Source organism: Mustela nigripes, chromosome 1, assembly GCF_022355385.1.
Source record: "Mustela nigripes isolate SB6536 chromosome 1, MUSNIG.SB6536, whole genome shotgun sequence".
Classification (NCBI taxonomy): domain Eukaryota; kingdom Metazoa; phylum Chordata; class Mammalia; order Carnivora; family Mustelidae; genus Mustela; species Mustela nigripes.
In genome coordinates, this window is record NC_081557.1 from 160,994,202 (window position 1) to 161,138,380 (window position 144,179).

The window sequence follows — 144,179 nt, forward strand, 5'->3', positions numbered from 1 at the left end:
AGGTGATGACCTCCATATTTTTATTCATTTTAGGTCATAATCCCGATGATAACAGCACAGTATTGACATATGTGTTTCCTCCATAGCATCCACTGGGTTGTACTCCAATTGTGGTATACTCATATAGAGTACTCAATGTACTCAATGTACTCCATATGAGTGTAAAAATTATCACAATTATTTACTGAAAAATTATACTGGAAAATGTCACATAAAAAATAGGGCACAGAATATTGGAACAACATAATTTACAAGTTTTCACTAAAGCGTACTTAATCTGTTTTCTCTAATGATTTAGAAATATATTGAAAGAAGATAGAAGACATGAAAACTAGTATTAGGCCAGAGAGTAATAAACCATTATCATTTAATACATGTCTTCTACTAGAATTTTCTTAAGTGCTTTATAGCTTTTGTTGCTATTGTAAGTAACTTTAATATAAATTTTATTGTATAGCCATTTTTGGTATATAAGAATGTGCATTTATAGACTAATTTACATTAAGGGAATTTACTAAACTCTTAACTTCTGAGAATATATCTGTGGCTTCTCTCTGAGTTCAATGTGCAAAAGGACTATGTGGACTTCTGGAAGAGGAAAGTGGGGATGTAAATAAGGATTGTTGGAACCAATTCTGACATTTTTGATGGAGGGCGGGCACTCTGTTCTGGAGTTCTTGTGGGCAATGCTTTGTTTGGTGGTGCAGTTTCCAAGCCATCTCCCTGGCCCTCACCTGCATTACTCAAAGCATGGCCTCAGCTGAAGGCTCACTATTCTAAATGTATTCAGTAGGATAACCTTAAGGGTTATAAATAGCTCTTATAAAGCAAAGACTCGCTACATGGAAAACCTCTTTTAGAGAGGAAAAAATCAATTATTACTCACTTAGGTAATTGCCATTAATAAATTGCTTTTTAATCCACTCACTCCTCAATTTAATAGGTGTAAATACTTCACTGACATATTTATTTAGTATTTTTCTCTGGTTGCTCATATTTACTATCATAAATATCGGGGGCATTATATGCAGGGATTATATTGAATATTCCCAAATAAGCAAAGCCTGTAGTTAAATATTCTGTCCTGGTATACTGATTCCTCAAGTAGTATTAAAAATATCAGTGGACTAGGGCACCTGGGTGGTTCAGTGGGTTAAGCCTCTGCCTTTGGCTCAGGTCATGATCTCAGCATGCTGGGATCAAGTCCCGCATCGGGCCCTCCACTCAGCGGAGAGCCTGCTTCCCCCACTCTCTCTGCCTGCCTCTCTGCCTACTTATGATTTCTCTGTGTGTGTGTCAAATAAATAAATAAATAAAATTAAAAATATGTATCAGTGGACTATATGACCATTTATTTTGCCAGATTTGAGAGATATTTCAAAGGCACCCTGGTTCTATCTAAAGATATAGTTTCCAGTGGTAAGGACCTAAAATCCTACAAGAAATCAAAATAGTTATTGTTAAATTGTTGAAGGTCAAATGATTCAGGGATATCATGATCATATATTATCTGAAATTGCCCATACTTTAATCCACCCTATTATTGTCATAAATAAATAAGGTTACTTTGAAATCAAGTTCATAAAACGCCTCCTAAACAGAAGTAGCACAAAAATCTTTAGTCAAACAGGTCTGGCCTTTGATTTACAATATAACGGGGTCCTAGGTTATGTTAACACCTTTTGGTTATGAATATCTTATGTGGAATTAGATGTTTCTGATTATGAGGCAAAGACCTTGTGGAAATGAGATATGAAATATGGACAAACACTGGGACACAATCATAAATGGGAAGGTTGGGGTAGAAAATGTGTGCAAGAATGATACAAGGAAATACACTCATACTCATGTTGTCTGAGAACAGATTCAATATGAACTCTAAACAAAATAAAATGTAGTCTGAATATCATACTCATCAATATTCTTTTAAGCAATTGAATACGTTTTCTATGTGTCAATAGAGATCTTCTTATTGACATGTATAATAATATTTCAAAAATTCACCTAGAAGTATAGCATTTAATGTCCAAAAAGAGATATGTAATAAGATTTTGGAAGTCATGAGAAGCCTGAATTCCAGACACAAGTCTAGGGTGTAGAGAAGGAAAATGTATTTCTTTATTAGATGGGTAAATACTAGTTAGCTAAATATACTCAAATAAATACATGGGTCTGGGCCTTATCATTCTTCTTTAAAACAATGACACTCATCAATTTTACCTAGTTCTCAGGAAGACTGTTAAGTTGGTGATTCGGGATGTTTTGAGAGGAAATCATACATTCATTCATTCATCAGGGTCTTCTTGAATGCTTATAATACACCACTACTCAGAATAAGAAGGATAAAATTTTGGTTTTCATAAAGATCACATTCTAATAAGGGTGAACAGATAAATAAATATGTAATATGCCAGATGACAACAAGGGTTAAACACACACACACACACACACACACACACACACACACACACATATTAAATCAGTGTGGTAGTATGGTCTGGAGTTCTGTTCTACCAAAAGTGGTCAAGAAGTCATCTCTACAAGGAGCCATCTGAGTAGGGGTGAGAAGAAGACAAGCTAGTGACTGAGTTGGTTACCTTGGGAGAGAGTAATCCAGGCAAAGCAACATACCACGACAAGTGTCCAGCATATGCGGACAGCAAAGAGGGTAGCATGGCTGAGAAAAGTGAGTGAAGGGAAGAGGAAAGAGAGATAATGTTTTCCAGAACTCAGAGGCTCTTACTGAGTCACACTGCAAGCCATGGGAGATCCTTAGGAGAGTAACATGGTCTTATTTAAGTGTTAGCAGGATCACTCAGGTTGCTGTAGGGAGGAATAATCTGGCGTAAATTTGGCATGGGTGGGATTGAGGAACCTGTCCTATTTTGATAACCTAGGTGAATGATCAGGGTGACTTTGAATAGGATGGTGATGGTGAAAGTGATGAATTAGAGAGCCAACAGGATTTGTTGATTGATTGAATATGGTATATAAAGGAGTCAAAGTTGCCTCCAAAGTTATCATTACTTTTTTTTAAAGAGTACAAAAAAATTAAAAATAGTTAAATGTACACCTTTGTTTCTTACCCCTCATGGTTTGGGTCAGTGGTTCTCAAACGTGGGTGTGTAGCAAAATCATCTAGCAAGCTACCAGAGAGTGCAGAGGCCAGCACAATGATGCAGAATAGCACCTGAGCGTCTGTATTTTACCAGGTTTCCCACGTGCTTGTAATACATGCTTGAGTTTAAGAGCCACTGGTTTAGGTAAAGAAAATCTTTTCAGGATATTTACTAACAGCTGAAGTCCTTTTTCGACAAAAGCCAAAAAATAAGTTAGAAATTTACTTATTTTCATTCTGTGACTAGGGACTGTTTTGTCTGTTTGTTTTAAAGATTTTGTTTTTTTGAGAGAGAGAGCATGAGAAGAGAGAGGGAGAAGCAGCCCTATCCTACTCCCCATAACCCCCTCGCCAAGCAGGGAGCCTGACGCAGGACTCAATCCCAGAACTCTAGGATCAGGACCTGAGCTGAAGGCAGATGCTTAACCAACTGAGCCACCCAGGTACTCCCCTCCCTTTTTAAAAAATAATGTAAGCTATTTAGCATTAACTGAGTAGAAAAGGAATCTCATTAAATTAATCATAGATTTTTTTTTCTCTGTGACATTTCTTTTTCTGCTTAGATTTAATTCCCAAACTGAACAACTTCTCCCGTTTCCCTATTGTGTTTGAAAACTGCATGTATTCCTGGTGCCTGTTACCCATAACCAGGCAGGTGAGTGTGTAATTTTCTCAGTGTTTCCATACACGAAGGAATATTTGCTGTATTTGCTGGCACCATGAAACATGGTACTAATAGTTTCTGCTTGGCTACACTCACCCTTTTGCTCTTGGGGCTTTAAATTTCCCATTGTGCCCTCATTCTTCCAACAGAGGAAATTGTGCCACCCACAGGGGTCATGCTGTGTTTTCAAATCCTAGAGGTAATGCAACAATGGTCATTCCTGGAAATGGGGAAACCCAGAGAGAGGAAAACAGTTCTTGTGTCTGGGTCATCCCAGCTGCTGCTGGCTTAAGAGAGAAGCACAAAACACCCAGGCACATGGGGACCTCTGATTTGTACCCATTCCTTTTCACACAGCAGGCAGCTTCTGTGTGGCTGAGAGGGCACCTGATGAGACACAATGGAGTGATGGGGACTTCAGGAGAGAGAATGAAACGTGGGGATAAAATATTGGACAAAAATGCAAATGAAGTAAAGGTAATGGCCGGCATTACCAGGCTCCGTTGCTTTCAATAACACACATGCTTTCAAGAAGATGAATTTCTAGGACAAGAGATGCACAGATACAACCTAATTGACAGAACTGTTATGGACAACTGATTTTATTATCTTCAATAGGCTGAATCAGAGAATCTGTACAAACACAGCCATACCTTGTTATAATATTCAAAAGAGAGAAATGTATAGAAAAAAACCTGAATTTAACTTTTTCATATTCTTTCACATAAATATCAAAAGATGCAAAGTTTCAAAGTGACCGCAACTATAAACCTGAAAAATAGAATCCATGTGATAGTAAATAATTTAGTTAACATCACTGACACTTGAAGGAAAAATCAAAAGCAAAATCCTCTCAATCTGATAGCCATCTTTCATTCATTAAACTTCCAAACAAAACCGCTTCCTGAAAATTCATGCATCACCCACATATATGGAATTATGTGAAAGCACATAATTCTAAGAAATGTTTACAATGGATTTCCATAAACTGCTGCAACATACAGTATTTTACTAGATCTTAATCTATTGATAGGTAATTGTAACTTTTTATTTAAATTTGTTGGCTCAGTTATATAAAAAATATTTTTTCCTTCATTTTAAAACCAGTTTTCTGACTTAAAATTTTTTCTCACTTTTAAATCACAGAAATATATATTAGGAGATTTTTTGCAAAGATATTTCTAAAGCTGTAAATACCTATTTTAATTCTTTTCTGTATTTATTATTTTGGAAGCAAGCAAAATATGAGAAATATCATTGAATAATATCTGCATTTTAGTTTTCTTACCTGTTTCTTGCCTGTTTCTTACCTGTTAAGTCCTGTTCTACAAGATTTGTAGGAACATCATGAAGCTCATTAAAATTCTTAGGAGATATGTGCCTTATAAATGTAGGATTACCAACTTTTTTAAAAAATGAGTTAGACATCACAGATATTTAGACACATGCTGTAGTTGGAAGTCCCCAAATATAGAACTGGCCTTACCTGTTCCCAGGGACATTGGCAAATCAATACTTTAGTAAAACAGATTTTTGTTGTCTTTTAAATGAGAAAGCACATTTAAGACTATAAAGAGCTTAACAGAGAGTACAAGTTCGGGTGTAATTAAAAATATCCCTCTGTGTCATAACTGTAGGCTGAGGATCACAGTCAGTCTCTGGCTCTGGGGAGCAACCATTAAACAATTTAAGTGTATTTTTATAAGATCAAGTAAAGCTTACCCAGTTTTCTAAATTCCATGTTCAATTAGGCAGAACTTTATAATAGAAAAAACTTACTTGAGCTACTGGCTCAATAAATTGTTTCTTCATTTAGCAAATGTTTATTAAATTATAATTCAAAGCACTTCTTTCTAAAGAAAGGGGTCATAAATCGGGGGGGGGGGGGTCACATTCCTTTGAGAAGCAAGTGAAAACCAAGAACTCTCCTTGCCCAGCTCCTGTCCATACACACAAAATTGTATGTAAAACATCAAGAAGTCTTCCAGCCATCTGAAATCCAGATGAAGAATGCCTCAGCACTAAGGGGAGTAAGGCTAATTCATTTAACACCCACTTATTCAGCACTTGCTTTTTCCTAGGAAATGTCCTACGTACTAAAGACACACAGGGAAATAGGTCCTGATCCTAGAAGACAACATACATATTTTGGGCAAAACATTACCTCACTGAATCACACAAATTACTTCATTTGGCTTCACAAAAGTGAATAGGAAGTAATTATAATGATTATAGTTTTGAATATGTTAACAGAATTGAAAATATTCAGCTGAAGGAAACAATGAGCTTTTTCTTTCCCCTTCCTTTTTCTTTTCTTTGCCATAAAATGTAGGTAATCATGAAATCTAAATTTTGCTTTTAAAAAAGTATGTTATGGCTTACAGTTGGGTTAATAAGCATTTTTAAGTGCCTACAATATGAAAAGCACTACACTAGACACTGCAAAGATACAAATTTAAATATTTTAGAACCATCTTTTTTTCCATCCATTTCTATGCTTTCGTAATCATGTGTTCTCTCTCACTGAGCACTTGCCTCTGAAAAATGGTATTTTAACACTTGACTGTCTCTTTAGCAATAGTCATCTTATTAAAATGATAGAACAAACTATATATCCTGCTGAGCATGATATTGTGTGAGCAAATAGAGAAAAGGAATAAAGATTTGCTTAACATTGATGAATGTAAGGAAAAATAAAATGTCCAAAGATAAAGGATAAATGCCAGAAATGTATGCATAAACATACACATACACATATGTAGGCAGAAACATATGTATGTGTATGTGTTCTAGGCAGTAAGGTCCTGAACAAAGAATGTGACAGTGATATTCGGAGAAGGCGGTATAACAGGAAGTATAACCATCCCTCCATTTGTATTTTATACTTTCTTATTTGAGATCCAATTCACTGGGTCACTGGAGGGGAGGGGAGTGGACTGTGGGAAGAAATATAAATAGGCAAAATAATGGAGAAGGATCCCCTTAGAGGCCCTCTGGGAGCTGTTCATGAAGCGGGTGTGATTTTAGCGGATCCAATGCCACACTTCTATTTCTGCAACTCTTCTTCACCTGGGAAGTAAAGCAAGAAACGCAAATAATAATCATCATAAAAAAAGGAAAGGACAGCAGAATAACAAATAACCACACACAGTCACTTCAGACCTATTCTGAAACAACAGAATACACTTTAAAAAGCAGTAAAAACAATAAAAACCCAGTCATTGTGAAAAAGGAGAGCCTTCCCTGCAATAAAGGCAGTCAATAAAGAAGCTCTCTCATTTAAACATCAAATGCACATTGTTTTGCAACACCTGTTATTCAGCCATAATAGCTTTCTTAACCTGTCAAAGTGTTTAAGCTGAGGAAAAGAAATGGGCCTCCAGCTGTGCAGTTCTGTGGAGAAAGCCTGTGCGAAGCGATATTAGTTTAATGAAATGTGTACAGATTGTAATTGTGGTAATAAGAGGGCAATTCCCTGAGGTGCCATAGGAAGGCGGTGAGCGCAGCCAGGCAGAAAACAGAAGCTTGCAGGCTGAGGGAGAAATGCAGGCTGCTCTGGAGAGAGGGCAGGGAGTGAGGCAGAAAGACTAGGAAAGAGGAATCCTGCGAATGTGTTTTCCTCAGACTCACTCCAAGAAAGAAACCAGGTCTACAAGGGGTTAAAACCCTCTCCTCGCAGCACAGCTGACCCAGAGCTAATCTGAATCAGTGTTAACTCTGTGCTGCAGTTGCTGGGGAACACAGGGGAGATGGCTCTCAGTCTGTGACAAGATGACAATGACCCTTCTGAAACTCATATTCAGGATGAAAGACAATGAATAATCAAAAATAAGTGAGGTGTAAAGGGAGTGATACAAAAGAAGAGACCAAAATGCATTGTAAATCAAATAAGCGTTGCCTTATTTTTGTGTTTATCTAGACATCATCCTAGGATTTACTCTGAAAAGATCATACTTTAAGAGTATTCCTGAGAGAAGGAGCCACTTCTATCCATAACTTGATAGACAATCAATTTGTCATTATTTTAAACTTCCTGAATAATTTAAAAGCCTGCAGGTGAAGCATGTATAGCAGGTCTCCACAGACCAGCATTATATTTTTAGTTCTTTTTCTAAATAGCTGTGTGCCTTTGGGCAAGTCATAGAACCTCTCTGGACCCCTGTTTCATTATCTCTAAATCTGAGAAAGTCAGTTTAAGCAATTACTCTGCATGATGCCTGTCAGTGTTCCCTTATTACCTAATAACATCAGGGTTCACATTAATCTTGACCCTTCTCTCTCCTCAAGGCCCATGTCCTATAGACATGGCTGTAGCGTTTTGGATGATTATACCTAAATCTTAGTGCTTCCTCATCTACCTGTTATGATTCAATTCCTTTTCAACTTCTTCTGTGGTTTTCACTCTCTCAAAGTTTTATTCAACTGGCTCAATTCTGTTTGTTCTGTAAGATGAGGCTAAAGATGCTCTTCATATGTACTCTTGTCTAGGCTGGAATATTTCCTCCATTAACCCCCCACGCCTCCGCTAAGGTACACTTTCTCTTCCTTCGGTTAGTAGTTCAGACTTTGCTTCTGTCAGAAAGCCTTCCCTGAGTGCCTAAGTCTAGGCAAAACGTTTATCCCATATGTTCCAATAGCTTCTACTGCCCACATCATGATCTCAATCTATATTGTAATTGCATCGTCCCTAATGTCAATTAGATTCAAACTTCCTGACACAACGTTTCTAGATTTATGTTCATTTTGTTTATGATAGTATTGTTAGAAACTTGTAAAATTCCTGGTATCTGGTAGACTCGCAGTGACTATGTCTTTAATGAATGAACGGCTAGAGTGCTTAGAAGAAGCTTAACCTGCACATCCTGGCAGGACAAAGGAGCCATTATTTGTGCTACTACCACACGTTCCCCATGAGTTAAAAATTCTCTCCGTCCACCTCACTCATCAGATTATTAACTTTCTTTATGGCAGGAAGGCTACTACTTTGCATCATGTCTTGACTACAGAAGTGTTTGATAAATACACACTGAAACATATGTTTACTGCTTTAGAATTCTATACAGATTATGTGATAAGCCATTTCCCAAAAGATTTTTTTACCCCAAAGGGATTTTTTTAATAATTTGAATTATATTGATTAGGAAATTATATACCTAACTACCCAGTACATGGTTTATTTTAGAGAGCATATACATAAAATTTAAAGGAAGAAAACTAAAAACAAAAAACAAATAAAGCACTAGAGTTGAACAATTATCCAGCTTACTTTCTATCTCCATAGAGGGACTATAGAAGATTATAATTTCTGTCCTCAAAATATGGGGACACTGATGAGTCCTCGAAAGCTTTGGTAACCACTTATCAATATAAAATGATTAAATTACATTAAACTTTTTTTGAGGGAGGGGGGAAATCCACAGTTGTTTAGGGGCAGATAACTTGACGTTTTAACCTAAGAAAAAAGAGATCCAAGAAAAGCACATGACAAATTCAACTCATATTTGCATTGTTTGGAATTTGATACTAGAACAGATTTTTAAAACCTCTTTAAGAACTCACAATTACTTGGGGACTGAGTATATCCTCTTTTCTACCTCCATGTAATTGCTGGGATTGAAGTCAGATATTTCGTTAACTACTCAGAAACCCTGGGGTGCGGGCGCCTGGGTGGCTCAGTGGGTTAAGCCGCTGCCTTTGGCTCAGGTCATGATCCCAGGGTCCTGGGATCGAGTCCCGCATCGGGCTCTCTGCTCAGCAGGGAGCCTATTTCCCTCTCTCTCTCTCTGCCTGCCTCTCTGTCTACTTGTAATCTCTGTCTGTCAAATAAACAAATAAAATCTTAAAAAAAAAAAAAAAAAAAAGAAACCCTGGGGTGCTAAGAAGCATTACCTGTTACTATGAATTAATACATGTAGCGTTATAGTTTGCGCAGCATTTTCATAAACAGTTGCTCACTTAATGTATGCAAAACACTTACTACCTTATTACCTAAAAGCTGTGCCTAAGGACATGGTTAGTGCTTCCTAAATGGTAAGTTTTCTGTAGTTTATCTTCAACAATTCTTACAAAGAGGACTGATATTTTAATCCATGGTTTACAAATAGGAAAACTGGCTCGAAAGTTCAAGTGACTTGCATGAGCTGACCCAGGAGGAATTGACAGATTAGAATTCATATCTAGATAATATAATAGCAAATTGTGTAATGCTATTATTACTCTTATAATCACCTACTCAATAACACATGAAAGATGCCTAAACTATCATGGGAAGAGACAGAATTGTATTAGAAGTCCAAAAATTGGCATCTTACTAGTGACTCTATGTATTGCAAATATCATTTACTTTTACTAATTATTGATTTTAATTTCTTTTTCAAAATTATGCATTGGTTTCATTCACATGACAACTATGTTCACCTGTGATATTTATATTTTCATCACAGGTGTTATCTTTTAGGTAATTAAGGTACCATTTGTAGGGATACACTATGTGTGAGGCCCTGCAAAGCTAGGAGCTTTACTGTCATCTTCTCATTTCATCCTGCCCTTAACCTTAGGTGGTAAATAATATTATTCCTCATTTACTAGATGAGGAAATTGAGGTTTAGGTTGCTAATTGACTTGCCAGGTATGCACAATTAATGAATTAATTTAGGATTCTTAGCCAAATCTATTTAAGTTGTCATCACCACACCACAATACCTTGGGGAAATGAAGAAACAAGTTAAACACAGCTTTTTTTTTTTTTTGGTAGAATTATCTTTTAGAAATTCTCAGGTCTTTAGTATACTAATGCACCAAGCCTCTCTGGCTGAGGGTGTAGAATACATTGTTATTCATGCTTCTTTGACAATGAAACTATTTTTTTTCCAGAATATCTTGTGAAAATAATATCTAAGTGCATATACTTTAAGAATTAGATGATTTCTAAGAAAATGTCGAATTCTAATATCCTGTAGTTTTAATCCTAACTTTACTAATTGGAACTCTCTTATCTTTCCTATCTAAATCTGTTTTTTAACTATGAGCAGTCTCAATTTCCTCCATGTGAAATGATATCACATAAATACAGGGAGTTGTGTGATGACGTCAATGAGTGCCAACAATAAAACAACATTTAAAAATCTCCTATTTCTAAGATGTAGTAAGTACCATGTACATTTAAGGAATATGATAATAGATTGTATCACCAGTTGAAAAACCTAACTTAAATGTATTTTTTAAATAATGTTCAAAGAAATCAAAGAATTGAGCAAGTGTCCCATGAGATGAAACCTGAGCTGGGTTAGTGGGAGAATTCTATTATCTATCTCAAACTAAACAAGATCTCGGAACCCACTTTATAATCGTTGTTTACTCTCACCTACTCTTAACTTTTTCTGAGATAAAATTTCAAGCCAAATAAAATCCAAGTTGCCAAGCAGACTTAACTTCTCATCTTTAATTTGTGTTACTTTTAATAACGGGTTGGAGGGTTTCTGAGACTTTCCCCAGCTGAGACCTCATATTGTGAGGTGATACTACCTCCTTTTATGGTCTGTACTCTTCTCTGATCCATGATGTCATGTGGAGCATCATGACGGATAGAAGCTGACACGCTCTGTCATGGAGCCAGTACACCAGCTGGGAAGCCTATTGAGCAACAAGCTTCAGCAAGGGGCAACTTGGAGATTAAAAACTTGGCTTTTTTTTTTTTTTTCCTGAGGACCAATTGACTTAAATACAGAGAACCTTTTTAAACCTAAGCCAATTAAATGTTTTAGAACTGAGTCTATGTCCGTTTTTTAAGATAACAAGTTTCTAGGACAACCCTACATATATACCTTCCGCTGGTTCCTTTTAAGACCAAAGTTCAAAGTTACTATTCTTCTCTCTTAATATTAAAACAAACAAACAAAACTATTAACAGGTATATTCTTAATCCAACTGGTGTATTGAACTGCTATATTCTTAATCCAACTATATTTGGATTATTTGATCTTAGCAAGTTTCTTAAAACAGAGTACAAATATCTTCTTTCCACTGAATTCCACTTGAATATTTTAAGGGAAATGGTGATTTTTGTCACTGACTTATGGAGTAACTTGTATTTTGTATGGGGGGATGAGGGCAAGAGGTTCTCACATGGCTACCAGCATTTCCTCACTTCTTTTAGGGAGTATCTGGTAATGTTGCCATGGGAAAAACTCTGCCTATGGATAAAGCTGCCATGACTAAATTTCTACTATGTTGACATTATTAAGATATGCTTCCCTTAAAAAAAAAAAAAAAAAAAAAAAAAAAGATATGCTTCCCTTTTAAAAAGAAAACCTTACCTTTGTCAACATTGGGAGAGATGAGTCTGAAATTTGGCTGTTCCATCAACTCCTCTGATCCAGTAGCCCTATAATCAGCACTAATGTAAGACTCCCCAGGTGTAAGGCTTCTGCAGGCGTTAGAGTGGTACATGCTGCCCCAGCATTAAGGAGCTGAACTTCTCCACATGCTTTTTCTTACTCCTTATCATCTTCTTCCATTCAACATCTGAACTCTAAGAAGTTACTTCTTCTCTTAGCTTATCTCTCTCAATTAGAAAAAAAGAATTAACTTTAGGTTAATATAAACTAGTTTTGCTGATATAGTATGCTTCCATAGATACTTGGACCATTCCCCTAATCATGGAAAAAAATTTCTGGTACCCTATTAAAAGGAAGATAAACTTCATTGAATGCAGTGAAGGTGGAAAATTTAATGGCTTGAGGAAAGAAAGTCCCCTAGAATTTCCGTACCAAAGTATAATTCCGACCAGGATTTTATTAGAGAAGAGTTTAGTCCTTGTTCTATGTATTAATTCAACCTAACCTCTACTTGTTCAAATGTTCCCAGTTTAAAAGATTTGGTGCTTCATGGTTTCTGAATGAGTTCTATTCACGCTATCATTTTTGCTGTCAATAAATGTCACCAAGGTAAGAATTATTTCTTTCCTATTCCAGTTTTTAGCTTTAGCAAATAACTTAAGAGAAATGTATGCACTACTTCTATTAAAAGGCCTTATTCAATGAGTCTTCTATATGTGATTCCATGGGCAACCAGAAGTTCTGCACTGTTTTGTTCCAACTGCTCAAGTTTGAATATCTATTCATACTACTCTGAAATTGATATAATCATAGATTTTCCAGACCTTTTTACCCCATCTCATAAGGGAAATAATCAGAACACCTTCCTTTTCTCTCTTCTGCACTTTATTATGTGTTTGAAGTTTGAAAAAAATACAGATCAATGGTTTTCCTTTAAAATATGACATAACTATTTCTTGCCCAGAGAGTAGATATCATAGATTTTCCTAGGTTACTGGTTGTGATACACATGAAGTTGCCTTTAATGAGTGAATTTGAGGCCACTAACTCTTCAGTAATTCACTTCCTGTCTTTACATATATCCCCGCTGACTCTTTAAAATAGTGTATATATTTGCTTTTAAGCATAGTACACAAAACCAAGGGCAGTAGTAGCTTTATTCACCCAGAAGCCAGAACAATATTTCAAAAGCTGAAAATAGAAGGATTTTTAAAAGATTTACTTTTTAAAAGATTTATTAGAAGACATGAATCATTAACTCTGGCTTTGCCAAAGATGCTCATTAAATATAGGGACAATATTGGATATTTGTTATTATCATCATTAGAGATTTTGCATGTTGATTTTAATTTAGCTTGGTCATCTGGCTAATAGCGATACTCCAACACTGTTTTTGTATGCTCACACTCAAATTTGTCAATCATTACTACTAGAATATGAATTTTTAGTGTACCAAGACTTTAGTTTGGCAAATCTGAGTCATTCTTTCTGGTATCAGGAATATGACATCTTTGACCTAGGTGAACACATAACAAAAGGAAAAAGTATTTTCTAATGGTAGCTTATAGTTTCCACTGTTACTACTGTCTTCACCACCATGGCAGAATTTTAATAAATACAGTTGAAGTAAATGGTTTTTTAGCCGTTTTAATCCAGAGAGGCCAGGAGAGTTCACAGGCACCATTGAACTCAGGAGAAAGTGAATCATTTTCTCTTCTTTGAAATAAAATCATGAAGTACGAAATATAGAGTTTAAGAGTACAAACTTTGAAGTCAGCCAGGCTGCCAGTTATTAACTGTTATTTAACTTCCATGATCCTCAATTTTCCTCTTTCTAGTGAGGATAACAAAGTGTAGGTAGGGATGACTCATTTAACATAAACTGGCACATAATAAATTCTCAATAAACTATTGATACTAAGCACTATTTTCTTAACATTTGCCAAGAGCATAGAAGAGTTCCTCCAAGTACAACTGAAATTGGGTAATAGTTCTAGACTGTTAGCCTAAAGCTAATCATTCAATAGCACAATAACAAATGGACATTCAAAGCATGCCTTTAACCTTTTGGTTTTTTTTACAGAAATAAAAAGTGGCGTTTTAAGCTTCCCTTTTACCCATTTCCTGCACCTGGACTGAGATTCACTTCAGGTGTGGTTACTGAACAGTGGCCAAATTGAGACTGTCCAGTGATTTTACAGCATCCTCTACTTCTTACAAATAATGTGTTTATGTCAAGCAGGAAGATCCTATACCAATTCCAAATGAGGATTCCTACCACATGAAAGAGGGCAGAGATCATAACAATGCCAACCCCTAGAAGTAGGAACCCACAGAATCAGCTCACTGCATCTTCATGGCTTCAGAGTAACTCAACACACAATGTACTGGCTGAAACAAGCCTTGACTCACAGAAAGAAGAGAGATGCAGCAAAATCAGCATTGTAGTATTTTCTGCCTCCCATGTCTGGCAAGCCCCTTCCAAGAGCCAACACAGGGCAGCAGACAGCAACATCCTTCTTGTGCTGCAGGTAAAGACCCCTTTATCTTGGAGGGGGAGGCAGATTTACTGGTGGGGCTGCCCAAGTATCATAAGACACAATATGTAAGCAATACAAGGAAGTTCACTGTGTACCCAGAACATGGGGATGTGTCCTCCTAATAACGCAGAAGAATCCGGGGGCCAAGTGACAATTTAGCACCTGTCTTCCCTATAGGAGAATGGTCCAAGCCCAGGACAGATTGAGACACCTCAGAGAGGGGTAGCAGGTTGAGCAATGACTGCTTACTCAACAGTTTGTTGTTTGTTGTTGTTGTTGTTGTTTGTTAAAAAACAACAAAAATGGTGATGGAAAGACTGGAGTTCTGTGACTTAGCAGTGAAAGCCCTTATATTAAATTACCAGGCCTTTGAACTAATATGTCTCCTAAATGGGCAATTCCTATCATCAAATTTTATTTTCTTTCTTTACGATTGTATTTCACCCATCACTAATTTTCTATTTCTCTTGTTTCTCATTAACTGCTTTCTTTATATCTTTTTGTTTATCAGTCCTTTGAGGAAATGTGCTCTGCAACGTGTTTTAAACAGTAACAAGTTCGTATTTATTTACTCACCACACAGTCATTCAGAAAGCATCTAGTATGTGCAAAAAATGTGCTAAGGATAGACAAGTACACAAGGATAAACAAGATAAATTTACTGTCCTCAAAGATTTCACATTGAGTAGAAAAAATAAAAATAGTATTCACAGCAAAGAATAACATAAGGCACATTGTGATTAGTTCCATCAAGTTACCACCTCATTGGCTTATGATAACTGATTTCACGGTGTCCAATCTTTCATTGCTTTATTGTATACCTCATCCTGGAGTCATATGAATCTTTAAACACATACACACACGCACGCAAGCACACCAGATCATTGCTTTACCTCAGAATCCTTCAATTACTGCCTTTTGTTGTCAAGGAAAACTTCAAACTCCATAGGTTGACATGATTCAGTCTTGATTTAGATCTCAGTCTCCCATCTTGTCCTTTGCTCTCCCAACCCCCACCCCACTTTCTGTTTACTTATCTCTACCAGAGAAACAGGGTGCTCAGGGTCACTCTATCCTTAGCAACTGCCAGTACCTGCATCATTGAAGCCATATTCAACTGATACATATTTTCATTAAAGGAAAAAATTATGTGTCTTTTCATACTGAATTTAAAGTACTCATACCTATATATCCAACAAGTAACTGGAAATACTGGATTAATGCTTGATATGGAAACTGAGGCCCACCATGTAGCGTTATCAGCAGACCCTTTACAGTAGGCAATAAACGGGAAACCAAAAGAGTTTAAACAGAGCTAGATATTGAGTTAAATACACACACATTTCTTCGCTCTAGAACTTGAAAAAGACTCTAATGCACTATGGTGAATCATCAAGAAGAGAATATAATCTTTAGTATTTTCCACATTTATTGGCAAAAGAGCATTTTTCTCACTGACCATCAATGCCTTATAAACATTTCGAAAGAGAGAGAGAGAGAGAAAGGAAACAAGAAGTGACCAGAAAGGTAGAAAGAGAACCAAGCAAATTCTCTTGAAAATAAAAGGATCAGTTTTAAGAATAAAGTGTGCTTAATAAATTGAGTGATGTTGGAAGACCAAGAAGGATTTGTCTGGCATAAGCATGTCCAACAAAATAAATGTAACAAAATACTTACAAGATGGGGTAGAGTTGAAGAAAACGAGAAAGGATCGTGAATAAGAGATGCAGGCACAAAACGACAGTCTCACAGAGGGCAGAAGGGAGCCTCAAATACAGCCATCCTGAATTTTCCTAATGATATTAATGAGGAGCAGCCAACATTTTCAACTTCCAGCTCCATGAACCATACCAAACTGGGCCAAGAACTTTGCGGTCTTAATTCATGCAGTAGGCATAGCCCAAAATAGAATTTGGATGATGGTTGTGCCTGTTGGAATCATATAATTGATGGACTGTAGTCCCCAAATTGAGCTTATTTATTTATTTTTGACAGCCTAATTCATTAGAACAGGCACATTGACTGTTTAACATTCCAGAATCATTTGCTAAGGGACAAATAACAAATCTGACCCCAGAGAGAGACTACTGACTGCCAGTATACCGGTGCTTATTTTACATTCGCTATCCACACACCCCACTTCTATTCCATTGTATCTGTCATTTCTCTGTTTCACTTGACTTTTTCCCTTTAGAATCAGGCTTTCGGTGAGTTTCATTTTCTGCTTATTTTCCACCTTCTTTTTTTTCTCCTTTCTCTCTGACCAACAAATGCTATGTAGCAGACAGACTCATTCATCTCTAGAACCTTATCTAGGGGAGCATATGTTTCTTTTCTTTGAGGTCAGATTAACTATTCCTTATATGTAACAAAGAAGAAATACGCATTGGCAGCAAATTCAGCTATGTTAAACCATCGTTTCTGTCCACTATGTTAAGCCAATTTAACATGCTTAAACATGCCTTTTGTCATCGACAACAAAAGCAAAAGGCAGCTGAACTCTGGTTAATAAATCATTTTCTGAGGCAGAAAGACTGCTTAGGAAATATGATGCCAGACATATAAGAATATTCTCTAAAGACTTTTAGCCAAGAGTTCACCCAATTTTCTTATGATTAAAACTGTTTTAACAAAAGACATTTGAAAGAACATAAGGAGTAACAAAATTTAAAAGCCAACTCACTAAATAGTTGAGGCAGACTTTATATTTGTAGAAGAGTTTATTGAATAAATTATTACTCCACAGCATAGAGTTATGGGAATATACTACAGAGGTATTTCGTGAGGATATGAATTCCAAGAAATGTTAACTTGTATTATTTCTAAAAAAAAAAAAAAAAAAAAAAAATTGCAAGACTTCAAGCTCTCCCTATTTGAGCTTGCATTTTTACTAAGTTAAATAAAATGTATTCATTCTATTTCACATATTAACAGAGTATATAGTAATAAGGTGAATTGATGGCAGTAAGGTGGCCCAAACCCTCACCAAGGAGATGTTTGTGGCCACTGCCTCCCAGCTCTAAGAGCCCATTGTAAAGCACGTACCATAACAGAGAAAGTACCACAATGCGCATGCACGCACACACACACACACCCCACACAAATAAAAGATGCATATTCACCAGAAATAGCCATCTATTATTTGATCACACACAGAGAGAGATATTGTATGACTATTTAATAAGCAAAAGCTTGCCAAATATCAGGTTTTGTAATTATCACTGCCAAATATTTGAGATGATAGCATAAACAGAACTAACTACTCATGCTCCTGTATTTTTAATGCACTATTAAAAAAATTGTGTGGTATTATATATTCCTTCATGTTAGATAGAACATGTTTTCATTTTACATAGGACATTTTCTGGTCAGATGATACATTTAGAAATACATCTTCAGGTGATCTGGGATGAATTTTTCTGGCCCAGTTTTCATCTTCTCCTCCCATCCAGCTGGTATATGACTTTTAGAGATTGGTCATGCTTCCAAACTGAGCAAACTCAGAGCAAAGGCGAGTAAAAGCTTTTGAACACACAGGTGCCATTGTGTGCAGAATCCCCTGTTGCCATGCTGGCTGATGAATGTAGGGGAGTGACAAGCAACCCTGGCCAGATAATACAGTAATCTCCCATCTCTGAAAATGACATTGTTTCCCAATAGATAACTAACATAGCAAAATACCATCATCCATATGGACACAGAGTAAAACTGGGTTGAATAGCTTTTAAGGTGATACAGCAAGCTGTGCTTTGAAAAGAACCATGTTGAGACAAGTAGCAACTCTCTAACTAGTGTATCACTTGCTACTGTCTTTCTAATGACATGCTATATTTGTATAAATGCTTTAGCCTTAAATAATTAGGTCCTCAAGTTAGCTAAATGCCTTCATAATAACCGTGACCTTTTTGTGCCAGTTACTTGCAGAATGCGAAACATTCATTATCTGTCCTTTGTATGAGAACACTGAGAGGATAGAGCAAATTACTTAGCATGCCCTTTTAATTGTATATTTATTAGATTTATGTAATGGAAAGAGCCCTCCTATGAGACAACTTTGAAGTTTAAGGCTAGTTCTACTCCATACAATTAATCCCCCCCAACTATCTTTGTAAACATATAATGTTTATTGAACACATATTATTCTAAATGCATTATTCATTTAATGTTCACAATAAACTCATGAAATATTATTATTATCACCATCTTACAGATGGAGAAAACTGGGAGAAAAATGTTGTTTACCAGATATTGTGCAGTAGAAAAGAGACACACACAAGACTTGCACCCTGATATTCTTGGTGTTCTTAACCATTTTAATGTATTGCCTCTCTTAAAAACTTGAAATAGCTCACTTCTTAGGATTTTCATTGCAAAAATTGTTGTGAGTAATGTTGTTGAAGAGTTTTGTCTTGTGAAAAGTACCATGAAAATGGGAGTGATTTATTCATTCATTCATCCTTCTTTTATTGACTGCTTCATTCTACTAAACAATGAAAGCATCAAAGTCCATGAAATGCTTGATTGTTTCTTATTTTAATGGGTAGAATGCAACTTTCTTTTTTTAAACTTAAATTCAATTATCCAACATACCATACATCATTAGTTCTTGTGTAGTGTTCATACTATATTGTTTCAGAAGCTAGACTGACTTCTTACTTCCTATCTAGTAACAAAAGGTCAGTAACATTGATTGCAACCTGTTCATTTTTAAATGACTCTTTGCTAATCCAAAAGTAGTTTTACATTTGTCAGCTCTCTTCTGATAATTTTATGCTTCAAATATGAATCAATAAGATGCTCATTTTAAATTGTGCTTTAATTTAAAAGCACCTTCCTCAGTTTCTCCCAACTTCCTCATAAAGCTTGGAAAAGCAACTTCCTTCATTAATGTAAATACCCTAGAGAAAATAATTGCAACTTAATGTCAACTGCATGGGATACCCTGTGTAAGTAAGTGCAGTTTACTCCAGGAATGCACAGATGGCTTAATATCAGAATATAGAGCAGTGCAATTAATCACATTATTAAGTTTGTCTTTAAAGTAATATAGTAGTATTCATAGACAGTAGAAAGGCAGTTTTCAAACCTTTACCATTTATTCCTGCTCCACACAGCAGCCAGATACACCCTTTTAAAACATAAAGCTTATTACAGTATTCCCTTATTCAAAATTCTCCAATGGCTTTACACACTCTGAACAAATTTCAAAGTTCTTACAGTGTCCTGAAAGGTTTTATATGATCTGGCCCTAAATCATCCCCCTGATTTCATCTCTTAGCCAGTTTTCATCTTATTCTTTTCCATCTGCTTCTAAGAACCAACACACGTACACCCACCTCGGGACCTTTATAATCAATTTTTCTGCTGAAAACACTTTTCATTAAATTTTCATGTCATTTTTCTTCTTCTCTCACTTCATTCAAATTTTTCTCAAGTAACACTCTTAAGGCAAACCTTTCTGTGGGAAATGGTTTTCTTTCTTTGTCCCCATATCAAAGTACTTCCAATCTTGTTTTATTTTCTTTAGAACATGTATCTGTGGGAAATCATACTTTATGTTTATGTATTATTTATTGTTCTGCCTCAGTAGAACAGTGCATGGCATATGCTAGATGTCCAATAAATGTTAGCTGAAGGAAGTGGTGAATTCAAACTCCATATGCCCATGATGAATATAACAATGTGTTCTTATCATCATCAAGAACAACTGACGCAAATCAACAGCTTGCATCATATTTAAAGTAAAATTTCATTCACATGTAAAACACTACATAGTGTACATGACTTTATGTTGAAGAAGAAAAAGATCAAAATACATATTTATAGAAGAAAAGACTTGTAGAAATTACACCTACAGTGGAATTCCTGAAATTGACTGCTCTAAGAAGCAGAGCAATTCAGGGTTTTTTGTTTATTTTTACTAATTTTTTTCTTTGTGTGTTTTCTATAGTACTTACAATGAACTCCTGTTTGTTTTCTAAATCTGTGTGGTTGGTGATAAGGCATATCTGTGTGACAGAGACTCACCGGATTTGTTGGTTAGTGCAGAGATATGCTGTTCACTTGATTAGTGTTACGGACTGAATATTTGTGCCCACTTCTCAAATACATTGAAACCCTAACTCTTAGTGTGGCTGTATTTGGAGATGGGCCTTCTAAGGAAGGAAGTAACTAAGGTTAAATGAGGTCACAAGGGGGGGACCCTGATCCAACTGGATTAGTATTCTCATAAGAAGAGATACTAAAGAACTCACTCTGTCTTCTCACACATGCGTTAAAGAAAGAGTATGTGAGTGCATGGCAATATGGTGACCACTTACAAGCCAGAAGAAGAGGACTTAAAATGAAACCTGCCTTGCTAACACCTTGATCTTAGACTTCTACTCTTCAGACTGTGAGAAAATAAATTTCTTTTGTTTAAGTCACCCAGTCTATGGTACCTTGTTATGGCAACCTGAGCAGACTAAGACAGTTGGTAAAATAAACAGAAGAAGCAATCAAATCATTATCAAATTGTTCACTGTCAAGTTATGTATTGAACCTAAGGACAAGAGCAATAAAAACCTTTAAACTTTCTATAATGTTTAAATTCAGAAAACACAAGTAAGCTTTACATTAACTCAGCTGCTACATAATAAGTACATGTATTTATATACTACAAGATTTCTTACAGGTAAATAATAAAAAAATATGTTTTAAGATAAACAAATCAGCATTTGATGGATACATACAACTCCTCTGGATCCAGTTACTTCAAAAATCCATTCAAAAGAATTGTTAAAATATTGTTGCTTAAAGACGTTCAATGCTTAAAGATACAATGACAGTAGATAATAATGTAATAACTTAAGGTATATTCTTACAGTGGAAGTATACAAATAATAAATATCACATTTTAAAGAGTAATCATATAAAAATCACTCACAACATAAAACTAAGTGAAAATAACAACATGAAAAATAATATATTACATGATTTAATTTTCCAAAATAAATTCTATACTGTAGAAATAGATTCAAAAGAAACAGCGCAGTAGTAATCATTTAGGTGAAGGATGTGTTAATAATTTATATAATTCTTCTCTTCTGTGTACTTCTTATAATTTCAGAAACTCCTGCAATTAGTATCGTCAGACAAAACAGCTATAGATTTTTTTTTGAAGGACAACCTTGCTTATTATAAACCTGAATACTTTTGAGATTTATCAAAGCCTTGAGATTTTGTGAGTGAAAATGACACTTAAAAAAAAGAATATATAGGGAATATCTATGTTACTATATTTGGGAAGCACAGAGGTAATGCCAAAAGATAAAAGGGGAAACGATGATACATTTCACTATTCAAAAAAATGCACCATTTTCGTTTTCCATAAGAACCTAGGATTTATCTGTAATCCCCTTCCACCAATTTAGGACCAATTTTAACTTCCAATTATATATCGAAGCGAACTTTTTTCCCCATCTTTAGTTTCCTTCCCACCTGCATTCCCCTTCTTCTAACACAGCTTCTATGCTGAAGTCAGAATCATTTTTTTAAAAAACATGATTTTATCTCCACTCCCGCCTCTAATCTCAAATTTTCTGTGGTTTTCTAATGATGTGAAACACAAACAAGCCTTCTTCTGAACCTGCATGATCAAAACCTTCCTGCTTCCCTTTGTGAAGCTTGCTTCTTCTCAATCCAATCATAGTGACCCGTTTCAATTGCTCAGAAAACAACACACCCTCCAACCACAGAGATTTGAAAATACTCTTTTTGTGGGGGGGGTGTATTTTATTTTTTTTTAATTTTTTCAATTTATTTATTTTCAGAAAAACAGTATTCATTATTTTTTCACAACACCCAGTGCTCCATGCAATCCGTGCCCTCTATAATACCCACCACCTGGTACCCCGACCTCCCACCCCCCGCCACTTCAAACCCCTCAGATTGTTTTTGAGAGTCCATAGTCTCTCGTGATTCACCTTCCCTTCCAATTTACCCCAACTTTCTTCTCCTCTCTAACACCCCTTGTCCTCCATGATATTTGTTATGCTCCACAAATAAGTGAAACCATATGATAATTGACTCTCTCTGCTTGACTTATTTCACTCAGCACAATCTCTTCCAGTCCCGTCCATGTTGCTACAAAAGTTGGGTATTCATCCTTTCTGATGGAGGCATAATACTCCATAGTGTATATGGACCACATCTTCCTTATCTATTCGTCCATTGAAGGGCATCTTGGTTCTTTCCATAGTTTGGCGACCATTGCTGCTATAAACATTGGGGTACAGATGGTCCTTCTTTTCACGACATCTGTATCCTTGGGGTAAATACCCAGGAGTGCAATTGCAGGGTCATAGGGAAGCTCTGTTTTTAATTTCTTGAGGAATCTCCACACTGTTTTCCAAAGAGGCTGCACCAACTTGCATTCCCACCAATGGTGTAAGAGGGTTCCCCTTTCTCCACATCCCCTCCAACACATGTTGTTTCCTGTTTTGTTAATTTTGGCCATTCTAACTGGTGTAAGGTGATATCTCAATGTAGTTTCAATTTGAATCTCCCTGAGGGCTAATGATGATGAACATTTTTTCATATGTCTGATAGCCATTTGTATGTCTTGATTGGAGAAGTGTCTGTTCATATCTTCTGCCCATTTTTTTTTATATGTTTGCCTGTTTCGTGTGTGTTGAGTTGAGGAGTTCATTATAGATCCTGGATATCAACCTTTTGTCTCTACTGTCATTTGCAAATATCTTCTCCCATTCCGTGGGTTGCCTCTTTGTTTTTTTGACTGTTTCCTTTGCTGTGCAGAAGCTTTTGATTTTGATGAAGTCCCAAAAGTTTATTTTTGCTTTTGTTTCCTTTGCCTTTGGAGACAATCTTGAAAGAAGTTGCTGTGGCTGATATCGAAGAGATTACTGCCTATGTTCTCCTCTAGGATTCTGATGGATTCCTGTCTCACATTCAGGTCTTACTCTTGTTCACTTGAATTCTTCCAATTCTGGTTCAAGGGTCGCTTCATCAAAACTTTCTATGGCTGATTAGTAGTAGGTTGTTTTCCCACACTAGAAGCACTTATAACTTATAGGTCTTTCTTTCAGGACTGTTAGTTTGTAACAATGCATTTGTTTTAAAAACTACATTATAATTAAGTTTCTTCTCTCATCTCTAAGCTCTATGAAGTCCAGAACATTGCCTGTTTTCACTTACTATGTTACTTTTCCCACCTCAAGCCCAGCAAAATGTCTAGCATATAGTAGTGATTAATAAATATTTATTGAATAAATATTTTCAGAATATTTTAAAAATCTGCAAATCAAGGATAGAAACATTAAAATATTCATTGGATAAGAGAGAAAAGACATAAAATAAGAAGAAAAATTGATATATGTATAAAAATGTAGCCCTTCACATCAGACTTATAAAAGATACAACATAACTGAAAAAAAATTTTTAAAGCTTTATTTAACATCTTAACGTCAACAGTGGCATCTTCAGATAACACTGCTGTAGATCTTTTTATTTTCTTTGATTTTTTATTTGCTTTGATTTTTAATGTTTTCATATGACTATAAGTACCCATTAATGTTGTATTATTTTATTTATTTATTTTAGAGAGAGAGCATGTTCAAGTAAGTAGGGTGAGGGACAGAGGGAAAGGGAGAGAAATCCTCAAGTAGACTCCATGATGAGCACTGAGCCCAATGCGGGACTCTATCCCAGGACCCCAAGCTCATGACCTGAGCGAGAATCAAGAATCAGCCACTTAGCTGACTGAGCCATCCAGGTGCCCCAATGTTATATTATTTTAAAAGAAACAGTTACTTTTGACTATAAGTTAAATAAAATGATTTAAACTAACTTTATAAAGATATTAATCATCTCACATAAGAAGCAGCTTAGAAGTCAGTAAGGTTCCTAGGTTGATATTTTTAGTAGCTCAGTGCTATCATCAAGAACACAAGTAAAAACTTGTGTTATCCTCTCTGTTATCCTTTAATCTGTCAACTTCTCCTTGATTTGGGCTTTCAATGTCCTGTTTGTTGATATATCAAGTGAATGATCTTGTGAAAGAGCTAAAGAAAACTCTCCACCAGTCCTGGACCATAATTGGGCAGACTTAGTTCCTTATGCCCAGTTCTGAATGAGTAATGTCACCAGGGCAATTCCAATGCCTAAAGTGACAGGGCAATGTCACTAATGGCAATGTCATTAGATGAATCGGGTTCTGGTGTCCAGATCAGCTTTCTCTCAGTCATATGGTAGAGAAGTGAATACATGAAGAAAAATAGAATGTTGTAATGGAAAAGAAAGAGGTGAGAGATAGGTACTAGAGGGGCAACTGAAACTGTATCTCTCCCTTTATCAACACATATTAGAATTCTTAAAAAGAAAAAAAAAGAAAAATTGATGAGAGGAAGAGAAAGAAAGAAAAAAGAAAGAAAGAAGGGAAAAGGAAAGAAAGAAAGTAAAATATAGTAAAATATCTAATCAGGCAGAGTAATGAATGCCTTATACATATTTTGACTTCATAATTTACATATTAAAACACAAATTTTATCCCCATCTAATGGTAAATATCAACTTTATGTCTTAGATTAACAAATTCGTTCTGTGTAAACAATAAAAATAATATTTTCAAGTATACAGATCTTCTCTATATGCTACACATTTAATTCAGCCTATCTATCTATGCAAATCTACAGAAATAGTAAAGTGGTATATTGAAATGAACATCCATTTGGTTCAACAACGTGGTACAAATGAACTAATTAAATGGACAACCTACTTTCACAGCTATACATGATAAAATTGACACTTCTGCAAACATTATAAGCTTGTGTCCACTTGTCCCTAATTCACAAAGGACAGATATTCTGACCTTACAAAATTAATAAAATAGACAAATGGTAGTATTTATAGTGCATTCACAGTGCAGCTACACACTAAAACCTCAGGAATTAATCCTGCAGAGAACCAGAAGTCCAGTGTACTTCAGTATTCTAATGTACTACACAGTTATAAATTTCTTCTATACTTAATAATATTGAGTCCCAAAAAAATAAAAATTAAAAAAATTTTAAAAATTAAAAAACAATTGAGTCCTGAATATATAAATTGTGTTGAAAGACATGCACAAAAAATCTATTTTTATAACATTTGCACAGTTGTTTATAGATTATTTGTGCAATGTAATAGCTCTAAGTTCTTCTGTCACTGAGAAACTTGACTATTAATATGAATAGTTGCCTCCTTTTCCACTTGTATATTTGGATCAAGTGAAAGGGTACTATTATCAAAGACAGCTTTGATTCTAGCAAGATCACTGCATCTTGGGTTTTCTTACAACTCATGTGAAAGGAAAAAAGCAAATATTAATTTTGCCCCTGTCCTCAGGAGTTTCTCACTGGAAGCTCAGATTTTCATAAGGAGATTATTACCGCAGTCCCCTACATTAGATCCAATCTCAAAGCATCTAACTCTCTAGGTCTTTCAAGCAACAGATATATTCTGACTCTGTTTCTACTTCATACTTTAGCATTAAGTAGGGGGGAAAAAGTGAATGCTTTCATTTATGAGGGCACCTAATGCAAAGGAATTTTATTTCTTTAGGTATCACTAAAGGTTGCTATTTCCTTGTTCACTCTAATCAGATTAGAGTGGAGTAGTGAGCCATTCCACAGTGCCTCCTCTTATACTTATTTACTTACATGAAGGGCTTCTCTCAACTTGGTTGCATGAGGAATGAAACAACAACAAATTTAAGGATTGGTCTGTTATTTTGCAATGAACTGATTTACATCTTATGTCCCAAAGGCATAAATATATACAGAAAACTACAACTATTATATCCATACTCTCCACATAATTTTAATAAATCCAGACAGGAAAAAAGAATAAATAGTTCTTGTCAAGTTCTAGGAAATCACCTTACTATATAGTAATAAATATTTTCAGAAATATTCTAGTTAAAGGAGTTAATATAGTATACAACATATCTTTAGGCATAAAGTTAATCTCAGTGAACTAACTACATTTCTTTCCCTCATACGGTTTCAGGTCTTTTCCAATAGTTCCTGTTGTCCTTATGGAGTCATAAGTCAAAAACGTTATTCAACAAAACAATTAAGAACAGAAATGTGAAATGAATTGAGCCAAACAATATTAATGGATGCCTAATTTAAAGTAAGCAGTATTTCTCACAGAAGAGGATTTTGTGGATTGTAGCAAGGAGCTTAAGATAGATGTTCCTTTCAAGGAATTGAATAGGTACGTCACTGTGAGTAGACAAGGCAGTCATGAAAGAAGCATATGAATAGCAATGTTTGTCAGTCTTTGATTACATACAAAATAACTGATTCCAAGTGTAGATGTTATAGAAAGTCAAAGAGAATACTATCAATGTGAGAAAAATTGGAAAGCTTTTCTTAATGAGGCAGAATTATTTAAGACTAACATGTGTGATACAGAATATAAGGTTCCTACTACTCTTTTCCCTTTGCTCCTCAGTAGCATTACACAAATTCTTAGAACACATAACCACCCAAAATAAAAGAATACATCTCCCAGCCTCTGCTTCAGCAAGATGTAGTCATGTGACTAGATTCTTGCCAATAAGATATAAGATGATGTTGATTATAGAACTCCCATGAAGTTTGCTTAATAAAGACAATTTTTCTGGAAGAGACTCCATTTTTGTCTTTTGTTTTCTCTCTCTTTGGGCCTGAAATTCAAATGTGATGATATTATGATTGTGTCATCATCCTAGGAGCAGAAAATTAGAATCAAAGGATTCTTTTGCTGGGTGCCTGAGTGGCTCAGCAGGTTAAGCCTCTGCCTTTGGCTCAGGTCATGATCTCAGGGTCCTGGGATCGAGTCCTGCATCAGGTTCTCTGCTCAGCAGGGAGCCTGCATCCTCCCATCCCCGCTGCTTGCCTCTCTGCTTAGTTGTGATCTCTGTAAATAAATAAATAAAATCTTAAAAAAAAAAAAAAGGATTCTTTTGTATTGGAAGAAATAAAGTCCCAGCTTGTTTGCATTACTGTCATTTTTTAAACTATGCAACCAAATCTAAAACAACTAATATAATAGGAAAGGCAGGTGTCCCTGCTTAGGGCACAAATAAGAAGTTTTCTTTGTATTGGCTGCCTTGAAGAACATATTAAAGAGACCATATCTGCTCTCAGGGAGTCTACCCTAAAGAAGAGTAATATGCTGAGCAAAAATATTGCTTCCTCTCTTGATATCTTTTCCTAAATTGATCTTGAAGGTGCAATAACTTGTATTGACTTGGGTTATTTTGAATGACAAGCTAGAGACCAATTTCACATATGTCAGTTTTGCTCTGAAGCAGAGATTACGTGGTCTTAAAGAATTTTCATCATTATGTATTTTGTCCCAAGCATGTTCCCAAAAAGTCAACAAATACTTTTGCATTGGATTTTACTTAATAATAGAGATATATAGAAAATAGAAACGTATAGGGAGAAAATTCACATATTCAAAACATTTGACCAATGAAATAGCAAAAAATTCTTTTTGAAGATTAATAAGGCAAAGCTTATTTTAAAACAATTAGAATAATCTTCCAGCCCCTTACGTAGAGAATTTTAACAAACAAGAAAAATTAGTAATTCTCAGGGTTAGCTTATTTTGTATTTTTAAAATTTGCTTCTTGCAATACATGTTCCTTAAATGTTTAAGAGCCAGAATTACCAAAATATATATGTGGAATATTTTACAGTATCTTCACGGGAAGCTTAAGTTCAAATACTAGACATAATTTCAACAATTGCCAAAAGTGCTTTCCTGTTTTGTTTTGCCTTCTTTCTGTAATATATTTATATTATATAAATATATATATTAAGTACATGTTTACAAAATCTTCTGTGATAAAAAGGAATAAAAAATAACTGTACATTTATAAATACAAAATAAGCATGAAACATCACACACACCACAAATGGCAGAAACACAAAGTTTAAAGGCACTGATAAAACCAGAAAAACAATATGATAAATTGGCAACATGGTTTATCTCCCGTAAGTTTTATAAATTCCTTTCTACATATCTGCATATCATCTTGTAATCCTTTCCAAATCGTTTGCCTTCTTGCCTAGAATAAAGCTTCAGTTCAAATTTAACACAGACCCCTTGCTTAGGTTTAATTTGGACATTTTCATTCTTAAGGAGCCAGATATTTTATACAAACAGTTAAGAATCCTGTTTGGCAAACAGTTGGCAGAGGGGATCCCTCCCCCCTAGAGTTTTGAGTATGAGGGTCTATCAATGTCAAATCTAATTGCTCTCAGTGTTTTCCACGATTGATGGAGTTGAAGCCAACAAGTCTGTAACATATCTCATCATTATAGCTTTCTCACTGTGGGGCTGATTGGTGCACCTGCTGGTGATGACCAAGGGCCAGTGAGATTTGGGGTTTTTTTTTTTTTTGGTCTCTCTTCTGCTCTTACAAAGTAGAGTGACCTCCTATCCTGAACATTGATTCACCTATCATTTAAATGAAACATGGATTCATTACAAAATTCATAAATAAACCAATATAACTAATTTTAAACACAATATAGGCAAAAGAAAAACTGGCCTTTTTTGTGTATGAACTGTAAGATAGGCATAGACTTAAACTATAAAATGGACATATGATTAAACAATAAGATGGGAATAACTACAAACTAAACATAAACTTTAAAACAGGCATTGACTTAGATGCAACAGCCCATCATGGAGAGGTAGTTGAAAAATACACACTGAGAAAAATTACAGTTCTAATGGCTGCAGAATCCAATGGTCATCCATTATAGTCTTAGAAATTCATGAAGATGATTTTTGCAATGTAAAAAAAAATAGATAGTTACTAAGCTCATTTTGTGTTCCTGGTGCTAAGCTAGTTCAGATATGACAAACGCTTTGAAAGGGAAATATATGAGAGGAGCTCAATGGTGTGAGTTAATGGGAATAGCTACAGAGGTCATTTACTCTTAGTAGACAAATAATTGCCTAACAGAACAATATCTTAGAATGCTCAATAAGTCATAATATGCTTAAGCACAAAGCACACATACGTGTGTATGTGTCTGTATGTGTGTGTAGTGTGTAGAAAACTATAAAATTAGCATTCTGTCTTAAGACCTGGCAGCACATAATTAATGATATCAGAAACCTGATTTATTAGTCTCAACTACCTGCAAATATCATGATTTACAATAAACATAAAATAAAACAATTTAGTAGACAACCCAAAATACATTTTCAGTGTACAAATTCACTTGAAAAAAATAAAATCCAGGGTGAAGTAATCTTACAATTTTTTTTTTTTTGGCTTCCAATCTTTATTTTAGCATCAACAATTAATCAGCAGAACTTATCATGGTCAATTGGCTTTCCATCCCAATGGCCATTCTATAGGATGGCCGTATGTTTCCTCTTAGAGACTGTGCCAGTTTCACTGTGGAGCAGATGGTGAGTCAACTGGGTTCAGGTGGGTAGTCTAGATAATGCCATAGTAAGTGACATCTTCCAGCAGGAATCAATTTCATTGGACACTGGTGCCACCTTGACCCATCCAAGGCTATCCGCTGCTTTTCATCAGACCTGTTGCCACTGTCACATAAATATAGAGAATCTTGGGCAGTCATTGAGATATTTGAACAGTGCACTCCTGGAGATCTATTACAAAAACACCCAGCTTCCAGGTGAATTTTGGCCCTTTAAATCTTCAAACAGAGGAGTGTGGTTTTAGTCCACGTTTGGAAAGAATGACTGGTTTCACAGATTAGAATGCATCTTCTCTGTAGTATCAAACATACAATCCACAAATTTTTGTCTGCTTGAAAAAAAAAACAACAGTGATATTATATTTCCTTTATCCCCTGCAATATAGTTGCCTAGAATAATTGAAAAACAGCAGTGTCACAGGAAAGTAATAAGAATACTAATAATATATAAAATCCCCATCATTGTTATATTCTTACTAAATGAAAATATCTGACACCCTATTTAGCCTAAACCCAGGTTAAATCTGGCATGACTTTGTACATCCTTAGCATGAGCTTAGAGCAGAAATCATTTCCTCTCCTTCTTTCCTGGAGCTCTGACTTCTATTTGACTTTAGCTCAGCACTTCCATTTTTATACCAGAACATGAACCCTCACTGGTATTCAATTCTCTGAATTGAAATAATGTCTCAGCTAACGAGCAGCTTCCAGTAGGGATCATGTAACTGGCAGAGCCACAGCAGAACAACACTCTGCTCTGCCAACATTCCTATTTCCTCTGCCCTGGGTAGCTTTATTGTTGTGCATGTTTATGAGCATGAATCTTCTTGTCTAAAAATTATAATACAAAGGAAGCAGATCTCTGCCTCTGAAATGAGGACTAAAGCTTTAGAATGTGGTGCTTTTGATAGCAAGAATTGTAGCTGGGCAATTTACATCTTAGAGCAATAGTTCCCACCTTTTTGCCAGATTGTAATCAGTTTTAAGACAGTCTCTATTTCACCAGCTGGAAGAAATATGCAGATTGCCTTTCAAAAGCATCTTTTAAAATTAGCTCAATGCCTATTTCATTATTTTTGAAGGAAATAAGAAAGAGTTTCCCTATTTTCTATGCTTCATCTTTTTGATATGTCATTAAGAAATTATTGTGAATTGGAGTTTTATTATCTTCAGTCCAGCATCCCTAAGTTCATATCACAAATAGTCAACATTTTTTCAAAAAAGAATGAAGCATTTTCTGTTGGCATCTTTGTCTGCGGGTTTAGCTTTAAAATTCTCCACACATATGCCTGCTTTCCATGAGGAGCAGCCAAAATATTTTGTTCAAAGCTCAGTTCTATAGAGCATTGCCTGGTGGCTAGGGCTGATGATAAGAAATGATGATAAGCAAACTTTCAGTGGCTCTGTGTCTAACCCAGGATTGCTCAGTGAACTCTGGCAATATGGGCCGTGTGTCTGTGGTTTGGTAATATCCCACTCAGATTTGTCTGTCTGCTTGCACAAGGCATACAAAGTATCCACCCCCTGAAAGAAAGTTGGTTTATGAGTCAACTGAAATACTTCCACCTTAACTTCTACCCTCAATCAAGATTTATTTCTTTGCTCCTTTTTTTTTTTTTTTTTGGTCTAAGGGGAAGTTACAAAGACTACTCAAGGCAGACTGATACAGACACGGTATACAGACACCATGCGAGGTACCCTGTCTCCATGGCCTTATTTCATTCCCACAATCACCACTTGAAGTAGGCACTATTAGCTCAGTTTTACAGTTCAGAGAGCAGAGGCCCAGGGAGTTCAGTTAACTCTTCAAGACTCATAACTTACAAGTGAGAGCGAGTTGAGATTTGAACCCAGGTCTACATGACTTCAGAACCCAGGCTTTTTTCCACTATCAATGATGGCAAAGCAGTTTTTCCTCTGTTTATGCCAACTCCAATTGACTGGCAGTGGTTTTCTGGAAATTTGTCCTTAGAAAGATTCTAAGGTCAAGTTAAGGCCTAGGAGAGAAAGGTACTGGTGTCTGTTAGTCTTCCCCGGGAAAGTTGGGGAGGCAGAAGCTTTGTCACAGGTGCTGTGTACTTGACATGAAACTGTTTGGTCTCCCAGTACCAGGCCTGTTCTCTGTTCTACAAGTTGGAAAACAGGTTTTTGTATGTCTTCATGTTGCCACTCAGAGTTGAAGTGACATCATGTGGGACTGCTCTGACGTTTTCTTTGAAAACAGAAGTCTGTTGCAATGAGATGGATCGTTAAGGAACAATTTGAACATGATGCACATTTCACATTTGCTTATGTCCAACGTCATTTGTGAGAAAACCCGTTCTGAACCAAGACGCATGGGAATATACAAAATGCTCACATGCGCACACGTCAAACCACATCAAATATTTACCAATTATCTCAGCGGTGTTGTGAGCCACACCTTTCCATAGCTGGCCCTACACCTCTCTGGCAGGTTTCAAAGCCCTCTCGCTTCACCGCAGCACTAACTCTCAGGCTATAATTCTGAGGCCCCCTCCCAAGTAAACTTCATGGCTTCTGTCAAAGTAAAGTTTCATACTGAATTATTTATCTATTTTCTCTCTACTTAGGAAGTGTACAACTATGTTACCGTTTTTATCCACTTCGCATCTTTTTCTAATTTGCCATTGAAGTGTTTGTACCTCTATCCCCATTTTCTCCCTCAGTTTGTCATCTTGATTGTATGTGACACGTTGGCTAAACCACTCTACAACATTGCTGCCTTGGCATCCGTTTTATGTGTCTGAGTGGCCTGTGGGGGCCTTGAACTGACACCAGCCCCTCCTGCAAGCTCATGTTCTAGGTAACAACCCACAAGGTCTCCTCTCTCTCTCTCTCACACACACACACACACACACACAAATATAAGTTTTTAATATAACTTTTCCAACTGCCCCTGTGATAAGCACTCTCCCCACCTCTTCCAGGGCCTTCCTCTTGTGCACCCCTTAGATAAGATCCCATCAAAATTTACTAAAACCCCACTCTTTTTGCTTTGAATTGACCAATCTGGCCTTAGCCCAGAATCCCAAAGCCTTCTGCCTGCAGACCTGGTAAAGGCATGTGCATGTGCCACAGATCCTGCCACTCTCTCTGCCTGTAGCCTATCTTGACTTCCCCAAGTGGCCTCTCAAGGTGTGCTGTGAAACCTCCTCTAGGACCTGTGAATAATCGACTTCTCAATTCTAGTTCCTCTGTGCTCTTTTGTTGAACCACAGCTCTCCCCTGATACCTCTGGGCTCTTCTTAACAAAAGTTATTTTAACAAAGTCACAACAGAGTAAATTTATAGAGTGATTTTTAGGAACACAGATGTCTCATTATAGCAGCACTTACTGTATCTGAAATAGTCAGATTAGATTTTGATAAACAGGCATTAAAAAAAATACACCTGGGAAGAATCTAATTGATTCAGTGACAAACCAGAGGTAGGGCTGCAGGAACACTCACCCCTGCGGACAGTCAACGCAGGGATGCAAATCGCTCTGCTTTTTCTTATCATCATGCTCTAGTAATCCTAAACGATGCTAGTGGTAAATTACTCCTCTATGAAAAGAACTTTTGATGATCTAAATTTTAAACAATTGCAGCAGTTACTGTTGCATTTCAATAATGTACAAAGGAGTTTAACATTAACGCATTTTTATGGCATAAACTTTAATGAATATTGTTTTCCACATTAAAGTTATTTCCGGCAACTTCCAATATGCAATTGGTCTGGACCCACGTGGGCTCAACTATAGAAATTGATGTCAAGAATAAATTTCGAGCAGTGCAGAATTTTTCAAGCTCAGCTTTGGGGCAGTTTTTTTCTCTAATACCTGTGAAAAACCCTGTGTTTAATAAATTAGATTAGGAATAACAATATTCGTGTGTAATTTCTTAGAAATACATGAGTAGAACACAATGATTATAAAAACCAAGAAAACAAAAAAACAAAAACACGAAAAAACCAGAACTTCAGTTCCTTCAATTCTGTCAGCCCATGTGAGGATTTGGAGGTGTGTGTGTGTGTGTGTGTGTGTGTGTGTGTGTGTTTAAAATGTAAAAGTGAAACAGAGGACAAACCAGAAGACATAATACTTTTGATTAGCATGTTAGGCAAAATAATGATCCTCACCCACCTAAACTGTCCCTGAATCCGTGAGTATGTTGTCTTACTCAGCAGAAAGGAATTGCAGGGGTGATAAAATTAAGAATGCTGGGATGGTAAGATCATGGTGGGCGATCTTGGTGGCCTCAATGTGATCACAACAGTCGGTGTAAGTGAAAGATGGAGGCAGGAGAGTGAGAAGAGATGAGACAGGGAAGGAGAGGTTGGACTGATGTGACTGTTGGATTGAAGAAGGAAGAGAGGCAACCTTTAGAAACAGGAAAAGATAAGGAGAAGAGAGTCTCCTCTTGAGCCTTCGAAAGGAACATAGTCCTTGCCAGCAGCAGCTTGATTTTAGACCCACAGGACGCATTTCATACCTCTGGCCTGCAGAATTGTAAAGCCGTAAATTTGCGTCGTTTCAACTCTCTGAGTTTGTGGTACTTTGTTACAGTAGCTATAGGAGACTAATGCAATTGGTTAAAAACAATTTCAGTGCACATGTAAAATAATATTTTAGATTGACTTATTTATTTTAGAGAGAGAGAGCAAGGGGTAGGAACAGAGGGAGAGACAGAATCTCAGGCAGACTCCCCGCTGATCACAGATTCCCAACATGGGACTGGATCCCACAACCCTGAGCTCATGACCTGAGCAGAAACCAAGAGCTGGGGACTAAACTGACGGAGCCACCCAGGCACCCCATGTGAAATATTTTAATAGCTTTAAAATTGAAAGTAATTCTCTGTTTAAATAGTTTAATTAATAAAGAATAATCAACAAAGTCACAATTATTAGTCATTACATAATTATTACTCAAAATAATTTTGTCATAGATAAGACGGAGATGTTACCAAAAAAAAAAAAAAAAAGATGTCACGCAGGCCTAGTACATCACAGCATCAGTGCTAACGTTCACGAATTCTGTTGGCTCTTCCCCATCCCATCACATTTATGTGGTGCCTGGTCTGATTTAATTTCAACCTTTATAACCCTAACTGACTGGCTAAACAGTTGTTTAAAAATTCTTATCAATGTGTTTATACATCAGGAAAAAGGGCAATTGCTTCGATGACATGAATAGTCACTGTTATTTCTTTGAGGGCAGAGACCACACTTTATTCATCCTTCCTCCCAGCATCTAACACAGTATCTAGCATATAAAAGAACAATCAAGAGTTGACTAATACATGAACGATACAAAGAGAAGGTCTGTATTTTGAATATCCCTTCCTCTCAGATATCTCCTCAGATATGATTCCTACCTATTAATATTCTGCTTCAAAGCCACATGTTTACCAGAATTTTATGAGGTGCCCTCTGCCCAGAACTGAGTTGTTTTCTTCCCTAAATTCTCTCAGCCTGTTTATACCTCTGTGGAGCTCTTGTCATGGTCTGCCACACAGTAAATCTAATTATATATGTTTTTCTTTCCTCTGCTAAGTTACAGGTTTTTCATGGTTAAGGATATAGAGTATATATATAACTGTGGCAACTGGAGAACTTATAGAATAATTTTTATATGATGCATGATCATAAATCATTGTTCAATTTACATTGAAGACACTGGCTCATCATTACCTATTTCATGTCTATCAATTCATGCTTGTAAAGGTATGAGAATGTCAAACATCTTTACATACACTTTAAAACCTGTACATGTAAGATCATACCTTTACCTCATTACCTTTTACTTATTTTATACTATAATGCATCAAATGAAGAAATTTCCTGCAGGAAACTGATTCTTTGAGATTTCAATATATATTACATGCCCTTGTTCATGACCCTGGCTATAAAAGAGTTGTTTTTTCCTTTCCCTTATCAAACCTGAATAGCTTAAATGAGTCTCTTTGATGTAAATGCATTTTCATACATTTTCAAAACATTTTCCTTCCTCCTTTTTAATTCTCTCCATCCTCACCTTACCCCTACGCACGTTCTATTACTGCCTGTCAGATCCTTATTTTCTCCAGCTAAGTGACCTATTGAGATATATGGGGACTAAATGGTAATGACTTTAATAAAAGATTTGATGTGAAACTGCCTTTGCACTTTAAGAGTATGTCTCCCACAGCCCTTCCTGGACATTAAAATAATCTGGGCATCAACCTTATGTCCCCATGTACAAAGAAGGCAGACAGCTGGAATTCCAGACAAATTGTCTGCATCATCCGCCCCCTGCTTTCAGGACACCCCAAGCTCAGAGCCAGCGACACTGCTATCTCTGGTGCCACTAACATAATTACACCAAAAGGCCCCAGGGACTCACAGCTTTTCCAGAGGCTGATACAGAAACACCAACAGAACAACTGTCACAAAGAATGGTATCCAGCTCGACTCTCTAACATTTCTATCACAAAGAATCCATGTGGCAGGATCTTGGATAAAACAAGCCCAGTGTGTTTCACTCATAAGTGCTAGCTTTTAGGGAACAGTAAAGGAGTCTTTAAAGCTAACATGAAAAGAATATATGAGAAAAATTGATTTGACTGGAGGATACGGATGAGAAGAAAATGTTTTCTCTAAGATGAAGCTACTCTCTGAAGAAAGAAAATTAGTCTCGATGAATCACAGAGAACAGATCACTAACAAATATAAAACCTATACATTGTATCTTGTCACAAAATGTGTTTTGAAGGGGTGCCCAGGTGGTTCAATGGGTTAAGCCTCTGCCTTCAGCTCAGGTCATGATCTCAGGGTCCTAGGATCGAGCCCCATATCGGGCTTTCTGCTCAGTGGGGAGCCTGCTTCCCCCTCTCCTTCTGCCTGCCTCTCTACCTACTCATAATCTCTTTCTCTCTCTCAAATAAATAAATAAAATCTTAAAAATAAAAATAAATAAAAATAAATTTTTAAAAAATGTACTACACCTAGTGGTTAAGGGTATGGGGTTACAGATTAAAAGGATTCACATATTTCAGATGGCATTTGTAGATTTTCTAACAAAACATGAGAAATAAGATATGGTGAGACTTGAATTGTCTAGACAGAAAACACCCCCATATCTCTCTCCAGTGATCAGAGTACGAAAGGAAGGAGTAAGTTTTAGAGATAATGAAAGAAAGGATGCTTTTAAAATATAGACTGTATGCTGGCGCCAGCTCATACCAATTTGTGAGTATTAAGGAAATGATGTCACTATAAGGAATTTGGTTAAACAATTGGTAGCTTGAAATTATCCTCAGTGTAGATGTTTAAAAACATGGGAATTATTTACAAATAATTATTTATTACACATTAATTTATGAAGCAGTATTTAGCCTAGTGTGGGTTATTTTATGTACTTCTTTGGTAGTTGTACTCACATTGTTGCATGAGCCTGTTTTATCTCTTCAGTTAGTTTCTAAGTCCTCATAGTCAAGAACTATATTTTCTTCTTCCTGTCTCTGTCTAAAAGACCAGAGTGCACTACTAGCTGTAAAATTACAATGAATACTTGGGGTGCTTGGGTGGCTCAGTGAGTTAAGCCTCTGCCTTTGGCTCAGGTCATGATCTCAGGGTCCTGGGATGGAGCCCCTCATCAGGCTTTCGGCTCAGTAGGGAGCCTGCTTCGCCCTCTCTCTCTGCCTGCCTCTCTGCCTACTTGTGATCTCTGTCTGATAAATAAAATCTTTAAAAAAATTTTCAATGTATACTTAAGTGTTATCATGTAATTAGTATCAGGTTTTTGAAAAGGAGTTACTAATATTCTCAGGAGGAAAACAAATAAAATTGGGAAGCCTGGGTGGGTCAGTTGGTTAAGCGGCTGCCTTTGGCCCAGGTCATGATCCCAGCGTCCTAGGATCGAGTCCCACATCAGGCTCCTTGCTCAGCAGGGAGTCTGCTTCTCCCTCTGCCTCTGTCTGTCATTCTGTCTGCCTATGCCCTCTCTCCCTCTCTGTCTCTCTGACAAATAAATAAAATCTTTTAAAAAAGAAAACAAATAGAAGTTTTGTGCCCCTTTATTTGAAGCAAGCACTTAGTTTCAAAAGCAATAATATTAAGAAAAATGTGCTTTATTCTTGTATTAGATATAATCATAAAAACATACCCTCTTGGTACATAGCATCCTTCATTTTACTAGGCTGTACCCTTGAAACAAGGCTGATAGTTTGTCTTTTTGACAATGCTCTATGCCAATCATCAAGGATGCTGTTTTGCAGTATTTATCAGTAAATATTTCTTGAATGACTTATTAGCTCTCTTAATAGTCACAGCAAGAGCAAAAGATCAAATGTCCAAATTTCTAAGTTTACAGGAGCCAGTTTTTATGTTCTCAATTTTAGTTTCTAGTTGCTTACTATTAGATCAGAAAAATGGCAATGATATTTGTATTATAGTTTTGTATTTAACAAGCTCTTTTTCTAGATTTAGTAACTTGCTGGTTCTGTTGGGCTTTCTTTTAGATAGCCATATCCTCTGAAAATAAGGAATATTTTTAAGTTCATAAAAATATATATTGATCATATAAATAAACACAAATATGGATCTCCAAACTGGTATTGTCCAGGTGCAGTAATAAAAGATACTTTATTGCTTCTGATCTTGAAAAACGTCTCTAGTCTGGTGTTTTGCTTACAGTGCTTTAAATAAATACTCTTTATCAGGTGAAATGTCCCTTTAGTTCATGATTTTCTGTTCCTTACTATTATAAAATGACTTTGAGCTTTATCAGCTATTGAGCTAATCATATGACATTAATAATTTGGACTATTTATGTCTCAAATTACATTAATACATTTTCTGATGATGAACCATCTAGCATTCCAGAATTAAATACTACTTGCTTATACTATATCAATTTCTAATATAATGTTGTGGTCATTTTTCTAATAATTCACTTAGAAGTTAGCTGGTTGTAATTCGAGAAAGTCCTATAATTTTGTTTTCTTACATAGACTGATCAGATTTCATCATCTTCCTACTCAGTGCCAAACCCTCCATCTTCTTTGCTAATAAAACTCCACAGTGATCGTCCTAGCAGTTTAAGGATCTTGATTAATCTAAGTCAGCAGTTTTGAAACCTTCTGCTTAAGCCTTATTATACTTTAAAAAGTTTTAAGGACACCAACGAGCTTTTATTTATGTGGGTTAAATTGATTGATATTCACTGTGTTAGAAATTAAAACTGAGACATTTAAAACATAAAATGCATGAGCACACATCCCATAGCCACCAGATCATTAACATTATAATTATCACACATCATGTGGTCTCTGGGAAACTCCACTCTACACTTGAGGAAAAAATGAGAGCGAAAGAGGTAAATAACATCTTAGTATTGTTATGAAAACAGTGTTGACCTTTCAGATCCCCTAAAAAGGGCATGTTCTCAGATCATACTTTGAGGACTGCTGATCGGAGTAAATCAAAATTGTCATGTTCTACAGGTCTCTAATCTCTTTCTGGGTTGCTGTGCCCCGTGATTGGATTCTAGCCAATAATACTGAAGCAGAAGTCACCTGAGGAGGTTCCCAGGAGAACTTTATTTGAGTGACAAAGAAGAGGAATGTCTCTGGTTCTCCCTTTATCCCTTTTCATTGACCTGATGGGGGTGAGGACCCACGGCGTTGGCAACTGAACCCTTTACATCCCTCCAGCTACAGATAATGATTCTAATTTTTCTACACCGTTACCAACACTTACGATTTTCTGCCTTTTTTATTATAACCATGCTAGTGCCTGTGAAGTGGTATCCTGTGATTTCATTTGCATTTTCCTGATGTCTAATCATGTCGAGCATTCTTCAAGTATTTTTTAGCCGTTTATATATCTTCTTTGGAAAAAAGTGTCCATTTAGATCCTTTACACACTTTTAAATTTTGTCATTTGTCTTTGGTTATTGAGTTTTAAGAGAGTGTGTGTGTGTGTGTGTGTGTGTGTGTTCGGTCACACATATGATTTAATAAACAGATATACTTATTACAGAAAATTCCTCACATGTTGTATGCTGTCATTTCACTTTTTTGGTGCTGTACTTTAACATGATAAAATGCATAAATATTTATTGGCTAAATGAATGAACTCTTACATCCATCTAATTATTTCTTTTTTTATATTGAATTAATGCCCTTAAGGTCCATTCATAAATGGCAAGATGACCTTCTTTCTCATGGCTGAATAATATTTCTGTGTGTGTGTGTCTATGTATGTGTATATACATTTATAACTCACTTTCTGCCAGACACGTGGGTTTTTTCCATATTTTAGCTCTCATGAATAATGCTGAAATAAGCATGGGAGTACAGACATCTTTTCAATATCCTGTTTTCATTTCCAGTAGCCATGCAAGATCACTCAGTAATAGGACTTCTGGATCATATAGTAGTTCTATTTTGGGGGGGTGTTTGAGGAACTCCATACTGTTTTCCATAGTGGCTGTACCAATGTACATTCGACTAAAACTGCACAAGTGTTCCTTTTTCTCCACAACCTCATCAAAACTTATTATCTCTTGTCTTCTTGATGATAGCTATTCTAACAGGTGTGAGGTACTATATCATTATAGTCTTCATTTGCATTCCCTGATGCTTAGTGATGTTGAACACCCTTTCATGGACCTGTTAGCCATTTGTGTGTCCTCTTAGGGGAAAAAAAAAAAAAAGTCTGTCCAGTCCCTATGCCCATTTTTAATAGGATTGTTTCTTTGTTATTGAGTTGTATTTCTTCATTTTGTTCTAATTATTTCTTCGTTTCAATTAATACATTCTTCATGTATAACGTACTACTTTCTCATGGACTTATATTCCCCTGGATATATCAGCTACTGGCTGATTATTAGTCATGTAAGGGAGGAATCAATCATGACACGGAGATTTTTGCCCCTGTGGTGATTTAGGGTGTGGCTACACTACTCCGGACCCATCTCAGGGAAGCGAGTTTCTACCATTACAATCTGCTCAACCATCGCTGACCTCTTTCTTCCCACATGCCACCATCCCAAGGTTACCCATCTCAAGCAAAAATTCTCACCCCTTGATCAACATGATGTTCTTCTAGATTTTATTTTAGTTAAGTTTAAAATCAGTATCACAGCTTTTCTTTGTATTGATATTTTCCAGTATATCTTTTTGGTCTCTGGCATTATTCTTTGCCTTAATCTACTTCTCTCACCTAAAATCACTTAAATGAAGAGTGGGAGAAGAAAATATTTCAGAACTCCCCCACTTATTTGATAAAGATACTGTGTCACCTCTGGCTTGTTCTGCTGTGGTACCACGTTTTTCAGTCCCACAATAACACAGGTGCAGACAATTATCTCTCCCTCCCCAGCCCATGATTAAATAAGGAAGAAAGAAATGCACAACTATAAAGCTCTCACTCAGTCTGAGGCACCTATTTTTGCTCTGACCCGAACTCTCAGTGTCCACATTACAGATGTGACCCCAAAAGTCATCTTTTTTTTTTTTCAAAGATTTTATTTATTTATTTGACAGAGATCACAAGTAGGCAGAGAGGCAGGCAGAGAGAGAGAGAGGAGGAAGCAGGCTCCCTGCTGAGCAGAGAGCCCGATGCGGGGCTGGATCCCAGGACCCTGAGATCATGACCTGAGCCAAAAGCAGAGGCTTTAACCTACTGAGCCACCCAGGCGCCCCCCAAAAGTCATCTTTACCCAGAACTTCCTTACCATGTGTCTTAGGTTATTGAATCCTTAGTGTCATTCTTTTTTCCATTTCTGGTTTTCAGTTTAAGGGGTAAGGCAGCAGCCATGCTAGGTTATCTTGTCAGGAATCAGAAGCATTTTTTTGTTGTTAATTATTTGTAACTAGAAATTCCCTCATATTTATGATTCTAACTCTGTGTCACTGAGTATCCTTGCCACTTTCCCTAGAGGCTTAATAACATTTAACTAAGATCTAGAAATAACCTTTAAAATACTGTTTATAAAGATATCACCAGGGATTCACTGAACACTTGCAACTTAAATATATTTACTAATAATATAAGAAAGAGAGTAAACATGGAAAGGAAGGGCTTGAGAACAAAGTGTAGACAGAACAATCTTTTTTCAAAGACACAGTGTGGACAAAATTCTAACTAAAGGTAATATTTTGGGGACAAAGAAAAATTGGGGACGTAAGGACAATAGGGCATAAGAGAATTTTAGACAGGTTGCCCTTTCAAAATGTCCTTCAAATATTAAATTTTCCCACCTTGTTTATGTAGAGTTCTAGCTCTGTTACTGCATTTAGACCAAACTAGATGATTATGTCATCTAAAAAAAAATGAAGCTTATTTCTAATTTTTGTTTTATAGCTGTTTTAAGAAATCTGCAGTCTGTAAAACAAAAAGTTTCATTTGCAGAATAGCCGTTTTCTTGGTCTAGTTATAAGTAGTATCTTAAGAGTTTATTCTTTCTGATAGGTTTTTTAATTTGAAAAAGATGCAAAGTCTTCAGAAAACTCAATCCATCTCAGAGAGGTTTTTTTTCCCCCATTTCTTTCCATGGCATAAAATGTGCTTGTCAAAGAATTTTGATGTGACTAATATTGAAATAACAGGGACAGTTCTGTAGAGTTATTTATGGGCTGTGTTCAACAAGAAAAAAGAAGGATCTGCCAGTTAAAATTTCAGGCTGTCTCCCACTATAGTAGATGATAGATGAATTTCAGAGTTGTAATTGCATATTGATAAAACTGACTTAGAAACATCCTGGGGTCTACAAACCAGTTAAATCTCCCCCTTGGTACAGAGGTTACTTGCTATTTCTATACCTCTCTAACAAGGCAGAATGATTGCTGTTCATTGTAAAACCTGCATGTGTAAGGTATTAGTCTTTGGAATCCCTCACACGTTCTGTATTATTTTCAGCTGTCATAAAGTGAACAGAAAATCTAAAGTAAATTATAATCTGAATGGATTAAAAATGGAAAGTATTAGGATATTCTACTAAGCCACAATTTTTGTCTTTTAGTCAAATGACTCAAACTTCTTAAGTATAGTTAACATAGAACCAAATCTTTACATTGTCTAAAACCATGAAATTATAAAAACATAAAAATGTCAAATAATCTACATGTTAAATTCAAAATAGTTCTCATTCTTTATAGTTCCAAATCTAAACACCAATATAAGATAGTAATGATGGTTTGTTAGCTATTTGTTCATAAACTCAACCATTTTTATTGAGCCAGACATTCTTCCATGTTCTAAAGATTTGCAGTGTACAACACAGAAAGTCACTTTGTCAGGGAGCTTACATTTGGTTGGGAGGGAAGGACAATTAGCAAGTAAATAAATAATGGGATAAATTCAGATTTCGATCTTAACTATGAAGAGTAGAAAACAAAAAAGTGGTATATTGGTGTGGGTATCATTAGATAGGGTGCTCTAGGAAAGAACTCTCTAAAATTGAGATATTACATCTAACATTTTAATGATAAGAAGGAGTCAAGCATGTGAAGATCAGAGGGAAAAACATTCTATGCAGTATAAAAGACCAGAACAAAAGAGAAGGAAATCAAATAAAGCAAATGATTAAATAAAAACTTGAAACTTGATTGAATTCAGTAATCATCTTAATTAACAGAACACTGTCAGGTCATGACTACAGGTATTTGTTTGGCTGCAGCAATCTGTGTATGTCCATGGCCCAGGCATAATTACCTATAGCTCCCCTGTTCACTCTTAAAATGTTCTGGTTTCAAGAAGAAATGGTGTGATCACTCTGACTATAAATCTGAGATCATTGTAACTATTTTTAGGGAAATATTAGAAATTTTGAATATTAATTTTACTGGATTTATTGTACTTAAAACTGAGAAAACTGCTTTTACTCATCACAGTCTATTGTCTTAAGAGAATTCTTTGAGATGAGAGCAATTCATTTTATCTTTTCCTATGATCCTCATACTGTTATCTAGCTATGTACTTTAAAGCTCCAAAAAACAAAAATAAAACTAAATACAGAAAACAAAATTGAAGAGATGTTGCCTATTTCTTTCATTGTCTTTATTTTCCTGTTGGTCTTTGTAATGTACTTGGAAAGTGGCACTATGCAAATAAAAGTGATTGAATTGACTTTCACCGTGTTCCTTCATGTGTTCTCATCCATGGGTTTATTTTCCAATTTTCTTCGATCTATACAGAGGAGAATCCTTCATGATCTGAAGCCAGTTGAAAGGCTGATATCTCCAGATGCCTCAGGACTGGACAAGGAGACCAAGAGTTTGTTTTTTGTTTTTTAAGATTATTTATTTATTTATTTATTTGACAGAGAGAGAGATCACAAGGAGGCAGAGAGGGAGGCAGAGAGAGAGGGGAAAGCAGGCTCCCTGCTGAGCAAAGAGCCGGATGTGGCTGGGGTCTTGGGGTCCTGGATCCCAGGACCCTAAGATCATGACCTGAACCGAAGGCAGAGGCTTAACCCATTGAGCTACCCAGGGGCCTCGAGACCAATAGTTTAAAAAGTAGAATATTTGTCAGCATAAATGTGCCAAAGGGACATTCTTTCAATTTTCAAGCTCTGTAACCCTTTTTTTTTTTAAGAAAAGCACTTAATACAAATAGAGAGAGATGATAGTAGATAGATATTTTAAAGCACTGTTATATAGTTATAATACATATGTAAAATATTATGTTACATATATATAAAATACTACACTTTAAGAGGAACATGAATATACTGGAAAAAATTTTACTTGCACAGAGTTTTTAAAATATAGGATTTGAAATAGTAAAAATACAGCAGATCATATATTGGAAATATAATTATCTAAAATTCATCCTTTAAATTGTTCAGCATCTCCTATATGTAAGAGATATAATATATAAGATATATATAAGATATAAAATATAATATATAATATAATAATAAAATAATAATATATACGACATAGTAAGAGATAATAAGCTATCATGCTTAGTAAGTTCAATACTATTCCCACAAGAGCTTATGTATTAAGAAATTAAGAAGGCCTTCCATAGGCAATTTAAACTGTCTTCAACTACATGAAAGCTACTTAGAGGAGAGGGATTAGATTGATTAGATTGATTAGATTGTATTGTCTTGGAAGGGAAAATAAGGATCAAGAGACCTAGGCCAAAACTTCGAAGAGTGGGTAACAAAGATAAGCTTGCATTTCATTTTCAGTATCAAAGATTTGAAAAAGTTAATATTCTCACAGTTGAGTGTTATCTAATTCTTATTTCTAGAATTAAGTTCTTTATTCCCACTAATTAGGCTGTGGGTGGTACAGAAGTAATATTTTTATGACCAGTTTAATATAAGCTTCCTACTATAAATTTATTTACTTTCTTGAAAACAAAAACACTGAAATAATGTGCATCACCTGCAATTGTAATATTGTCCACGTTAAAAGTGTCAGTTTTTAAAGTGTCAAAGTTACAACAGGAATGAAACATGTCAAAGAAGGGACAGGAGGGACCCTGAGTGTTCCTGGACGCAGCACTTTCTAATGGTCATTGTTTCTCCACCAGGATGGTTCAGTATATTGGGATTTTTGATATGATTCAATGATTACTTATTTATCTAAATTAAATTCTAAATCACTTAATACATTTCTGGAAAAACAGAATTACTGAGCTATTCATGCTTGCTTAAACAAAATATTGTTAAATTCTTAATCATGCCCAAACCTAGCACATTTCTTGTCATTATAGCAAAATAAAAAGAAAACAATCAGTAGGAAAAAATTTCTACTTCCTGAACAGTTCACTAAAAAATGCAGATGTGACTGTAGGACCCAAAAAGATCTTTCCAAAGTCAGAATGCTATTTGGACACTGAGGAGTCTAGCTCCAGGCTTAAATCCTGTGTTACCTTAAACTCTCAGGATCAACAGCCAGAAACTCAATATAAGGTTTTGCCCAATAGTCTGCATAAGGGAGGGAAGGGGGAATGATTCAGCCCCACCATCTCCATGGCTCAGTTGCCCTCACACTCTCACACGTGTCTCTGCATTTCTCACCCAGGCCCCTCATTTGAAGGCCTCCATATTGGGAGTCTCAGCTGAGTCACTTTAACCCACTTTGACTCAGCAGTTTCCCATTTCTAGCTTCTCTCCCTTCCCCCACCCACAGGTCCATAAAAGATAGGAGTTTTTGTCAGGGGCTCTTCATCAATGAGATGATATCTCCCATTTTTGTTGCATCCCCCTGACACTCCCCTTACGCTGTTCTAGGAGAAAAACGGAATACCAGCGGGCTAGTAGTGGTGCCTGCTTTCTTGCCTTTTGTTTGCACCATCATCCTAAGTGAAAAAAGGCTTGGTTGTTACTTTCACTTTGTCTCATTGTCAGAACTGACCACATTGACACCTGATGGCATGGCAACCACTAAGTGGTTTTTGGATACTAAGTCTACCTTGAAAGTTGTGTACAGAAAAAAGATGGCCAGCATCCCTTCTGCAAAAATCATAAGGGGAATTATAACACTGCCATCATGGCACATGTTATTTGGTGCTATGACTGGAAATTAGCAAATATGAAACATCATAGGAGAACTGCAGTACAATCCAGATCTTCTCAGAGGCATCTATTGGCCAATCAGCGTAATAAAATGCAAATATCTGTATAATCAATTAAGGAAATACTTCTGATCTTCTTAAGCCCTGCTCAGATCCTATAGTCTACTCTCCTCCCCACCAATTCTCACGACATTTCTACCCACAGGTGTAGATAATCTACACTTCTCATGTTGTTTTATTATATTTCCTTCAGATTTCAACCATCCCATCTGCTTTGCTATTACTTTCCTTAGAACAGAGTTAATTGGGGGTGCTTGGGTGGCTCAGTGGGTTAAGCTGCTGCCTTTGGCTCAGGTCATGATCTCAGAGTCCTGGGATCGAGTCCCTCATTGGGCTCTCTGCTCAGCAGCGAGCCTGCTTCCCTTTCTCTCTCTGCCTGCCTGTCTGTGTACTTGTGATCTCTCTCTGTCAAATAAATAAATAAAATCTCAAAAAAAAAAAAAAAAAAGAACAGAGTTATTTGTGCATGCCTCTGTCTCCCTCCATATATTGTTAACTCCTAGCATACCACCTTGCAACCATTATCACACCCAAAACATTTTAATTGGCACTGTTTTGTAATAAGTGTTCAAAATACATTTGTTAATTTGAATTATTCATTTGCATTTGAAAATCGTAAGAGAAATTCATCACTATATAGCTTTAAAAGATAAGCCTTATCCAGGAAATTCTTCTGATAGAATTTCCAGTTAAGACCGTTTTTTTAATTATACTTTTTATTTTGAGATAGTTTAACTTTGAGGTACATTCACATACAATTACAAGAAATAATACAGAGGTATCTTATGTATACTTTATCCAGTGTCCTTCATTGGTACCACTTTCAAAACTAAGGTCCAACACCCCAACCAAGATCTCAAGATCGATACAATCAAGGTACAAAACAGTGTGGTCACCAGGATTTTTCTTGTTATTCTTCTATGTTCACGCCCACTACCCTCCCACCTCCACTACCTCCTTATCCCCTGACAACCAGTATTTTAAGAATGTTATATAAATGAAAGTATGCCTTTGGGTTTATATGTAACCTGTGGAATAGGCTTTGCTTTTATCAGCATACTTTTCTGGATATATATCCATGTTAATTCTAGTAGTTTGTTCGTTTTTATTGCTGAGTAGAATTCTATACCACGGTATTTTTAACCATTCATCTATTGAAAGACATCTGGATTATTCCCATTTTACATTCCCACCAGCAGTGTATAAGTCATCCAGTTTCTCCATATCCTTGCCAGAATTTGGTGTCATTGATATTTATTTTTAATTTTAGCAATTTTGTTAGGTTTTAGTGTAAACTCATTGTGCTTTTTTAACTCCCATTTCCCTTCCCTAATGGCAAATGACATCAAACATCTTTTCATGTACTTATTTGCCACTTGTGTATCCTCATTGACAAAATATTTCATCATGTCTTTTGCCCATCTTCTAATGGAATTGTTTGTTTTTGTTTGTTTGTTACTGTTGAAATTTGAAAGTTCCTGATATATTCTAAATAATAGTCCTTTGTTAAATATATAATTTTCAAATGTTTTCTCACAGTCTTCCCAGTCTGTAGCAAGTCCTTTCATTATGTTAGCAAAATCTTCTGAAGAGCAAGAGTCTTTAGCTTTGAAGCCCAATTTATCATTTTTTCCTATTAAGGATTGTGCTTTTGAAGCCTAGTCTAAGATTTTTTTTTTTGTCTAGCCTTAGATCCTAAAAATTTTCTTCAATTTTCTCATGTTTTATAGTTTTATATTTTAAAGTTAAGTCCATGATACATTTTTGAGTTAATTTTTTGCATAAGGTATGAGATGTTGGTCAAGATTTACTTATTTATTTATTTATTTATTTATTTATTTAATCTATGAATGTCCAGTTGTTCCAGCACCATGTTTTAAAATCCCATCTTTTTCTCCACTGAATGGGTTTTTCATCATTGTCAAAATTCATTTGGTCATATTTGCATGGGCCTATTCCCATCTTTTCTGTTCTTTTCCTTTGATGTATATGTCCATTCTTCTGCCAATATAATGCAGTCTTGGTTGCTATAGCTCTGTAAAAGTCTTAAAATTGGGTAGAGTGATTCTTCCTTCCTTATATTTCTTTTTCAAAATTTCTTTATTCTAGAATCAGAAGATGACAGTGACACAGGAGGACCCTAGGCTTGTCTTGTCCCATGAACACAACTAAATAACTATCAAATCATCCTAAATATACCAGAAATCAAACTGAAGACCCACAGAACAAACTCCACAACTAAAGAGAGACAGGGGAACACACTGAAGAAGGTACAAAGTATGGAGATGTGATCTAAAGGATAGATGGATAGTCCTTTGTTAAAGGAGGGGAAGGATTTGTGATTTCAGAGTAGGGTGAGAGAGAGAGGAACACTCAGGGGAACACACAAGGAAAGCCTGTCTCCAAAGACATTGGCTTGGAAAATGACAGGGGCTGAATTTCATGAGTTCTTGCAAACAGAAGGGCTTAAAGCCTAGAGTTTTAAAGGTCATTTTTTAGAGTTTTAAAGCTCCATTTTGGGATGGAGCCATGGTGGAAATGACCTGCTCCTGGAGAGAAGGCAGGCAAACAACCTGGGAGCAGAGAGTGTGGAAATAGCAATCTAAAGAATGCCTGGAGCATATGTTTGCTCTTCTCAAGGCAGTCCCTAAGAGGCAGTGTTCAAGGGGAAGCGTCCCCAGGAAGAAAGGAACTGCCAAGCTCCATTTCCTTTCTCCAGGCTACAACACAGACATGGAGCCACCTGAGGAAAGTAGCTAGTCTTGGACACTGGCTGCCTAACTTGCTTACACAAAGCCTACTCCCCACTGTGTTCTGGCAGTCTGCCTTGTCAGTCAAGCTTGCCTCACTCCCAGGACAGCAGGACCCTCCCCCAAAACACCAGCACATACCCTCCCCACACCACATCTCTTGGCCACACCTGCTCTGCACGGCTCAGTTCTGGTGGAGTTGGTATCAGGACTCACTTCACAAGGAGACCAGAGTACACCTAGTTAAAACCCAACACATTCAGGCCAGGAGCCAAGCACTGCCCACAGCAGGCAAGGAGAGCCTCTGAAGATGACTGGCCTGAAGGACAGATAACCAAAACATAACAGCAGAGCTTGCACAGCAAACACCAAGACCCTAGACATTATATTGCCTCTTTTTCACTAGGCCATTATTTCAAGAGAATGAGACATAACTAGCTTTTCTAAAACACAGCAGAAGGCAGAGATTTAAACAAAAAGCCAAGAGGAGGCATTTGTCCCAAATGAAAGAACAAGACAAGGCCACGGCCAGAGATCTAAGCAAAACAGATATAAGTAACATGCCTGATGGAGAACTTTATTTATTTTTAAAGATTTATTTATTTCAGAGACAGAGCAACACACTACAAGCAGGGGGAGGAGCAGAGGGAGAAAAATTCAAGCAGACTCCACGGTGAGCATGAACGTGGACATGGGGCCATCTCAGGACCCTGAGATCATGACCTGAGTTGAAATTAAGAGTCAGATGCTTACTGGCTGAGCCAACCAGGCACCCCAGTGGAGAATTTAAAGTAATGATCATAAGAATATTCACTAGGTTTGAGAAAAGAGTGAGACACTAGTGAGACCCTTACCACAGAGGTAAAAGAGTTAAAAAAAGAATGAGTCAGAGATGAAGAATGTAATAAATGAGTTTGGAAGCAGGTTTGATGCAATGAACAGCAGGCTGGAGAAGCAGAGGAACAAATTAGTGATCTAGAAGACAAAATAATGGAAAATAATGAAGCTGAACAAAAGAAGAAGAATTGTGCAACTGAGAATAAATTTAGGGAGCTCACTAACTCTATCAAACAAAGAAACATTCAGATTATAGGAGTCCCAGCAGAAGAGAGAAAAGAGTACAAAAAATTTATTTTAAGAAATAATAGCAGAAAATTTCCTTAATCTCAGGAAGGAAACAAACAACCAGATTTAGGAGGCACAGAGAATTCCTATCAAAATCAACAGAAGCAGGCCAACAGTAAGACATATCGTAATTAAATGTGCAAAATATAATGATAAAGAAAAAAATCTTAAAAGCAAGAAGAGAAAGGAATCTTTAACTTACAAGGGAAAACTCAAAACGGTAGCTGGAGATTTCTCAACAGAAAATTGTCCAGCCCTGGGCACCTGGGTGGCTCAGTTGGTTAGGTGACTGCCTTCAGCTCAGATTGTGATCCTGGAGTCCTGGGATTAAATCCCACATCAGGCTACCTGCTTGGCAGGGAGTCTGCTTCTCCCTCTGACTCTCCCTTCCTCTCATGCCTCTCTCTCTCTCATTCTTTCTCTCTCTCCCAAATGGATACATAAAATTTTTAGAAAGAAAGAAAGAAAGGAAGAAATTTGTCAAACCAGGAGGGAGTAGCATGATATATTCAAAGTACTAAATGGGAAAAATTTGCAGGCAAGAATATTCTATCTAGCAAAGCTATCATTCAAAATAAGAGAGATAAAGAATTTCTCAGACAAACAAAACATAAAGAAGTTTATGACCACTAAACCAGCCCTGCAAGAAATATTAAAGGGGACTCTGAGCACAAAAGAGAGATAAAAAGTGACAAAGAAAAGAAAGGATTAGAGAAAAGCTTCAGAAACAATGACCAAACAAATAATAAAATGGCACTAAATACATATCCATCAATAATTACATTGAATGTAAATGGACTAAATATATCAATCAAAGCAATAGGATGTCAGAATAGATAAACAAACAAGACCCATCTAAAGGTTGCCTATAAGAGACTCATTTTAGACTTAAAGCCTCCTGAATATTAAAAGTGAGGGGACAGGGAAACATTTTTCATGCAAATAGATGTCAAAAGAAAGCTAGAACAGCAATACTTCTATAAGAAAAACGAGACTTTAAAACAAATACTAAAAAAGAAACAAAGAACACTGTATAATCATAAAGGGTACAACCCAACAAGATATAACAATTGCAAATATTTGCACAGCCAACATGGGAGCACCCAAATACATAAAATGGGTAATAACAAAAATAAAGAAAATAAATGATAAAATAATAATAATAATAAAATAATAAATGATAATAAATAAATGACAAATAAATAAATAAATTATAAAAACATAGTAATAGCAGGGGACTTGAAAAGCTTACAGCAATGGACAAATCATTGAAACGGAAAATCAGTAAGGAAACAAAGCTTTGAATAACACACTGGACCAGATGGATTTAACACGTATATACAGAAAATTTCATCCTAAAACATCAGAATACACATTCTTTACAACTCTCCAGAATAGAGCACATACTAAGTCACAAATAAGGCCTCAACAAGTATAAAACACTCAAAGCCATACTATGTACCTTTTCTGACCACAGCACTATGAAACCAGAAGTCAACCACAAGACAGAAATTTGGAAGGACGACAAATACATGGAGATTAAAAAACAGTCTACTAAATAATGAATGGATCAGCCAGAAAATCAAAGAAAATATATGAGAAAAAGTGGAAATGAAAACACAATGATCCAAAACCTTTGGGATATAGCAAGAGTGGTCCTAAGAGGGAAGTATACAGCCTACCTTAAGAAGCAAGAAAAATCTTATATATACAACCTAGTCCTACACCTAAAGGAGCTAGAAAAATAATACACAAAGCCTGAAGCCATAAGAAGGAAGGAAATAACAAAGATTAGATCAGAAATAAATCATTTAGAAATTAAACAACAACAATAGAACAGATCAATAAAACCATTATTGGTTTTTTGAAAAAAAAACCATTATTGGTTCTTTGAAAAAATAAAATTGATAAACCTCTAGCCAGATTTATCAAAAAGAAAAGACAAAGGCCCCAAATAAATAAAATCATAAATGAGAACAGAGAAACAATAACCAACACCACAGAAATACAAACAATTGTAAGAGAATATTATGAAAATAACTACATGACAACAAATTGGACAACCTAGAAGAAATGGACACATTTCTAGAAACATAGATACTACCAAAACTGGAAGAAGAAGAAATAGAAAATTCAAACTGACCAATAACTAGCAAAGAAACAGAATCACTAATCAAAAAACTCCCAAAAAACCAAAAAGTCCAGGGTCAGATGGTTTCACAAGCAAATTCTAGCACACAAAGAGGAGTTAATACGCATTGTTTCCAAACTATTCTAGAAAAATAGAAAAGGAAGAAAAACTTCCAAATTCATTCTATGTGGCCAGCATTATCCTGACACCAAAACCAGATAAAGACTTCACTAAAATTGAACTACAGGCCAATATCCCTGATGAACATGTATGCAAAAATTCTCAATAAAATACTAGCAAAGAGAATCCAACAATACATGAAAAGAATCATTCACCAAGATCAAATGAGATTTACTCCCATGTTGCAAGGGTGATTCAGTATTCACAAATCAATCACTATGATGCACCACTTTAATAATAGAAAGAATAAGAACCATTTGATCATTTCAATAGATGTTGAATAAGCATTTGACAAAGTAAAATATCCACTCATGATAAAGTTGGTTTAGAGGGAACATACCTGAACATAATAAAGGCCATCTATGAAAAACCCACAGCTAATATCATCCTTAATGGGGGAAAACTGAGAGTTTTTCCTCATGGTCAGGAACAAGACAGGGATGTTCACTCTCAGCATTACTTAACATAGTACCAGAAGTACTAGCTACAGCCATCAGAAAACACAAAGAAATAAAAGGCATCTAGATTGGCAAGGAAAAAGACAGACTTTCACCCTTTGGAGATGACATGATAGTCTATGCAGAAAACCCAAATGATTCCACCAAAAAATGGATAGAACTGATAAAGAAACTCAATGAAGTCTCAGGATACAAAATCAATGTACAGAAATCTGTTGCATTTCTATATATCAATAATGAAGCAACAGAAAGAGAAATTAAGGAATCAATCCCATTAACAATTACTCTAAAAACAGTAATACATGTAGAAATAAACCTAACCAAAGAAATGAAAGATCTGTACTCTGAAAACTATGAAGCTCTAATTAACAGAACTGAAAAGAACAAAAAGAAATGGAAAAGCATTCTATGCTCATGGATTGGAAAAAATATTGTCAAAATATCTACACTACCCAAAGTAATCTACATACTCGATGAAATCTCTATCAAAATGCCACTAGCATTTTTCAAAGAACTAGAACAAATGATCCTAAAATTTGTATGGAACTACAAAAGACTCTAAAGAGCCAAAGAAACCTTGAAAAGGAAAAAGCAAAGCTGGAGGCATCATAATTTTGGATTTTGAATTATATTATAAAGCTCTGGTGATCAAGAAAATATGGCACTGGCACAAAAATAGAACCATGGATCAATAGAACTAAATCGAAAACCCAGAAAGGATGCCAGAACTATATGGTCAATTAATCTTCAAACAAAGCAGGAAAGAATATCCACTGGAAAAAGGACAGTCTCTTCAACAAATGTGTTGGGAATACTGGACAGGAACATGCAAAAGAATTAAACCAGATCACTTTCTTACACCATACACAAAAATAAATTCAAAATGGATTAAAGACTTAAATATGAGGCCTGAAACTTTCAAAGTCCTAGAGGAGAACACAGGCAGCAATCTATTTGACATCAGCCATAAACTTCCTTCTAGGTATGTCTCCAGAGGCAAGAGAAATAAAAGCAAAAATAAACTATTGAGTCTCCATCAAAATAAAAACTTTTTACACAGCAAAGGAAACAATCAACAAAACTAGAAGGCAGCCTTCAGAATGGGAGGAGATATTTACAAATGACATATCTGATAAACAGTTAGTTTCCAAAATATAAGAAGAAGTTATAGAACTCAACACTCCCCCCAAAATAATCCAATTAACAAATGGGCAGAATACATGAATAGACATTTTTCCTAAGAAGACATACCCATGGCGAGGAGACACATAAAAAGATGCTCAACATCACTCATCATCAGAGAAAAACAAATCAAAACTACAATGAAATATCACTGCAAATCTGTCAGAGTGGCTAAAACAAGAAAACGTAAGAAACAATTGTTGGCAAGGATGTGGAAAAAAAAGGAACACTCTCACACCATGGTGGGAATGCAGTCTGGTGCAACAACTGTGGAAAGCAGTATGAGGAGTCCTCAAAAAGTTAAAACAGAACTACCTTATGACCCAGCAATAGCCCTAATAAGTATTTACCTCAAAGATACAAATATACTGATCTGAAGGGGCATCTGTCCTTCAATGTTTATAGCACCAATGTCCACAAGAGCCAAACTAAGGAAGGAACCCAGATTTCCATCGACAGATGAAAGAATAAAGAAGCTGTGGTATAGTGCTCACTTCAGCAGCACACATACTAAAATTAGAATGATGTAGAGAAGATAAACATGGCCCCTACACAAGGATGATGTGCAAATCCATGAAGTGTTTCATATTTGTGTAGTTTTACTCACATGTGGAATATAAGAAATGTGCAAAGGATCATAAGGGAAGGGAGGAAAAACTGAATGGGAAGAAATCAGAGAGTGAGATAAACCGCGAGAGAGACTCTTAACCCTGGGAAACAAACTGAGGGCTGCTGAAGGGGAGATTAGTGAGGGGATGGAGTAACAGGGTGTTGTGTATTAAGGAGGGCACGTGATGTGATGTGATGAGCACCTGGTATTATACACAACTGATGCATCATTGAACACTACACCTGAAACTAATGATGTCTTATATGTTGCCTAATTGAATTTTAAAAAAAGAAGTGATACATATGGTGGCATATTACTCAACCTTAAAAAAAAAAAGAATGACATCTTGCCATTTTGCAATGATGTAGATGGAGCTAGAGAGGATAACGCTAAGGAAATAAGTCAGAGAATGACACATACCATACAATTTCATTCATATGTGGATTTTAAGAAACAAAAGGGATGAGCGAAAGGGAAAAAAAAAGAATAGAGAGGCAAACCAAGAAACATATTCTTAACTATGGACAACAAACTGATGGTCACCAGAGGGGAGGTGGGCAGTGGGACGGGTTAAATAGGTGTTGGGCATGAAGGAGGGCGCTTGCTGTGATGAGCACTGGGTGCTGTAGGAAGTGTTGCATCAGTATATTGTACACTTGAAACTAATATTACACGGTATGTTAACTAACTGGAATTTAACAACAACTTTAAGAAAAAGGAATGGGGGCACCTGGGTGGCTCAGTGGGTTAAAGCCTCTGCCATTGGCTCAGGTCATGATCCCGGGGTCCTGGGATCAAGCCCCGCATCGGTCTCTCTGCTCAGTGGAGAGCCTGCTTCCCCCTCTCTTTCTCTGTCTTCCTCTCTGCCTATTTGTGATCTTTGTCTGTCAAATAAATAAATAAAATCTTTAAAAAAAAAAAGAAAGAAAAAAGAAAAAGGAATGAATCAAACGTAGGAGTATATAAAGACAATAGACCTACAATATGTTGCTAAATTTGGGTTGAAATTTTAGACTACTATAGGTAAAAAAAACCCATTTGTCAGTGATCTTTTGATAATTCCTAAAATGAAATCTAAGTATGACTTGATTTAATGAAATCTAGATATTATTTGACTTGAACTGAGTTCTCTTTCAAAAACAACATTTTTTAAAAAGTGCCACTGAAATTGAAAAGATGAGCAAAGACTGCTTTCATAGCAACATTTAGAATTTCTTGTGAAAAGCATCTTTATTTCCTATAAGTATGTAAATTTATATATGAAATTTAAATAAAATGTCAACATGAAAAAACTTGCTTTATTCTAGTTCTTTGCATACTATGAATTTTAGAATGATATTGTCAATATCTACAAAAAAAAAAAAAAAAAGGAAGAAGAAAACAACAACCTTGCTGGAATTTTGATAGGAATTACATTAAAATTTCCAATCCACAAACAAACAAACAAAATGTCTCTACTTACTTAGTTGCTTTTTTTTCCCTTTCATCAGCCTGATATAGTTTTCCACCTACAAGTCCTTTTTGTTAGATAAACACCTAAGTATATAATTTGGGGGGTGAGTGTCAATGAAATTATACTATAATTTGAGGGACCCCGTGCTCACTTCTAATATGTGGAAGTATGACTGATATTTATCTTATTGGCTGTGACCTGTTGAACACCCTCATTATTTCTAGGAGATTTTTTGTTTTTGTTTTGTTTTTAAGATCTTATTTATTTGACAGACAGAGATCTCAGGTAGGCGGAGAAGCAGCCAGAGAGAGAGGAAGGGAAGCAGGGTCCCTGCTGAGCAGAGAGCCTGATGCGGGACTCGATCCCAGGACCCTGGGATCATGACCTGAGCTGAAGGCAGAGGCTTTAACCCACTGAGCCACCCAGGTGCCCCTTTCTAGGAGTTTTTTGTAGGTTCCTTATTTCCTATGCAGACAATCATGTCTTCTGAAAATAGGGACAATTGTATTCCTCTCAGTTCTGTATTGTTTTTATTTTGCTTTTTAACTTTCTTACACTAGCTAGAATATCCAACATTATGTTGAATTAGTGTGGTAAGAGTAGACGTCCTTGCTACCTTCCTGATCTTAGAAGAGAAGATTCAGTTCTGTACTGTTAAGTATAAGGTTAGCCATGCTAAGTTCGTTTCCTTGTTGTTTTTTAGATGGTCATCATCAAGTTGAGAAGGTTCTCTATATAGTTACTTTTCTGACAGTTTTATCAGGAATTGGCATTGCATTTTTTTCTAATTATTTTTCTGTATTAATGGATCATACAACTTTTCTTCTTTCTCCTTCATATGGTAGATTATATTTTATTTTTACATTTGAGTCATCATTGCATCTCTGGAATAAACCTTGCTTGGTCATGATGTAGAATTCTTTTTATATATTGCTGAAACCTACCTGCAAATGTTTTTAAGGATTTTTGTGTTGATTTTCATGAAGAATATTGATCTGTAGTTGTTTTTTTGTTTTGTTTAGTTTTGTTTATATTGTCATCTGGTTTTGGTATCAAGGTAATACTAGCTTCATAAAATGAATTCCTTTCTATTTTTTTAGAAAATACTGTGCAAAATTGGTGTTATTACCTCTTTAAACTCTGGTAGGATTTTCCAGTGAGACCATCGGGCATGAAGATTTCTATTTGGGTTATTTTTAAAGTAATGAATTATGTTTTCTTATTGGTTAGCACTATACAGCTTTAGCTCTGTCACACAAATTTTAATATGCTGTATTTTTATTTTGAGTTCCATGTATTTTTTGGGTCAACTCCTTTGATTCATGAATTATTAACAAGTATGTTTAGTTTCCAAATGTTTAGGGATTTTTCTATTATCTCTCCATTGCTCATTTCTGGTTTGATTCCACTGTGGTCAGAGAACACCTTCTGTATAATCCAGTTCTTTTAACTGATGAAGTTTGTTTCTAGGTGACTGGTATCTAATGCTCCAAGTCTGGGTATAAGAGATAAAAAGAAAACCAGAGACAGACACCACTGTGTTCTTCCTCAGGTCCTGTGTCCTTAGCCAGTCCACCTTCTTCCAGAAGAGGAAGGCAAAGCCTTGTTTTATCAAGGCATTTGGCTAGCTATTTGGTTGTGGTAGTGGCGGAAATGGTGGCTGTTAGCGTATGGCCGAAGTAAAATATGTGAGTGTGTGTTTGTGTTGGGTCATACCACTTAATAAATTCCTACATAAATCTATATGTATGAATAAAGAACTCATAGGAAAGTAATCAAACAACAGCATATTTTGAGAAAATATAATTAAAAAGAAAATTTCAGGATAGATGAAAAACTAGAAGTATGTGACTGAAAAAAAATCAAAAACAGAAATGCAGATCAATATTACTAGCATTAAAAAAATCTTTCTACAAAGGAATCATATAGCGTTAAAAGTACATAATCATGTATATAGAGTGTTTATTTTTGTAAGGGCCTATTTAGCCAGAGCGCCTCCACCTTGGTTGAACAGCCATTTTGTTGTTTATGCAGTAAAACTTAAACTAACCCTGCCCCCCCCCCATGGAACTTACTTAAAAGCAAGTAGGGGAAACCAGTAAAATATGGTCGACCAGTTCCTGATAACAGAGCCCAAATACAAGGATGGGTCAGGTCAGGTGGAGACAACAGAGCCCAAATGCAGGGATGAGTCGGGTCAGGTGGAGACATCCAATCAGTGGAGTATGCACGTTGTCTCCCTAGCTACCAAGGAGTGTGGGCCCCGCCTTTTGGGCACCTTTTGGGGGCCAATTCTGACCAAGGAGATAGACTAGTTCAAATAGCTACTATGGGGTGAATTGTAATTCAGTTGGCCACCCGTGTGTGACCTAGCATGACTGTGCAGATTTCTCTGTGTGTTGTAATCTCATTGGCCACCTGTGTGTGGCCAGGCCCAACCACATGGCCTTTGCTCTATAAAAGTTAGTCTGTGAGCCTGGGGGTGGTGGCCCTCTCTGTAAGAGGTGGCCCCGAACTGTCAGTTTGGTTCTCGATGCTTGGCACGAAATAAAGCTTTGCTTGACTTTCACTTTGTATCTCTTTTGATTATGGACCTAACATTTATAAATATTTATGAGGAGGTCAGTGAGATTTGAACACACAGAAGAGGAAGCATACATAGGTAATTATTAAACTTTGTAATAATTTAAACAGAAATTAAACAATAATTTTCTAGATGAAGTCTTTGAATATTTATTGTGTCACGTTTACTACACACTAGATATCTGATTGGAACTTAAATTAGGCACATTTGATAGGAAGAAATTTTACAGCAATGATACAGTAACTTCCTTTAAGACAAGAAATAGCCATCCAGGTTCCTGGTGCCAAGAAACACATTGCCAATATGGCAGTAAACAAGCTTATATATTTCCTCCAGCACCTACATGATCATTTACAAATAAATAACATGATTATGCCCTTTCATATAAACTTCATATTCATTGTGAAGTAAGCTAAAGAGTAGTGAAGTTCTATATCCCCTTTCAGCAAGATCTCTCAGCCTCCCCGAGGTCAGCAAACTTTCTCTGAAATGCCAGATAAAGCAAAATATCCCAGGCTTTGTAGGCCATAGGATCTCTGTTGCAACAATCTGACATTGCATTTGTCAGGAAGGAAAAACTTGCCTCAACCCTCTTAAATTTGTACTTCAGGCCACAAATTAAACTGACAAAAGACCGATTAGCAAGAGAAAAGACAAGGTTAATTCTTTTAGTTCACAGGACAGCTCACAGAAAATGTGGCTGAAAGAGGAGGTTAGAATTTGGGGCCTCTATACCATCTTAATGTGGGAAAAGGTGGAGGAGAAAGAATACTTATAGGAAAACAAATCACTCGGGAAAGGTAAATGGACCCTTAGGAAAATAGATAGGAGATATGATAGTTTTGTAACAGCTTCTTTTTAGGCAATTTCTTATCCCAGTACTGACTTCTCATCTCCTTGATAGGAGTCATCTTCCTTGGTTATGAAATTCTGGGGAAGGGAGTTATAACAGTTGAATTCTTTGGGGAGGTTTTGCTTTTAGGCAGGTAAGGGGAGTTCAGACAAAGCCTTTTTGGCATCTTTTAACTCTCAAATGTCTGCAGCTCAAAATAATCCTTACGTCACAGTAGTGTATCCTGGAGCCCTTCACAGTGTTATTGTGAAAGCAGTCATAGACAATATATAAATGAACGGGGAAGGCCATGTTCCAATATATCTTTACTTGCAAAAACAGGCACCAGCCGGGGGTGGGGGTACGGTTTGCAGAGCCCCACTGTAGATTTTCTCTATAATTTCAGATACACACATTAAATATAGACAATAGTTAAGTAGTTAACTTCAGTTAGTAATAGTTCAAAGATTAATTTTGTTAACAGTGAAGGTGACTTAATTTCCTTAATTTCCTTTCATCATTTGTCAAGAGGCTCTAATATTGTATTTCCACAGTATTTATAATGCTGTTTTTGAAAAAGGGAACAATGGCATAAAATGCTTAGAGAATTGGGTAATAATTTTCTACGTGAAAAAAAGTGACTTTGAAAACAGACATAGCTCAGATTTCTGGCTCTGTCAGTTGTAGGTCCAGGGGAAATGATGTCTGCCAGCCTTAGTTTCTTCATTTATAAAAGAAAAAGAACAATACATATTTCATAGGGTTATTGTGAATATTAAACCAAAATACGTGAAAGGGGTTAGCACACTCCCTAGCATGGAGTAACATGCAAATAACTCATGGCCAAGTTATTGTTTATAGCTTATTCTTCATTACTAAAGAGAGGTTTTATTGGACAATGAAGAAATGAGCTTTTGGGTTATGCTATTTATCCCTGTAATAGATTTGATATCTGCACCTTGAACCATTCAGTTTAATAATGATGATCATAACCACTTAAAAACAATGTGGTCTATATTTTATAACCAAGAACATCCCATATTATTTTGTTCAGCATTCTGAACAAAAAACTTGTCCTCAAGCCTATTAGGTACTTAAGATGAAAGAAAGTACTGGGCTAGTACTAATGAAATAGGCAGAAGCGGCAGTCTCAAAATTGACCATTTGGAAAGGTGAAGAGTCTAAATCATTTATCACCATGAGGTCAGAGCACAGAACCTGCTCCCTTTTTTGGGGACTTCCTAGTGGTACATGGGGTGACTAGTAATTGAATAAGAGTAGTGCATTAAATTACAATAGGAGGAGGTAAACCGTTAAGCATAGCAGCACCTGGTGACATCACAGTCTCAAATCTTCCTCTAAAAGTCATCCTTATCTTTATTCATCCTTATCTCTCATCAGGGGGGCATTGACACACTAATGACATCTGGGTTTCTTACAAACCAGTGGATTTTGGACAGCATTAGAAGTTGGCTTGGCTTTTGTTGTTGTTGTTGTTGTTGTTATTGTTATTTTTCCCTTTCAGTGGTTCACAGCCCCAGTTAGGAGCAAAATTAGCCACTATCAGGGGATGGATGATTCTTTCCATAGAAGACTTCTTCCCAGTAAATTTGAATTGCAAATGTCAAAACCCCTAAAGAAAATGAAGGCAAAATAAATAAAGAGTGAAGTTTTTTTTAAAGAGCAGCAGTAATTCATTATCAAGCAATTAGCCTTGCCATAAGCTCCCATTTCTCAGTTTAGAATATTTTGGTCAATATTGGCAATATAATTATGATAAAGGTTGAAGACACCGAGCAGCACTCAAATGTTAACCATTTACAAATAATTTGTCTTTAATGACAGACAGGAGAGCATCTAATTACACTCAGCATTTCAAGAACGGCTGACTATTTGCCAAACAGCACTCCATTTGATTGCCTTTAAAGTGCAGCCCTGGGTTGTTAAAGGGAAAATAGGATTTTTGGCTCCAGGTAATTAACTTCCTTCCCCTACTGTTCCATCCTGAGGTCCTAATGAAGGCCCTTTGAAGTCTTCCTTACCAATGGGTATTTGTCAAGGCCAAAATAATAATGCACCTACCTAAGTCCTTCAAATAACAGTTTCCTTTATCATTCCTCTGTAAAATCTTTGAAATGACTAATGATGGTCTGAAAGGTGCAAAGGGCAAGACTCATGGCCTGAAGTGAGGCAAGACATCTGGAGGGTGGGAACAGGACACCCTAAGAAAGGAAAGTAATTCTGAACTGAAGGAGAAGAAAGAGGGATTATTTGAGATGTAGATTGTTTTCAACAAAGGCTCATTCTTCAAAGCTTTGTGAAAAAGTATAAAGGGGAAAAAATATGAGAGTAGAACAAGTAAAGATGACTGAAAAAAATTAAAGATATTTTCAAATACCTACATGATCATAGGAATTCATTATTGACTAACTGGGCCCATATTTAGGAATATTTGGTTTGAAATAGGAATAAGAGTGAAATCAGTCACAGATTTGTTCTGCTCCATTTGTCTCAGAGATCATTAGATCTATTTCCAGCACTTCTTTTTCTCCTGAGAGTCAGGCATTTATAGAATCTATTTGAAGATAACTCAGAAGTGTATTTTATGGGCTCTTGATAGGCTGTCTTAACCACGTGCCAATGTGCCATGGATTTTCTCAAAACCCCTTCCTTTATTAATTAAGGTACATGAAGAGGCTCTGAATCACCGGCTTGCCAGGCTTCGACTTTTCTGCCCAGCTTCTACAGTATTCTATTCAACACAAGTTTCTTAGAGCTGTTAATGAGCTCTCTAATTTTGACACATACTAGGGTCTCATATATGCTTATGTCTTTTTCAGAATACTCCAAATAGAATAGAACCAGCATTGCTGAAATAACCCTCCTTCTGCGACATTATCATTTTCTCTCTTTAACCTATGAGCTTTGGTGTGGATGAAGGATAATTTAAGTCAGTTAGCGCCCTCTTGGTTTCAATTCCCAACAAGCAGCCTAGACTTCACCTTCACCATTCCCTTCTTCACCCCAATGTAATAACATATATATGGCTATATACATATCTACACATAGAGAACCATATATAAATGGCTGATTCTTTCATTCTGTTTTGCTTAAAACAAAAGAAATTTATTCTCTCACAGTTCTCGAGGTTCAGAGTCCAAAACCAAGATGTTGAGAGTGCCATAGGCCCTTCAAACCCCTAGAGGACAATCTGTGTTTGTATCTTTCAGTTTCCAGTGGCCCCAGGTGTTCCTCGGCTTGTTACAGCACAGTTTTTAATCTTTGCCTCTGTCTTGGTGGCCATCTTCCCTCCGTGTCTGTGTCTCCTCTCTGTATAAGGATACTAGTCATATTACATTAAGGGGCCCACCGTACTCCAGCATGATCTCACTTTAACTAGTTACTTCTATAAGAACCCTACTTCCAAATAAAATTACATTCTGAGGAACTAAGAGTCAGGACATCAACATATTATTTTGTGGGACACGATTCCACCCCATAGCACTAGAGAAAAAAAAACCTCATGTATTTCCTGCCATAGAGATTGTTCCTTTATTCATTTCACAGATTTTTATTCAGCAATTCTTTTTTTTTTTTTTTTTTTTTTTTGGTTACATGCAGTGCTAGGTTCAGGCAATAAAATGAATTAGACTAGTTCTTATCTGAAAGGAAATACAGAAACAAACAATTAAAAGTATGTTTAAATGCAATACTGGTGCTATGAACAGAGTGCCATGGAAGCAAAGATTAGTGTGTGATTAATTCTGCTTGTGAGACCAGGCCAGCAATTACAAAGATGATTTTTTTTGAAGTTAATTTTATTGGAAATATAAGAGCTAAGCAGGCAGAAAGATTAGAGGAAGGATTCCAGCTAGGAGTCCACTCAGTACATATATATTGAGCACCTGCTGTGTGCTAAACAGACGAGTTGGGTGTTGGCATACAGATATAATTTGTGTTTGTTTCTGGGGATAGAGACATTAAATGCTCCTGTCTTGACAAAATATTAATTTAGTAAGGAAGACAGAAAAGTAAACAGAAAATCTTAATAGAATGTGATAGGCACGATGATGGGACTATAAAGGAGTAGAGGAAGAGAAATAATTAGGTTTGAACACCATGTTAAATGACTTGGCAATATCATGAAGACTATTCTACAGGAAGTCACATGATTAGACATTTTGCTAAAACAAAAAAACAAAAAAAGAAAAAGACTCCTATCCGGCTTTCTATTGCAGAATGAAGGATACTTCAGACAGTGAAATAGTGCAGTGTCAATCTTGTTTTTATTTCATTTTTAAATTCATATTTTCATATGGCCATACCCATTTGCCCTTTGCTAGGTACTGCTTGGATGTTGTGTTTTTTATCAGCATCCGTCAGTGAGCTACCCACGGTCTAACACAAACAGATAATAAGCAAGGAATAAGTCAGAGCCAAATCTCTGTCTTTCTCTTGGAAGTCAAGCTGTGAACAAATGGAGAGGGAAAAAAAATACCAAATCTATACGTCTTTGGTAATATGAGCTTGAATTTAAAGTTCTTCTGAGCATTATTAAAAATGTAATCTCCTTTTGAATCACTGGCTTCTGTGGTAAGAAAGGATTTGGGAAGAATCTTCATTAACCAGACTCCAGAGTTTGTACTAAACATATTTTCTCATGATTACCTTTGTTTTAAGGGTATCTCAGAAATCACAATGTTATATAAATATGATGAAGTCCCAGAACCTAAGTCAGGTTCGGTGGGGTGAGGAGGTTCGGAGCTGACGACTAAAGAAAGAATTCTTAAGACGTCGTTGGTGCAAAAGGTGATTTATTAGAGCACGAGGACAGGGCCCGTGGGCAGGCGGAGATGCGGCTGCCCCGGGTTGTGAGGGGTGGTTGGTTATATACACAGGAGTTGGGTAGGTGAGGACAAAGGGGTGTTCAGAAGGGCTGTTGGGGCAAAGAATACTATCAGGATATTGAAGGCTTAGTTACTATCAAGTAAAGACAATTGGAAGTCTGGTGGAATGTTACATTCCTGCTATCAAGCATCCTTGTTAATGAGATTTAGGTTTGGAAGAAATTTAACTTTATTTACTTTTCCTTCTACCTCCACCTCCTTCGGTTTTTATGGAGGGGAGGGTAACATTAGGCTTGAGGAACTGAGTTCTGTGTCTTTGGAAATTGGGCTATTGATAAGGTAACTTCTTTGTTGTAATCTCAAGGACATTTGCAAACCAAGGGAGACTCCTATCGTGCAGGATTGTGATCTCAGCAAGTTAACTATTTATCATTTTATGGCAGTCAGGGGTGCCTGAGGAATGCTACACCTGAGGGGAGCGGATGAAGGGGGGGGTGCAAGGCGCCAGCTCTTGCTTTGTCCTCAGCCAGCCTCCTGCTCCCTCATCAAATAGACATGTGAACATTATAAGAAATTAATTAATCTACATGAGGATACATGTTATGACTTCACCTTTTAAATGCACATGCATGAAGTTCTGTAGTACATTGATCTCTGGAATTCACCTAAAGAAAAATGACAGAGAGAACTGCTAAAATTGGTAAGCATAAGCATAAAGCCCTATTTTCAAGGAAAAATTTTCCTCCACCCTCTTAGTTAATTCTTGGAGACCTGTGAATGAAACTGACAGAAGCAGATTAGGAAGAGAAAAAAAAAACTGATTTTAATGCATAAAGAACATAAGGGACTTCACCAAGAAATGCGACTCAATGTGCTGGTTGGAATTTAGGAATCATAGACCAAAGGGATAAGGAGAAGAAAAATAAATTCTTAGAAGGGGGTATATAGAGAAAGACACTTAAGGGAAAACAAATAACTTTTTGGTAAAATAAATAAGCCCTCAGGAGAACAGATGGGCAAGATGATAGTTTTGTGACAAGGTTTTTTCTCTGTGCCGCTGACTTCTTTTTTTGTTTCTCATCAGAAAGAATCTGTCTTTCCTGGTTGCTCTCTGGGAGGGGATTTATGACAATTGAGTTCTTTTGGGAGGCTCTGCTTTTAGGCAGATAAGAGATTTCAGAAACTCAAATGCCTTCAGCTTAAAATAATTGCTATGCTACCGTGGCATATTTGAGATCCCTTCAGGAGAACCGAAAGACGGGTACAGGGTCTTGACAAAAAGTGGAGACAATGGGATCCTCACTCTTTTCTAAGTACCCTAAGGCTAAGAATAATAATCTAATTGTCCCATGCTTCCACTTTGTAAGTGGGTGGCTACCACACCCAATGTAGTGTTTACATCCGCAGGTTTCACCTCCAACTTTTAACTCCCGGGATAATGAGCCAGCAGCTTTTGTTCTTGGCTCTCTTGTCCTTTATTACTCTTTGCCTTGTACAGGGAAGAATAATAAATAGCTTAAATTAGCCAAAATCCTCTCTGTCTCAGTTATATTCTAACTAGATTTGCAGTTTAAAAAAAAAAAAAAAAAGTCCACTCCTGATAGTTCTGATAGTTAAAGAATTTTAATTGGGACTTTGACAACCGAACGCAGTCCGGGTCTGAGTGTGCTGAGTAACTGAGGGGAAGCAGGAGCACCCAGAGTGTGGGCCGTGAGCCTGGGGATCTTGTCAGGGACGGTAGGGACACAAAGAACCCACCTGGAGAGGGCTGTCTATACCTCCAGTACTTGGAGGGGAAGGAATGTTCAGACAGTGGTGATAGAGGCAGCTCCGGGTCAGAGGTGGGGCAGGGTAGGGGTGCCTATGCACTTCGACCATTACATTCTCTCCTCACAGGCTGATTATGACACCACTACTATCAAACATTCTCTGAAATTGTCTGTACTAAACATACATGATGCGAAATGTAACCTGAAGGTTTTTTTTATTTTTCTGTAAAGATACTAAAAGCTTATTTCTCTCTCTTCCGTGGACCAATGCCGTCTTGCTCTCTATAGTTCCATCATAAATTCTGTGGCTATAGCTTCTATTCTTTTCAATTTTTTTTTTTTTTTACTCACTTTTATATACAGATGAGAGATTTTAAAGGCACTTTCATTTCCTGAATATAAAAACTGAAGTGTAACTGAAATCCCGAGAAGAGCAAACTATGTCTGTCACACCCCATTACCTTCTACATTGTTTGTGATTACTGGGCTTGAACCTAACAAAAGGCTTCGTTAGAAACCAAGGGCAAGATCCCACCTTTTTGAAAGAATCTATTAAACAAAACAAAACCCATGAGATTTGGGTGGAAAAGAAAAGAAAGAAAGAAGTAGCTGACCCATTTTTAGCATGCTAAAATAAACCACCAGCACCATCTATCAGGAGATTTCAAACAATGGCAGTAGCATGCACTTAATCCAGATGGAAAGGTGATCTGAGTTAAACTGTTAGTATGCTCACAGTCTTTAGTTAATTCATTAATTGGTGTCCAGTTCAAACTCAAATCATACTTGTTGTATGCAAAATATAGAAAATATAATGTGCAGTGCATATATGTGTATATGCATTTACATGTGAACACATCCACACTCTGGAAAGTGGGGCAAACACAAGTTCAAACATGATTAAGGTGAGTCTAAAAAACACACATTTTAAAAAAATTTTATTTCTTTTCAGTGTTCCAAGATTCACTGTTTATGCACTACACCCAGTGCTCCATGCAGTACATGCCCTCCATAATACCCACCACCAGGCTCACCCAACCCCCACACCTCTCCCCTCCAAAACCCTCAGTTTGTTTCTCAAAGTGCCCAGTCTCTCATGGTTTGTCTCCTCCAACTCACTTCTCTCCATCTCCCAATGTCCTCCATATTATTCCTTTTGCTCCACAAGTAAGTGAAACCGTATTGATAATTGATTCTATCTGCTTGACTTATTTCACTCAGCATACTCTCCTCCAGTCCCATCCATGTTAATACAAAAGTTAGGTATTCATCCTTTCTGATGAAGGTGTAATACTCCATTGTATATATGGACCATATCTTCTTTATTCATTTGTCAGTTGAAGGGCCTCTTGATTCTTTCCACAGTTTGACAACTATGGCCATTGCTGCTATGAATATTGGGGTTCAGATGGCCCTTCTTTTCACTACATCTGTATCTTTGGGGTAAATACCCAGTAGTGCAATTGCAGGGTTATAAGGAAGCTCTATTTTTAATTTCTTAAGGAATCTCCACACTGATTTCCAAAGTGGCTGCACCAACTTGCATTCCCACCCACAGTATAAGAGGGTTTCCCTTTCTCTACATCCTCTCCAACACATGTTGTTTACTGTCTTGTTACTTTTTGTCATTCTAATTGGTGTAAGGTGGTATCTCAATGTGGTTTTGATTTGAATCTCCCTGATGGCTAGTGATGATGAACATTTTTTCATGTGTCTATTAGCCATTTGTATGTCTTCTTTGGAGAAGTGTCTGTTCATGTCTTCTGCCCATTTTTTGACATGATTATCTGTTTTGTGTGTGTTGAGTTTGAGGAGTCCTTTATAGATCTTGGATATCAGCCCTTTGTCTATAGTGTCATTTGCAAATATCTTCTCCCATTCCTTGGGTTGCCTCTTTGTTTTGTTGACTGTTTCCTTTGCTGTGCAGAAGCTTTTGATCTTGATAGAGTCCCAAAATTTCATTTTTGCTTTTGTTTCCTTTGCCTTTGGAGATGTATCTTGAAAGAAGTGCTGTGGCCGTTATTGAAGAGGTTACTGCCTATGTTCTCCTCTAGGATTTTGATAGATTCCTGCCTCATGTTGAGGTCTTTTATCCATTTTGAGTTTATCTTTGTGTATGGTGTGAGAGAATGGTCTAGTTTCATTCTTCTACACATAGCTGTCCAATTTTTCCAGCACCATTTACTGAAGAGACTGTCTTTCCCACTGTATATTTTTCCCTGCTTTGTTAAAGATTATTTTACCACAGAGTTGAGGGTCCATATCTAGCCTATCTACTCTGTTCCACTGGTCTATGAAATAAACACACATTTTAAGGATTTTTCACGTCCTAAATATGGGCTCTCAGGCTCCTAATGGCAACAAAAGAAAGATGAGTGGTTAAAAGATTTGTAGTGGCCCAGAACCTAAAAATATGTCAATTGAAGTATTATCTCTATTTGGAACAAATAATAAATACCCTCACAGAGCCCATAACTAATCAGAGTTGTGCTCTGGTTGTATTGTCCAACATATTCAACAAGTTTCTATGACTACTATTGAAATAGGAAAGCGGAGACTTAAAAGTTAAGAACTACCTAAGGTAAGCACGGATATCCTCCTGTTATCACAAGTTCTAAAACCCTGATGATTGTAGTCTTCATTGGAGTCCTTTTCAGAAAATCAGGCTTTGTTGGGGTGCCTGGGTGGCTCAGTCAGTTAAGTGTCTGCCTTTGGCTCAGGTCCTGATCCCGGGGTCCTGGGATCGAGCCCCACATTAGGCTGCTTCCTGTTCAGCAAAGAGCTTCTCCCTCTCCCTCTGTTTTTACTTTCTCTCTCTCTGTCAAATATATAAATAATTTTTTTTAAATCAGACTTGCAATAAGAGAGTATATAACATATAAATATAATTATTTAACTTGAAATCTAGATCAAAAATAAGAAGAATGGGGCATTTTTGCTTGTTTTTTAGAAGTAAAACTTTCTAGCATTGTTGTTAATCTATTTCCTTTCTTAGCTGTCTCCTCTAAATGTCTACTTTCTATTTATCTGATCAAAAAGACAAAGCATGAGTGACTTTATAAAAATGTTTCTTGGCCCAGTTCCTTATGCTATCCTGGACCATATAATGTTTTGAAGGTATTATTTTAGGAGACAAGAAATATGTGAAAACTCTGAAATCCCAAGCCAAACCATCTTATTTCCTCTGTGTATGAATCTCCTCTTGTCCTAAATTTCCCTAGCATTGGGAGAAGAGGCACAAATCAGGATTACAATCCAAAGAATATTATTTGTGTAAATATCCTTAGCTGCTGTAACATCTACTGTAGAGACTGGTTAGAATCAGCACTGTTAGTTTTGAAGAAAGATCAAAGTATACTCTTTATTGTCTCGCTTTGGGTCTATATTAAAAGTGAGATATTTTATTCAGCAATTTTCCATCTAGTGACACAATAGAAATCATGATGGGTGATGGACAGGTGGATGATTGAGTTGTTTTTGAGATAAAAACTGCTTAGCGGAAGAGTTATGGACCAAAGCAGCCAATAAAACCATCTACGAAGAATAATGGACAGTGATGACAGAGCTATAAGCACAGCAGGAAACATTTTTAGCTCCCTTTCCTGTCATGGGGGTGCATTTTTCTCTGCATTAACAAGGATTGGGTCAACACCTGCAATATAATGCATTTTAAATCTCAAATGTGAGCTCACCCTGCTCAAGAGAAAAAAATATTCTATCCGATTCCTCCTTCAACTTTGTGGAACATTCATGATTGTGTAACTAGCCAAGAAACACAGGCAGCTGAGCATCACAAGAAGAAAATAAGCAGAATTATGACAAACTCTTAGCATCTGGTAATCCCAACTTTTTACCTATAGAGATTAAATGATCTTATTGAAAAGATAGAACTTGACTTCTCCCTCAATGGCAGATATAGGGAAAGTGCTGAGTGAGCATATCTTATTCCTGTCACTTCGTTTCAGTTTCCATCGATTTATTTCCAAGAGATTATTGATGAGAAGTGGAGAAGAGTGGTAGGAGTAAGAGAAGTCCTGACTTGAACTTAAGCTGCTGGTACTCTGGGACATAACTGGGAGATCTGAAGAGTAGAGAAGCCTAATTTCATGAGAAACTAAAAATTTCCTGGGAAATACTCAGGCTTAGAGACACTCACCAACCCATACTCTTTGGAAGATGAGAGTAAAGAGAGTCTGTCATTAAGATTGGTCCAGTGGATATGTAGCAAAGGGAAGTGACCCATAAATAATAACAAAAATTTGACTTTTGTACAAACTTGGTAAGTCACAGGCAAACCAGAGGGGGACATAAGAATTCCCTAGACAGGTTGGTTTCATGTGTTACATCTTCAAACAGATATAAAACATTTTTTTATTCAGTGCATATTTAAAGAAGTCAAGGAGAAATTGCTTTTCTCTTTAATATTGCTTAAAAAACAGATTCACTTACTATTTCATTTCCATTGTCTGAATCAGACCTGGGGTCCTGCAAATAGTTTGCAAACCATTTCACTTTTCTATGGTACTTGATCTTCTTTAGCCCTCTTGTGAGTTTCTAAAACTTCATGAGAGGCACAGTAAGTTCTTGAAAAAGATAGTAAAAGAAGATAATCAGTTTTAGTAAATAGCACCATGCTATGTACTATTATTTTCAGGTTTTCAGTTAACTGTGATCACTGAGTTTCAACTAACCGAAGTATGTGACCTTGCAAAAAGAATTGGCAGAAAAATAACTATGTTAGTGAGGAGTTGGTGTTGTTGTTGATATATTGTGGTGCCATTTGGTTTATTTTTACCAACCTCTAGTTGGAGCCCAGTCCATTTCACAAGGAGTAAACATCACAGTATGCCAGTAATGTTTCATTTTTATTACATATGGGTAGCAGAGCTGTACCCTGGCTGAACCATTCTTTTCTCTGTTTCTTCACAGAAAAAATTAGCAATGCTTGATACCTTCTATCTTTCAATAAACCTTCTCAGAGAGACCAATTGGTCTCCAACTTTCCGTTAGAGCAATAGATAATTTAAGGGGTATTCTATTTCATTTTTCTCATATTTATGTGAATTTCTTCCTTCAGCCTCTCTGTCTTTCCCTTAGTCCCTCCTCTCCATGGGAAAAGTATTGATGGATATGATTGATAATGAGGAAGATCTGATGCTTACTAGCTCCTGTTCTTCAGTTTGTGGGAAAGCAGTCCATACCCTAGGGGCCTAACTATCTCTGTCCCTGCTATCAGGGCTTGGTAGAGATGAGACTATGATTTCCCCTTGCAGCTCATCTGCATCAACAGCCTGCATACTGCATTCCTAAAAAGAGTTTTCCAAGATCAGAACTCAGGCAATTGCTATATGGAGATCTGTGTAGAGTCATAAAACCAAGTTTTCTAATCTACCTCTATGGATAATAGAGCTAATATTTTAGCCTATATTTATCAAACTCCTATGTCTGCATTTCAGCTTGCTCTAAACTTTGAGGGGAAGGAGGAATATGTACTATATTGGCCTTCCTGAAACCCTCAACTCATAGATCTACCACCTCCGAAGGTCTAGGGCATTGTTCCCAGAGAAGACAATGGACCCAGCAGATTTCCAGGATCCCACACAGGCAACCCAGGGCAGGAGAAAAAGCAGGAAATTGTAGATGGCATCTGGCCTCTGACTGAGAGTATTTATCAGAATATGAGATATTCTTTGGAAGCTCACAAAAACACTCAGGATAGGAAGTAGGAAGGATTTCCAAGGAGATGCAGTGAACTTGGAATTACTTGTGGTGAACTATGGAATCAAAACATGTGAATCGGGGCACCTGGGTGGTTCAGTGGGTTAAAGCCTCTGCCTTCAGCTCAGGTCATGATCTCAGGGTCCTGGGATGGAGCCCAGCATCAGGCTCTCTGCTCAGCGGGGAGCCTGCTTCCCCCTCTCTCTCTGCTTGCCTCTCTGCCTACTTGTGATCTCTGTCTGTCAAATAAATAAATAAAATCTTAAAAAAAAAAATGTGAATCATTATTATATATGGGATCTCAGGCTAGTGAAATCTGGGGAAAGTTAGACCACCTGCATGTAGATCTTACGGTTTTAAGCAACTTATTTGTCCAAAGCACTTTTTTTGGTTTATGTCATTTACTTATTAGAATATGTTAGTGAGATAGGAAGGATAAGCATGCTGTTTGTATTTCACGTGTGGGAAATGGAGGTGCAAAAGGCTAGACATGATGCTATGTTATATAGCTAGCAAAGAGTGGAGAAGGATCAGAAAATATATGTTCTCTAACTTCTAGGCTGACTTTGTAATACATCACTTAGTATTCCTTAAGTCTACAAATTCTCCACAAAAATGTTTGTACAGAATTTTGCAGGACTACCAAGTTATTTAGATGTAACTGGATTCAAAATTAGAAAAATACTTTAGAGCTTGGTGAATGTGATGTGCTCCCAGTGATCCCTAACTCTTGGTATATGCCTATGTATAGTCATTTCCCTTTGAGTATGAACAGGAACTGTGATTTGCTTCTAGCCAATAGAATCTGGCAAAGATGATGGACGTCACTTCTGTCATTAGGTTAGTAGGACTGTAGTTTCCATCTGCCAGAAGAGTCTCATTTTAGCTCTGTCTTTTCTGGCTTTGATGAAAAAATTGCCATATGAGCATGGCAAGAAACAGAGAGAGAGACCTCCAGCCAACAGCCAACAAGGAACTGGGTCCTCACAACAATATGAACTTGGAAGTGGAGCCTTCTTTAGTCAGGCCACAGTGAGACCCCATCCCTCATGGATACTTTGGTTACAGCCTAAAGCAGGGGTCTCAGCAAAGCTGTGCCCTGATTCCAGACCATGGAAACTGTTTGGTAATAAGTACGTGTTACTTTAAGCTGCTAAGTTTGTGGTTATTTATTAAGTAGCAGTAGATAAATAAATTGATTTTCAGTAAAACAACAGGAATCCTCTTGCAGGTATAAGCTCCAAAGAGCCCAATAATTATATTTCTTGTCACCAGCCAGGTTCATAGGTTACCCTCACTTGTACCAGCTAATATAATAACCATTGTGCCTGGTAATCTTGTGCAGCAGACATAATCATCTTACTGGGATATCTCTTACCTCCCTGGCAGAATTTAAAGCTCAGTTGTCTACCACCAGGCACTGCAAGGCCAAAATCATTTATTACAGAGCATTTAAGAATATTTCTGTATTAACAAGTCCTTGTCACATAAACATTAATGGCAAGCATAACTCAGTCTCAAGGTACCTTATGGAACATTTATCCTGAATTGCTTTACCAAGGCCTGGAAACAGGTGATCAAAATTCTCCTCTGATGATGTATGCAGCCCGAGACTACTATGACAGAAGAAGGAAAGGGAGAGAAAGAAAGAAAAAAAAAAAAAGAAGATATCAACCTCCTTACATTGTTCCAAGGCAGCTTTCTATCTGAGTGTCAATTTTTATTAAATATCTTTCATTCCTGTTTTTCCCCCATGCAAGTATTAGAAATGAGAAAGAAATTGGTTTAATAATTTTCTGAAAAAATCAGCTAAATTCCAATGTTGTTTGATCACATCCAGTTACAAAAATGTCAAGTGCATTTCCATTTAGAGTGCTTGCTTAAACAGCCGTGCAAATGGGGAACACCCAAAAATCAGCATATATCACGAGAGAGTTTTGAATTTTTTTTTCAGTACACACTTGCATTAATCCACTCTGTTACTCCTGAAAATAATGCATTTTTCCAGCACATCATTCCTTAAATGAGGGTGATCCATCACCACCAGAGATTCACCAGTGAGGCACATTAATAAAAGCAGACAGATTCAGTGTGTTTTCTTTGGGAAGGTTTGCTTCTAGTGAGTATAATGTTTGGTTGCTTATGCTGAAAATCCAACCCAGATGTTTCTACAACTCCTGTTTTCTTTACTAGGACATTTCCCTAGATAATAGTCTATCATAATTCTCATTCTCCTCTTCATTAAGGAGATTTTCATTTCAAAGTATTTCATGTACTATAAGGGAATGGGATTTTTCTCCCCTCTTCTGAAAACTGGTGGATTAAAAAATGCTATAGTGACTAAACTAGACATCTTACTCTGATTAACTCAGGACTATAGTGTGATTAAAACATACACACATGCATACATACATTCAAATACCCATTTGAACAGTAATCAGTGAGGCTCAGACATGTGGAATCCAGACAAATTTTACATTTTTATTACATATTTTTCCAAATTTAAATATTTTTTGACCACTTGTTTCCTACAAATGAGTAATAATGGGGTGTATGGGAGAACTATTTAAATTTTGGTATTTAATTAGATAAAGAATTAGCTAAACAGTATTTTATTGAATGAAATATTATAGTATTTCTCTCCTAACCAACCCACCCCTTTCTTATTTCATTCCACAATATGTATACGTTAAGTACCACTACTGACTTTGTGCAGTTTAATCTCTAATTCCTGCTACTATATTTTAGAATATGGACCTTCTACAGGGTGGGTGAATTTTTTGGCATAACTACATTTTAGCTTTAATGAGAAGACTTCATCTTCTTGTGTTCATTTTGACAATTCCATACTTACACTATTTAATGACTGAATGGAACATCTGTGCTTGAATGTTGCATCAAATATTTAATCATTTCAATAACACTGAGAATAAACAATTTCTTAATCTATAAATTATCAAATATTCACTGTTAAACTATATAGTATGTGTATAAAATCTAGAGTAATATAAAAACATAATGATGAGATTTATGGAAACCCCCTAGAGTGGATCACCTTTGTTTGATGTTATTCTCAGTAAACAGGTTTGAGGAAATTCAATCAAGTAAAAATAATTGATAAAGTGTGTGCTGATTAATCATAGTAACATACTTATGTAATAGATCCATGGGGCCATACATTATTTGAAATATAATTTTCAAAAATTTATCAGTAGAAACTGTGCTGAGTATCTAATTGCATGAAGTTGCCAAGAAATGGGAAGGATTTTAAAAGAGAAGAGAATGACCACAGACCAAGATGTAATATCAGGAAGAGTCATATGTCCCTATAAAAAGAAAAGTTGACCTAAAGAGAAAAATGGTACATTCAAATCAGTTGAAATTGGAATTTTGAGTCAAACACTGAGTATGAAAGAAGAACATGGTATGAAATAAAAGATCATAAATACATAAATTTTCATGTTGGATTTTTTTCCTTGCAATTTTCTGAGGTTGGCTGAGAATTTCATAGTGTTCCAGAGCATAAGATCAAATTAGTAGTACTCATTTTTAATCACCAACTGCAGTTAGTATACAGAAAGTTACAAGCGAGTGGCACTCAACCCGAACTACTAGAACAATCTGGGTTAGACAACAAAATGGAGTTTCAAAAAAAAATCAGAGAATCAAATATGCAAAGAAGCTAAAATGAATAAAAATCCCACAAGTTGTGAACACTTGGGAAGCTGCTTTTACCACTACCAGGAATGAGAAGAGGAGGAATCTTCCTGAGATAAGGGCCAGGCATATAGAAACCTGGCCAACTTCTAATAAACTTGCATAGCACTTTGTAGTCCAGTATAAGGATGAAAATCACACGACACCTTAACCAGAGTCTGTACCCACTCACCCCATCTTTCTCCAAGTATTCACTGTGATGGGGTACACTGAAGCCTGGGGAAAGAGCAAGGAAGTTGAGATAGATACCCCTAAGGTAGTGGAAGTTTTCGAAGGGCAAAGTAACTATCCACCAAAAGCTAGATCTAGAGAGGGAGAGTGATGAAAGAAATCCATAGAGGTCCTTTGAAATTTTGCTAACTACACTGCAGCTGTATGCCAAAGGCTGGAGATAGGACAGGAGAAATCCTTCTGAGAATCTCTGGCCTTCATCAAGTGTCCTACAGCTCAACTCTGAACTCTCAGGGCTGGGCTGCAGGACAGAGATTTCCCAGGGAGCAGGCCCAGAGAACAAAGAGAACACCTAAATGACCCAGAAAGCCTTAAGCTGAATGTGAGTTAAAGAGATTACCAGACTCTTACTAGTGCTCGGATCTCAAACCTTGCTAGAAGGAACCATTTTAAGTCAGTGATTTAAAGTACTTTAAGTCATGGGGCACCTGGTTGGTTCAGTAATTTAAGCTTTCAGCTCTTGGTTGGCTGAGGTCATAACTCAGGATCATGAACTCGGGATCCTAAGATTGAGTCCCCAACCTCCTCATTTCTGTTAGGCCCCATGCTCAGCTTGGAGTCTGCTCTCCCTCTGTCCTTCTGTCTCCCTCTGTCCTTCCCCCAGTAAAATAAATAAATAAATCCCTAAAAAATATATAAAGTACTTTAAGTTATGGATAAACTGAATTTAACTAAAGGTGCACAAAAACTCAATTGAGAGTCAAACATGGATTAGACTAACTTAGCCCACAAAACTAATGCTGCACAGAAAAAAGGCAGCCTTTTTATGGATATAAATATTATTTACTTTGGTCTGTTATGTATAAAGTCTGTCATAAACAACAACCACAATAACAATAATAATAACAAAATACACAAAAAATAAACAATGTAAGCATAGGTGTTGAGAGAAAATAAACAAAGGAAACAGAACTAGAATTGGTCTCAGGGCTGGAATTATCATAGACTTTAAAATAAGGAGGAGGATTTCCAGAGAAAGGATAGTGGAAGAGTGGGGGATCCTATTTCAACTGGTCCCCTGAATTGAGCTGGATATATACCAGACCATTCTGAACACCCATGAAATCAGCCTATGTTTTAAGAAGATAAATCTGTATCTTTACAAACAGATTATCTCAACAGTTGGCCTGAAACTGAAACAGGAAGCCATGATTCTGTGGGCAGATATCAGAAGATAAATGGAATGGGGAAGGAGCCTCTGGGATCCTGCACCACTGGAGTGCAGAAGCCTCCTATCCTGGGTACAGAGCACAGACTCGCAGACCAGTAGTGGCAGGAAAAGGACATTAGGGCAGCCCTCCAGACTGAAACCTGGAACTGCAGGTGTGTGTGTGTGATCTGGGGGTGGCTGGCAGTTTTAGAAGCACAAAGAGCAGAGATGTGCCTGAACCTGAAAGCAAGGGCTGAGAGTGTTGCTGTGGGATGCACAACCCAGGACACTATGGTTTTAGCAGCAGACAGAAATGGAGATGGTATAGCCTGGAGTGGTCATTGGAGAGCAGACTGTGATCCTTCTGTTCTGAGACAGAGATTTGGATATGGTCGCTTTTGTTCTGACTCTTGGAAGAGATGTGGAAAGCCACCAGGGAAAGCCACCAGAGAACAAAAGTCCCCCCAAAACAGTTTTCACTGAGCCCATCCCCCCCCACAAGGGGCAGAACAACTCTGCTCAAACAGGATTGCCTAAGTAACAGTTGCAGGCCCTTCCCCCAGAAGACAGTTTGGAAGAACAAGAATCTGACAACCCTAAGTTCCCTATAAAACAGGTGCATCTTACTTTGGTTGTGGTCAATAATCTGGACTCTGTACATTCCCTCAACCACCTCTCACCAGAATGACTAGGAGGGGGAACCCCCCAACACAGGAAAAATTCAGAGACTGTGACCTCTGCCACAGAACTTATGGATATGGATATAAGCAAGATGTCAGAAATAGACTTCAGGGTAACAGTTATGCAGGCAATAGCTAGGATGGAGAAAACCATTAATGGTAACATAGATTCTCTAAGGGCAGAAATGAGAGCTGATCTAGCAGAACTTAAAAATGCTAGCAGTGAGATCCAATCTAATCTAGATATTCTAACAGCTAGGATAAATGAGGCAGAAGAATGAATTAGTGATCTATAAGACAAACTGATAGAAAAGAAGGAACAAGAGGAGGCCTGGAACAAACAGCTTTAAATCCATGAAGACAGAATTAAAGAAATAAATGATTCTATGAAATGTTCCAATGTCAGAATTATTGGGATCCCTGAGGGGGTGGAGAGAGAAAGAGGACTAGAGGATATAGTTGAGCAAATCATAGCTGAAAACTTCCCTAATCTGGGGAGTGAAACAGGCATTCGTGTCCTAGAGGCAGGGAGGACCCTTCCCACGATCAAGGAGGACAGACCAATGCCCTGGCATGTAATAGTAAAGCTCAAAAATCTTAAAACCAAAGAAACCATCCTAAGGTTACCTAGGGGGAAGAGATTCCTTATGTATGAGTGAGGAACATCAGAATAATGTCAGACCTGTCTACAGAGACGTGGCAAGCCAGAAAGGGCTGGCAAGACATATTCAAGGTAGTAAATGAGAAGAAAATGCTGCCAAGAACACTTTATCCAACAAGGCTGTCATTCAGAATGGATGGCGAGATAAAGTGCTTCCAGGACCAGCAGAAACTGAAAGAATATGTGACCACTAAAGGCCCTGCAAGAAATACTAATGGGTGTTCTATAAAAGGAGAAAGACCCAAGGAGTGATATAGAACAGAAATTTACAGAGACAAGCTACAGAAACAATGACTTCACAGGCAACATGATGACAATAAAATCATATTTTTCAATAATTACTCTCAACATGAATGTCCTAAATGCTTCCATAAAATGGATGTCTACAAAAGACTTATTTTGAACCTAAAGTTATATCCAGACTGAAAGTAAAGGGATGGAGAATTATCTTTCATGCCAACGGACCACAAAAGAAAGCTTGGGTAGCAATTCTTATATCTGACCAATTAGATTTTATGCTAAAGACTGTAGTCAGAGATACAGAAGGACACTATATCACACTTAAAGGGTCTACCCACCAAGAAGATCTAACAACTGTAAGTATCTATGGCCCAACATTGGAGCAGCCAACTGCATAAGTTAACTGTTAACCAAAATAAAGAGACATACTGATAATAATATGCTAATTGTAGGAAACCCTAACACCCACTCTCAGCAATAGAAAGATCATCTAAGCAGAATATCTACAAAGAAACAAGAGCTTGGAATGACATACTGGACCAGGTGGACCTCAGATATATACAGAATATTCCACCCTAAAACAACAGAACACTCATTCTTCTTGAGCACCACATGGAACTTTCTCCAGAATAGACCACATACTGGGTCATAAATCAGGTCTCAACCAATACCAGAAGATTGAGATTATTCCCTGCATATTCTCAGACCACAATGCTTTAAAACTGAACTCAATCACAAGAAAATGTTTGGAAGAAATTGAAACACTTGGAAGCTAATGACCATCCTGCTCAAGAATGTTTGGGTCAACCAGGAAATCAAAAAGGAACTTAAACAATTCATGGAAACCAATGAAAACAAGAACACATTGGTCCAATACCTATGGGATACAGCAAAGGTAGTCCTAAGGGGAAAATACATAGTCATCCAAGCCTCACTCAAAAAAATAGAAGAATCCAGAATACACAAACTCTTTTTATACCTTAAAGAACTGGAGAATCAACAACAAATTAAGCCTACCCCATGCACGAGAAGGGAAATAATTAAGATTAGAGCAGAGATCAATGAATTAGAAATCAGAAATACAATACTACACATCAATTAAACTAGAAGCTGGTTCTTTGAAAGGATTAATAAGGTTGATAAACCCCTGGCCAGACTTATCCAAAAGAAAAGAGAAAGGACCCAAATTAATAAAATTATGAATGAATGAAAAGGGAGAGATTATGACTAACATCAAGGAAATAGAAACAATTTTCAGAGATCATTATCAACCACTATATGCCAATAAATTAAGCAACCTGGAGGAAATGGATGCATTCCTGGAAACCTATAAGCTACAAAGACTTAAACAGGAAGAAACTGACAACCTGAATATACCAATAACCAGCAAGGAGATTGAAGGTGTGATCAAAAACCTCCCAAAAAACAAGAGTCCAGGACCTGATGGAGTCACTGGGGAATCCTACCAAACATTCAAAGAAGAAATAGTACCTATTCTTCTGAAGCTGTGTCAAAAAATAGAAAGAGAAGGAAAACTTCTAGACTCATTCTATGAGGCCAGCATTACCTTGATCCCCAAACCAGGCAAAGACCCCATCAAAAAGGAGAATTTCAGACAAATATCCCTGATGAATACAGATGCCAAGATTCTCAACAAGATCTTAGCTAATAGGGTCCTCCAATAGTACATTAAAAGGATTATCCACCATGACCAACTGGGATTTATCAAGCTGGTCCAACATTCGCCATTCAAACAATGTGATAGAACATATTAATAAGAGGAGAGAGAAGAACCATGTGATTCTCTCAATTGATGCAGAAAAAGCATTTGACAAAATATAGCATATTTTCCTGATTAAAACTCTTCAGAGTATAGGGATAGAAGGAACATTCTTCAACTCCATAAAATCCATCTATGAAAAATCCACAGTGAATATCATTCTCAATGGGGAAAAGCTGAGAGCCACGACAAGACTCACCACTATTGTTCAACATAGTACTAGAAGTCCTAGCAACAGCATTCAGACAGCAAAAAGTAATAAAACGTTTTCAAATTGGTAAAGAAGAAGTCAAACTCTCTCATTTCACAGATGACATGGTACTTAAACCCAAAAGTCTCTACCTCTAAATTACTAGAACTCATATAGCAATTCAATAATGTGGCAGGATACAAAATCAATGCACAGAAATCAGTTTCTTTCTTATACACTAACAACAAAACTGTAGAAAGGGAAATTAGAGAATTGATTCCATTTATAATAGCACCAAAACCATAAGATACCTTGGAATAAACCTAACCAAAGAGGTAAAGGATCTATACTTGAGGAACTATAGAACACTCATGAATGAAGTAGAAAAAGACACAAAAAAATGGGAAAACATTCCATGCTCATGGAGCAGAAGAATAAATATTGTTAAAATGTCTATGCTGCCCAGAACAATCTATACTTTCAACACCATCCCAATCAAAATACCAAGAGTATTTTTCAAAGTGCTGGAACAAACAATCCTAAAATTTGTATGGAACCAGAAAAGACCCTGAGTTACCAAGGAAACGTTGAAAAAGAAAAACAACCGGGGGCATCACGTTGCCTGATTTCAAGCTTTATTACAAAGCTGTGATCGCCAAGACAGCATGGTACTGGCACAAAAACTGATATATAGACCAAAGGAACAGATTAGAGAGCCCAGATATGAATCCTCAGCTCTATGGTCAAGTAATCGACAACAGGAAAAAGTATCCAGTGGAAAAGAGACATTCTCTTCAATAAATGGTGCTGGAAAAATTGGACAGCTATATATCTAAGAAAGAAATTTGACCATTCTCTCACACCATACACAAAAATAAACTCAAAATGGATGAAAGACCTCAATGTGAGAAAGGAATCCATTAAAATCCTAGAGGAGGGGTGCCTGGGTGGCTCAGTGGGTTAAGCCGCTGCCTTCGGCTCAGGTCATGATCTCAGGGTCCTGGGATCAAGTCCCACATCGGGCTCTCTGCTAAGCAGGGAGCCTGCTTCCCTCTCTCTCTCTCTCTGCCTGCCTCTCCATCTGCTTGTGATTTCTCTCTGTCAAATAAATAAATAAAATATTAAAAAAAAAATCCTAGAGGAGATTGTGGGCACTAACCTCTTTGACATCAGCCACAGTAACTTCATTCAAGACACATCTCCAAAGGCAAGGGAAACAAAAGGGAAAATTAACTTTTGGTACTTCTTCAAGATAAAAATTTCTCCACAGCAAAGGAAATAGCAAAACAAAGAGGCAGCATACAGAATGGGAGAACATATTTGCAAACAACACTGTAGACAAAAGGCTGATATCCAAGATCTATAAGGAACTTCTCAAACTCAACACCCAAAAAACAAATAATCAAGTCAAAAAATGGGCAGAAGACATGAACAGGCACTTCTCCAAAGAAGACATAAAAATGGCTAACAGACACATGAAAAAATGTTCATCATCTTTAGCCATCAGGGAGATTCAAATCAAAACCACATTGAGATACCACTTTACACCATTTAGAATGCCAAAAATTGACAAGGCAATAATCAACAAATATTGGAGAGGTGTGGAGAAAGGGGAACCCTCTTATACTGTTGGTTGGAATGCACATTGGTACAGCTACTTTGGAGGAAAACAGTGTGGAGTTTCCTCAAAGAATTAAAAATAGAGCTACACTATGACCTGGAAATTGCACTACTGGGTATTTACCCCAAACATACAGATGTAGTGAAAAGAAGGGCCATCTGTACCCCAATGTTTATAGCAGCAATGTCCACAATAACCAAATTGTAGAAAGAGCTGGGATGCCTTTCAACATATGAATGGATAAAGAAAATGTGGTCCATATATAAATAGAATATTACTCAGACATCAGAAAGGATGAGTACACAACTTTTACATCAGCATGGATGGGACTGGAGGAAATTATGCTAAGTGAAATAAGTCAGTAAGAGAAAGTCAATTATTACAGGGTTTCGCTTATTTGTGGTACATAAAAAATAGCATGGAGCACATTAGGAGAAAATGAAAAGGGGGGAGAAATTGGAGGGGGAGATGAACCATGAGAAGTTATGGACTCTGAGAAACAAACTGAGGGTTTAGAGGCAGGGGAGTAGAGGGGATGGATTAGCCCAGCGACAGATATTAAGGAGGGCGCAGATTGCATGGAGCACTGGGTGTTATATGCAAACAGTGAATCATGGAACACTATATCAAAAATGAATGATGTATTGTATGGTGACTAACATAACATAGTAAGTAATAAAATAATAAGATAAGTGAAATGAAATAATAAAATAAATAAATAACTAGGAGAAATACACCTAGTCAAAAATGTGGACAATATGCATATATAGATAAGGAATTTTAGCAGAGAGGTGGATACTCTAAAATAAAGAAAATGAAAAATTTGATATCAGATTTTTTTCCCTATAAGCTTAACAGAAGACTAAACACAGCAGAGGAATCAGTGTATTTGAAGACCTACTAATATAAATTATTCTATGTGTAACCCAAAGAGGGAAAAAAGATATAGAACACTTGAAATCTGTGAAACAATAGCAAGCAGTGTAATTTATGTGTAATTTAGGTCCCAAAAGAGGAGAAAAGAGAAAATGGGCCAGAAGAACTATTTGAAGCCATCATGGCTGAGATTTTTTTCCTGACTGATAAACTATATCAACTGGTAGCCTGAAAAAGTGCAACAGCATCCAACCAATATAAATGCAAAGAAAGCTATCACTGGTTTCATCACAGCCAAACTGATGAAAACTAAATATAACAAAACAGCTAAAGAACAAACAATTATTACATAGAGATGTATTGGTAGCTGATTTATCAAAAACAATGAAGACCAAATACAATTGAATGACACCTTCAATGTGCTGAGAGAAAATATAAAAATGAACTGCCAAAGTGGAATTTCATATTGAGGGAAATTGTTCTTCAAAAATAAAAACAAAATAAAGAAATTTCCAGAACAACAGAAAAATAGACAAATTCATCACTAGTAGATCTATATTTGATGGAATGCTAATATTCTCCAGGAATTAATACCATATAGAAGTCAGGTATGCAGAAACCAATAAGGGGACCAGATAGGGTAAAAATATGGGTAGATCTAAAATATCTTTTTACTTAATTTATGTACATACACATACAAATTTATCTGTAAATGTTTTAAAAAGAATAACTTATTAAAGCAATATATTATTAGCATATATAAAAGATATATTACAATAATATATCTTGTACCTTTTTTAAAATTTTTTGATTTTTTTATAAACATATAATGTATTATTAGCCCCAGTGGTACAGGTCTGTGAATCGCCAAGTTTACACACTTCATAGCACTCACCATAGCACATACCCTCCCCAATGTCCATAACCCCACCACCCTCTCCCTACTCCCCTCCCCCGATCCCCCCTCAGTTTGTTTTGTGACATTAAGAGTGTCTTATGGTTTGTTTCCCTCCCGATCCCATCCTTTTTCATTTATTCTTTTCCTACCCCCCAACCCCCGCCCCCGCCATTGCATCTCCATTTCCTCATATCAGGGAGATCATGTTGTACCTTTTTTAATATTGTTAATGACATAGTATAAATAAGAACAAGTACGCAGCGGCACCTGGGTGGCTCAGTCGTTAAGAGTCTGTCTTCTGCTCAGGTCATGAGGTCTTGAGATTGAGCCCCGCATAGGGTTCCCTGCTCTGTGGGAAGCCGGCTTCTCCCTCTCCCATTCTCCCTGCTTGTGTTCCCTCTCTTGCTGTGTCTCTCTGTCAAATAAACAAATAAAATCTTTTTTAAAAATAAAAAAACTAAATTAAAAAGAAAACAAATATGCAGATAATAGACAAACTCAACTACAACATATTCCATTAAAATGACTAATCACTTCATATAAAAGGCAGAGGTTTTTAAACTAGATCTTTAAAACCAGGATTTGATTATATGTTATTTCCAAGAAACATAGTTTAAATATTAACAAAGGTGCTGAAAATAAAAGCATGAAAATATACACCATGTGAACATTAAGCATGGAGCTATACTAACACTGGAGTATATTTCAAGATAATGGTCTTTACTAGAAATAAAGCATTTCATAATGATAAAAAGAGTGAATTCATTTAGAACACCTAACAATTTTAAATTTTAAGTATGTAAGAACAAAGCATTCAGGTACATGAAGGACAACTTAAAAACTAAAATCACAAATAAACACAATTCATATATAGTTAGGCATTTCAAGAACATATTCTCAGGAACTGAAAGGGACAAAAATATCAGCATCATTATAGAAGATTTGAACAATCACATCAACAGAATTAGCCCGACTGATATTTGTAGAACACTATATCTAGCAGCTATAAATAACACCTTTTTTGTGAAGGAACATGTAATACTAATAAGGAAAAGATGGTGGAAGCATAAAATGAGTCTCAGTAAATTTCAGAAGATCAAAATACTATAGACTCGTGTTTCTGACTATAACATTATTTAGAAACTAACAATGAGATATCAGGATCATCAGAAAATATGTGGAAATAAAAATACCTTTTAAATGGTCTGTTATAAAGATGGAAAGCTGGGTCAGGAGGGAAAACTTTCAGACGCTATTAGGAAACAAGATGGTGCGTACATAGCTTATGGTTGAGTGGACTTCCTCAGAGCATAATTAGATGATTAGTCCTTCTAATGTGATATAGAAATGTTCTTTTGTGTTTGATGATCACTAAGAGCTAATTCCCACTCTTTGGAGCCTTGATCAACTCCATCATTCATTTCTGTCTGAAGTATCTGGAATATTCTTCTACAATTTCTCCCCAAGTCCTTGTTTTATTCTTCATCCTCAGTAAAACAGTGTTTATAGCATTACCAGAATAGTGCAAGAGTCAGAGGTAATAAATACATGTAGTTTCCCCAGGAGTCCACAATGTTAAAGTTATTCCAACAAAAAGTTTATGGGGAAGACTAGGTTCCAGGAATAAACATTATCAATGTGGTCAACTCATAACCACAGCTGTTATTTAAATAATGAAATATGGCATAATAAAAAAATAAGTTATATTAATTAAACATTTTATAGTCAAGCAAAACAAATGTAAAGAAAGGAATACTATGCAAAATAGAACATAAAAGCCATTATCGTTGTTCAATAAGTAAGTATAGCTGCATGAAACGAGTGTGCAAAAAGACACTTCACAAATATTTTCTGTTAAATTACTAGTAAGTATTGGGCCTATTTTGCATATGTAATTAAATTTTTGTCCTTTATTTGGAAGATATGTTTGCTCTTCAGATTGTTTCTATAATCAATATTACCTTGCTGTTCTTTTTAATAAAAGTAATGCATAGATATTATTAAATATATCATAAATAGTAATGTTTAAACTGAAGAAATGTACAAAGGAAAAAATGAAGTTGCTCCTTAAATCACCCTAGAGATCATCACTGTTTGTGAGTAAATACCCAGCCAGACTTGCTTACATATGTAAAAATTGGAGAGATATATGTATATATGCATTTATAAAACATTTATTAAATGTGCATGTAATTATAAATATATATACATACATATTGTCCTATAATCTGATTTATTCATATAACTTACTAGGCAATGGAGCTATATTTCATAATGTACTATGGATAATAAAATCCAGGCTTTAAAATAGCTATATGCCAAACATCTTTCCCAGTACTTGACATAAATGAACTCATTTTATCTTAATAGCAACCAGCATGTTAAATACAATAATTGTCCTCATTTACAGTTGAGAAAAATGAAGTGCAAAGAAATTAAGAAATTATCTAATGTTACATCACTAAGAAGTAGAATAACAGAGGATTCTTCCCCTTTAACAGTTTCCCAGTAGACCAAAGTATAGATACACCTTGGTTCATTTAATTAATTCCATATAGATTAACATTTAAGCTACTTCTATTATAGTTTTAATTCTTATACATATATTTTTGTATTGTTATCCAATCATTTCCGTAGGATAATTTCCTAGAATAAATAGACTAGCTGGACCCCCGATTAGAGAGAGAACGTACGTATGTATACATATGCATGTATCTAAAGAGTAGAAGAAATTGGGTTTTTTTTGAAAAATTATTGGTAACAGTATGTATGGAGAAATCTATACTTCAATAATAAATTTCATATATATAGATATATTATACATGTGTATATATATTCTTTCAAATAGGTTTTATATACACATATACCCTATATATAATGTAAGTATTATGTGTATGTATCTTGCACATATTTCTCACATATGTACATATGTATGTAAACATATGAAATTTGCATATAAATATATAACATATATTTCGTGTATTTAACTATATTTATTAATTATATTTTATATTTATTTTATTACATTTTGTTATATATTATATTTCTATATGATTTTAGTTATATTTAGATATTATAATTATAGGTAACAAATATATATTTCATCTATATGCATATGTATGTATATGTATATATAAATTTATATATATGAAATTTCCCATCAGAGTGTATATTTCTTCACACATAACCCTTACCAATAATCTTTACAAAACAAGCAAATTGTGGTTCTTACTGTAAGTGATATTATGCATCTTTTCCTAAAATTTATTAGCTATCTGGGTTTGTTTTTTGTTTTTCAAGAATGTTTGATCCTAAGTTTACCTCTGCTCTGGGGTACTTTGTTCCACATTTGTGGTCCGAGTTGGGTTGCTATGCTTCTAGTCTAGTCAGTGCTCTCAAAAGGCAAGCATATGTTCCCTATAACTCATCTATAGTTAAAATAAAAGTGCTTGAGCATTGGCCTCTGTGGGAAGAACACCTGCCTGGAATTGCAAGGCAAAGAGAAGCAAAAGCCCCCATGTATGATTTGCTTGACTCAATTTGTAATGTAAAGTTCGTTAATAAGAGCCAGCTGTCTCTTACAGATCCAGAGAGTTCCTGCTCAGAACGTGTTTACTAAAAGACCCTCTCAAAGCGACAACCAACTGGGCAAGTATCCTCAAGCTGTTTTTTAGATGAGAGAAAAGAAGGAAAATGGGGTTAAAGATACATTTTATGGAACTCCTGCTGAACAACTTCAGGGAACCTTTCAATAAATTTAAGGTGGTACTTGATAAAGGCAAAACTTAAATCTACTTAGAAATTGCTTTCAAGAGCTCATGAAAAGAGCTGTTTTTATGACCCTTAATAATTCATTTTTCCCTTCATTTGGACCATTTCATTAAAGCAACTTCTAACCAGGTAATGATGCAGATCTCTTTGCTTGTTCAAAATATATACCAATTATCTATTTTTCAGTTTCATGCAGAAGTGTTAAAGATCATTATTCCTGTGTCTAAAAATGAATGCCTTGAAATTATTTCTTCATACTAAAATGTTACTCTTACCCCTGTGTGTGTGTGTGTGTGTGTGTATGTTAAAGCACTTTAGATTAAAAATAAACATACGTTTTATCTGGAAAGACTTGGGAGGCCAATAGAGAACTCTATTATTCATGAAAGGAAAATTGTGGAAGAGAAATTCAGCAAGTTGTTTAATGTATGGATTATGATTTGGAATATCCTGAAAAACAGGACCTAGTTGGAAGAGGTCCTTTGGAAAGAATTCATGTGTTAACCTTGTCAACTGGAGTGCATTTTACTTATTTGGAAGTCAAAAATTTTGAACAGTCTAAGGATTTCCAGCCTATGGAAATTTTGCAGAATCCTGTGGACATGTTGAGTTGAATAAGATCCAAATGCAAAGCAAAATCTTTGTAATAGACTTGTTGCCATATATTTATAGACTTCTTGCAAATCAGTAATGAGGAAAATAGTGACCCCAAGAAGAGAATAGTGAGCAGAAAATATAAGTAGGGAATATATTTATTTATAAAATGCCAGTAGCCAGGACATGAAATTTTAAAATGTTCCTTTTTTCAGTAGGAAAGGTTGAATGATATAGTGTAGAGCGCACCAGCCCATGAGTGAAAAGGATTTGGAAAAGGAGTCTAGTTTTGCAATCTATGGTTAGGTCCTTAAGGCATTCTTAATCTCAGTGTCTCTATTTATAAAAGGAAAATAGTATGACTACTTAGCTCACAGTGTTCTGTGAGAATTAATAAAGAGAATACATTGGTAGCCAATAATGAGATGGCTTTCTTCATTTATTATTTAGTCAAAGAATTAAGTGATACTGTCTGATGTTTGCATGATTTTGAGAAATAAACATACCATATTATACATAGAAGTCCAGACTAAATCATCTTGTCACACTGGAAGGAAAGCTGGCATTATGAATCAACAAGGGAAGTAATCCTCTATGTACAGACCACAATAAATAAAAAGTTATAAATATGTGTGCAGGATTGTTTGCTAAAAATTTGCTAATTATACCAAAAAATAATTCTAAATATACAACATTCACGGATATATCTCTTGTATGTACATAATGGACACAGTCATTAAAAACAATCTCTGCCTTTGGCTCAGGTCATGATCCCAGGGTTCTGGGAGCGAGCCCCACATCGGGCTCTCTGTTCAGCGGGAAGCCTGCTTCCATTTCTCTCTCTCTGCCTGCCTCTCTGTCTTGTGATCTCTGTCTGTCAAATAAATAAATGAAAATCTTTTAAAAAATAATAATAATAAATAATAAAATAAAAAATAATATGGTGAATTGATATAATTACATGAAAAGATATTTATACTATATATTACCCAATAAAACAAAAAGACTGGACTAATCCACATAAAGTAGTCCCATTTTCTAAGAATTTAAAAAATTTATACATTTTTAGAGAATGAAGAATATGTTGTGAAAATTTTGTCAGTTATTTCTATATAGTAAAATTTAAATTGATTTATTATTTTATTACATTTTCTAATTGTTTAATAATCAATGCATTTTATTTATATATTTTTTGAGTAGTATAAGAAGTACAGAAGAAAGAGACATATTATGTACTTCCTGATTACAGTAATACACTTAGCCATGTAAAATGGTATATATTATTGCCTGTTTTCATGGATCACATAATTCCTAGACAACAGCAGGTAAATGAAAACTTACTGAACTATTTCTTAATAAGTTCTTTTTTTAATTTATTTTTATTTATTTCGGCATAACAGTATTCATTATTTTTTCTTAATAAGTTCTTAAGTTCTATTCTGCTGGCCCTTGTAGGGTGAGCTATTGCAAAGATGGATAATTTTTTTTTTCTTTTAATCTGAGCTTCTGTCTTAAATCTACTTTTCCCCTTGTCAAAAAAATCTGGGCATTTCTTGTATTTTGAAGTGCTGAATATTGGTCAAGTTGGAAAGAGTAATTTTGCTAAGGTTTTCTAACCTTTCTAACCTTCCTAACTCATTTTTTACTCAAAAAGGGTATCTATCAATGCTAAGTTGCTCTTCCATTTATTGATCCAAGAAATATTTATGGACTATCTACTGTGTACAAGGTATAGACTTGGTGTGGAAGCCTACGTGTAAAAATGGCTAGCAGTGTCAGTTGATAAACAAAACTGTTACTATGACTTAACCTACTAATGAAGGTAAGAAAGGCTAGTTGCATTCTTTTTCTCCCCAGTGAGTGCTAAAAGTTAATATGCCAGAAGCAACTCAAAGAAAGAAGTTATAATTCATCCAAGGATTGATATAGCTGTACACTCATTTAATTTTTTTTTCCTTTTCTATGTTTGCCTTTATTTCCAACTGGTAAATTTTTGACTACTAGATTTGCTTTAAATATTATTAAAAAGGTTATGATGATAGCATTCCATTACTCATATACAGAGCAGAGAGAAAGAAGATAGGGCAAGTAAGGTTGGAACTATCCTAGTATTTGGTGAATCCTAGATGAAACACTTCACAAACATCAGAATCCCTTTCTAAGCAGTTTAACTATAATTTCAATAACACAAGAACACACCATCTTCTGTAATCATGACTGGCTGAGCCAGAATTTGTGAATTCAATGACACTGACTTTTCTTAGTGAATTTACTGCTTTCTTTATAAAATGCAGATTGTGGAGAGAAATGAACAACCCCAGGAGGCTCAATTCAAGTTTCTTGAATTAATTCATTTAAATTCAACAAATGTTTATGGAGCACCCACTGGGTGTCAGATCTCGGTGCTGGAGTAATTGATTCATAATGGTTTGGATAGTTATTAATTAATAGCATTTGCAATACTTTCACTATTATATGTTTGATTGGGTGGGGTTCTGAGATAATGAACGTATTAAAATCCTATAAATTTCTAAAGGAAGAATACAGAAGGATAAACAAATGTTATTTTCTGTACTTATAACTGTCATTTCTTTGTAACAACCTCTTTGCTTAGGAAATTGTGCTTTAAAACAAATATAGAACATTCATAGTTGATAAGAAATGCAAATGAAAATCAAGTTTGCAAATTATTTTGAGATTTTACAAAAATCTTGACAACTCAACATCTGCTCCTAGAAAGTTACTGAGACATGCTAATAAATAAAAAAGGACAAAGTTATACATAAAATCATGAGGCTAAATGAGACTTCAAGATGAGTGTATTTATTTTTTGTCCTCTCAGTAAAATAATATTAAATCCTTTATAGATTTGACTAGTCTATTCATGCAAAACTCCTGAAGAAAAGGGTGTGTGTGTGTGTGTGTTTTAAGCTGTGGCAGGAGATTAATTTATTCAGTAAGGTAAGATATACTGAATTTTGTAGCAAGCCACTTCGTATCTCTTCATATGGTCAAAACTCATTAAGCCTACTATTTAGCTGCCAATTTCGTTTTTTAATTACTGAATTTCCTTTACACTTCTCACAGATTATTCTGAAATATTTTACACCCCTATGCCTCTGTTCAATAGCCTCTAAAATCTACTCTTAAAATTCTTCCATAATTCTTTTAATATGAAGTATATCTAAGCATCTAGAACTTTGCAGCATGTATATAGTCTTAGCAGATAAACTCAGAGGAGATGCAAGGAAGGTAGGAATCCAAAATTTTTGTTTTATACCTAGTTTTGACACACCAGTGGTTTATGTGATTCTGAATCCTAATCACTGGTGAAGAATTACTGATACAGGATGCTTGAATAGTTCAGATCGGGGACATGAAATTGGGACTTCTGTTAAGTGAGGTATCCATGGGTGGTGAAAAGCAAGAAAACTAATTCTGAAAGGAGTTTCTCAGAGAGAACCACTGACAGCTTTGCCTGCTTACTCCATTCCCTGAAGCCAAGTGGATTAGAAAACAGGTCTGTTGTCAGAGCTCAGCATGTGGCAAATCCCAAATGCACACCAAGGAAGGCTACATGTATGTTTTTGACTAAGAGGGGTCTATGGTGCTGGGCGCCCTCTGTAAGAACTCCAGTACTCAAACCCTGGTACTCAAATATCTCCTAGCCTGCCACCCCACATCACTTGTCAAAGCACCAGAAAAGGGATTTTGAGTGCCACACATAGTGTATTTATTTATTTATTAATATTTATTACTATAGTGGTTTTTTAGGTGTCCTTTAAACTCATTATTTTTTATTTCCTTTTACATTTCTGTATTAACTGCCTTTCTGTAATTGTATAACTTTCAAAATTAATAGTAACTTTAAAAAATCTTATTTTTAAAGAATAATTAGAATATTATTTCTTTAATTTGATAAATAAAACTCCTTCTTCAGATTTCTCATATGCCCAGTAAGTTAACATGCACATCTACTCATTCAATCCATGTATAATAAGCACACTCTCTATATGCTGGTGCTAAGCTTTGAGTTCAGGAATCTTTCCTTTCTTACTTTTGAAATAATGAAAAATCACTTGCCATAAGACAAGATAACCATACATTATGGGAATTTTTACTAAGGCATTTAAAGGTATATTATCTTTTTGCATATGTTGGGAATTAAGCATATGTATAAAACTCACCAAAAAAAGATCAGTAAAATATATTAGCCACACTTAAGTTCCAAGTGATATTTTAGAAGTAAATCAGCCTAAAAATAATAATTTAAAAATGCTTGTACCATTCTCTCAACACCCAAAAAAGAATCAAATTAAAAGACATAAAGAATTGAAGAAACAAAAAGACAACAAAACAAAATCAACCCGGAGGTTTAAACCATCCATGGACTTCTTTCATTGTCTGTATCCCTCCTTAGGTGACCTCATATAGTTTAGCACATTACATACTGTATTTAGGTTCATGTCTCCAAGCCTTATATATTTTGTCTAGATTACTCCCTTGAACTTCAGACATATACTCAACTAGCTCTTAATCCTCTTCCCTTGGCTATCTAATAGACTTCTCATGTTAAAAACTAGACTTTTGAGAGTTTCCCCCAAATCTGTTTCTCTTACAGTTTTAGTTTTATCTTCTCAGAAGCTCAGACCAAAATCTCGAGAGTCTCCTTTATCTTTTCTTTTCCTTCACACTCCTATCTCATCTGTCAGCAAATCCTATTGGTTCTACCAAAATATTTCCAGAATCTGGCCAATTCTGTCTAACCCCACTGGTACCACCCATCTCTCACCTGAATCATGATGTCTCTGTTTCTGTCTTTATTAGTATTTTCTCATTCTCTTCTCAAAACAGACACCAGAGTGATCTGGTCAAAATCTAAGTCAAGTGCCTCATGACTGCTCCTAACTCTCCATTGTCCCACCTCACTCCCGAGTAAAAGCCAAAGTCCTTATAATGCCCTCCAAGGAGCACTGTGATGTGCCTCTTTCCCATGGTCTCTCTGATTTCATCACCCATTAACTTCATGCTAGTTCAGTCCACTCTAGCGCACTAATGTAACTGCTATTCCTTAAACAATAAGCTCTCCTCCAGAGCATTTGTATCTGTTCTTAATAGCCCACAAGGATGAACCCTGGTCTCCTTTTTGATCTCTCCTCAAAAGCCCCAGGAAACCTGAATCAAACCAGACAGACCCAAGACAAACAAGGCTGGAGAGCCTGACCAAGTAAGGTAGAAAAGGCATGAAACCTTGCTCCCAAAGAAATTCCCTCCCCAGATAAGAACTCTTCCACACCTTGGTTATTAACAACTATCGACTCTTCTGGTGACCTTCCAGAGATGGCTGGGCAAAGACCTCAAGGCCCAGGGATCTCCCCCATTCACCGGGCAAACCTTGGCCATCCTGAACAAAATTGCAACCCTCCCCCCCCGTCCCCCCCCGCCCCTGCTGAAACAGAGATTCCCTAACTGCCTCCTGCTTTATTTTCCTACCTAGAACTTTTATTTATCTTTTTAATCTTATATCCTCCCTTCCCCAATGTAAACTTAAGGACGGCAGGTTATTTTTGGTCTGTTTTATTCATTGTTGTATTTCCTCCAGTGCCTAATAGAGATGTTTTGGATGTAGTTTATTTGTTGAATGAATGAATGAATGACCCATGGGCTGAGGGTGGTACCTGGGGTAGAAATATGGGGAAAGTCAAAAGAAACATGTTTAAGAACATCTAGATAATATATATAGCTGAGTTACTTCTCTCATCAAACAAATTAATAGATGGTGAAAGTAACTCGGTATTGGCCAACTTTTGTTGTTTCACTTTGTCCACCAACCAGCCTCATTGTAAAAGCTGGCTCCTATCTTCAGAGACCAGAGACCGAAAGGCTTGCGACTGGTCAGTTTCTGGCAGGCATGCCACCACCAGATTGCTCTCATAGCAGAAACTCTCAGCTGAGTCAGAGAGGGAGTTCCTCAGCTATACACATGCACAGACCCAGTGCATTTCTCAAGGTCTTTGAATTTACATAAGAAATAGTTAAGTAGCTCAACAGGGTAAACACAATTTGGAATGACTTACATTTGCAGTTCCTTTAAATAAGCTAAAAATGCTTTGGGAAAAGATACTGTATATACGCAATGTGGAGGGATCTGACATTTTTAGTAATTGACTATATATGGAAACAATTAGAAAATCAGATGATAGAAGCTACACTTAGTTTTATATATTAATAAGATCAATTGGTTAGATTTTTTTTTACCATGTTTTGTAACAAATCATCTATTTGATGCAGTAAGCCCAAGCAAACATAAATATGACCTATTTCTATGGCTGAGGCCCAAGTGACAAGGATTCAGAAGTGCCATATTCAGAATATAACTCACAGATAATTATGTTCCATATTTGTAAGGAATCTAGTACATAAATCCTTAAACGGAGCAGTTTAACCAACTTTAAAAGAATGAACAGCTGAATGGAACTGTAATGATATAATGTAGAAGCATAAAAATTGAAAGAGTATAGTCACCTTATAAATTTTCTCCATTTCATATTTATGTTCTCTCTTCTATTTATTGTATCATATATCAAATGATTCTACTTTCTAGGAAACCTATTTTTATGAGAATAGCCCCCACAATACATTCAGTCATGGTAAATCTGGAGTAAGAACTTAAGGAGACATGACCTCCTATAAGCTGCAGATGGCCTTGTATGAGTTCAACCGTTTTGAAATGCTAAGAAGCTCCATGGACATCTGTCAAATGGTGGCATTTAAATGTTCACTAATCTAAGGTTTTCTTGAGTGAAGAAGGCGTCTGGATAAATGTGCACATTTGGAAAGCAATGGAGTCCTAGCCTGTGCCACATAGCCCTGCGGAATACATGGCATGAGTCATGAATAATTTGGTGAGCTCCCCAACAAAAGCAAATCATGTTGTACTCTGAGCTGATCCTTCATCTTGAGTGTCAAATTAAAGTGGTTAATATACCCATTGGTCTTAGAAATAGCTTAATAACTGTTGGTAAAACCAGATTATGTAAATTGCAACTAAATTGCCACATTCATGATTGGTAAGAGGCTCACTACATTCTTGTAAGGTGGTATGGAAAGCTATCGTTCATGATGTGATGGCTGAAGTATTTAGTGATTACGTGACTTAAAAGACACTGATTTTTATAAGGCTCTGATATATAATTTTCAAAATATTCTTCTGTCTTTTGCTAATAACTACTTTAAGTATACATTGAATTCAAATACTCATATTTATTCTTCTGTCAACTACTTGACCTTCTTTAATCTCATCCAAGCATATTCTTTTATTAGAGAAGTAAAACAAATTATTAGTTTATTTCGAAGAGAAAGTCTGTCCTTTTTAATAATTCAGATGTGTAAAATGCTTACAGTTTATAAAGTACATGTATTTACAGAGCAGCATGTGCGATGAAATTCTTAAAACCAAAGTAAAACTTTGCATGGCATCAGTTTTACTCAGGAGTAAATATAAAAATAAGATTTTATTGAAACTAATGCAATATATTAAGAAGTAGAATTAAAAAGTTATATGCATTTTTTGGATTGAAAGAGAATATGTATGTATGTTTGCTTGTTTGTTTTTATTAAGTAAACTCTACACCCAACATGGGGCTAAAACTCACAACCCTGAGATCACGAGTCACACACTCTACTGATCTACTGACTGAGCCAGCCAAGCCCCCCCAGTTACATGCATTTTTTATAAAACACTAGTAAATCAAAGAAATTTCATATAGCCCCAGAACTGCATATGTACACCCCTCAGACCTTAAGATATACCTACATAGAAACTGTGAGACACACCAAATACATTATTTATATTATTTTAATCATTCTAACAACTGTATGTGACAGAAATTTAACAATCCCATTTTACAGACAAGGACTCTGAGGCTAAAAAGAATCCCATGATTAGCCAAAATGGTGAATTATTAAAGTGTGAAACCCTGTCTTAGGTCTCTGAACTATATAAGTCTAAATCTTCCTCAGTTTCACGCTCATTTTAATAATAGTGCCGAAGGACAAAGAGCTGCAAAGGAAAAAGGCAGTTAAAACATTAACAAGACCAGACCTAAACCATCAAATCAGGAGTGAACTTTTTTCTCTAACTCTAATATGTACTTTCTCTGATTTATAAAAATTCTATTCAATACCTTTCAGTAGTATGGCATTTCTAGTATGCTCAATTTCCAAAACGATCTAGCATGAATCACCCATTAGAAGTAGCTAGCTAGCTACTTACTTACCCAGTTATCTATCTCTATAACTGTGCTGAGTTAAATGCAAAAAATAAAAATCTAAAAGGAAATATTCCCTGACCACAATAATGACAACAATAAAATTGTTCTCTGCATGACAGACATGGCCTGGTGTGATCTGTATTAGATGCCGTAACATGAACTAAATGCATTATATTAGTCAAAGGATCTCAGCAGCATATGTAGCTGTTAATTGACAAAAATAAATTCAGCTGGTACATGAACTCATCCCATGAACCACATTTTATATTCCAACAATTCATGTGAAACTGAATGGGGCCCACATGGCATTACAAAACAATTGTTGTTAGAAAAATTACCCCCTCCACGACCACTTGATTTGTATATTTAAATACTTTCATGGTTTCATACTTCATGCAGGCAAAGTCATTACTTAAAGGGGAGTCAATGAAGAAACCAAAAGAAAAAAATTTTTTGATTATTTTATATGTCTACTAAATACATAAATAAATAACTAGATCCAGTCCAATCGAATTTTAGAGAGGGAATGATTTAAAATGTGAGTCATGTGCTTGGTATTTCTTAGAATAGATAGATATTTGTGAAATTCAAATTTCTAAACAAAGTGTTATCGATTAACAAGAAAGGACTTCAAATGAAATGTGTAATCAGTAAAATCTCTTTTCATAGCATAGATTGCATTTGTGTGACAGATTACGTTATGCTCCAGTTATTTAAAACAGGCATTTTTTCCTCAGGTAGTAATTTTGACTCTTACCTGAGGATCAAGGGGGTATTTTTCTTACAAAAAACGAAAAACATATACAATAAATAATTTGTATTGTCTCACTTTACTAAATATGTTACATGTATTTTGTCCTTTAATTCTCACAGAAAAACTTTTAGATATTTTATCTGCATTTTCTACAAGGGTTAAGTCAAGGTTCAGAGCAATTGAACAACTATCTCTAAATCATGCATTAAAACTGGTATGTTTTATCATTATGAACATTATGTTGAATCACTATATTGTACACTTGAAACTAATATACACTGCACTGGAATTAAAATTTAAAACAACAACTCTATTTGCTACCAGATCTATGTAACTACTCCAAAGCTGATGCTTTTAACTAATGCCATATTCACCTCTAAAAAAGTACAGGAATTAAAAAACAAAACAAAACCCAAGTTGCTTTGGTTATCTTTTCATTTTCTAACCATAGAAAAACAATACAATCCTGAAATCTTTAACTGGGTGTGGCAGACAAACCCAAAGGTAACTGTAAGGATCCCTGCCTTCTGGCATTCACACCCTTTCATTATTGCCTTCCCTGGAGGATGGGTGGAACCTGTGAGTAGTTTCTAAATAACCGAATAGGGGAAAAGGTGATGGATGCCACTCTTGTGATTACCTCACAGTATATAAATCTCGCAAGCCAGTTTGCTTGAGAGCTTCTCCTTGCTGGCTTGATGAAGTACTCAGTTATATTGAAAGCCCACTTGGCAGGGAATCATGGATGGTCTGTAAGCCCCAGGGGCAGTCTCAGGTGAGAGTGGACAGCAGGTAAAAGGCAGGGCCACAAAGAAGGGAATTCTTGATGAGTTTAAAAGTCTATACAGGGGCACCTAGGTGGCTCAGCCAGTTAAGTGTCTGCTCAGGTCATGATCTCAGGGTTCTGGGATTGAGTCCCTTATCCGGCTCCCTGCTCAGCTCCCTCCTCCTGCTCCCCCTACTTGGGCTTGCACACACACACACACACACACACACTCTCTCTCTCTCTCTGTGTCAAATAAATAAATAAAATCTTTAAAAAAAAAAAAAAAAAGTCAGTGCATTCCCAGCTTGTTTCAACCACTAAGTTTATGGTAACTTTTTATGGGGCAGTGTAAAACTAACACTTCGAATAAGAAGCAGGGTTGGCACGAATTATTCAGAAAGGAAAAAAGGGACATCTCTATTCAACTCAGTTGCCTCTGAATCAAATCTGTGCATTCGCCATCCTTGAGATAACCACTATAGACTTCTAAAGCTACCTCAATGGTCTTGACCTTGAAGCTTGGAGCAAATACCAAAATGAATGCTGTCATGTTAAAGTGGACAGAAGTTTTGCTTTTTCTTGAAGTATTTTTATTCTGCAAGTGAGAAGTAATCTCCTGAGTCATTATTATTCAACATCAAATATGCAATATTTGAATTGAGATTTTGCTAATGCACCAGGCCAAAAAAAAAGAACAACAATAATAATATTCTTTTATTTTTCTTGTTGTCCCTTGATTTTCTTGAGTGTCCTTTATAAAAAGTCAAGGCATACCCAGGGAAAAGAACTGAATTTTAGGAACTTTGGAGTAATGTTTCTTAATTTCAAAGACTATTAAATGTCAGGAAACCATCTGAAGAAAGGTGAAAATGTTTGGAAATTGTATTTTTTTGATTGTTGTTAAATCATGAATAGTGTTTGGAAGAAATTTAGATGGATTTATAAGCATTGTGGTGTTTCTTGATTTATTATTTGTATAGTTTCTATCAGTATTATAAAAATTAACACAAACTTTGCAGTTTGACAACATAAATTTACTACCTCACAGTTCAATAGGGCAGAAATCTAGTAGGCTTGGCTGGTTTCTTTACTCTGGGTTCCACAAGGCCAAAACAAAGTATCATCAGGGCTTTGCATTTTCTGGAGGTTCTAGGAAAGAATCCATTTCCAGATTCTTTTAGAAACCATCCATTGGCCGACTTCAATTCCAGGGGGTTGTGCTCCTGAGGACCTGTTTCCCTGTTTCCTTGCTAGATGTTGGCACAGAGAGTTGCTCTCGGCTTCTTGAAGTGACCACATGGCCACCGTCCCTCATCTTCAAGGTCAGTAAAGGGCCTCACGCAGTTTTCTTGTTTCAAAGTTTTTTGTCTCATCTATCTGCTTCCTTTGTCTTCTGCGGCACCTCTCCACCTGATGCCAGAGTAAGTTCTTTCTGTTTAAGTGTTTGTATGGTTGAATTGAGCACAGCTGGGTAATCCAGACTATCGCCTTATCTCAAATACTGCCATCTTAATCATATCTGCAAAAATTCCCTTTTTTAATATATAACCATAATATATTCACAGTGGTGAATCAAGCAGTGGTCATCTTGGGGGAGGACCATTATTCTGTCTGCCATACTGTTCTTCAGATAAGTTACATTTTAATAACAGCTGTATAGAGCCAGAAATATCTTGAAGTTGGGGGAAATAGTGTCTCAAAGGAGTTTTCAGTTGTGTCGGTTTTGTGATCTCCACTTAGAATTAATCTAATGAGCCTGGAATGGGGCAAACAATCTTGATTACATATAAAAACAAAAGTTCAAAGCAGAAAAGCATATAACTTCTTCTATCTCTTTCTTTTCTTCCATGTACAGAAGCTCATTTGAAAGCCTGTCTATAGCTACCAAGCTTCATAAACCTTTATGTTTTTACTATCTAGCTGTCTAACTATGATATATTCTTCTATTTTTCACTCTTTACTCTGAAAGTTTACTTCACTCTTTTTTTTTTTGTGAAAACGTTTACATAACAAAGAATTTAAAATTTTAACCATGTGTAAGTGTGTAATTCACTATCTAAAGTACATCCACAATGTTGTATAACCATCAACACTATTTCCAGTCTTCTTCTATCATCTCAAACAGAAATTCTGTACCCATTGAGCAATAACTCCCCATCACTCCTCTCCTCCCAGCTCCTGGCAATTTCTATTCTACTATCTGTCCTTAAAAATTTACCTTGTCTAGATACCTTATATAAGTGGAATCCTACAGTTGCTTTCCTTTAGTGTCTGGTTTATTAGAGAGACACTAATGTTTTTAAGGTCCATCCATGTTGTAGCATGCATCAGAAGTTAGTCCTTTTCATTGCTGAACAAAATTCCATTGTATAGACACACTGCATATTGTTCATCCAATCACACAATCATATGTCAATGGACACTGGGTTGCTTCTGCTTTTCAGCTTTTGTGAATAGTTCTCCTATGAACATGGGTATGTAAATATCTCTTGGAGACACTCCTTCAAGTTTTTTCAGGTATATACCCAGAAGTGAAATTGCTCAATCGAGTGATAATTCTGTTTTTCATTTTTTGAGGACCTGCCTTACTCTTTTCCATAGCAGATGCACCGTTCCACATTCCCACCGACAGTATACAAGGATTCCAACTTCTCCTTGGCCATAGTTGTTTGTTTCTTTTTTTTTTTGGTTGTTGTCTTTGTTGTTGTTTCCTGTGTTTTTTTATAGCAACTATCCTACTAGGTATGAGGTGGTATTTCATTGTGGTTTTGATTTGCATTTCCATAATGATGCTGAGCATCTTTACATGTGTTTACTGACCATTTGTATATCTTCTTTGGAGAAATGTCTATTCAAGTCCTTTGCTCATCTTATAATTTGTTTGTTGTTATTGCTGTTGTTTTTCAAGTTTTAAGAGTTCTTTCTACATATCAAAAACAACTCACATCTGATAGATATACAATTTACAAATATTTTCTCCCATTCTTTTTTTTTTTTTTTTAAAGATTTATTTATTTATTTGACAGAGAGAGACCACAAGTAGGCAGAGAGGCAGGCAGGGAGAGAGAGGAGGAAGAGGCTCCCTGCTGAGCAGAGAGCCCGATGTGGGGCTCAATCCCAGGACCCCGAGATCACGACCCGAGCCGAAGGCAGCGGCCTAACCACTGAGCCACCCAGGCGCCCCTTCTCCCATTCTTTGAGGTTGTCTTTTCACTCTTTTGATAGTGTCCTTCAATGTACAAAAAAATTTAATTTTTATGAAGTCCAATTTATCTATTTTTTTATTGTTGCTGGTGCTTTTGATATCATAGTTGAATCATTGCTAAATTCAAGGTCATGAAGATTTTCTTCTTTGTTTTCTTTTTTTCCTTTTCTTTTCTTTCTTTTTTTTTTTTTTAAGATTTTACTTACTTATTTGACAGAGAGAGAGAAAGAGAGACCACTAGAGATGAAATATAAGCAGGGGTAGTGGGAGAGGGAGAAGCAGGCTTCCCACTGAGCAGGGAGCCCAAAGCAGAGCTCAATTCCAGGGCTTCATCCCAGGACCCCGGGATCATGACCTGAGCCAAAGGCAGACGCCCAGTGACTGAGCCACCCAGGCACCCCTTCTTTGTTTTCTTTTAAGAGCTTTATGGTTTTAGCTCTTCTGTTTCGGTCTTTGACCGATTTTGAGTTTTTACTGACTCTTAAACATAATTTATTCTTCCATTTTTAAGATTTCAATTCAGACAGCAAAAAGTGTTGTTCAATTTAAGATTTTTTTCTTTTTCTTTTTCTTTCCTTTTCCTTTTTTTTGTGTGGGGGGGTTGGCAACAGAAAGATTTTCCCTTCGGTTTCAGTTTCAACTGGAAATCTAAAATTAATAGTCTCTGATCACCTGGTATTGTATTTTACTTATTTTAATAACTGTAACAGAGAATGAAGGGGTAGATGCTTTATAACCTATGGCCACCAACCTTTTTCTCATAAAATGCACATGTCAAAATCTAAGGAAATGAATTTTCTTCAGTTTGGTAAGAAAGTTGTTAAATTTGTATATTTACTATTGTGTAGTAAAGGATCTGATTGGCTTTTGTTCCCAGTTCTTAGGAAACAACCTCTTAACCCTTGGAATTTCCCAAGTGATAGGGGTATCTTTGTTAACCAGTGTGGACCCCTGGACCACATTTAATAGTTTATGCTAATGAGGTGACTTCTGGTGGGCCCTGAGATAGTTTATGCTAATGAATGACTCAGAACAGGGGCTGGCTATTCCAGAAAGACCAATCATGTGAGTAAAGTGTTTGGACTTTGAACTAGGTGATATCAACCTTACCTCTGAAGAGGGTGGGGAGGATGGAGATTGAGTACAACCACATGGCCAATGTTTTGTTCAGTTATGCCCACATCATAAAGCCTCAATAAAACTTTGGACACCACAGTTTGGGTAAACTACCTCACATTTTGATTCTGAAAGGGTCATACATTCTTGAAGACTCTGCATTTGGAACTCTCCCAAACTTCACCCTAGGTACCTCGCATTTGGCTGGCTCTAGTTTATATCTTTTTGCTATGATAAAACTAATTATAAGTATGGTGCTTCCAGTAAGTTCTTTGAGCCTTCCTGCAGATTACTGAATTTGAGGGGTTTCATGGAACCCCTGAATTTATGGCCAGCTGGTCTGAATTGAGGGTGGTTCTGGTGGCCCCCAAACTTGCAGCTGGTATCTGTAGTGAGGGTAGTCTTACAGAAGAGGAGTGTGCAATTAACCTCAAATATTGCGAACTCCTACTACCTATTAAAATAAATACCGTACAGGGACATCAATAGCCAGCTACCTTTGTGTTAGGATACCTTAGTGCTAGCCTTGCCCCTAAAAAATTGAAATTTCACACTTAAGAAGAGATAATTAAAAACTATGTATCTTCATAGAGTTCTTTTAAAATTCAAATGTATCTATGATTGGTAACATATCAATTAATCACCTATATCTAAAATCACTTAATTTGTTAGAGCAGTGAAAACAACCTGTAATGATGTATGAAGGATAAGAGCCTCAAGAAAGGATAGTACCCTGAGATAATTTTCAAGGTTGTGTTTTCACAAGGAGCAGCATGTCCTCTGGAGATATAAGTAGAACAATAAAGATAAGGGACAAGGTAGTGTAAGAGCAGAGTAGGAGTGTCCCCAACACTAACTATCAACTTAATTATTTTCCTTGAGGCTAACTATACATTTTGAAATAAAAATTACTCGTTCCAAAATTCCTAGAAGATAAAATGCATATTTGTTTCCCTTTTTGAAAAAAACCTTCCTAAGCTCATTCCCCTTAAGACAGATAACAAGAAAATAAGAGGGCAGTCCCAAGCCATAAACCAACAATGAAACCCAAAGACCTTTATTTGTTGTTGTAGGTATTCATGGAATTATAGACCAGTGAACTGAATAACTATGAAGCAGACTCATATGATTCACCAAGGAGACTTCTAAGTTGTAAAATCTATGCATTAAATATTCACTCAGCAGTACCTGTAGCTCATCTTTGCAGTAAGTTTTACAGATCATTCAAATGAAAAATCACAATCAGATTGTCTTCAGTAATCTTATAATTATATTGGGAAAACATTTCACATTTTAGTGACACAAACAAATGTGGCAAAAAAATAATTCATTCTGAGAAAGATTAATAAATATAGAAATACATGAAAGGCACTAGTTACTTCTAGGTGGGTGTTTTAGAAAAAATCTACATAAGGTCATTTCTGAGAAGGATTTACAAATAAATACTTTGGGTAGACAGAACAAAATATGCTATGTATGAAGAATAGAAAATAGTGGAAGCACAGATTAAAAGAGAAAGCAAAATAAATATAGAAAATGGGACAAGATCTAGCTTAACTTAAACCAAGAGCTAAACCCAAAGAATTTTGTGTAGGAATAGAGAGGTTCAATTAAGAAAGTTCTCCTATGCCCTCCTAAGACTCCTGGGCTTTATTGGGTGGTGGAAGCCAAGTAAAGGGTTATCAGGAATGGTGATTACTGTGAAAAATAAAACTGAACTCTGGCTTTAGTGTGGAAGGGGATTTCATGGGAGTGGAATGAAGGCAGGGAGAAAAGTTAGGGGGGTATTGCAATAATCATGCTGAATAAAGATGGATACTTAATACTATATTATGGGTAGGTTGAGGGCAGTGAGAGAAAAGGAGAGAAATTGAAGATATACAAGGATTCTTTCCCAGGGAGCAGGTGGATGGTGATGCCACCAACCATTGTTATTAGAGATGAGGCAATAAGAGAGGTCTTGAATTAGCTCAGTTTTAACATGCAGTGTTTTAGGTATCTGTGGAAAAGTCGAGGACAGGTAGAGATATAAGTATGGAACTCGGGAGAAAAAAAACACATTCTAATTTATATCACTGAGAGTTATTTTCATGTTGATTCTAGGTGAAGCCTTGAGAGTGGGTGAAATCACTCAGAGAAAGTAGATGCAACAAAAGAAGACAAGAAAAGAAATAATAAACCAATGAGACAGAAAAGACAGAGAATCCAGTAAAGAAGAATTATATAGAACAATCTGGAAAATGGAAGAAAAAGAAGAAGAGAGAGGGGTGGCCTCCAAAAGAAAGACTTTGGGTAAGCAAATTAGTCTCCACATTGTGGGTGAAAGTTTGATAATCAATGGAAGGGCTGAGTCATATCACCCTGTTTTTCTTATTTCATCATAAAAGAGTGAGAACCAAAAAGAGATCACATGCCACAAAATAAACCACTTAAGTTCACCATATGGATCTAGAATATGTTTTTTTTTCCTTTTCACTTACTTTTACTTGTAGGCAAGGTTTGGTTATTTTTATTATTCTAAGTGTGTATAAGTGTGGCACAAAAGCTAATCTTAATAAAGGTAATATAGAGAAGCAAAGTCAAGTCATCCATACTACTTCCATATAGAGATAATAGTCATTATATGTAATAACTATATATTTTTAGGTAAACATCTTTCTGAAGGTCCATGCATTTTTTACATAATTGAGATATTACAAACCGAGAATACAACTTTAATCATAGATTTACAAGCAATTTCCATGTCTTTAAAAAACTTGTAAAACATTTTGAAAGTCTGCAAAAACATATTCTAATCCATTTAGCCATTTGCTTATATTAAGTATTTAGTTTATGTTCCTTTCACAATTCTAAATAATGTTTATGCATAAAACATTGTATACAGGTTATTATTGTAATAAATATTAGACATTATATTACAAAAACAATGGGTAAAATTAAGATATCTTATTTCCTCAACTGATATTTTTATCAAATTCACAAAATATTTGTTGTATTTTATTTAATGAATGACCAAGAATCAAACCTATACCCTCATACACAAAGGGAAGGGTAGATTCCTTCTCTTGGGTCCTTTGATATTATAACGTAAGAATGAGTTTGTGTGAAGTTATTTTGTAGAAGTACTTTGTTTATTTAACTAAGCTGAAGGAAAAAAAAACAAACAGTTGCATCTTAAACCTAGAACAGTGGTGCATATCCACTGTAATGTATGAAACTAAAATAAAATATGATTTATAATGGTATTTAGAATAAGAAGCACATTATATCAAGGAGCATTCACGGAAAAGAATGCTTGATAGAAATCTGAGTTTGCTCATACCTCCTGAACCCATAGCTGAAACTTGTAGAGAGCTTTCTTTTACTCAGTAACTTAGTAAATCCCATGAAAAAAGATAGTGTGAACTCCTAGACAGATAGGTAAGCAGGTAGGTAGGTAGATAGATAAGTTCATATATCAACTTTACTAGGCTAGGGTGTCCAGTTGTCTGGATGTATCGGTGAAGATATTGCTGCGGAAGTATTGCTTAGATGTGATTAACACTTAAACTGGTAGACTTTGGGTAAGCAAATTACTCTCAACATTGTGGGTGGGCCTCATCCAGTCAGTTGAATGAATGAATGAAGTGCTTTGGGGAGATATGAGCATATTTGTTTCCACAAACATTTGTAACCACAAACATTTAGAAGTGAAAACTCCAGCAATGAACATTTCTGTTTCACAGTAATATTTACACTACTATGCAAGGAATAGGGCCTGCAGGACAGATCGTCACTCCTGTTGAAGGGCTTGGGAACTCCACCACTTTTCTAGCTGCCATCTCCATTTCCCTGTAGAACCTGAGAGATGGGAAGGCAGGCTAAGAAGGGAAGTGTAGTGCAAAACCTTATGTATTCTCTCCCTGTGCAGTCCTTACTCCGGACAAGCTACTGTTTAGTGCATTGTGTTGACTTTTGCCTCCTCCACCATAATTTCTTTTTTAATGTATCATAGTCTTTCCATAAAACAGTCCTTTGGGTCTGCTATTTTGTTGTTATAGTCTTGGAATTATTCAAAGGATCTAGATGATGAAGAGGAGGATCTCCATCTCTCCATGGGCTCCTGCACACAGCAGGTTGTACTCCAGAGAGAGGAGGGTTCTACAAGGTGGTCAGCACTGTTCAGAGTCCCAAATATGCTGTGCATCTGTGCAAATCAGAAGCAACCAAGGACCAACACCTGCATTTCCCCATCATAATCTAGGGTGAACCAACCTGAAAAACAAACAAAGCAAGAGCTTAAGGAATGTGGGAAGAGCTATTGAAACTGAAGTTTTACTGTTGGGAAAACTATAACCAAGCAAGACATGAATTAACCATGTTAATGACAGAAAGAGCTAGAACTCTGATGATTCTTTCCATTATATGGTGCTTCACATTTTTTCTAAATTGACAATAAATATTACAAAGCTTATTCTCAATAAACACATTTGAATAATAAAATGAAGAAATGATATTTCAGAATATGATGAATGAATACCAGCATCTGGCAAGGCATTCTCTTCCCAGAGGCCTAATTAGGTTATCATTTCAAAAGATTCTTCATGTGGCTCTCTCATGGTGTCACTACTATATTTTCATGCTTCATTTCTTACCTGCCCCTGAAATGGTGTTGTACATGGTCCAGGAGCTATTGTAATCAGACATGAAATTTTCCTTTTACTTATAATTTTGTGGATATCCTGATATGGTTACTCTTATCTTCAAATGCAAAATCAAAGTCAAAATATTATTTTATCTTCTAAGACTGATGCTTTCAGAGTCAAGTTTGGAAGGGCACTTTACATTTGGCTAATGTTTGGTGTCTTATGGGTTGAATTATGAGAGCTCATCCAGCGAAATTAAGCATTACCCATAGACTGGTGGTTCTCTTCATGGGAAAATTGTGCTTTAAGAAGTTGTGTGATTACTGGTTCAGACCCACAGGCTGGATGAAACAAACCACTCTTGGATTTGATGCAACACATGCCCACCCTTCAGTGTTAGAGGGCAGTTTGTGAGCGTTTGGTTTCACGGGGCTTAGTTATTTATATATTTTTAACATTTTAAAATTTTTTTATTAACATATAATGTATTATTAGCCCCAGGGGTACAGGTCTGTGAATCACCAGGTTATTTATATTTTTGATGACAACTCATAATCCCATCAGCTCTTCTCTCCTAAACACTTTCATATCCAGAATCCCAGAATCCTTCATTTCTCTGTTATTTTGTATTATGTTTACATTATTTCCTTTGTCATTTTTAAGCTCATCCTAAACTCATTCTCCTCATCATTTTTGAACAAAGTATTCACAGAAAGCAAACTTTGTTTTAATGCATAGTTGACTTGGCATACTGTATTTTGACATGAGTGTAGCCAATCCGGAAGGTGCTATTAAGTGTCATGGTTTCCCATGGGCCTTAATTATATATGTCTTTGTGTCAGACAAGGTAATTCACTGAAGTAAAAATTTCCACACCATAATAGTGAGAAGAGTGAACATCTAATTAAGTCATCCCCTACATGAGAGAAATCAGATAAAAATATCTAGGGGGCCTCCAGGTAACATCTAGTCCACTCCTTCTCTAACCTTCATCTATCTTACTTTAAAAGAGGGCAGAGGGATTACTTATTGGGGAAGTTTAAAGAGAGCTGTAGAAGTGGCCACCAGGGACCAGGTAAAGTATGCTCTGTAGAATGAAATGGGATGTATAGACACAGCAAGTGCCCTATGCGCCAGCCTTCCCTTCAAATACGCTAATAAATAGACCAAAACAAGGCAAAAATTATGTATATACAATGCTCTGTACTAAGAGGGAAATGTTTATAAATAAGAAGGACTCCTGGGAGAATGTGTATATGAAAGTGGACTGTGCCCACAGCAATATTTTCAGGAAATCTTGTTTAGTTTTCCTTTAAAGGTGTCCTGATTGTGGGTGGTTCTTACCCCCTTCACTGCTACCATCTTGATCTCAAACACCGTGAGCTCACATTTAAGCTACATCAGTGGTCTAAATTCCTTTCTTCCACCTCTTACCCTTCATCAGTATTTTATCAAATCAGTATACACAGTGACCCTTTAAAAATACAAGGCAAATCACAATAACCTCCAGCTCAATTTTGGTGGTTTCTTCCATGCAGGATGGAAGCCTCACAATGACCTAAAAAGCCTTCCTTGATATAGAACCTGGTGTTCTGATCATGTACTTAATTCTTTGTACCAGATCATCCCAAAAGTTAGTAGATGAAGAAACACTGATTATGTTATATATTATAACTCATTATTATTATATAATATAAAATTATCTTTTATTATGATATCTGGCATGATTAAGCTCAGCTAGTGGTTCTCTTTCAGGCTCCCTCATGTACTTGGAGTCTGATGGTGGCTGGGCTGGAATCATCCAACAGGCCTTTTCAGTAGTCAGGTATGACAACCAAAGCTGGCTGTCAGGGATCTGTTAGCTGGAACCTAGAAGTAGTCTCTCCAAGTGGCTCGCTCTTCTTGCAGCCTGACGGCTGTGCTCTAAGAACAAGTATCCCAAGGAACAAAAGGTGGAAGCTGTCCATTTCTAAAGGTTTGGAGTTAGAAACTGGCGCAACATGACTTCAACTATATGCTATTGGCCAACCAGTCCCTAGGCCTAGGTTTAAGGGGGACCTAGGTTCCACTTCTTGATGAGAGAAATGTCAGGGAATTTGGAAATTATGTTTTAAAACAACCATAGCTGGTTACTTCTCAGACCTTCTCTGTATACCTCTTCTCTTTGCTTACTCATTTCTAGTCATGCTCACCTCCTTGCTGTTTCTTGAACACACCAGGTGGACCCCTTTGCACTAGTGTTCCCTCTATGTCTACAGATGAAACCATCTCCTATCCCCACCTTCTGTCCCACACCCACTGTCTAAATTCCTGAAAGTCAAATCTGGAATTCCTCCCTTTAAACTATGTTACTTTCTATACTGTTGTTCATTTCTTAAACAAACAAACACGTGATCTTACTCTTCCTTTGGTATGCTTAATGAATCAAGTTATTACTGAATACAGAGTGGGTGGAAGGGTAATTAATCACTGATACTTATAACAATTCCTTAGGAGTACAAAAATAACCTTGACATCAAAAAATTATGTTTGGCAAGATATAGTTAGTAAAGCAAGGTTTTAACAATTTCATTTTAGTAAGTTTTTCAATAACAAATATTGACATAAAGAGAGAATTCTGGTTAATTTAGAATCAACCAGAAAATGATTTGAAATACTTCTTTCTTTAGATTTCTTTTAGTTCCAGGTTCCACTGAAATAAACATGTAAAGTTAGATCACAATAGATAAAAAAATGCATCTCACATTTATCTTATGTATATTTGAGTTTTATGTTCAGGATTTTTTGCTGAGAAGTGATGTGATCGCTCATTCAAAGATACATTTTATTTTTGCTATCTTAAGATCTGGCAATACAAAGCATTATAAATGGATGAACATTTTCAGGCTTTTAACAAGGTGATTGAGAAACCCGTGCTTTGGTGAAGGAGTATAAAACATAGGAGAGGAACACACAGTGTTACAAAAATGTCCTTTGATGAATGATGGGGGAGGAAGGGCTGAAACATAATTATCCTATGTCACTCCTTGTGTCTAATTAACCAGTAAATGCTATCTACTCAATCTCTTGGATCTGTCCTTTTCTCTCCACCCTAGCACCAGCACCTTGAATTATGGTGTCATCATTCTGCAGTCCACTAAGGCAACAATTTTCTAAATGCTTTCCAAGACACCTCTCTTGCCCCCCTAAGTTCACTTCTCACATTACCACTAGGGTAATATTTCTTAAAACAAAACTCAATCATGCAGGGACACAATTCCTTTCTTAAAACCTTTCAACAGCTCTCCATTGGCCTAAGGAAAAGGAAAGTTGAAGCTCCCCAGCATGACATCTAGGTCCTCTTATGGCCTGGCCCTTGTTTCCCTCTTCAACCCTACCCTTTACCCCTCTCTCTCACCCTTGCCATTCAAAATCTCCTCATCCTGAAGCACAGTGTTTCCTGACACAGTTCCCCTTTCGTCCCAGGTCAGTATTAACTCAGAAGGTGTAATGAAGTGTGTTCCCCTTCTGTCTGTTCCTCTTCTTACTTCTGAGTCTTTGCACTTGTTATCTTCACACCCCTTTCACTGTCCTTTCTTCTGTGGGAACTTATGAAGTTGTTAATATCTGCCCATTGTCTAGTCCTCTCTAAACACATGAATCAGGAATAGTGAATACAGAAAATTATGAATAAGTCAGATGGTTCCAGACAAAGTAAGAATAGTATCACAACCAGGAAGGACTGATCAGCATGAGTGGTCACACACCAAACCTAGGTTAAATGAAGTTTTCACTTTGGGAGTTTTAGTGATTGGAATCTCCCAAATAGGTTTAATTCCTAATTGCTAGTCCCTACTGATGGTACTGTATTTAGAAATAGGGGCTTTGCAGATGTAATGAAGTTAAGATGAGATCATTCTAGATGAGAGTAGACCTAAATCCAATGACTGATGATCTTATAAGGAGAGACCTAGAGACACAGACACACAGAGACCAATGAGGCCACCAGAGGCTGAGAATGGACCAAGGCAGCTGCAAGCTGATGATTGCCAACAATCAGTAAAAGCTTGGAAGAGGCAAGGAAGGATTCTTCCCTTTATGAGCTTTCAGAAGGAGCATGGCTCTGCCAACATCTAGGTTTTTGACTTCAAGACTCCTGAATTATGACAGAATAAATTTCAATTGTATTAAGCCACCCAGTTTATAGCATTTTTTTTATGGAAGGTCTAGGAAACTAATACAGATGCCCATCAGAATGATCTATAAAACATATAAGAATAGACATGCAAGTTTACTATTGAAAACACAGTGAGTAAGAATGTCAAATTCTTATTCTTATTCATAAATACCTGAGACACAGGTATATGTGTTTTAACTCAAAAGCTTGTTATAATGCATAATCAAAGTTGAAAATCACCAGACAAGATGATTTTGAAGTCTTAACTTCACAATTCAATGGCTTCAAGTCCCAATGCCTATTTTTTTTAAGTTTTTATAATTTTTTAAATTTATTTGAGAAAGAGAGTGAGAGAAGGAAAGATCATGGAGGACCAGGGAGAAGCAGACTTGCCTCCGAGCAGGGGGAGCCCACTGTGAGTCTCTATCCCAGGACCCTGAGATCATGACCTGAGCTGGAGGCAGAGACTTAACCAACTGAACCACCCACTTGCCCCCCCAATGGACTATTTTAAAAGAAAAAAATATATTAATTTATAGCCTACTTTGGTTATTCATGCAAACACATGAATCCATTTGCAATTGTTTGTATGGATGCATGCATAGACTTAATTAACTGTTTGGTACATAGACATTCTAGGTGTTGAGTTATTCACATTAAATTGTTTGTTTTGGAGTTGATACCAGTTTGAAAGACAAGTACATTTAAATATTTAAAGATTTATAATTATCCCAAACAAGAACAACATATGGTTTTGCTCCTGTAAGTGCTCCACAAAGAATAACTGCCTGTATTCTGTTGCATTTTTAAATCGTGTGATAAAGTAAAAAATTATCAGGATCTGGCTCTTCAGTTTTTGCTGAAATAATTACTGAAAAAAATTGAACAGATGCTAAATATAAATAAATTTCATAAACTCAGATATTTAGAGATCTTCTGTGGATTCTGGGCACTACTTGTAGAGATATATTTATGATGGCTTCAATGAAACAATATTTTGTACTTCTCTAGGTCAGTGCAGTGAGGTGAATCTCTCTTCCAAAAAAACACCATAGCAACATGGTGCTGGAATGTCATAGTTTTTATCTGGTAGTAGGAGGACAAACATGTTCTTATTTCTGTATAACCAGAGACTCAGCAGCCATAAATTACTTCCAAAATCATAATGTTCTTCTTTTTCTGTTCCCTACTGGCAGTATGCAAAGCACAGAAAATAAAATTTATCTACTGAAAATAGAGATTCTAAAATTTGTTTCTGTAACTTATAAAAGAAGAGGTGACCCCAATAAGATATGACCACCTGGATCTCGATACACTTGGTGAGCACTTGGTGAGAAAGGGTGCCACTTCTGTTGCATCATCAAATTTAACAAAGGGGAGGGTTAGATCAATTGACAAGTGCCATTCTTGGGGAATTACATTGAGAACTGCTATTGTTACCACACTCAGGGCAATACAGTGAAGTAAGATGAATATACCCAGAAAAGTTGAGAAGTATAAGATTATGTTTCTAACAGCAGACACTTACCAGAGGGCAAGTTGGGATTTATGATGATTTCTGTGTATTCAGGCAGAAGGAGCCAGCATGCAGCAGAAGATGTGATTCACATGTGGGCTTCAATTAAGGCTATCAAAGAGCAACAAGGGAACAAGATACAAGGGTAGGAAGGTAATTAGAACTTACTCTTAACATTTCTTAATTGCCAACCTTTATCAGTAGCAGATGGTAGGTGAGCAGGAATTTTGGGGAATAGCCACCTTTTTGACATTACCTCTAATTAAGAAGGCTTTCTCAGTTATCAGGACAAACTTTGATATCATTGTATTTTTCCCAGGTCAGTATTAACTCAGAAGGTGTAATGAAGTCTGTTCCCCTTCTGTCTATCATTTACTCTAGCTGCTTCCATCTGTTCTAAGGTGAAAAGATGAACTTTTCAATGATTCTTGTCCAGGCTGCATACTCAGGGGTCCCCAGTAACTCATGAGTGTTACTTCTCACTGCATAATCTTTAGGGGAGAACCATCCTAACCACATCATTGAGACAGACCTGGGAGAATCTAAAATGGGGTCTAATATGTCAGACCATCATTATGTCAGAGCAAGAGAATTTGATACAAAACAGCAATGAAACAAAATATTGCTACTTATCATTCAGTTCAAATGCAATACTATTTGAAAGAAGGAAACCATCCCAGGCCAGTGCAAGACCAGTGCAGACCAGTCAAAGACGTTTGTTATCCTTTACAAATCCTATTCTTGGCAGATTCTAGGTTATGACTATAACTCTGCATAAGTGCAGAGTTTTCTCTCCTTTTTAAAAAGATTTATTTATTTTAATTAATTAGTTAATTATTTAATTTGACAGACTTGAGATCACAAGTAAGCAGAGAGGCAGGTGGGGGGGGGGGGGCAGTCTTGCAGCTTAGCAGAGAGCCCGATATGGGGCTCAATCCCAGGACCCTGGGATCATAACCTGAGCCAAAGGCAGAGGCTATAACCCACGGAGCCACCCAGGTGCCCCAAGATTTATTTATATTGGAGAGAGAGGGGGGGAGGGATGGACAGAGGGAGAGTGAGAGAGACTCCCCACTGAGCCCAGAGCCTGACATGGGCTCTATCCCAGGACCCTGAGATCATAACCTGACCCAAAATCAAGAGTCGGCCGCTGAACCAACTGAGCCAGACACCCCTAATGCAGAGTTATTTTAAATGTCTCTGATAGTGTCTCTGTAAAGTCCTCTGATAAATGCACCCGTTACAACACGATCACTTCAACAGCTTCTCTTTTTACAGAACATTTGTTAGTTACTCTATGGCAATGATTCTCAAGGTGTAGTTTTCATACCAACAGCATCAGCAACACCTGGAAAATTGTTAGTAATGCAGATTCTGAGGCCTTACCCCAAATCCACTGAATCAGAAACTCTGGGGGTGGGGCTCAGAAATCTGTGTTTTAACAAGCCCCCCAGTATTTCTAAGGGAAACTAAAGTTTTCAGCAATGGCTTTAGAAATAGACACCAGTTAGTGGGTGATGGCCTATACACTACAATATGCTTTAAAAGCATTATGGCAGTCAGTTCTCAAAATTATCATATGAAACAGGTCTTACAGTACTCTCTTTCTGTAGATTAACAAAGACTTATCAAAACAAAGTAACATGGCCAAAGTCCCAAAGCTAAAGAGTGGGAGCTAGATTTCTCACCACATTCTGTCCAGTCTAAGCTCATACTCCTAACTACTGAAGAATACCCAAGCAGAAACAGAAAAGACAAGAACTTTACCAATTTTGTGTAAAGATGTTCTGAGGCACTTAACACACCAACTGTAGACCCCAATAGAAAAGATTACATAAAACTGTTCAAAAACACAAGGCTCTGGGAGTCAGCAACTGACCCAGCAGTGAAGAAAAATGACCTCCCTTAAAGACATAAAGTCTCCTGCATTGTGGAATAAAATATCTGTATCCCATTTTAAAAAGTGATTTAAGGTCATGTTAATAAGTGTTTTCCAAAATCTCATTTGGGAATCAACTAATCTGAAATGTCAATAATATATAAATTATAGTCACAGATATTGTGGCAAATGGAGCCTGTAATGTAATGACCGCAGGAAGGTTATATATGGGTTAGCTCCCCTCAGGATCCTCTTTAACACATTGTATTTCAGTGCTAAACCTTCAATTAAACAAAACAAAACAAAACAAAACAAAACAAACAACAACAAAAAAAGAACCTTGAAGGAAGCATGTAAAAACCAGTTTGTATTTGTTTTTTCAGATATACATTAAGAAAAATTTTACCATATTATTCAGTGTCCTTTGAAGGACCCACAGCAAGAAAGACTTTAACATGACTTTTCCAAAGGTCATTCGTGGTGAGTCGTTGGTTCTGCATGATTTTAGTGGGTCTTTCAGAAAACATGTTCTGCTCTTGAGTAGCTCTACAAATATTAGATTATATCTAGCTATCCAATGTCTTCGCTGTAAATCTTCTCAGAGCCTTTAGCATGCCAGTGTGTTTGGAGCCCTAGATTCTAAAACTCATACTCAAGACAGACATTCAGTTGTGCAAAACAACAGCATAATGTAGAGAAAAAAAAAAAAAAACATGAACTCCAAAGCCTATCTATCTGGATACATCCCAGTTCTACCACTCACTAGCTGTGCAGCTCTAGCAAGATGCTTAATCTGTCTCAGTTCCCTCAGCTGGAAAATGTTGTTGTTGCTGTTGTTATTGTTGTTTTTTAAATAAAAGAATTGTTTTTAAGATTAAAATATGTGAAGGGTCTAGAAGAGTACCTGGCATCTGGTCAAAACTACATAAACATTTGTTAACCAGCAGTTGAACTAGCTCTCAAGGCTAATGTCATTGTCATTGTTCCTTTCTCCCACTTGTCAGCATCTATTTCCCTTTTATTAATTTTAAGGTACCCAAGTCACTTGTAAGTGGCATCCCTTTTTGGAGTTATATAAATGCTAAGAGGGCATGTTTCAAAATGAGCCAGATGGGACAAAAGGGAACTTTCAAAATACACTGATCAGTCAGTGTTTCTGAGAACAGTTAGGGAAATAAGTGCTTGTCAGTTTAATGGGAATAGAGTTAATGGAAACCTTCCTGTGGATCTGATTGGCTGATTGTGACACTCCTCCAAACTTAGTATCTAATTCCATTTGCTCCGATCTGAGTTTCCCAAGAAAACTTTCCTACTGTAATAATCAGCTATTGTGGAAATAGTTTATTCTTAACAGTATTTCGGTTTATCTTTTGTTCTTTTCTGACCTCGGGTAGCATAAATTAATCATTGCTTGAACACCTTGAGTGAATTGATAGAAGTGTGTTTTTTTACTGACAAAGATAAGAAGTAGAAAAAGCTGCAGGAGAAATGGAAACAGAAGCAATGCCCATCACCCCGGAGATGTAGAACTGGTTATACTGGAGATGACTCTGCTTCCATCCTTAATGCTAGCATAGACTTGTCAGGGGGCTATGCATTACCCCTGTAAGTCTTTTGTAGACCAGCTGATGAAGGTGTGCTATCAAAGAAATGGGGAAAAGGTGTTTGCCATCTGACAACAGTACAGTTGGGAGACAATAATTAAATCAAGATGGATAGCAGGTTTGAAACCTGCCAGTGTTAATGAAGATGTATTCACTAGTGATATTTGATCAGATCTTCTGGGTGGATTTTTAGATTTCATTAGTTAAAGACATAAAATGGTCTGTCTGATTAAAGAAGGGACAAAACAGTAGGGAGCACCCATAAATTACTCTAGCTCAATTAGGTGCAGACAGTTTAGTGAGTGTTTATTACTAGTACAAAGGAAGATTTTCCAATTAGATTAAAAGGTTTTGAAAACAACAGTTACAGCGATTTAGACCAATTGCTAGAATAGTGTATCAGGAGAAGTTTTATTGATTAAAAGTAAACTGATAAGTGATTTGTAGTGTTCATTGTTTATCAGTAGAACCCTTGCTGTGGGGTACAATTTTCCTCACAAGATCAATGGGAGGACTGGGCTAATTTCTTCTCGCCCTGAAAATTGATAAGAATATAAAGGGCAGCTAGATCGCGGCTGAAAATACCACCATGATTTATTCAGGTTAATCATCAAGAAAGTGACGTTGCATAAATCATTGGGAATTTACCTTGCCAGGCTGGGTCCTTCAGGCTGGTGTCACTGTCATAACGTGGACCAAAGAAAGACGGGAAGAAGCCTAGGATTTAATCAAACAAAGCCGTTAGCTCACTAAGCTGCCATAAGTTATTGCAAAACCTGGAAATGGCAAGGAATCAAAGGGACGTTGCACAGACACCTCCTTGGATAGTGTCTACTAGAATTTATGACAATAATTGGGTGGGATGAAACCTAAGAGGCAGGCTGGTAGCTCATGTGTCCCTTTCTCTTGACTCCATATGTCTTCTGGAAGTGAGGAGCAAATGGGAAGTCCCTTCCACTTGGCCACAGGTCTTGAAATAGGCATTTCATTGGCCACAAACTTTTTTTTACCATGTGTGATTAAATATGAAAATAAGCAGAAAAAAGCCCGAAGAAATGATAGCTAGGTATCTGGATTCTACAGATGAAAGCAATATTAATGTACGCTACATGTAGATAAAACAACATATATTACAAAAATGCTGCATAAGAGATGGAGTGAACAAATATTTTTCCTCCATACAACTCTTATTCTTTAAAAAGTAATTTAGAGATAAGCAATACTCCCTTTTCATTTCCTTACTGAAATATATCCCAAATTTGTCCTTCTGAAAGGTTTGCCCCTTGTGGTTGTATTCGTTCTGACTTACTTGTCTAACTTTGACTTTCCTAACTGAAATTCTGAAGCCAGAAGCAGCAGCTTGAAACATCCAAAGGGCAGAAGAAGACAACAAACTAGCATTCCATCTGTTGTGACATTTAGTACTTGCTTTGCTTAGTGAATCAATTTCATATTAGCATTAAGAAATTAAGATCTTAGTTCACATGATGCATACACATTCTATTTCCCCTAAGTATGGAATCAATCTGACTGGTTTGAACACCCACACTTCTCTTCCTAGCTACATGTGTATGACATGGACTCATTTCTTGATTTCTCTCCCAAATAATTGGGAGAATATATGTAAAGTGCTCCCTATGGTACATTGGAAATGTAAAATAAATGTTAATTTTCTTATTCATATTTTTAATGTTTTTCTATAACTACATTGTATAATGGTTTATTGATGCAATGTAAACATGTTCCAATCTTTCACATCATATCTAAAATTGTAATAATTAAACTAATTCTGACTGCATTTTCCTATGTAACAAGAGAAAAACATGTACAGACTCAGACAATTTATTTCTCGTTGCTTATAAAGTAAATGTTCTTAAGAGCAAAGATGTAACACTCCTGTAATCTGGCCTACATACTCAGGGGTTTAAAGGTTAGAAAATCTCTAATAAGTCTTGAATACACTGCCTATGGAACCAGCATCAGTCAGGGGATCAATCTGGGTCACCAAATGTACTGTCGGTTTGTACTAGCTAAACAATCACCAGAACTAGACAAAAATCAGTGATCAGTGACAGATTCTAGTTAAACTAGCTAGCCTATATTGTTTGTGTATAAGCAGAAGAAAAAGGAAAAGAGAGGGAGGGAGACTGAGAGAAAGAGGAAGAGAGATCAACAGAAGTCTGCAGTAGAGTGAGAGCTGAAGACCCTGACTGAAGCCCACAGAAAAACAGACCATTATTCATTTATGAAGCACATGAACAAGGTGCTAAGTGAATCATTGCTTCCCCCTTGTAAACTGTGAGAAAACCCTGAGAGCTCTAGTTCTGGCTTCCGGGAAGATAATATGACCTAGTGAAGCCTGATGTCCTACTGAGCATTTGGAATTAGCACATTCTTTGGTCTTGCTAGTAATCATTTTTCAGGGAAATAAATGTCTTGCATAAAATGACCTAACTTTCTCGCTTTTGGCTTTCAGCTCAGAGGAGGCAAAGGTAGCAGCTGTCTTCGGTCATCCCAAATCCAGGTGCATTTGACACCAGCAGCCTCCACCATGCTGCCTACTTTTGTTTGACCCTGACAAGATCAGAGTCGTGTACCTGAGGAACCCTGGTGGGGTAGTCAGTGCCACGTCTGCCCTGGCCCCAAGGATCACCACTCTGGGTCTGTCTCAAAAGGCTGGTGATGACCTGGGCAAGGCAACCTGTAATTTGAAGGGTCTGAGGATGTCAGTGAAGCTGACCAGTTGGAACAGACAGGACCAGATTGACATGGTACCTTATGCCTTTGCCTTGATTACCAAGCCCTCAAGGAACCTCCAAGAAACAGAAAGAACCAGAAAGCATTAAGCACAGTGGAAACACCACTTCTGATGGGACTGTCAACATTGCTTAACAGATGTGACACCGATCTTTAGCAGAGAATTCTCTGGGACCAGTAAAGCGATCCTGGGGACTGCCCAGTCTGTGGGCTGCAATGTTGACAGCGGCCACCCCATGACATCATAGGTGACATCAATAGTGGTGTGGTGGAATGCCCAGCAAGTTAACAACTACGAAGGAAAATATTTCAATAAAGGATCACTTGACAACCAAAAAAAGGAAGAAGAAGAAGAAGAGGAGGAGGAGGAAGAAGAAAGAGGAGAAGAAAAAATGCCTAACTTTCTCTTCCTAATGACTTCTGTCTAAAAATGGGAGATATGGGACACCTGGGTGGCTCAGTTGGTTAAGCAGCTGCCTTCGGCTCAGGTCATGATCCCAGCGTCCTGGGATCGAGTCCCACATCGGGCTCCTTGCTCAGCAGGGAGCCTGCTTCTCCCTCTGCCTCTGCCTGCCATTCTGTCTGCCTGTGCTCGCTCTCTTTCCCTCTCTCTCTCTGACAAATAAATAAAAATCTTTTTAAAAAAATAATAAATAAATAAATAAAAATGGGAGATATTTGAGGGCGCCTGGGTGGCTTAGTGGGTTAAGCCTCTGCCTTTGGCTTGGGTCATGATCTCAGGGTCCTTGGATTGAGCCCCACATTGGGCTCTCTGCTCTGCAGGAAACCTGCTTCCCCCTCTCTCTCTGCCTACCTCTCCGCCTACTTGTGATCTCTCTCTCTCTGTCAAATAAATAAGTAAAGTCTTTTTAAAAAATAAAATTAAAATGGAGGTATTTTGACTTACAAATAAAAATGGCATATTTGGGGCACCCGGGTGGCTCAGTGGGTTAAGCATCTGCCTTAGGTTTGGGTCATGATCCCAGGGGCCTGGAATCTAGTCCCACATTGTATTCCCTGCTCAGTAGAGAGCCTGCTTCTCCCTCTGCCTCTGTTGCTCCTCCACTGGTGCTCTGTCTCTCTGTGTGTCAAATAAATAAATAAATAAATAATCTTAAAACAAACAAACAGCATATTAATTCCATTTCTGGTTTTAGGTAAATACCTATTTATATGATCAGATATTGAATAAGAGCTATCAAAACATATTTATTGATATTTACTCTTTCAAAGAGAAGGCTGAGTTGCCAGACTGTTCAGGTATCCACCCTAACACTGTTTGGATCTGAGAACACAAGAAGACTGTGGGCAACAAATTCTGCTATCTGAAACTGATGTGACTTCCTTTCTAATATGCATTTGGGAGTAAAACAAGTAATCTTGTGCTGAAAATCACTAGCAATCTGGACAATAAACTTAGAAACTAGCAGCTATATTCCATCATTGAAGCCTGTCCAACATGCCTTTGAAACAACTCAAATATCTATTTTCGTGTTCATATTTACAATGTTCGTTTTCATTTTGTGCCATTATTTCTTCTATTCTAAACTATAGCAGTGACCTCATAAATGATCCCATTGATTTCTGGGTTTTCCTTTATTCAATTCTATGATCTTAAAATCTTTTGCGAACACTTAACATGTGTCAGACGTCACAGGGAAGGTGGGACACACAGAATCCCGTCTCATCCTCACAGTCCTCCTGAGCTGGTTAGGAGGTGATGATGTGGGTCAGTTCCTTCCACGTGGAATCTAATTTCTTCTCTGTGTGCCTTTCTGGGTTCAGAAGTGGGATCATGAAGCGTCACATTCCCTGGATACATTTCCAGACAAGGTTTCAGTGCATCGTTCACATGCATTCCTGCAAAACGTGAATGAAGTTGAAGTTGAATGAACTGAGTGAAGTTGAGGGAGATATAAAACTGGAGGTTGACAGTTTTTTTTCTTTTTTTCTTTTTTTAAAATTATTAACATACAATGTATAAGCTGTTTCAGATATTGGGGTTTTCTATTGTAAACGGTAGCAGAGATGCCATGACTCTGTATGCAGGAGAGGTAGTGGTGACGTCTCAGTGTGGCAGTGGCATCCTGTGCTAGTCCAGTTCAGCAGTGTGGCTTTGGGCCACACTTTTAAATCTCAGCATAAATACTATTTTCTTCAGGCAGTGCTTCCAAAAGCCGTTTAATATTCTGTAGTAATGCTCTCCATGCTCAAACTAGTCAGAGTGGATGGTGGTTTAACTACAAATGAGCATTAGCTCCAAAGGTAAATATGTTCCCACTTTTACATTAGAAATAGAGTAGTTAAATGTCTGTTATGTTTATACGCCAAGAAGTAATGTTTAGGATTCAAAACCAGGAAAAACTATCTGAGACCATGCTTCTAAGCACTGTGGTATAAAGTGTGTGTCCTTTACTATTCTATTCTCTCCTTGTAAATCCCTTATGGCTGACAAGATGAAGTCTAATTACCTTCACGTACCACCAAAAGCCACTTTTAGCTTATCCCAAGCTTCTTTCTGGCTTGTTTTCTCCCCTAAAGCTTTCTATGATTCCAGTCCTGCTGAGCTTTCTCCCGGCCTTGCTCCTCTGTGCTGTCCTCCATCCTGATTCCTTCATCGAGACTTCTCCCCACCCACTTACCCAGATTCTACCTATACTTTGGAGGATTTATTCTTGAACTATTTATCTGAGAAAATTGTAGTGCATGAAGGTCCTTTCTTTTTAATTTCATATTGCTTTAAAGCACGGGATACCCACTGAGACAGGAGACTGAACATGGTTAAAGAGTAATTTAAGAAAAAAAAGGAAAAAAGGAGGGGGTATTATGACCAGAAGAAGCCAAAAAGTGTTCCTAAGTAGGCAGAAACAAAAGATGTCTACCAGATCACTAAATACTTGGGGATAAATTACTGAAAGCAAGTATGAATCTGCATTGGAAGAAACATTATTTTGGTTTGGGAAACTTGAAGGGATTAATCCTCCATGCGGACAAAAGTATGTCAATGAGATGTTTTTCAAAAAGCCTTTGATGAGGGGTGTCAATAGGAGTCATTTCAAGGTTATAATTATTACGTTTTTCCAACAGATTATGAAGAAGAAGAACAACAACAATAGGTAGAACATAAAGGGCACATCTACAGAGAGAACAGTACTAAGCCTGATGTTTTTCTGGTATCGGAACTAGGATTGGTCTTGGTGACAGACTGTCTTATGTTCTAAATTATTTTCTCCCTCCTTCCTTTTAGAAGATTACATATTTCTATCTTTTAATGTGACTTGCATGGCCTTTCTGGAAGGAATATACTTTCCAACCTGATGATACCATGTTGGTCCAAATGATTTGTTCAGGCTGGAATTTAAATAGAAGTGAGAATACGGCAATTGTAAGCCAAAAATTATGAGTGCCATTTCCTACTTTGGTTTGGTCCCTTTCCCTCTGTTATAACAATGGTGTGTTCTAGATAGGGCCTTCAGGCTCTACTTTTAGTCTGCATTCTGGAATAAGGTGGAAATGTGGGGCAGGAGCAGAGCTATTGTGACAAGTAGCTAATATAAAACAGAAACAAGGGAAAAGGCAAAAACAAAACCACACACACAAAAACTCTTTGTTTTTATAAACCACTTGAAATTTCTTGAAGGATCATTTGTTACAGCAATGTAACCTAGAAAAAAAATGATGTAGTCTTATATAAATAGTTAAATAACCATATATGCATAGTCTTATGTAGCTTCTGTTGAATGACCTGGAGAAAAGTCTGCATTGTTTCCCCTTCAATTTGCAAATAACAGAGTGCCATTTTGAAAAACTAAATGAAAAACCTGAGCATTTGCTAAGTCTCAAGCATTATGGCAACAGCCTTACCAGCTTTATTTTCATTATCCAATACAGTCCTTGCTAAAACCCTATTACAAATGAATCCCTTTACTGGAAAGGAAGCTTACTTGCCCAAGTTCATAGATCTACTACCATGCACACTCATTAAAACCTGGCTTCAGGTATCTGGCTTTCAAGCATTTCTTAATTTTGGAGTGATATATAACCCATGCATGAAGTGGTAATGCAAACAATGGTAATGGAACTGAGAATCCTAAAAATGTAGAAATTACTCTAGAAAGGGTAAGAAAGAGGACCTGTAAGACATCTGAATAGAAGCAATTGACATAGACATTGAAAATAAAACTTAAGGATGCAATGGGAATTTTAAAAGCCATGGAGAATATGGAAAAAATGAATATGGCTTCAGATAAACATTTCAAACTATCATGAGTTATTATTTCTTGCTTTGCTTGAATACATTTAATTTAGATGTAACAAAATCATGGTATGGCTTGAATTCTGTGTCCTCCATTCATATGTTGAAGTCCTAACCCCTAATACCTCAAAGGATGACCTTATTTTGAAATGGAGTTGCTGCAGATGTAATTAGTTAAATTAAGATGAGGTCATAAGGTGGGCCTCTAAATCCATCTGACAGACATCTTTATAAAATGGGGAAATTTGGACACAGACATGCACACACAGAAAACGTTAAGTGAAGGTAAAGGCACAGATCAAGGTAATGAAGGAGACGTTAATGATGGCCGAAGGGCGCTGTTGAACCCCCAGAAGCTAGGAGCAAAGAATGCAGCAGATTTCTTCTCACAGCCTTCAGAAGGAGCCAGTGTGGCCAAGAGACAATGCCTTTCTGTTGTTTAAGCAACCGGATCTGTGATACTCTTTTACCCTAGTGGTCCTAGCAAACTAATATAAAATGATCACTAACTTTGAAAATAAGTAAAAGAATACACATCATTACAATGTGATAATAATCCATTCATCAATAGGATAAAAGAAGCTACTATAAAGCTACCATGAGCTGGGAAGAACAACTATGACCCACTCATGCTTCTAGTCTCTAAAGCTGACTTCTGGAGGAGAACCCGAAGGCATGAGAAGATTTTAGTTTATTGTGTGAAAGGAATAGACATTTAAGGTTACTTCAATAATAAAGGTTACTTCAGTAAGACTGGGATGATTTCCCAGATTAAATTTTTAGTATTTCCCAAGAGTGCCTAATATCTCCTTGTAACTTTTTAGTTATCTTAAAAATATAGGCATAGTGGGAAGGGCAGAAGTAGTCTGGCCTCCTATGGAAACACTATATTCTTTCATGCCCTCTAGCATTCAGCTGAAAAAGGCGCCCTCATGGTCAGAGAGAGTTAATTCACATCCCAGATGCCTAACTTACTCCCTGGGAGTAAATTACTCATTGGTGAGAGAAGGTCATTCTTCATTTTAACCATTACCGTAGCATTTTATACTGTCATGTGCTATGTGGTTTTGCAATCCTTAAAATCCCCTGGTGAAGTAAAGGAGATGACAAACACAATTATGTCTGATTTACAGACTAGGGAACTGGGACTCAAATAAGAGACAAAGCCATCATTGGTAAGGGCCATCCCAGAAGGGTTCAGGTCTCTGTTTATTATGTGGAGTGCAAGAATAAACCTAAGGGATATTAGGTATGCATGCAATTCTTATATTTCTTGGAACTTTAGCTCCCCACCCAAGCTGATTTTTGGCAGCAGCCATCTGTCAAAGAAACAAAAGGTACCAAAGAAGTTAAGTACAAATTATGTACAGTGTGTTAGAATTTCAGGATTAGAGATGTCTACAGAAATCAAAATGAAACACTGTAACTTAAAGTCAACTTCCAGGAGGATTAAGGACAAACTCTCCTCACTCCTTGACACGATTTTGACAGATGGATCCATTTAAAAGCATCAGTGGAGGCACCTGCAGGGAGAGGGGGGGAGGGGGAGGGGGGGAAAGGGGCAGAAGAGACAAAGCTTAAAAAAAAAAAAGTCACAAAGAACAAAAATTCCATATTTTTCATCTGAAAAATCCATATTAATTTGAAAAAAATCATTATTTCTACTCTGTCACTTCATTATGAGATCAAAGTGTGACTTGGCATTTATTTCAACAAGACTGTCTCCCCTACACTTGCAGTATATGAACATAGCTTTTGTCTGGGAAAGCATTGTGCCTGAACAGCTTTTGCCTGTAAAGCAATGCTGGGCTTTTTGTTGTGAGTGTTGGGGGTTGTACTTTTATATCCAAGCCCACAATCAAGGATCCCAGTTCTTGAAAACTGATAAAAACTTTCAAAATGAAATATCTGAAAGAGCCCTTAAGTCAACATTCTAGTTTCCCCTGGAATCCTGGGTATTGGACTCCAAGGTCAGGGTGGCTGGTTGATTTTTGAATTTCTGAAGTTGAATGTTGGCCATTTGATGTCTGTCTCAAGGTAAATCCTCAGATACCAGCAGCTAGAGCAGATATGATTTCATGTAATTTAATGTTTACTTGCTTTCATTTTTTATGAAGTTTGAAACATTCTTAACCATTTTCTTGCTGCCAATCAGCAATCCAATGTTGCCCTGAATGTTCCATTGATTCCAAAATCAATGACTGTGTCGCCAGTGCTTAGAGAGCATGATTGCTCTTTTCAAAGCAAGAGGCTGGGTAGAGATGGCCCTTCTGAGTTTGATCAATTTTACCACAATGAGGCAAAAAGCTTAAGAATCAGTGTGATGACCTATTTATATTGATGTCACGCAGGTCCAGGGCTCTTCTGGCTCAAAGACTTACAGATGGGAATTACAACTTGGGGGAAGACAACTGTGTGGAAATAGCCCCACAAATCTATGCCAGGGTACACCAAAACTTTTCTAGTGATTCTACCATTTAGTAAAACAAACATGTAATTAGACTTGCTCGTATGATCCAAGTTACACTCTTTAATACAGTTACAGAATTTCTGATTTGGGGGCAAGACTTAGTATCTACTAAACTAAATAACATTCTTAACAGACCAAGTAAATTGATTACCATCACACGCTGTCACGTATAATAATAAGGAAGAGTCCTCAGATATTCTTTCACTTGGACTTTAAGATAAAACTCTACTTATTACAACAATTTGGAAAGAAGTTTCTAGTTTGAGGAGAAATTAGACTTAAAAAGAATGTACATTTGTAAGGCATCTTTTTTTTCATAAGTCATTTTTTAGTTGTAAAATTCGCAACATAAAATTCACCATTTTAACTATTTTAAAGTGTGCAATTTGGTAGCATTTAGTATGTTCACGATGTCGTGCAACTCTCAGCTCAGTCTAGTTCCAGAATATTCTCATTACCCCAAAAGGGACCTCCCTACCCACTAAACAGTCACTACCCCTCTCTCTCTATTCACAAACCCTGGCAACCACTCATCTGCTTTCTGTCTTTACAGATTGTCCTCTTCTGGATGTTTCATGTAAACAGAGTCATATAATATTTGACCTTTGTGTCTGGCTTAATTTCTTTTTTTTTTTTTTTAAGATTTTATTTATTTGTCAGAGAGAGCGAGCAAGAGCGAGCACAGGCAGACAGAGTAGAAGGCAGAGTCAGACGGAGAAGCAGGCTCCCTGCGGAGCAAGGAGCCCAATATGGGACTCAATCCCAGGATGCTGGGATCATGACCTGAGCTGAAGGCAGCTGCTTAACCAACTGAGCCACCCAGGCGTCCCTCTGGCTTAATTTCTACTAAGCTTCATGTTTTCAGAGTTATCCATGCTATAGCATAGCCCAGTGCTTCATTACTCTTTATGGCTGGATGATATTCTATTGTATAGATATACCACGTTTTGTTTATCCATTCATCAGTTTATCAACATCAGGGTTGTTTATATCTTTTTGACTACTCTAAATAGTACTCTTAGGAATATTCAGGTACAAGGTTTTGTTTGAACATCTGTTTTAAATTCTTTGGAGTATAATCCTAGGATTGGATAGTTGGATCACATGATAATTCTATGTTTAAGAGATTGAAACACTGCCAAACTGTTTTTCATAGTAGCTGTGCCATTTTACACACCAGCAATACATGAGTGATCCAGTTTCTCCATATCCTTGCAATATTTCTTATTTCTTCTTCGTATTATTTTCATCATCCTAGGTGTTATTTGGTACCTCATTGTGCTTTGATTTGCAATCCTGGATGACAAAGGATAAGCATTTTTTGTGTGTGTGCTTACTGATCATTAATATATCTTTGGCAAATTTTTTATTTATTTATTTTTCCCTTGGAGAAATTTCTGTTCAAGTACTTCATGCAATTTTTAATTGGGTTGTTTGTTTTTTTGTTGTTGGTAGTAGGGGTCTTTTACATACTCTGGATACTAGATTCTTTTCATATTATTTGCAAATATTTAGTCCCATTTTGTGGGTTTCATTTTCACTTTCTTGACAGCGTGTCTTTTGATGTATAAATTTTTTTTTAATTTTGATGAAGTCCCATTCAACAATTTTTTTCCTTTGTTGCTTATGTTTTTGGTGTTATATCTAAGAAACCATTGCCAACTCCAAGGTCATGAGATCTACTTTTGTTTTCTTCTAAGAATTTTGTAGTTTTAATTCTGGCATTTATTTCTTTATTCCATTTACTTAATTTTTGTATATAGTATGAGGAAAGGGTCTAATTTCATTATTTTGCATGTGTATACCCAATTGTCCTAACATCATTTAAAAAGACAATATTCTTTCCCATTGGATGGTTTGGGTACCCTTTTCAAAATAAATTGACCACAGCTGTATTGGTTTATTTCTATATTCTAAATTCTATTCCATTAATCTATGTGTTGGTCCTTAAGTCAGTACTGCACCCATTTGATTACTATAGCTTTGTAGTGAGTTCTAGAATTAAGAAGTATGAGTACTCCAACTTTGCTCATCTCCAAGATTATTTTGGCTATTCGTGGTCTCTTGGAATTCCATATAAATTTTATAATCAGCTCTTCCATTTCTTTTTGTTTAAGTTTATTTTTTATTACTATTTTTTATTTTGTTAGATTTGTTTTATTATTATGTTCAGTTAGCCAACATATAGTACCTCATTAGTTTTTGATGCAGTGTTCAACAATTTATTAGTTGTGTGTAATACCCAGTGCTCATCACAACATGTGCTCTCCTTAATACCCATTTCTTAAAAAAAAAATTGATATTTTGAACATTATATGTATTATATGTATCATTATATATCATTAATATGTATGTTGTTTTAGCAAATAATTCCATTTAACAATATTAAGTCTTCCAATCCATGAGCACGCAATGTTTTTCCATTTATTTAGGTCTTCTTTAATATTTTGAGCAGTGCTTATAGCTTTCAATGTACCTGTCTTGAACCTCCTTGGTTAAATTTTTCCCTTAGCATTTCTTTTTCTTTTTTTTTTTTTTAAGATTTTATCTATTTATTTGACACAGAGAGAGATCACAAGTAGGCAGAGAGGCAGGCACAGAGAGAAAGGGAGAAGCAGGCTCCCCATTGAGCAGAGAGCCCGACATGGGGCTCGATCCCAGGAGGGCTCGATCCCAGGACCCTGAGATCATGACCTGAGCTGAAGGCAGAGGCTTTAACCCACTGAGCCACCCAGGCCCCCCCCCCCCCCCACCTTAGCATTTCATTCTTCTTATGCTATTGTAAGTGAAGTTTTCTCTTGATTTCCCTTTTGGATTGTTCACTGGTAGTATATAGAAATACAACCGATTTTGCATATTGATCTGTATCCTCCAACTTTGCTGAATTCATTTCATAAAACTATTTTTTACATTATAATAACTAGTCAAAAATAGTAGAGAATGTCTGGATAATGAGTACAATGGGTTACCATAGATAAACCATTATACTTTAAAGAAATCAATAGGACTATTTTTTAAATCATATTTCTATTGATATTATGGCTATTATCATATTCCTATTTCACAAAACAATAATGAATTTAAGATAAACCCTTCTTGCTGGGATTGAAATAATTGTAATGTACACTGGCTTTCAGAATGACTATAATTTATACTTACAAAGTATTTTTTGTCTCATGGGTAAATAATAAATCTGCCTGCCTAAGACCTATGAATCATTAGAAAAAGCAAAAAGGATTCTAGGAGCTAAGCAAAATAGATTTTTAACAAAAAGAAATGGTGAAAAGCTATAAAGACTTATTGAACGTTTAAGACTCGCCTATTTTATTGTGAAAATTTGTATTTTTGGTAACTTTTATTTATCTGTCAGAGAGAAAGAGAACAACAGGCAGAGGTAGAGGGAGAAGTAGACTCCCCACTGAGAAGGGAGTCCCATTCAGAACTCAATCTCAGAACCCTGGGATCATGACCTGAACTGAACGCAGATGTTTAACTGACTGAGCTACCCAGGCACCCTGTGAAAATTTGTACTTTATTTTTTTTGTTGTTCTTTTTTTTTAACTTAAAATGTATTATTTGCTTCAGGAGTACAGGTCTGTGAATCATCAGTCTTACACACTTCACAGCACTCACCATAGCACATACCCTCCCCAGTGTCCATAACCCAGCCACCCTTTTCCTTCCCCGGCCACCCCCCAGCAACCATCAGTCTGTTTCCTGAGATTAAGAGTCTCTTATAGTTTGTATCCCTCCCCGGTCCCATCTTGATTCATTTTTTTTCCCCTCCCTTCCCCGCAAGATCCCCACCCTGCATCTCAAATTCCTCGTATCAGAGAGATCATATGATAATAGTCTTTCTTTGATTGACTACTTTCACTTAGCATAATACCCTCTAGTTCCATCCATGTCATTGCAAATGACAAGGTTTAACCTTTTTGTTATTAGTTAAAATGTGCTTTGGGGAGCAATAACAACTATGATGCAATGTCAACAAAAATCTATATGCAATATCAAATTTTAACTTGGTGAAATTTAAAAAAAGTCTGTATATAGACCAGTATTGGAAGTGAAAACTAAAAAAAATTTAAAAATTTAAAAATTTAAAAAAAACAAGAAACTCAGATGAACAAATACTGTAAAGTGATCACAGATTTCCTTTTCCTGTTCCAAATTCCGTTCTTTTGCTTTTTTTCAATTTTATTAATATTCTTACTTTGCCCATCAACAATAAAGTGTAGGTAAATTCTATTTTCTTATGGATGGGAGGAGAGAAGAGGAACACCCTTTCTTACTTCCAATAATAGTCATTTTAAAAGAAAGTGGAAAAGCATATTATTCAGAATATATGTCCACACACTCCCACTATATTTAACTACTATATTTATACTAGTTTGAACATTCTTTACTTCATGTTATTGAAGCCCTTCCCTTTTTTAATCATTTCCCTTCGGTTCTCTATTATCTCTAAAAATACATGTCTACTTCAACAATCTAGATATATTTTCTTTACAATGTTTTTTTGTTAATCTGGACATTTTTACAATCTGGATACATTTCTCTTCACATATGTGTTTGATATGCTGTGTATAATGTTAGAAGTTGGATTTCTGGGGAGGCAATCTCTGGTAGGCAGAAGGTTTAACATGCAAGATGTTTTTTAGGGATCCTGGGATCCACACTTACAGAAGAGAGGTGGGGCAGCAGGACTGAGCAGAGGGAGAAGTTGAGGTACCATCCAAGCTCAGCAGCAGCCCTAGTCAACCCACTGTGGTGCTCTGCAGATGAAGTGGGACTTTCGCAGTTGTGCTGAATCAGACTAAGATGGCTGACCTTTATTCTCCTGTATATTTTAGTCACGGGGGCGTGGGGGGGAGGGGGTCAACTCGGGAATGACTGTGACCTTGAGCAAGGCAGCTCTGTGTAGCCTAACCAATCCCTTGAAGGGGCTGTGAGTTCACAGCTGTCTGGCAAGCACACCCCAGCAGGTGAGGCAATTAAGTCCTTCACCAAAGGAACCTGGGTATTGCATCTCACTGTCCACTACATGGACCAGTGAGTATCTCCATGAGTTTATCTTACCTCAACGTAAAAGATACTCTCCTAATACTCTAGGGATTGATTTTTCTTTTTTATTTGGAACCATGTTGATTATAAGAGAAGAGCTGTCATCTTTAAAACTTTTGTAAATGAAGAATTATTTCATAAAGAAAGTAACTTAGATTTTTGGCTTTGAGATAACCAATATATTCACAGGTTGACCTTGCTGGAAGCAGGGTTCACCTCTATGTATGGACACCTTCTACAATTCTGAATGCTAAATGCTCTCTTACACTGACGGCTGCTGACCAGAACTTTCAAACACTATTAGATCAGCATGATAAAGCTGACTTAGAGCAAACACCAAGGAGTGACTCCTGTTATTTTGTCGCTAGTCTCCTCTTACTCCTATTGCTTAAGGGAGTTTAAGCTGGGACTTTAAAACAAAATTGTTTTAACTGCCATGCCCTGAATGCCATAAACTGTATCCTATTTACTTGCCCTAAACTATTTTTGGTCAGTTACTTCATACATCTGCCTAGAGATCTCAGGTTCTGCGGAGACATCCAGGTAGGTAGCAAACTGGTTCACTGTCCTGCTGCCTAAGCTCCCTGCACATTGATTACTTTGTTCCTTAAGCTCATAATTTCAAATCTGATTCTGCTCCAGGTTTCTGTGTCCTGTATTAGGCCATCTAGTTCCTTCACTGTTTCCTTTGTGATCAATCTCATCCCTGAGACAACCTCTTTCTGCTTCAGTCCTTTTTTGTTATTGTTAGAGAATTAAGTGCTTGTTACCCCCTTTTTAAATCATATCATTATCTCTGAATTTGATTCTTTCTGGGGCATTTGGTGACTTTTCTTTTATCATCACTAACCTTTTTAATTTTGCATAAATCCTTTCTGCTTACTGATAAAACTGGCTCTTTCCATTAAGGCATCAGTTTTGTGTATTTATTTTCCTTGTAGTGGCAGACTTTCTCGTGCTCTGGTTTAAATTTGTCTGTAAATACCGCAAAATTTCCACCAATAGGTAGACACAAAGGACCCATGCCCTCACCAAAACCAAAGTGCTAACAGAAGACATGAACAGACATTTCTGCAGAAAAGTCATCCAAATGGCCAAAAGAAACATGAAAACTTTAAACCCATTCTTATATCACCTAAATAAATACACCTAAATTTTAAATTGTTTATGACTCATGCATATTGTGTTGCTTTGCTAGGGCTCCAGGAACAAAATATCACAAGCTGATTGGCTTAAACAATAGAATATTGACTCAGTCCTGGAGGCTTGAAGCTTGAGATAGATTAAAGAGTTAATCTTTTACATGGAGTTATCTCTGTGTGCCTCCAAACTGACGGAAGTTTTCTCCCTTTTACAGAGCCAGAATCATATTGGATTAGGACCCACCCAGATGTTTTAACTTGATCATCTGCAAATGTTCTATTCCCAAATAAAGTCTCATTCAGACACTGGAAGTCAGGACTTCAACATCTTTTTGAACATAATTCGACCATATACATATGGAAGATTCTTTTCATCTGTACAAGTAAGTTACAACAAGTTCTAGTAAAATTGGCACTTCGAAGGTGGCATGATATTTTTTACAACACTGCAGTAATATTTAGCCTGAACAAAAGGAGAAAACACCTTACCTTGTTTTGCTGCATCTCTTATTTTATCCTCGATCTGGAACATGCAGAATTTGTCTGAGTAAATCCACATGTATTGACTAATTGACAATTACATGCAAACTATTTTGCTGTGCATTTTGGGTGATATGAAGATATGTAAGTTGAAGTCTGTTTCTGAAAAGTTTGTATCGTATTAATGAAAACATCAAAACATCAAGAATTCCAAGACACTTAAGTCTCTCTACTTTCTGCAGTTTAAGAAAAATGTTATTGAGTTCTCCCATTATGTACACATTTCTTCATTGCAGAATTGTGTTCATACTCTGTGAGCTGCAAGTTTTAAAGAGTCCTTGATATGAATTTATACCACTAACTGCATTGAGAATGTCTGTAACAGAATAAGACCTTATCAATTACTAAAGAAAATGTAAATCATTTTTATTGTTGAATAAAACAATGATCTATTGCACAAATTTTCAATTGATAGTTAACTTCCTTGTTTTAGAATCAGTACCTCTATTTGACATACATGGAAAATTATCCTTAAGTATTAATTTCATAACTTTGAGGATGAACAGCTTTATACACAGGACATGAGAAAGTAGTCTTTCCTTTTCTAAAAATTTTTTCTGTGACGCCTTAGCAAACAGCTTGCAATTATTATCATTCTTACATAAAAACCATAGTGATTAATACTATATTCAATTTACTTTCTATTTTTTAAAATTTTTAAATGATTTTGGTTTTAAGTAATCTCTACACTTAACATGGGGCCTGAACTCACAACCCTGATATCAAGAGTTACATGCTCCACCAACGGAGCCAGCCAGGTGCCCCTGCTTGTCTCATTATTGCTTAAAACAATAATATGAATTTATGCAAGTAAGAAACATGCTCTAAGAATCTGGGTTTAAGTCTAATATTCCACATAATCCTATAGATTACATAGATCCCCATTCACTTTTGATGCAATTTACAAGATGAAATTCAAAATGAGAATATTTTTGTTTTTAGAATAGTGTCTTTCTTTTTATAAATCATTTTGCAACAAGATTTAAGACATATTTAACCTTCAGAAGAGAAGACAATCTTCAGTAATGAATTTATGCCTCCCCTATGATGTTATCTACTAAGAATGATGTTAAAACCCACTTTGGATCTTTCATTATTTGACTGTAGAGAAAATTATATGGATAGGCACCAAGGCAAACTGAAGACAGTTCATCAATAAGATCTACCTCATATGAAGATAAAATCATAATCCTTAGAGTATATATCATTCTGGATATCTGAATTACCTAGACAGCTGAGCTATAACCTTTTAAATACTATCAATGAAAAATTTTAATTCTTTTTAATGGACACATTTCTTAAATCTGCTATGCACTTCACTGTCATGCTAAGTAGATGCTTAATGAAACTTTCTTGACTCCTCAGTCATTATTACATAATATTTGTTACTTAATGTAGTAAAATATGATTTTAGACTTAAGTGTATAATGAAAGACTTATTTCATTGTGCTGAAGGGGCCCTGACCAAGATATGGTCTTGAATTTTCTTTCTTGATGTCAACTTGGTTTTTAATTATCTGTTGCCTCATATAGCAGCTGCTCTGTGAAATATTAAGTGGTATCTCATGGATTGATGTTATCCTCTTCTACAGGCTTTTCTTCTTGTTCAGAAAAATTGTCATCTTTATTATTGTGTTGATTAGCATCACTCAAAGTTTTGTCTCTAACTGAACGTCATTAGCTCAAAACCACTTCCCCAAATCTCATATCCTTTCTTCTATGCTAAGTACATTACTTTCAAAAGAGCATAGAGAAAACACTCCTCACCCTTCAAGAATTAGGTAAAAAATTTTGGAGAAGTAGCTTACGTAACGTTTTACACACACACACACACACACACACACACACGTGCACATGTATGAGATAATTCTGCAGACAAGACTCCAATATTTTTTAGTGCTTGTCATTTATTAGAACTCTAGGTGTAAGTAATACAGGGGATCCTACATAAACAAATTCATGTTCAGTAGTTATGAGTGCAAGATTACAAACAGAAGCTTTTTTGAGTTTTATAGAGAAGTCTCAGCTTTTAAACTATATACTACAAAAGTAAACTACAAATAGTTTTTTAGATTATAGTTTATAGTATATCTAGTTTATAGATCATATATATAATTTCTAAATAAATAGTCTCTGTTAAATATGATATGTAATTTCTTTGTAGAGATACATTATTAATTTCTAAAGGTTTAGTATTAAATCCCATGAAAACTGCTTCAAGCATTTCGTCCAAATTTAGGAATAATCACTGGTAAGGTCTGATTTAAAGTAATGGAAATTAGGGCACATAAAGTACATTTTCAACAACCTTGGAGATAAAGAGGTAGATAATTTTGCAGAGCTGCTAAAAATGAAGTACAGTGCTAGTTTCTTAATAGCTTCCAGCTGGAAAAAATACACTATGTAGTATTAATTAACATACCAGAAAGCAAGAAAAGAAGTAATATCTTTAAAATCAGGGGCATCTGCCTTCTGCTCAGGTCATGATCCCAGAGTGCTGGGATTGAGCCCTGCATAGAATGCCACATTGGGCTTCCTGCTCAGCAGTGAGCCTGCTTCTCCCTCTCTCACCCCTCTGCTTGTGTTCACTCTCTTGCTGTCTCTCTCTTTCTGTCAAATAAATAAATAAAATATTTTTAAAAAATAAGATAAAATCAGGTATAGAGTTAGAAGTCACAAGGGAAGATCATTCAAATCATTGATCCTGTTTGCAATTTAGCTGCTTCTAACACTGGGGAACTATAGGCAGCATGCTCTAGTGTCAGTGAGAGCAGGGAATTATCTGTATTACCATAGTTAATGATCACTCTGGGCAACAGAGGGAAACCCCGATAGTCTAGCAGTAACAGCATATATTTTGGGAGTGTCCACATGGTGGATTGCCCTGCTCATGAAATTCCTTTGGTAATAACATTGAATATCTTGATCACTAACATATTAAGCAAAGGTTAAATTGGTCAATAACATTAAAGAACAAGAGATGATTAAAAAATATTTCTAAATAAAAAATTGCCTCCGCAAAATGAGCTCTATAATTATCATGTAAGAGACAAGTTTCCTCAAGGAAAACTAATATTAAGTAATAGTGATGGTTCAATTGAAGAAATGAAAACTAACTAAAGCAAATAAAAAACTTATTGGATACAATTATTGGAAAGGATCAGTTGGTGGTGGGGGAGGTCTTTTCCAATTAGTTCTGTTCTTCCAGCTAGTTCTAGTCTGGAGAATTTTTACACAGTTTTAGGATTATAGACATAAGAATTAGTTCTACTGAATAATTAATACATTATCTTGAGAGTTGTGACCAGTGAACTCTCCCACATTCTGAATTTTCATCTTTCTATTTTTCTTTCATGAACAGATTTTCATATTATGTGATCTATCATAGAGAAATATAATTAAGAGGAAGACAATAAAAATAATCCATAAGGTACTACCTGAAAAGAATACATGCAAGGTTGTTACAACATATGTAATGTACTTCAAATGCTCTTGCTTTTCTGAAATTTCTGTGACCAAAACTATATTTTACATGGTTCACATGACATATAAACAGGCAACTGCTGACAAAAATACTTTAGGGATGACAGAAACTTTGGGAATTATGTAGGTAGAGTTTAATTTCACCAAATAAACGCCTAGAGGAAAATAGAGGTTCCAAGTCTTCATCCCAGAGTACAGTAGCTGGGGAGTTGTTAGATACTGGGTAGCTGTGGTATTTGATCAACTCATTTGGCAATGGTGAAGCACAAGCTATGTTTGAAAACTACTGATCTAGCACACCAGCTGCTTTACAGCCATAGAACAGAGATCCAGAACTTTAGTTAGGGTTACATAACTAGAACATGAGCTCAGAGTTTCATTTTTTTTTTTTTTTTTTTTTTTTTTTTTTGAGACAGAGAATGATCACAAGCAGGGGGAGGGATAGAGGGAGAGGAAGAGAGAGACTAAGCAGACTCTGCACTAAGCACGGAGGCCAGCATGAGGGCTTGATCTCAGGACCCTGAGATCATGACCTGAGCTGACATCAAGAGTCAGATGCTTAACCAACTGAACCACCCAGGAGCCCCTGTGTGTTGCTGTAATTTAATCACTTTTCCCTTGATCTCCTATCTATACATAAACGTCACACAAAGTAAAACATACACAAAGTAAATAATATTTTTGTGACTCTTGCTCTCTACTTTTATAATTTCAGAGAAATGAAGAATAAGAAAATAAGTGGATAACACATACATGTAATAACATCATGTACTTATTTTCAGGACGCCTAGTATTTGGAAAGTAATTGTAGTCTCTGGTTAGAGAATGAAATACGAAAGTAAAAAAGAAAGGGTTTTCAGATGTCTTTATTCAGCGTTGTGTTTTATATGGAAGCGTTAATAATACATGTTTAGAAAGAATGCAATGAATATATATATACTGCTGTTGTAATAGGAAATTTTTGAGAAAAAAAGAACTAAATGTCTTGCAAGAACAGATTTTTCTATCTCTTGAGGTTAGAAGAGCAATTATATTCCTTTGAGTAGCTGATGGAGGGCATCATCAAAATGGAACTGCTTCTTTGTGAGAGAACTGTCAGCTTACCTTTATGTTAATAGATAATACCTTTAGAATATATCTGTGGGGAAAGAAAAGCTGTTTCAGTAAGTGTTGTCTCTATTGTACTTCTCAACCTAAGCCAAAATATTCTTTCAGATTGCTCCTCTATTTCATTACCTCAAATAAAATAAAGATACAAAAATTTCACAAAACACTCTTTCCTTCTGATCAGATTGACTAAGTATCACTGATACCAGGTAGTTCATATTATGTGATAATCCTAGCTTTTAGATTGTCCTAATGACTCTGCTGGGGACTCAAAGTAGTTAAAAGTATATATTAAATATATATAATACCTGCAGTAGTTTGGATATTATGCCATAATATTAATGTATTTAATCCAGCTGAGAGAACAGAAAAGAAATAGCAACCAAATAAGCTGTTTATACTTTCAAAATATAATTTAATATACTAATTTTCCCATTGGTTAATATTCTGGGAATTAAGCTTATTTGTAATTAAATTTTTTATAAAATGTACTTGTAACACGTAAGAGGCTATATTAGATTTTTTTTTTTTAAGATTTTACTTATTTATTTGACAGAGAAAGAAAGACAGAGCACAAGTCAATGGGGGGGGGGGTTAATAGCAGGCAGCAAACTGAGGGAGAGGGAGAAGCAGGCTCCCCAGTGAGTGGTCCTGGATCTCAGGACCCCAGGATCAGAACTGAGCAGAAGGCACTTAACCGACTGAGCCATTTAGGTGCCTGAGGCTGTACTAGATTTCTTCTCAAAAGAAATATCAATTCTTTCACTAAGTTTTATGTATGTGAGACTACACATAACAAAAATATTTTATGTTCATTTCCATTATGACCAGGAACAGTTGAACAAAATGTGGCTTGATTGACACAGGGTAACCTGTGAAGTCCACAAATTGGTTTTAACACCATCATCCCTGTTATTTGGTATTCAGATGGCAATTCTTTCCCCATTTTTAATCACCCAACACCCTTCTGTTGCATGGCTTGTTCCCTTTCATTCAAACATAAGTGAAGCTGATAGCAGCCCTTTGAACATGTTAACTCACTCATTTTTCTTTACAGTTAATGTAGTGGTTTAGCCAAGCACTATATTTCTCTCTAATTGTGAAATAAAATTGTTTTTCCTGAAAGTTAATTAAAGGAGGAAGCCTCCATATGACACTATACTGGCTGAAATGCAGAGAAATTCTGAATGGAAATCTTATGTCAGTTTGTGATGTTCTCTCGTAGTAATCCTAGGAGAGCATATAAACAGAAAAGAGAAATAATCTTTCTGTTCATCTGTAATGGTGCTTAGTTGAATAAGGAGCGAGTTTGGTTTTATCTTCTGAAGGTTTATTTCACAAAGGACTTAAGATGTGGGTGGGCATGTCTGGGATACTAAAACACTTTTGAAGGACTTATTTTTGTGTGACATCTGGTAAAAATAATTAAATAACTAACCATACAACCTTAACATATTCTTTTAGTTTATAATGTGACAATAATCTTAAAGGAATAGATTTGCAGCTAACAAATCATTGGGCACCACATCTAAAGCTAATGATGTACTATATGTTGGCTAACTGAACTTAACAAAAAAGAAATAGATTTTCAAGAAAGTTTGATAAGAACATACATTTCCTTAAAATAGAATATGCGCTTTTTAGTAGGATGTTGAGTAAATATATTTAGGAGATATTCTTTCCAATTGTAAATGTCCATCAAAGTTATCGAATTTCAGAAATTGTTTTAGAGGTAAAAAGGAAAGAAAGCAAGTTATAGTAAAGGAAGAATTTCAGATATGGCAGAGTAAGTCACTGCAGACCAAGTCTCTGAGAAAAATTACAGAATTTATTTTTGCTTAGGTTTATTTAAGAGAATGGAGAGCTACACAACCATGTCTTGTAAAGCCCAGGAACCTGGTGAGAAAGGTGAGGAGGGAATAGCATTGAAATGAGCCTCACATTCCCTTAGACGACTCTTTGAGTTTTTAAGAAGCATGGAAGACAACTACAAACTAGATAGGAATCTAAATTGAGACTTTGGCTCTCTCAGGGTCTATAGAAACAAATCTTAGAGTTCAAGTTCAAGACAATAGGACACGAAGGGACAAAATCCCAAAGAACAGGAAGGAACACAAATGAGTCTGAGATTGTATTAATTTTCCCCTCAGGACATTTGTTTGATTTTATCTGATATGGGGGTAGTGTCAAAAGACTAAGAAGTAGAGTCAAAAGTGCAGCTAAAGATCTAGGCAGTTGCACAGAGTATTTGGTAGTTTCAAAGACTGAAAGTAAAAATATTAGAGGAAGAACTCTAGTGATTGTCACTGACTTCCTGCTAAGATCACAGAAAGGTCATACCCTGGGAACATACCTGATGGTCATTAGATCAACACTCACAAAAACATGAAGCCCAATCCTGAACAAGCAAAATCGCACACTGGGAAGAGATGGTTGTACCCCATACGTAAGAAGCCTGAGAGAAAGTGAAAGGATGTTCTGTCTGGAGGAAGATCATATGAGATAAAGCATCAAATTACCTATGTAATTTTTCATAAGTTATGACCAACATTTGATCAAGCTTAGACATGCCAGGGGACAGAATCAAAAGATAGAAACTGAGAGAATAAAAGGACAATAAAAACATATCCAAAGGTGATTCAGAATTTGTGTCCTTTAACATAAATAAAGGATAAAACGTGACAAAATTGTTGAGAAGATAGAGAACCTCTCCATATAATTGAAATTTATAAGCAATAATGAAAAGGAAATTATAGAATTAAAAATATAACGATTAACATTAGGAATACAATAGATGTGTTTAACTTCAGATTGGACCATTGAAGAGATTAGTGAACTAGAAGAGTGTTAGAAAATATACAGACAGAAAAGAATATACAAGATACATGAGATGCAGTAAAGAAAGAGATTTAATATCTGTAATTGCATTTTCAAAATATAAAGGAGGATGTTATAAAAGCAATATTTTAAGAGATAGTGGGTGATGATTTTCCATAACTAATAAAAAGACATCAACCTACACAATTCAGAACTTTAGCGTACACCAAGGAACATTTGGGTAGAGACAGGAAAACCTAAGGACATTAAAAATAATTTCTTAAAATGCATAGAGAAAATTTGAAAAAGCAGCCAGATAAATAAAAAGAACATCATTTTCAAAGGAAAAACATTTTCTTAGAAACCTTGGAAAGCATTATACAATGCGATGACACTTTTAAAGTGCTAAAAGAATATATATAGGAACCTCTAATTCTTTATCCAGTAAAAATATTCTTTGAAAATGAAGATGAAATAAAAATGATTCTAAACAAAAAAGGAGAAAACTCATCAATAGCAAACCTTCATGAACACAAATTAAAAGCAGTTCATTAGAAAGAAGAATAATGATAGCACAAAAAAGCACAGCAATGCAAGAAGGAATAAAGAACAATGAAACATAAATATATGGGTAAATCTAAATAAATATAATTTAAGAAATGACAATAACAACATTTTATGGGATCAAAAAATAGATATAGATTGAAAATTATAACATTTAGGGGCACCTGGGTGGCTCAGTGGGTTAAAGCCTCTGCCTTCAGCTCAGGTCATGGTCCCAGGGTCCTGGGATGGAGCCCCACATCGGGCTCTCTGCTCAGTGAGGAGCCTGCTTCCCCCCTTTCTCTCTGCCTGCCTCTCTGCCTACTTGTGATCTCTGTCTGTCAAATAAAATAAAAAAATTTTTAATTAAAAAAAAGAAAAAAAGAAAATTATAACATTTGTAGTACAAAAGTCAGGACAGTAGTTTTAAATGATGTTAAATAGCTTTTGTATTTTTGCACTTTAAAGAATTACTACATATTAATAAGTAATAATGACCATGAGTAGTAAATGGGCTACTGCTCTCTGTCATAACAAAATATGTAATAGAGTGGAGCTAAAATTAAAAATAAAACATTATTGGGGTGCCTGGGTGGCTCAGTGGGTTAAGCCTCTGCCTTCAGCTCAGGTCGTGATCTCAGGGTCCTAGGATCGAGTCCCGCATTGGGCTCTCTGCTCAGCAGGGAGCCTGCTACACCCCCACCCCCCCACGTCTGCCTGTTTGTGATCTCTCTGTCAAATAAATAAATAAAATCTTTTAAAAAATTATTGTAGACATTGTTTTCCAATATACTGATGAAATCACTATTCCAAAACATAGATGTTCTAGACCAGTATCGTCCAATAGAAATATAATATGAGCCTATGATCACATTTAAATGTAAAAATTAACAGTTGATAATAATCATAATAGTATATTTAACCCAGTATATCTGAAATACTATCATTTCAACATATATAAAATTTAAAAAGTATTAATCAGATATTTTATACCCTTTTTTTTGTCAAACTAAGTCTTCAAAATCTGGTGTGCATTTTAGACTTACAGTACATATCAATTTGAAATAGCCATATTTCAAGTGCTCAATAGTCACATGGGTCTAGTGGCTACCATTATGGATGGCAGAGGTCCATGCTCTGGCAAGAATAAATTCTGATGACATCTAGATTAAATCTAATCTACTACTCCAGTAAGTAGTCTAACAATTTATCAGATATTAAATTCTATATTTTATTATTTTAATTTTAATAAGTACTTTTTTGTTTAGAATCTAATTCTCTAACAATTAATATAATCTCAGTAGTTTCCTGAAATATAACATTAACGTCATTTTGTGGTGTAGATACTGGAATGAAAAGCAACCTCTTTTGGAATACAGTAACATCAGATTATTCAAGCCCATCCTATGGTACCAAAAAACCCCCAAATAAAACCTAAACCACTGTTAGTCATTACTATACACTTGGTGTTTAACCCATACCTATTAACTATTTACTTGGGAATATTCTTAGTTCAAACTTGCTTGATAATACAATTTGTTTGAAAAAGCCTATATATTTCACTGAGATGTAATCTCACAATAACTGACTAGACCATGGCATTATTTTGTAGATTCTTTGTTTTAAAAGATAGGTTAATTGAAAGAAACACAGTCAGCTTCACCTCATTAAGGTAACTCTCCTATCTTAGTGTTAAAGGCAAATGAAAAGTATACTTTCTAAAAACGGTATTCTTGACCAGGTTCATCATTTATTTCTAGAAGCATGCATAGTGGTCTCTACTATAATATGTTAATTACCCCCAGCGATATAAACAACCAAGCTCTAGAATAAGGATACAAATACATTGCTTTGAAGACAGAAAAAAATTATCTTTCTCAGAGATTCTGTATGACAGTTAATTCATGGACTGTAAAAATGTAGCAACCCTATGATTCAGTGAGAACAAGCACACTTACCATTTAGAAGATTTTACTTTGCTTTCTGGATTTTTTTGTTTGGCTTTTTGTTTTACAGTAAAAGTGTTTTCTCTCATAATCAGTGAAGGATTTGGTAGAGTGACATTAAATGTCTTCTTCAAAACAGAATGTCTTAAAAATGGACTGAGCTATGGATATTCAAACAAAAGAATAGGATATATTAATTATGTCATTCATAAAACTTTGAGAAATTATTTTTATAAATCTATAAAGAGCTCATTAATGTAAATAAGTTACAGCTTACCAATACCATTCATTAATACTGTACACTTTAAGATTCCTAGGGTTAATATCTATAAATGTGCTTTAATGTATAAAATAATTACTAGTCATAAGGGTAACTAAAACATGTTTAATAGTTTTGTTGAAGATTATACATATTTGAGACCAAATCATTCATGAAACTTTATATCATGTTTTAAAAAACAAGTTTTTTGTATATATCAATATTAAATCATCTTTATTCTCAAAATAAATTTTGCTTCTCATGAAGGTAGACACCAATTTCTCAGATGTGCCTTTTCTTAACATATATCATTTCAATAAAAAATACTGATTAAATGCATATCATCTGCCCAAAACTATTTTTGGTATTATGAACATGCAGTAACAAGATGAAGTTTACCTGAATTCACCATTTACTTACCACTGAAAACACTGAGAAAGCAAAAATCTAAAAACAAAAGGAAAGAAAGAAAGATAGAAAGAAAAAGTATCTGATTTTAATTTGCTGTGAGGGATGTTTACTAAATCTCTTGCAAAAAGAAAATAATTAAAAAAAAATGGAAATAATCCTAAAATTTATATGGAGCCAGAAAAGATCCTGAATAGCCAGAGGAATATTGAAAAAGAAAACCAAGGTTTGTGGCATCACAATTTCAGACTTCAAGTTCTATTACAAAGCTATAATTATCAAGATAGTATGGTACTGGCACCAAAACAGACATGTAAATCAATGGAACAGAATAGAGAGCCCAGAAATAGACCCTCAACTCTATGGTCAACTAATCTTTGACAAAGCAGGAAAGAGTATGCAATGGAAAAAAGACAGTCTTTTCAACAAACGGAGTTGGAGAAATAGAACAGCCACATTCAGAAGAATGAAACTGGACCATTTCCTTACAACACACACAAAAATCAACTCCAAATGGATGAAGGACCTCAATGTGAGACAGGAGTCCATTAAAATCCTTGAGGAGAATACAGGCAGCAACCTCTTGTACCTCAGCCACAACAACTTCTTCCTGGAAACATCGCTGAAGGCAAGGGAAGCAAGGGCAAAGAACTATTGGGACTTCATCAAGATAAAAAGCTTCTGCACATCAGAGGAAACAGTCAACAAAA

General features: G+C 36.2%; 1 non-coding gene and 1 pseudogene across 1 annotated transcript; both read left to right on the forward strand.

Moving 5' to 3' along the window:
* The first annotated feature begins 2,673 nt into the window (after positions 1-2,673).
* On the forward strand, positions 2,674-119,724 carry LOC132026598 (large ribosomal subunit protein uL11-like; annotated as a pseudogene).
* Positions 55,049-55,155, forward strand: LOC132009406 (U6 spliceosomal RNA). Its single transcript, XR_009401904.1, has one exon. It is a non-coding gene; the product is annotated as a U6 spliceosomal RNA (small nuclear RNA).
* Positions 119,725-144,179: the final 24,455 nt, after the last annotated feature.